Raw genomic sequence first — 144179 nt, forward strand, 5'->3', positions numbered from 1 at the left:
AGCAAATTTTGAGGTATTTACATCAATCTATTCACACTGTTTAGCTGGTTTCCGATCTAGTCAAATTGCTAGTGTCTACCGAGTGTGAAGAGTAAGTCACTTGTAAACCCTAAGGATAACCTATCAAATTTTACTCGAGATCTACCATGGCACCGAAGATCCAAGACCCTATAGTTGTCCAAAATGTGGAGAAGCCATCTCTGAAGTATTCCCTAACTCCTAAAGTCGGCTCAGAACCGGATGATAAAACTTCATTTTCACTCATCCCGGATCGAGTCTTATTGGTAGAAGATGTCAAATTATTTACCAAGTGTCATGTTGAGGAACTCGGTCATGTAGAGATTAGTGACACATATGATGAACTGTGCACTGACGGCAAACTGGATAGTAAATTTGAACATATCAGAATCAAGGGATTAACTGAAGCCCTAGTCTATCCTCGTGTGTTCAAACCCCAATGGGTTAAGTTTGTATTGAGCAGAGTACATGATGATTTCATGTGGCTACAAGAGCAACCGTTCAATATCATGAAGGAAGTCATTCACCTAATCACCAGATATCCCATCTACGATCATGCTCGTGCACAGAAAATGATATCACAAAAGGAGCTAATCAGTCTAACCAGAGTAGAATTCGATTATCGAGGACTAAAATTAAATAATGTGACTGATGCTGAATTAAAATTTGCAATCAAAGTTATGGTTACTGTTTCTTCCAATCTGCAAGAGAAAACAGCATACCATGTGCTGCAGTGGACCTGGCCTACAAAATAGTAAAGAAGGGAATGAAAGTAGACTTGTGTGAAGTGCTACTAAAGAACTTATTTGAGAACCTGAACACAATAAGGAAGCCGAAGAAGAAAAACTTGGCAAACATACTAAAGTTCAGTTCACTACTTGTATGTATGTTTTTCTATTTTGAGAAGTTCTTTCCCTCAGTTGGTAAAGTAGTATGGGAGCTACACTGACCTATCACCCATCAGATCAATGATTACATCAAGAAGTTAGGAGATAACTTTAATGATATCATGGATGATTATTTTAGCAAATTCCAAGAGAAAATGCACAACAGGTACAGGATCCCACCACAGCTATTCGAAAAATACAAGGACAATATATGTTTTGAAGTCAACACTGATTATTGCTATGTAAATGTTGTTGAACCGTGGATTCAATCGTTGCAATCAATGGGTTATGAAATTGATTATGATATCACACAACAACAAATTGATGCCTATCTATCATTGCCAAGGCATGCAACTAAACTAAGGTATGGAACCTATGAAGAGGTGAAGGAGAAAGTAAAAATGAGCATTGTAGCTCCTAAGGCTACAAGAAAAGCTACAAAGATGATAAAAGCTTTATCTGAGAAATTCAGAGAAGAATCCTCATCTACACCCATCAAAGGCAATCTTGCCATTACCGAGGAAGAATCAGAAGCACAGGAGGCTGCAATAACATTGAGCACAGAGTTGCCAAAGGGAAAAGTTCTAAAAAGAAAGAAACAAGACATCACAAAGGCCCTGCCGACTCCACCAACAAAGAGACCCAACACCAGAGCATCAGCTGCATCACCGAGCAAGAAGCAAAAGACTGTTGCCGCTCCTAAGGTAACTAAGACTTACAAGAAATCTACTTGGAGACTCATTTTGGCAAAAGAGTCGAGTGATACAGAGTCTAATGATGCAAACAAATTCCAAATTATGAAGAGCAAAAAGGTAAACATTCACAATGTTGAAAATTTTTGTGCCAATCTTAAAGAATACGGAGGATTTGCAGGATTTAATATGTTAAGTATGAGACTAGGAATAATGATGAGAAACGACAGATTGAAGAAGCTGTCATATGTACACTTCTAAAGTTTCGGTTAGCACCATTAGAACTAGTAAAGTCACTTCCGAGTGAACTCTACTCACATATTGATAACAAGTGGAAATATGCAATGGATTTGGAGAGACAAATAAGAGAAAGAAGTCTTGTCCATTTATTTCCTGACATGTCCATAGCTTAAATTAAGGAGCTTTTGATCACATACAATTCAAAATTTCTTGTGAAACAAAGAGCCTTAAAATTGATGAATGGGCTATATATTGATGTGGAGAATGAGACTAAGGACAAGTGGCAGGAGATCTTCAAACAAAAGGATGTCAGTGAACAATCTCAAATTGAAATTGTTGATGTCACCGAGCAAGATCTAGATGTCACCGAGCAAGGTCCAGACTCGATTGACACTATACAAATTGATGAAGATGTAATGGATGAAGCCGCACCGGAGCAGGAAATGATTGAAGGCACCACTTATGCAAAACTTGTGTCTAGTGAATCGGTCTTAGAACAAGTTCAGCCTTATCCGTCGGTGAAGCCACCAGTCCCAACCGAAGCTCCCAAGGACACCGAACAAGTTAATAAAGGTAACAAATCTGAAGCTGCAGAAGATACAAGTAACAAATCTGAAGCTGCAATAGACACAATCAAAGATCAAACGTCTCAAGCATAGACAAGCACAACAAATATTATAGCTGAGACCCCTAGCACCGAGCCATCCAAAGACACTACAACTGCTACAAGAATAGTCCAAAGTGTTGCATCTACCAAGCAACCTACCGAGGGACAGCAAGCCTCACAAGCACTTGTGTTAGTGCCACAGACCAAAGGAAAAGAGAAGAAGGTGAGAAAGCATGGTTTTAAATTTGACTTATCTAAACCGATCGTGTTGCCCAATGTTGACATTTCCAAATTAAAAGGGCTAGCACTCACTGAATTTGGTGAACTATGCAAAGCAAAGGCCAAACAGGAGAAGCAACTGGCCATACAGAAAAAGAACAAGGTACTTCAAAAGGTTAGGACACCACTCATAGAAATGCTACCATTAGCAACAGTGTCAACCGATGCAGCCATCCATATTCAGTTGGATGAACTCCTTAATCAGATTGAACATCTGGAGTTGATGCATCTGAGTACCTAAGCAAGATCAAGGCTAAAGAGCTCACAACAAAACTGATAGAGGAAGTCCAAAAATCATTTGCTGTTGGAAAGGTAAAACTTCTCAAATTCATTGCTGAGTTGTCCCCTCAACTCAAGCACATTTTTTATTTATTCCAGAAATTGTGTACATTTTCTTTATTTATTAAAGACATCAAAAATAAAACTGATGCAATTGAGAAAGAGATCACTGATCTCTCATCCAAGTTGACCACTAAGCCTAATTCAGTTTAGAATTTTTACAAAAAGCTACAACAACTCATGGCTCAACAGTTAGAATTGAGGAATGAAGAGCATAAAATTAGGATGGATATAATGACCCTTCAAACATTATTCCTTCCTCATCTCTCATCAGTCCAAGAGAAACTCAACTGAGCTACAATATTATCAACTACATAAGAGGGAAGCACTCTTGATGGCTTGATATCACTCTTATATGATATTCAAGCACATAACTCATTAATGGAAAGTCTCAAGGACTCACTCTCAGTCACCCTCACTGACGCCCAGACCAAGTATAAGACTATTTTTGATTAGTTACCACCTCCGGATGCAAATTAAGTTTTTAATGTTTGTCAAAAAGGGGCAGTAATATTATGTTACTACATAGAGGAAATCCCAGCAAAGGGGGAGTAATTCTACACTTGGAGAGTAGTATAGTTTTGATAACACAATTTTGAGTATTGTATACAAGGGGAGTATACCGAGCAGAATATATAGAGCATTCCGAGCACACAAGTATAGAATAGAACCGAACATGCAAAATTCAGAGTTATGTATAGGATAATGATAAGGGGAGTATATCTGCATATACTATTGACTATTGTACATATTGTCAAGTATAGTCATTTTGTCAAGTATATAGTTTTTTGAGTTATGACTTTGTAAGTAGTTTTTGTCAAACATCTCAACTAATGTCAAAAGGGGAGATTGTTACTACTTATCAAATTGCCATTAGTTTCATATCCAAAGTCATACTATATTCTAGTCAGTTAGTATTACCGAATAATGCAGTCGGTACACACAGAGAAGTTGGTATGAACAGTCACAGAACATAGTATTCACCGAGCTGTTTACCAAGTAAAATTTTATGGCTATCGAGTGGTAAAGTCAACTCACTGAGTTGATATTCACCAAGTGAAATGTTTTACCAGATACATTGAACCTAGACATGCACATGAAAATGTGTTACAAGATTGAGGCACATCTAACTATTTTTGCATTGGGAATTGCATTAGGAGATTTTGTATGATTACAAGGCCAATCTAACCTATGAGATATTTTGTTTAGTTATTCATTCAAAGAATCTTTTTGTAAGATTGAAGCAATGAATCAGATCATCGATGTAAGAGATCTATATATACAACATGATTCTAGGGTTAGACATGATATGATATGAGATGCAATGAGATAGCAGTGTGTATGCATGAAGGAAGACTGTTACAGAGACATAGAGAGGTCACCGAGAAGGTTATTAGTGAACAGTCAAAGAACAGAGTAAACAAAAGGGTTTACCGAGTTTCATTATGGGTTACCAAGGTATGCTACAAGCTAGGTAATCTTATTCAGAGTACATAGAATCTGCTTTAGCATTTCAGATGTAAAGTTGCAAATATTTGTAATGATTATATTGCAATATTTTGAAGTTGTAAGAGAAACCTTTAATAGGGTAAAAGACTCTAACCAAGTCTATAAATTGTAAATCCTTTAACCAGGTGTTACACTTATATAGTGTTGTAAAAATCCTTTAGTAAGGTAGATCTAACTGATCTTAATACTCCTAACAGGGTAAGCTATCAGAAATAGCTAAATGTAGCTCTAACCAAGAATTCTTTATTATTGCAGTAGTGAAGTTGTGGGTGCCATCCCCACTACAGTTTTTCTCTCTAACCAAGAGTTTTTGTGTGACCAAAATATGTGTTATGGAGTGAATCATGTATGATTGTTATCTATTGATTATAGTTTTATTTTATGTTACTGCACTATTCTGTTTATGCATAATAGTAAGGTTATTATCAGGGGAAAGTTTTGGAGTACTGATTCACCCCTCCCCTCTTAGTACATTAGCTTTCTATATTGGGCCTAAAACACTCGTCAGTAAGTGTTCTCTTTCATCCAACCTCTTCTAGAAGCCTCTTGACACTTGTCATCATAGAGATGACAAATGTTCCCTTTGATCCAAGCTCTTTGCCAACCTCCTCCAATTTCACCATTGATATCTTCAGACTTAATCTTGACCGTTGATTCCTGCCACCTCACCCCTAGCCTTAGAAATCCTATAAATAGACCCCATTTTGGAGCACAAAGGATCCTGATTCATCCCATCTCATTTGCATTTCAAGCATTGTTACTATAGTTATATGCAATCTTAGTTTATCATTTGAGCATTGTTATCATAGCTTAATTGCACCATTTTAGCATATTTTCTAGAATAATCATAGAATCGTGTAGCTTAATCATTATAATTGCTAGCTCAAATACATCATTTATCATTTAAATCCTCCATCTAGGTGTATTCAAGTCACTAGAATTTGCCTAACCAAATCTAAGAGCAAAATTCATACTCACATTTACTAGGAGGCGATAGATCGCTTAGCTATGGTTTTATCTTTCTTTGCTTTAAATTCATTAACCATGCTTGTAATGATCTATTGAGTGTTTTCTATTGCGGGTGCAGGTATAATAGGTACACACTTCACAGGCATGACATTTTGGCGCCCACCGTGGGGCCGAAATTATCATTTTTGGCCTCTCAAGCTTCATCAACATTCATCTCTGCCAGGTCTGAATCAGAATGTTGTACAAGTCCCTTTCTGGCCTAGTACAACATACTTTGTGAGTTGGAGCGACAAGCGATCCTAACTCGTACAAGCTTCTTTGTGATCCAGGATGACAATCCATCCTGACTCGTATGAGATTCTAAATTGTTGTATGAGCCTATTTCTTCTTTCACACGAGATCTAAAGTTCTATCGTAGGAGCTAGTAAAGTGTGTCGTACGACACTCTACCTCTGCATTTTTTTTAAATTGACTGCATTTTCAGGGTTTCAGATTTTAATCCGATAATTACTAATGCTAACCCTGGTTTGTTTGTGAGATTTTTGGTAGCCTAACTAGTATTTGCAAGACAATTTGTTGAAGATTACAGTTGTCAAAGAATCATTGCATAAAAAAACATCATGACTACTAATGGATCTATTTTGTAGGTTGCCTAAAAGAATTCGACTAAACTCTATGTCTTCTTTAATCTTTCTAGGCACACTTGATTTTGCTAAAGGAATGAACAATAATGTATTTTGTGTTTTTGATGATAGGCGAGTATGCTCTCACCTTTCTTAGGTGATCAGAAAGCTAGACTAGTCATTTGCTTTCATTAGTGCATATCTTTTGTAGGCCTACCCTCCTGAGGAACTAATAACTCTTAGCCATTAAGGTCGGTGAGAGGGGAATGACCTAAGTGGGAATGGCTAATGCCAAGTAATCCAACCCACTATAAAATAATTGTGATTTGATGAAAATCAAGTCAATGACAATGCTTGAGAATAGCTCTCCTCTGCCTTTGGGTATATCAAACCTTGGTTTTCAAGGCTGGGAGACCTCTTAATTGAGTATTATACCCTGACGCACCGAACGGATCCCTTACTAGTTCCGGTTAAATTAGAAGCTACCCGATTCACCTCTGAAAGGGTAATAATCTTTGTGCAAAAGAGATAGTAGCTCTCCCAAGACACTTGCCATATCGTGCCCCCATTAGCATTTGGAGTTGGATAATACGGCATTGAGAATCCATTCCGTGAGACTCAACAACCGTATTCTAATTAGCTATTGGGTGTGTACCTAAGTTTACAAGCAAAGGTTTTCTCTCCTCAGCCAATTTCCTTAGGCTTTAGCATTCTTGGAGTCACTTATCACATCATATGTTTACTCTGTATTCATCCCTAAATTGAAAAATCAGACATCTAAAACTGGAAAACATAAGTAAAACATCAAAATTTGGCAAAACAAACATTTTTTATCTCTATCCTATTTTCTAGTCATACGAGTCAAGTTCTCTGTCGCACCACCTAGTGATTTTTTGTACTGGTTAGTATTCTCTATCGTACAAGATATCTATTTTTGTCATATGGTTCATGAAGTCTTGTCGTACGAGTCTCTTCTTTTTCAAAGAAATTTTTTGATTTGTCATCTGGTCTTGTATCTTTTGTCGTTTGGGGTTGTGTATTCTATCGTACGAGTCTCTATTTTTATCAGTCTAGAGCTGCCACTTTGCATGACTTTTTCAGGTCTGCCGTTCTGCTTGATCAATTAGTAGTATTCATAAACATCTGTTATCTATCACTTTATGCTTGGATTGTCTCCTTGGTTTGCTTGGTCAAGTTATCATTTGTCAAAATTAGACTCTAGAAGATAAACACCTCAAGATTTCCAAGTGCTCACCCTCAACAAGTTCAAGATCTAATAATCTCAAAGTGCATCATCACCCTCTTTGATGAACTGATCACTCAAACATAGTTTCTCATCAGGATCTATCATCCTTTATCATGAAACTGAAATGTTTGGTCAAGATACTCTTGTCCCACATTGTAGGATATATCGTTCCTACTGGACTTGGTTTTTATCAAATCATCATCATTGCACTCATAAACAAAAGATAAAAAGACTTGCAAACTTTTAAACACTTGAATCCTCTTTTCAAGTCCTATCATTCTAGCATATTTACCTTGACAATTGATTACTTATCAAAACAACTTTTGGACAATCAAATTCTAGCACAGTATCTAACACACATGTATGCCTGCTCTAACTAGAGCTTAGAGATGAAAAATCACAAAGATTGAAATAAAAATAACAACTATAATAATGGAACATGAAGATGAAATACAAGTTGAAGGAGAAATAACAAAACAAAATATCAGAGACATCAAAAAAGATCCTCAATTCGATAAATTTATGCAGAAATTGTTGGAGGAAGAAAGAGAAAAATATTTCCTAATGTTAGCCAAATCTGGTGCTACACTCCCCCAAGATTTTGATGTAAACAAATTGACACAAAAGAAAATTGATCCTCCTCCTAATAACCAACAATATGAGGATATCTTTGGTCTTAAAATGAATGACACGTCAATTCCTAGTAACACCAGAACCAATGAAGAAACTTACGCGCCCAAAAGAGATGAAGTAGAAATTCTGAATAACATTCAATCTAATGAGGATACAAGAAGGGGTAGAGATGAAACAAGAAGAGATCCAGATCCTCCTAGAATACAAAATCAAGGTTATGCGAGAACAAATCATGTTGATAATCCTATCACAACTCTCACACAACAACTATAAACAATGCAAACACAAATTCAAGATATGAAAAGAGGAAATGTTAGACGATAGTCACTTCAAGAAATCTGTCCTTATCCATTCGACAAAAATTTAAACATGATACCATTTCCTATAGATTTTGAAACTCCTAGATATGAAAAATATGATGGAAGCACTGACCCTCAAGATCATATACGAGAATTTTGCACAATGAGTATGGAGTTTGCACATGAGGATACATACTTAATGAGACTATTTCTGAAAAGCTTAACTGGACTAGCTATCGAATGGTTCTCCAAACTTCCATTTGGAATTAGATCATTTTCAGAGTAGGTGATAAGTTTGTTTCACAATACTCTTACAACATACAACATGAAGTAACAATGCTAGACCTATGTAATGCCAAACAAAAGGGTGGAGAACCTTTCATGACATTTTTACAATGATGGAGACAGTTAACTTCGCGATATCCTCGTACAGTGCCAGAGTACGAAAAAATGGACATATTCATCGACAACTTAAATGATGAAATGAGTTATTACTTAAAAATGCAAGGAAATCAAAGTTTTGGAAAAATGATTGATAATGGAATCAGAATGTAGGAAGCCATGATAAAGAAAGGTGAGTTGAAAATATACAAAGAAGGAGTCCAGCCTCCTAACAACAACAATAACAACAATCACAATGATAAGCCAAAGTTTTGGAATAGAAATCGAAATGTAGTCAATGATGGAATAGTAGATAACAACAATGTGAAACCAAAGCAACCGGTTTTTAATTTATCTACTCACTCAGTAGTGGCTCAGCAAAACAACAATCACCAAAGAGCAACTATCAAAACTTTCTTTAGAAGACAATTTACAAACATTGGTGAACCCCTAGGGTCAGCATTAAAGACACTTCTCACAAACAAATTGATTTGTTTGCCAGAAGAAAGGAACTATGAATCTCAAATAAAACCACCTTGGTGGAATGATAATCAGTATTGCGATTTCCATCAAAACAAGGGACATCACACAAATAATTGTTGTCATACAAGATTTGATTGATAATGGAGTAATAATTGTGGATGGACATAGGACAAATGAATCTCATACAACTTTTAAGACTTCGCTTCCAAACTATGAGAAAGGTGAATAATCAACAATGAATAATGGTAAGGGTAAAGTGAAGGTAAACTACGCTCATACATATGACAATGTGGTAAATGTGATTGTAGTTAAAGAAAAAAAAAATCAAGAACATGCTCATGCTATTACAAGAAGCAAAGCCAAAGTTGTTTTTTTGGGTCCTACAACAAATGTATCATCCACTACAACAAAACAATACAGTCCAGTGGAGCAATTATAGAAAACACCCGCACAAATATCCATCTTACAACTTTTAAAGCTTTCACTTGCACACAAAGAAATTCTTGAACAAGCATTAGTAGATACAACAGTATCCAAAGATCTTGATATCGATCAATTCCAAACCATGGTGGGACACATCACTGTTAGAGTAATTGGGTCTTTACTTGATTAATTAAACAATATTTGTTTAATTCTTTAAGTTCCCAATTATATTTCTACACTTAAGCTACCATTAGGTGCATATTAATTAATTATTTTATTAATTATTATGTGAAAACCTAGGTTTTCCCTTTTAGGGTTTCTTGACCTATTAAAGGTTGAGTTCTTTCTTTTCTTTGTATAAAGAAGGATTATTATTGCATTACACATTTTGTGAATATTGAGCTCTCTCTTTTTGAGCATATTTTCTATGTATTGTTTCCTTCTGTGATTTACTTCATTGCTTCTCCTTGTAATAGGTTTTTCAGCTTGTAGAGATCATTTGGGCTCTTGTGGTGTTGTATTTTCTCAACTCCAATATGGTATTAGAGCTTCAAATCTGAAGCTACTTGTTCTTGTTTTGAGAATTTTTGTATTGAAAGCAGATCTGGGGTTTCAAAAAGTTTTTTTATGCATCTAGGGTTTGACCTTTTTTCCTGAGCACTTTGGGCCTAAATGGACCTCACCATCATGCTCAGAAGGCTTGAAAACCCCTATGGTCATATAAAATTTGACCTGTTTTGGTTCCTGAGCCTCTGGGAGTATTTTTTCTCCAGATCCAGGCCATAAGGCCCTAGCATGCAGTTTGAGAAAAAAAATTTCAAAAAAAAATTGCCTTTTTACGGCATGCAGGCCGAAATTTGATTTTTTGAAAAAAAAATTAAAAAAAAAATCAAAAAAGGCGATTGTGGTTTTTTTTTTAAAAAAAAAACCAAAATTTTTGGGGGTTTGTTTTTACGTAGGTACCGAGCTGACAGTCCGACCACCGTATGGCAACCGGACCTGTCACTTTAGCCCCCTGCCAACACGCAGGCCCTGTAGGTGGACCTCGGGCCCCGCGCCTTCCTTGGTTTCGGCCCCTGCCGGCCCCGACTTCCGTTCCCGCTAGTCTCCTCCTCTTCCTGGCCCCCAATGCCTATAGAACCCCTAGCACCACTGCTCTCTGCCCGCTGCTTCCTGGCAGCCCTGCCTCCCTGGCCGCCACTTCTCGACAGCCCCACCTCCCCAACCGCTGCTTCTCTCCAGCCTCACTTCCTGGCAGCCCCGCCTCCTCGGCTACCGCTGCTCCGCCACCCCAGCCACCATTTGGCCTCCTCCCTGGCCCCTGCCGCCAGCTCTACACCTGCCACCGGCCTCCACCCAACCCTACGCCCCCCAACCCAGCCTCGCTCTGCCGATGCTCTCCCTCATCGGTGGTTGCCCTGGCTCTGCCACTCAGTCACCATCGGAGCTCCTCTTGGCCACCGGACCATCACGAGGCTGCCACCGAAGCGCCACCCACTGGCCACCGGAGCACCACCCAGCCACTAGACTCTCTTTTTAACCTCTTTCAGGGGGGGTTTGGTTTTTTGGCCATATCGTGGGCATACGGAGTCATTTTTCAAAAATGAATAGGCATCAGAAAACTGGTTTCGAGCCAGACCTCATGGTGTTGGTAATTTTTTCCAATTTTGCTGTTTGATTATGTTTTTTTTCTAGTCAAAGTGAGGTCTTATTTTTGCACTCCAGGAGACGTAGAATGAGCATCCGACCTCCATTTTTTGAAAAGTTTATATATTTGGAAAGCATGTGTTGTGTACTTTCTAGCCATCTGAGTTTTATTTCAAAATTCTGCTCCATGCATATTTTATTCATTTTTTTGCTTTTCAGCACTCTGGTGGATATCTTGGTTGTTTCAGGTCCTGGGATCTCTTCTCTGGGTAGGATATCTCTATTTTGGTTCTCATTTCTATTTCCAGTCTTGTTATCATTGTAGCATTATATATGCAACTACACTAAGATAAAGTGCCATCATGCATTGTTTACTTGGGATCTCGCACATCGTGTGCCTTGTTGTACATGCACTCCTTTTAAAGTGCCATGAGGGGGTTGATGTTTGCCTTGTTTGCCATCTCCCATTGTCCAGTGAGTGTTCCTTCCATGACATTTGCCTCATGATGCGTGTCAAGTGAGTGTTCCTTCCATGACACCATGTACTTTTCTCTGCACCTTTGATGTTCCTGGTTCTTCGTCATGCAGTTCTTCTTGGTTGCTCTTTTCAGTGTTCATGTCCCTCTCCCTCTTCAACATTATGGGGAGGTTTATCCTGTTGGTTCTAATGCTTCCATGGTTCGATTGATCAGCTCTTTAGGCTTTGGTGTCTCATGCCATCTATATCTTTGAGATCAGTGTTTGCCTTGTTTTCCATATGATTCGAGTAGTATCATTTGAGGGCACTCATACAGATTATAGTCTTCTCTACCTGGTCATGTTCTATTTCAGTGGAGGTTCTTCAGATCAACAGTTTCTCTTTGACAGTGTTTGCATCTATTTCTTGCTTCAGTGGTGTTCTTTTCCATCTCTTTTTGGAGTAGAGTTTTGTTCCCACGTGGTTTTCTCTATTTCTCCAATTCATAGAGATTTCATTGTATTTGGGTACCTGATTAGGCCTTGTTGCTGAGACCCATCTTTCATGCTTTCAGTAGTTGTTCTAGGTTTTAGCTTCTCCCTAAGTCTAGCTTAAGGGGGGGTGTTAGAGTAATTGGGTCTTTACTCAATTAAATAAACAATTATTGTTTAATTCTTTAAGTTCTCAATTATCTTTTTACACTTAAGATAACATTAGGTGCATATCAATTAATTATTTTATTAATTAATATGTGCAAACCTAGGTTTTCCCTTTTAGGGTTTCTTGACCTATTAAAGGTTGAGTTCTTTCTTTTCTTTGTATAAAGAAGGATTATTATTACATTACACATTTTGTGAATATTGAGCTCTCTCTTTTTGAGCATATTTTCTGTATATTCTTTCCTTCTATGATTTGCTTCATTGCTTCTCCTTGTAACAAGTTTTTCAGCTTATAGAGATCATTTAGGCTCCTATGGTGTTGTATTTTCTCAACTCCAATGGTCAATTCCAAACCATGGTGGGACACCTCACAACCCCTTATTTCTTATCATTCACTGAAGAAGATGACATTTCCTTGCAACATCCCCACAACACTCCTTTGCATATTGAAATCCTCATTCACAAATCATGCGTTAAACATGTTCTAATAGATGGTGGAGCTAGCCTAAATATTTGTTCATTGAGTCTTGTTCGTGCCTTAGGATATTCAGAAGATGTAGTTGGTGTTCGGAAAAGGATCACCATAAAAACCTATGATGAAGAAGAACATTCCTCCAAGGGAATTGTGATACTACCCATCAAAAAGGGACCTTTGCAGAAAGACACAACATGCCAAGTTCTAGACTTGGACTTATCATATAATGTACTCCTGGGGAGACCATGGATACATGACTTGCAAGCTGTCCCATTCACATATCATCAGTGTGTCAAATTTCCCTACAATGGACAAGAAATCACAATCTCTGTAGATTCAAATCCATTTCAATATTGCAACAATCTAAAAATGGTTCAAGAAGTAATTGTTCCTCATAATAGGGAGGCAACATCTTCAAACACACAATCCAAGGAACAATCATTTGCCTCTATTTTATCAAGTGTGGAAAAACAAATGCAGCTAAGAGATCGAGGGAACGAAGAATATTCAATATCACAATTACCACTCTCTCCTAAATCCTTTGGAAAACCATCAAACTCTAAAGAACAACCAATTGTGAAACATCTTCCGATATTTGATGGAGCATTCATTAGTGCTAGAACCTTATCAGAGGAGACAGAAGACAAAGATGTTCTATAGTGGCTATACAAAGATGAAGAAGTTCAATAGAAGGTCAACAATGTCAGAATACCTATAGAAAAATATGGAAAAGGATTCAACATTCTTCAAAGGATGGGATACACCATAATAGGTCCTATAGAAAAAAGAAAAGAAGGTATCTTAGAACCTATTCAGCCTCATACTTAGCAAATTACTGACAAAACAAGCTTAGGGTAGGGACAAGTCACTCTACCAGAAGACACATCTTTTAGTCAACAACAAGAGGAATATGAAAATAGACAAGAACAACTAGCAATTGAAAGGGAAGAAAAATAAGCTAAGAAACAAGCACAAGAAAACACGAAATGGAAAAAGAAGCAATCCTAAAATCAACAAGAAAAACAAACTAAAAGTATCTCTCAAGCAGCATTAAATCTCAATCAAAACAAACATGAACCTAGTATTAATCAAGGAAAGCTCATAGAAAGATTGACAAAACTCAATCTCAGTCTGAAAGAAGTTGAATATGAAAGAAGGAAAAATATAGCCAGAAAAGCAAAAGAAATACTATATGACCGAATTTGTAGATTGCAGGCTGCAAGTGATACAGATTCTAATGAATGGGAATGGCATTCCTATCACTCTAAAGAATCAGCTGAAGAAAATTGCTTTGAAGAAGATGTAGGAGTCGATGTAGTTCACGAGTATGCAAGACAAACATCAAGAACTAGTTCACTTGAATTAGAATCACATTCGGCTAACTTGGACTTAACCAAGGATGATTAGGAGATTCTTATGTAAGGTCATTCTAATGAGAGTACCGTTGTAGACATTGACATACATATTGAAAACTTTAATACATCTATCATGACCCTTGATATCCTCGAAGCATCCCAACCTGAAGATCCCTTACCTCTACTCTACCCTGAGCTTATTGATTGGGAAAATGAAGGACATACTGCCATTGATACCTTTCCGAATGACCATGTCGTATCTATATATCTTAACGCAATCGAACCCGTAACAACTTTCACCAGGAATTTCAGCAATGCATCTTCTAGTCAAGTGGGTGCCAAATCTCCTAGTTGCAAAAGTGAAAATAAAGAAAACAATATCAGGTCTAATGTTGAAAACCATTTCTTGGCAACATTAGATCGAGAAAAAGTAAAAACAAAGGACGCATCGAATGGTGAAAACCTCCTTGAGCCGTTGAAAGATGGGAGATTTGACACTTTACCTGAGCACTATCAAGAAAGGTCATCTATTTTGATCAAACCAACAGAGGCAGTTAACATTGGCACAACAAAGCAACCAAAGATTCTTCATCCAACAACTTCTTTGTCTGAGTAAGAAATGCAACAATATGTGGAATTCTTCAAGTGACGGAAAATCAATTTTTCCTGGTCCTATGCAGACATGCCAGGGTTAGATCCAGAGCTTATTATGCATCACTTAAATGTTAATCAAGGAGCCAAACTAGTTAAATAGAAGTTACAGAAGATGCATCCTCATATTGCTCTTCTAGTCAAGGCAGAACTAAGGAAATTATTGGATGTCAGATTCATCAGACCGATAGCTTATCCTCAATGGGTATCCAACATCGTTCATGTTTCAAAACCAGATAAAAGCATCACAATATGCATAGAATTTAGAGATCTTAATAACGCATGTCTAAAGGATGACTTTCCTTTACCTAACATCGACATCATTGTAGATTTAACTGCTGGACACTCCATGTTTTCTCTAATGGATGGTTTCTCCAGATACAATCAGATCAAAATAACACTTGAAGATCAAGAAAAGAAAACTTTCACATGTCCATGGGGTACTTTCTACTGGAACCTCATGCCTTTTGGACTAAATAATGCCGGTGCTACATATCAAAGAGCTATGACAACTATATTTCATGACATGATGCATACATTCATGGAAGACTATGTGGATGACATCTTGGCTAAATCATACAATAGAGAAGAACATATAGAGATACTAGAAAGGATCTTTGACCGGTTAGAACAGTACAAGATACAACTAAACCCTAAGAAATGTATTTTTGGTATAACTTTAGGAAAGTTATTGGGATACATTGTTTTAGCTAGAGGTATCGAAGTAGATCTAGCTAAGGTTAAAGCAATCATGGAAATGGCATCTCCCAAGAATATCACTCAATTAAGAAAACTACAAGGAAGACTCTAGTCAATTAGAAGATTTGTGGCTCAACTAGTAGATAAATGTCAACCATTTACTCATCTATTGCACAAATAGGTTAATTTCAAATGGGACCATCAATGTGAAGACACATTCAACAAGATCAAGGCCTATCTCATGCAACCACCTATTCTAATGTCACCAATTCCAGGAAAACCATTATTACTCTATGTATCAACTACCAAAGCATCATTAGGAGTTTTGCTTGCACAACAAGACAATGAAGGAAAAGAGTGAGCCATCTACTACATCAACATAATACTAGAGGGATACAAGATCAACTATTCATCAACAGAAAAAGCATGCTTGGCAGTAGTTTTTTCTTCTAAAAAATTACGACACTATCTACTATCTCACTCCATCAAGTTAATAGCTAAAATTGATCCTCTAAAGTATTTGCTCAGCAAAGCCACATTGACAGGATGACTAGCGAAATGGATCATGATTCTAAGCGAGTTTGATATTGAGTATGTTGACATAAAAGCTATCAAAGGACAAGTCATTGCAGACCAACTAGCAGAGACACCACTTCAAGATGATCATCCTTTACAGATTGAGTTTCCCGATGCTAATATCCTAACAGTCACCACAAAAACATGGAAATTATACTTTGATGGTTCATATACATAGCACCGATCAGGAGCAGGTATTCTATTCATCACACCACAAGGTCATACAATCCCAAAAGCATATAAATTAAGCTTTCCATGCACCAACAATACAATAGAATATGAATCTTTGGTAACAGGTATCAAAATGGCTATAGAATAGAACATTACACAACTTCAAGTCTTTGGAGACTCTCAGCTCATCATCAATCAAATTAATGACGATTATCAAACAAAAGACAAAAAATTGATACCTTATAAAAAGATGGTTGATGATATCAAGAAATAATTTGTAGAAATAAATTTTCAGCAGATTCCAAGAAATGACAACAAAGTAGCAGATGCCATGGGTACACTTGCTTCTCTCCTTCAAACATAAGAAAATCAACAGTGTTATGAATTCCTAGTGGAAGAATTGTTTTACCTTGCTCATAATTGTCCGGATTCCCAAACTATTTGTCACCTTATTGGACATGATTCATCCCGCTATGGCCAAACTTACACATACCTGAAAGACAACACCCTACCTCCCGACTTATCGAAGAACCAAAAGAGAAACTTTATTCACCAATCCTCCCATTTTAATCTCGTCGCGGATACCCTATTTAAACGAGGTCTAGACGGTACTCTCTTAAGATGTCTCAAAGAAGAAGAATTTGAGAAGGCCTTACATGAAGTCCATAATGACATTTGTGGAACTCATTCAAGTGGTCTTATCCTTTCAAAAAAATTCATACGCTTGGGCTATTATTGGCCGACTATGGAACGAGATTCTTTTCAGATAGCTAGAACATGCAAACAATGTTAGATCCATGTGAATTTGATTCATGCACCAGCACAAGAACTTCATGGTTTAGCAACATCTTAGCGTCTTTGTCAATGGGGTCTTGATCTAGTAGGAAAGATAAATCCTTATTCATCTAATGGTCACAAATTCATCCTGGTAGCTACAGAATATTTTACAAAATGGATTGAGGCTGTACTTCTCACAAACATCATAGGAAAACAAATTGCTGCATTTATCTTGAATTACATCATCTGTCACTATGGAATACCAATGAGCATTATCACTAATAATGGGCAACCATTCAAGAAATAAGATGTACAAGAGCTATGTGAGAAATTTAATATCTAGCATAGATTCTCCACACCCTATTATCCATAGGGGAATGGGCAGGCAGAAGCATCTAACAAAACTATTCTGAAAATCCCCAAAAAGACAATGAACGATGCTGGAAGAGATTGGCATATTCAATTGAACCCTTCTCTATGGGCCTACCATACCAGTATCTGCACACCAATAGGTGGCACACCTTTCTCTCTTGTATATGAATCAGAAGCAATATTGCCAATTGAAGTAGAGATACCCTCTCTACGTGTATCACTAAAAGGTCTGATCCCAGATGAAGAACAACGAGTATCTAGACTGCAAGAGTTAGAATTAATCCATGAATGAAGACAAAATGCCTTTGATCATTTAAAGGTATATCAGCAAAGAATGTGCCAGAGTTATAATCATAAGGTTAAACCATGAGTCTTTCAAGTTGGAGAACTAGTGCTAAAGGAAAATCCACACAACCAGGCAGATCCAGAAAAGAAAGGAAAGCTTGAACCAAACTGGTTAGGTCCATTTGTGGTCAAAATAGTATTTGGATCATGAGCATATCCGCTATCAACATAGGATGAAGATCAACTCGAGGAACCTATCAATATCATGCATCTGAAAAAGTTTTATGTCTGAAAAAAGCAGAAAAATAAAAATAAAAAATAAAAAAAAAAGAAAAGAAAAAGAAAATCAAATATGAGCAAAAGTGCAATGAAAATAGACAGTGAAAACCTGGCAAACAAGTGCTATCTATCCGCTAGCTCTTCCATCTATTAGTTCATGCATCTTTCAGCTTGCATTCATTCATTTTCCATCAGCACTGATCATAATAAAGCCTTTGTACATACGCAGACATCCCAGGTGGCTTCTTGCCATGGTTTGGATCATTGGATATATCATAATTGTTAGGTCCAACTAGGAAAGCTAATGCACTGAGAGGGGAGGGGTGAATCAATACTTCAAAACTTTTCTTTAACAATAATTTTACTGATAAGCATAAACTAAATACTGTAGATCTCATAATATATAATGCTGAAGCATAATAACATTCATACACATTTCACTCCATAACACAAATATTTTGGTTACGCAGAAACTCTTTGTTAGAGAGAAAAACTGTGGTGGGGATGGCACCCACAACTTCACTACTGCAATAATAAAGGTTGCTCGGTTAGAGCTACATGTTTAGCTATTTCTGATAGCTTACCCTATTAAAAGTATCAAGATCTTTAGATCTACCTTGCTAAAGGATTTTACAAACACTTTTACAAAATGTTGTACTCGGTTAAAGGCTTTACAATTTATAGACTTTATTAGATTCTTTTACCTTGTTAAAGGTTTCTATTACAACTCAAATAATACAATCAAAATCTTTACAAATATTTGCAACTTTACATCTGAAATGTTATAGTAGACTCTATGTGCTCAATATGAAATTACCTTGCTCATAGCATACCTCGGTAATTGATAAATCAACTCGATAAAACCTTCTGTTTACTCTATCCCATAAACTATTCTCTGAAGACTTTCTCGGTGACCTCTGAATATCTCTGTCATTCTTAGCAGTCACAACACATTGTGTTCTCTCATGATTTTCCTTTTCAACTTATCTATCACACACACATGTCTTACACATTTTAGATACTCAAATCATTATGTATGAATAGATCTTTGGGAGGGTGATCTGTTCATGCTTCGATCTTACAAACAAGATTCATCGAATGAATAAACATAGAAAATATTTGATTGGATAAACTTCCTCAAAATCATACAAAATCTTGAAGTGCAATTTCCTATGTGATAACGGTTAGATCTTCTTGATTTTTGTAACACGTTTCACATATGTGTCCAGGTTCATTGAATTTGGTAACACATTTCTACTCGGTTCAAATTACTCGGTATACCTTCTTTGCTGCTTGGTAGACATAGATCATTACTCGGTAGACAACTCGGTGTATACTTAACTTTGTGACTCCTTTCTTCTGTAACCGACTGCATTAGTGCTTACCGACTGAATATTTTGGTAGTAGTAACCGACTAGAGTATATAGGATGACTTTGGACATAAAACTAATGACAACTTATTAAATAATAACAATCTCCCCTTTCGACATTAGTTTGGTATGTTTAACAAAAATCCTTTCAAAGTCATAACTCAAAATCTATATACTTACAAAATTGACTAAAATGATAGTATATACAATTGTCAATAAATAGTAACATACTCAAATTTATACTCCCCTTATCAATATACTGTACATAACTTAATTTGCATGCTCCTGTGATCAATGCTCGGTGTTCACTGCTCTGTGTTCTATGCTCCCCTTGTCAATTTCAACTATACATTCAGATACTCTGTTCTGCACTCTGTTCTGCTCGGTACACTCCCTCTTATACTCGATATACTCCCCCTTTTTGACAAACATCAAAACTAGTTACCATTTGGTGGGGGCAACTAATCAAAAATAGATTTGTACTTAGTGTGAGCATCGGTGAGAGGATTGGTAAGTGCACCCTTGACACTTTCCATTAAAGAATTCTGAGCTGTAATATCAGCTAATAGTGAAATCAAACCATCTAAAGTGCTTCCCTCTTGTTGAGTGGATAAGTGGGTAGCTCGGTTGATTTGCTCTTGGACTGATGACAGATGGGGAATAAATAATGTCTAAAGAGTCATGATATCCATCCTGATTTTGTGCTCTTCATTTCGAAGTTCCAACTATTCAGCCATAAGAGTTTGTAGCTTGGTATAGAAATTCTGAACAAAATTTTGCTCGGTAGTCAATTTATTGGAGAGATCGGTAATCTCTTTTTCAATGACTTCGGTCTTATACTTGATATCCTTAATAAATAATGAAAATGTACATAATTTCTGGAATAAATAAAGAATATGCTTGAGTTGAGGGGACAACTCAGCAATGAATCCAATAAGCTTGACTTTACCTATAGCAATGGCTTTCTGCACTTCTTCAATCATTTTGGCAGTAAGCTCTTTGTCCTTTAACTTGATAAGGTATTCTAATGCGTCTACTCCTGATGCTTCTAATTTAGTGAGGAGTTCATCCAGTTGTATATGGATGGCAGCATTTTTATTCACGGTAGCTTCAGGTAGCATATCTGTCAATAATGCTTTAACCTTCTGAAGTACTCGGTTCTTCTTCTGAATAGCCATTTGTCTTTCTTGTTCTGCTTTGGCTTTGCATAGTTCTCTGAATTCAATAAGTGCTTTCCCTTTCAGTTTGGAAATGTCAACATTGGCCAACATAATAGGTTTAGATAGATCTACCTTGAAACTATGCTTCTTCACTTTCTTTTCTTTAGATGATGAGGCTTTCACCAGTTGAACGAGGACAATGGCTTTGGAGGCTTGTTCATCCTCAGTAGTTTGCTTGGTAGAGGCAACACTTTTGTCGGTTCCCTTAGCCTTTGATGTGTCCTTCAGTGTTTCCTTGCTTGGGGTCTCAGTGGCAATAGTTTCAGTGCTTGCAGGTGCTTGAGAAATTTGTTCCCCAATGGCCTGAGATGTAGATTCTCCTTTTGTAGACTGTTGACCCTCTTTGCCTTGATCAGTGTCCTAAGGTTGCTCGGTGAGCACTTGCTGAGTTACTGGAGCATAGGACTTGACTTGTTCCAAAACTAATTCACTTAATACCAGTTTGGCATATGCATTTCCTTCTATCATCTCTTGTTCCTGTGCCTCGGTGTCCATGACATCCTCATCTTGTTGAATAGTTAAAGCAGGATCTTGCTTAGTGATGTCAACAATTCCCACTTCACCTTGAGGCTCTTTAGTCTTAATTCAGAAAATCTCTTGCCATTTTTCTTTTGTCTCCTTTTCTACTTCAAGATAGAGTCCATTCATCATTTTCAGGGCTCTTTGCTTCACCGGAAAGTTTGTCTAGTAGTTTTTCAAATGTTTTCTTATATCTTCTACCGACATGTCTAGAAAGAGATGTACCAAGACTCTTTCTCTTATTTGCTTCTTCGAGTCCATAGCATATTTCCATCTGTTGTCAATGTTAGTTACTTCCAATGGAACTACTCAAAATTTAAGAAGTGTACATACAACTGACTCTTCTATTTGCCTCTTTTCTTCTTCTATCGGGAGTCATATTTAACATACCTGAATGACCCAAATCCTCCATATTGTTTCAGATTTGCACAAAAATTGTCAACACTATGTACATCTTTCTTTGTGCTTCTAACAATCTGAAATTTATTTTTGTCTTTAGATTTTGTGTCACTTGATTCCTTGTTCAAAATGAATCTCTTGGTTGACTTTCTATAAGTCTTTGTAACTTTAGGCAATTCAACAGTTTTCTGCCTCTTACTGGGTGACACTGTAGATGATCTAGTGTTAGGTCTTTTGACTAGAGGAGTCGGTGATACCTTAGTTGTATCCTGTTTCTTCCTTTTCAAGATTTTTCCCTTTGGCAACTCAGTGCTCAGAGTAATTGCTGCTTCTTGAGCTTTAGATTCTTCCTCAATTGAAAGTAGCTCATCTGTTGACTTAGTAGGTGTGGAGGTAGAACCTTCTCCAAAATTTTTAGTTAAGTCTTTTATCATTTTAGTGGATTTTCTTGTAGCCTTTGGTACTACTATGCTCATTTTTACCTTCTGTTTTACCTCTTCATAGGTACCATATCTAAGCTCAGTAGAGTGCCTTGGAAGTGCCAGAAAGGCATCTATCTATTGTTGAGAGATATCAAAATCAATATCATAACCCATAGGTGGTAAGGATTGAGTTCTGGGTTCTACTACATTGACATAGCAGTAGCCGGTGTTTACTTCAAAACATATATCATCCTTATATTTCTCCACTAACTGAGGTGGGATTATGTACCTGTTATGCATCTTTTCTTGAGATTTGCTGAAGTAGTCATCCATTATATCATTGAAATTATCACCGAGCTATTTGATAAAATCATTTATCTGATGAGTGATTGGTTAGTGTAACTCCTAGACAACATTACCGACTGATGGGAAGAATTTCTAAAAATAAAAAAACATGCACACTAAGAGTGACCCAAACTTTAGTGTGTTAGCCGAGTTATTCTTCTTAGGTTTTCTTATAGTGTTGAGATTTTCAAATAGGTTTTTCAACAACACTTCACATAGATCAATCTTCATGCCTTTCTTCACAATCTTGTAGGCCAAATCTATAGTTGCACATGGTACACTATTTTCCCTTGACGATTGAAAGAAACAATAACCAATGACTCTAATTGCAAATTTTAGCTCTGCATCTGTAACATTATTCAACTTAAGACCTTTGCAATCAGACTCAACTTTGGTTAAAGTTATCAATTCCTTTTGCGAAATCATCTTTTGTGCTCGGGCATGATTGAATATAAGATATTTGGTTATTAAGTGAATAATCTCCTTGGTGATTTTGAATGGTTGCTCCTCTAACCACATAAAGTCATCATGAACTCTGCTCAAAACAAATTTAACCCACTGGGGTTTGAAAACTCGAGGGTAGGTTAGGGCTATGGTCAATCCCTTTACTTTGATATGCTCATACTTACTATCCATGTTTCCATTGGTGCATAGCTCATCATACATGACCTTGATTTTGGTATGACCTAGCTCTTCAACATGACACTTAGTGTATAATCTGACATCCTCAACCAATAGAACCCTATCTGGAATAAGAGAAAATGTAGTTTTATCGTCGGGTTCAGATGCTACCTTAGGAGGTAAGGAATACTTTACTGATGGCTTCTCAATGGTCTTAACTACAACAAGATTCTACAACTTAGGAGCCATTTCAAACTTGGATTTCTACTAATGAAAGAGCTTAGGGTTTTAACTAACCAGAAGATGCTTTCGACTTAGTAAATATAATGCAGATGTTTGCAATTGATAGAAACCGGTTAACTGACTTAAAAATGCATTTGAGATTACTGAATAAATAACTTGAAATTCACTTGGGAGATGTTTGATCGCCTTTGAGTCGCTTAGCTTTGCTCTTTGATAACTTGTAAGTGTAAAATGACCACGCAAAGGACTTTAAGTACACATTTTACCTTATCGGCCTTCATGCAATTAGGTAAGAAAGCATTAAATGCACTCGGTTCCACTAAAACCGATTACCTTCCTTTTCTGCTTTTACTGACTAAACAGATTTCCTACATTTACCGACTTCTCTGGTGTTCCAAAAGACTAGATATAATTTCAAACTTGCTATTGCATCTTAGCTATGCAGATCTTGAAATTAAGTACATGATTAAATAGGAACTTGTTAAGATATAATCCTTGAATGAATGCAGTCCCTTTATATGTTTACTGATTAATTTGTGGTAGATGCACCTAACTCGGTAGGTAAGGTTCTTTCTTCATTAGTTGACACATTTTCTTTCTTTTTCCAAAATTTCTAAAATGTGCTTCTTATCTCCTTAGTATCTCCTCTGGGTTGATCTCTGTAATCTTTAGCCAAGTGTCCAACTTTGTGACAATGAAAGCATGCCATTCCATGATTTTTCCATGATCTCCAGTTGTTCATTCCAAACCTTATCATGCAGTTGGCACTTATATGTCCATATCTTCCACAACATTCACACCATATCCTTGTATTGTAATCCCATGGCACTGTAGTATACTGTCGGTTAAGATCTGTGTGAGTTCGGTAGCTTGTAGCATTTGCTCAGTGTGGAGACCACATATAGTTATTCTTCTTAAACCAACACTTCTCGGTACTGTGACCATATCTATTGCAGTTTTTGCAAAACCCCTTGAATTTTTCCTTCTAAAAATTGTTAACCAACTTAGTCCTACATTCCTTAGATGTGTGACCATACTTATTGCAATTGTAACAATAACTATTAGACCTAGTGATATTTAGCTGCTTACCTTTTCTGATCCAGCAAATGTTGGTAGTATGACCTTGTTTTCCACAGTAGTTGCAAATAGGCTTCTTGTCCTTCATCTTATCTTTGTTTTCAGCTTGCTTTGATGATTCTCCTCTCTTGGTGGTGTTGATCCCTTTCTCGGTGGAGTTATTTCCTTTGTAACCGAGTCCTGCATCTTTGTTGGGTCTTCTAGTATTTAGTTGCTCATCCAACATCCTTGATGCTTCATAACTTTTCTTCAGTGTTTCTTTTGACTTCTTTTCTGCTTCAAGTTCATTGGTCAATCTTGATAATTCAAGTTTCAATGTTTGGTTCTCATTTTCTTTTAGAGTCGCTTCATGATGTGCATAACCCAATTGATCAGACAGATTACTTTGAATTCTAGTCATCCTTATGATTTCATCATTCTTTTTAGACACCAATGCTTCTAGTTGTTGTTTTTCTCTTTCTACATCTCTTATGTTATCCTCAACTGTTCTCAATGCATCAAGATTTTCAGTCATTTGTGTGCTGAAGTACTCATGTTCTCTTTTCATTTCTTTTAGCTGTTCATTCAGTGCTTTGTTCTTTTCTTTCAGTTCTCCAATCATTTCTTTAGTATCTTCTGATATACTGTTCTCAGATGACGTCTCAATTTGTTCCACCAACTCTTGTGAGTCCTGTAAATCATCAGACAACCTTCTTCTAACTTTCAGTGATCTTTACATTTGTCTCTGCATGTCTACAATCACTTGATTAGCATGATCCAATTCTTCTTGAAGATTCACAATTCTTTGAGATTTTTTGTAGCCTTCCATTGATAAGATCTTTCTCTTTAGGCTGTTAAACCCTTTTCCAAGAGTAGAGCTTTGATACCAATTGTTAGGTCCAACTAGGAAAGCTAATGTACTGAGAGGGGAGGGGTGAATTAGTACTTCAAAACTTTTCTTCAACAATAATTTTACTGATAAGCATACACTGAATACTGTAGATCTCATAATATATAATGCTGAATCATAATAACATTCATACACATTTCACTCCATAACACAAATATTTTGGTTACGCAAAAACTCTTTGTTAGAGAGAAAAAATGCGGTGGGGATGCCACCCACAACTTCACTACTACAATAATAAAGGTTGCTCCATTAGAGCTACATTTTTAGCTATTTCTGATAGCTTACCCTATTTCTGTTAGGAGTATGAAGATCTTCAGATCTACCTTGCTAGAGGATTTTATAAAAACTTTTACAAAATGTTGTACCTGGTTAAAGGCTTTACAATTTATAGACTTTGTTAGAGTCTTTTACCCTGTTAAAGGTTTCTATTACAACTCAAATAATACAATCAAAATCTTTACAAATATCTACAACTTTACATCTGAAATGTTATAGCAGACTCTATGTGCTCAATATAAAATTACCTTGCTCATGGCATACCTCGGTAATTGATAAATCAACTCGGTAAACCCTTCTATTTACTCTGTTGCATAAACTGTTCTCTGAAGACTTTCTCGGTGACCTCTAAATATCTCTGTCATTCTTAGTAGTCACAACACATTGTGTTCTCTCATGATTTTCCTTTTCAACTTATCTATCACACACACATGTCTTACACATTTTAGATACTCAAATCATTTTGTATAAATAGATCTCTGGGATGGTGATTTGTTCATGCTTCGATCTTACAAACAAGATTCATCCAATGAATAAACATAGAAAATATTTCATTGGATAAACTTCCTCAAAATCATACAAAATCTTGAAGTGCAATTTTCTATGTGATAACGGTTAGATCTTCTCGAGTTTTGTAACACATTTCACATATGTGTCCAAGTTCATTGAATCTGGTAACATGTTTCTACTCAGTTCAGATTACTCGGTATACCTTCTTTGCTACTCAGTAGACATAGATCATTACTCGGTAGAAAACTCGATGTATACTTAACTCTGTGACTCCTTTCTTTTGTAACAGACTGCATTAGTGCTTACCGACTGAATATTTCGGTAGTATTAACCGACTAGAGTATATAGGATGACTTTGGACATAAAACTAATGACAACTTAGTAAATAATAACAATAACAACTTTGTTTCTAGGCTTGGGGAAAAATCCTACACCTCGTTGGGGGCAAAGTCTTGATCATTCTGAGCTTAATCAAATAGGTAGAACAACAGTTAGACATATCCAACATTGAACACGAGATCAAACTATCAATCATCAAGCTATCACGAAGTCAATCTAAGCACACAACACACTTTTTAGTTGATAATATCTTTTGGATAATGATTTTAACATGATTGTTTAACTTTTCTATATTGATTTTCACTATCATGATTTCTGAGTGACTCCAGGATGTCTTTGACTAGAGGAACAAGAAAGGAACATGATATTTTTCTTGTCTGCTGTTTGTAAATTAATCATTAATATGTGCAAATTTGTCTCAGGACATGATCATCGGAATATCATTGAAGACATTCCCGATTTCCGTATTAAAATGATTAATACTGCCTATTTTACGCAAGCAACACTCAAGTCATCTTGGTTCAATTATAGCTCGATCCTTGTGCTAACTTTCTATATCAAAATCAAGGAAAGAAGTGCTCAGGTCATCATGGTTTAATTATACCATCGATGTTTGCAATCACTTCCCACATTTCAAAAGCTCAATGATGACAAAACGTAATAATCTAGTGACTGGTCATAGCTTTGCATTTTAGCTTGCATTTCATTATTGCATGGGATCCCGCATGCTCCTTTCATCCAAGGTTAAATCTATCATAGGAATTATTAAAGTATCATCACAAGTGTATACACAATTAGATGAATGACTCATATCTCTTTAGATATTATCGACCCAGCGAAAATCTTATGCCATCTCTCTCAATAGAATCAACATCGACATATCTAGATATTTCTACAACTTGATATCAACAAACTGTCAGTTCTTTATCTAATCAACCTTATCAATTCTATTAATCAATCAAACCTAATCAATTCTATCATATCTCATATAGGATGTATCCTTCCTAAAACCAGACATTTTGATCATGTCTTATATAGGATGTATCCTTCCTGAAACCAGACACTTTGATCATCTTTGTCTTATACAGGAGGTGTCATTCCTGAAACCAGACTAAATCTCAATCTTATCAATTTAATCAATCAAGCTAATCAAAGAACTCGTATTTTCATCAAACACAGTTGCAAAAATCAAATCAAATCTATCAGGATATCAATTTTGCAAAAATTCGCAAAACTCCAAAGATCAATTATCTCAATTGATCTCCCGAGGGGGCATCATCGTATTGCAATTTAGCAATCAAGAGCTGGGGCATCCTATCAAACCAATATCATCATCAAAATGAGATTATTCTTTGAATCAACGTGTCATCACACCTTGCTTCAAAGAGGGGCAAAATGTATACACCTAAAAATGGTCTGAAGATAATTAATTGAATAAGCAATTACTTAATTAATCTCCCTCCCCAATTTAATTGAATTCATCAACAATTTGATTAAATCCTCCATTTTCATCTACTTATTAATAAATCTAAGGATTTTTTTAATAGGTTCATTTCAATAATTCCCTTTGATTAATTAATTCAAATTAATTAATTCTCCCCATCAAAATCATTTCTTCTAATCCTCTAATTAATTAAAACAAATCAATTATGAGTTGTTGAAATTAATTAGCCTTTTCTTATTATTTGAATTTCTACATTCAAATTACCCACAAATTCTCCTAACTTTTAACCACCTAACCTAACCATTCCTAAACCTAACCCATTCCATCTACCCACATGTCCCCTTTCCTTGAACACTTTACCCTCTCATGAGCAAAGCTTTGTGACACTTGTCACTAAGTATTCTCTTTCATCCAACCTCTTCTAGAAGCCTCTTGACACTTGTCACCATAGAGATGACAAATGTTCCCTTTAATCCAACCTCTTTGCCAACCTCCTCCAATTTCACCATTGATATCTTCAGACTTAATCTTGACCGTTGATTCCTGCCACCTCACCCCTAGCCTTGGAAATTCTATAAATAGACCCCATTTTGGAGCACAAAGGATCCTGATTCATCCCATCTCATTTGCATTTCAGGTATTGTTACTATGGGCATATGCAATCTTAGTTTATCATTTGAGCATTGTTATCACAGCTTAATTGCATCATTTTAGCATATTTTCTAGCATAATCATAGAATCATGTAACTTAATCATTATCATTGCTAGATCAAATGCATCATTTATCATTTAAATCCTCCATCTAGGTGTAGTCAAGTCACTGTAATTTGCCTAACTAGATTTGAGAGCAAAATTCATACTCGCATTTACTAGGAAGCGATAGATCGCTTAGCTATGGTTTTATCTTTCTTTTCTTTAAATTCATTAACCATGCTTGTAATGATCTATTGAGTGTTTTGTGTTGTAGCTGCAGGTATAACAGGTACACACTTCACAGGCAGGATAGATACTATTGCATTCATTCAATTCAATTCTTTAATTAATTTAGTCAATCGTAACAAAGAATTAAAATTTTGAAAGAGAAAAATCTATAGTATAATCAAAGCTATAAGATTTCCACAATCCATTCAAATATTCTTAGTAGTTTCTGGGTTAGATTGTGTAAGATTGGGTTAGTAGTTTCTAGGTTAGATGATAAAAAATCTTACACAATCTAACCCAGAAACTACTAACAATATTTATAGTATAAGTTTAATTTTTATTTTAAATAGTTTACTTCAATCTTTTTTTTCTTTTCTATTAGTTATAGTAGGAAAAAAATTCAATTTAAAAAAAAACATATTTTAATTCATTCAATGTATGTCTATGATATTAAATATATGTCAAAAACAAATAATATAAAAATTTCAGAGAAGTACATTGCTTTGTATTTCAAGCATATAATGCTTTTACCGCACATACACTAGTGATTTAATAATCAAATTTACCCTTGTTTTTTTTATATTGAATGAATGCAAGAAAAATTATAATAAGATGACCATCAAAAGACTGCCATGGAAAGAGCTAAATGTGACAACAATATAAATAGAGAGAAAACTGCCCAAAAGAGGGAAAAACAACCATATAAATAGCAATGTCCATGATAATGAAGCAGGCCATAAACACATACAACAAAACTAGCCCAACTGGCAGACAAATAGAGTTGATGTTTGCTAGATAATGAATTCTAGAAGCCGCCACAAAAGACCATAGCATTCTTGAAAGTAGTTCTTAAGCCCTGTGCAATGACCACCTTCCTTTTGTTGAGAAATAAATTAACTTGAAACTTAATTTTCTGAATATGGAAATCAACTTGAAGGTTCTTCTCTGCCTCAGCCTATAATTGGTAAAAAAGAGAGGTTAGACAATAAAAGATGTCTGAGAAAAGCCCAAGAAAAGCAGCTTCCAGGTGAACACTGAAGTTATTAAAAATAATTTTTCATCTGTATTTCCAAATGTGAAACAAAATGACATGTCTGACCCCATCAACAATAATATTACCATGTAACCCCACACCAAGAAGATCCTCCTTCCTCCTATATTGGTGCCCGGTCGCTAGTAGCTGTTGGGAGTGGTTGCTAGAGATGTTGCAATGCTACATTGCTAGAAAAAAAACTTTTAAAGAGTTTCTCTTGTCATGGCCGATTCAAGGCAGATTTTTGAAATGGGGCCCCATTTGGATCGTTGGCCCCTCTTTAGTAGCTTGGCATGTGTGGAAGGAGCGGAATAGGCGAGTGTTCCAAGGGAAATATTTGGATGTTCAAAATCTTATTTTTATGATTAATCTTTCCATTGAAGAGGTGATCAATGATAAAATTCAGGGAGTTAATTATAAATATATCTCAAAATGGGACCTGGATATGGAAAAGTTTTGGTCCTTCAAATAGACCAGTGAACATAGATTAAAAGATGAGAGATTGAAGCACAGGGATGTGGTATGGCAAGCCCCACCTCCAAGGTGGGTGAAATTAAACTTCGATGGGGCAAGCAAAGGCAACCCGGGTTGGAGCGGATTGGGTGCTATTGTCAGGGATGAATTTGGATTTACTTTGAAAGCTTTCTCAAGTCCTATTGGTATTGCTACAAACAATGTGGTAGAAATCTCTGTGTTGGAGGTTGGTTTAAAATGGTGTGCGTCCAAGAGGAATGATAAACTTGTTATCGAGGGTGACTCCCAAATCATACTCAATGGGATAAGCTCTTCTAAGTTTCAGAATTGGCATTTGGAAAATTGGATCTTGAGGATCAAGATGTTTTTGGATTTGCTTGGAGACTTTCACATTCAACATATGTTTTGGGAAGGAAATAAAGCTACGGATTTGTTGGCTAATCTAGGGATTGAGGAGTCCCATGTCAGAGAATATGACAATGTTAATGTGGATCATCATTTCCCAGGATAGAGATTTGATCCCTAGACAAGGAATTGGATGAGATTACACTATCGGTGGCATTGTTAGTTGAGTATGGTTTCGGTGATCTTGGACAATGCTGTTATTTTTCAGCTAGGTACATGGTCTGCATATACGGTTTCTGAGGTGGTAAGTTTTAATATTATTTATTTGCTTCTCGTGACCTAGTGGATTCTAGGAAGGGCGGTGGATAGTACAGTGATTTGACTAAACACACATAGGAAAAGGTGATGAATAGTCATTCGCAGGATTGCTTCCTGTTCCAAGTTGATTTGGATCGGTTTCGATTTGGGCTCCTGATGGCTTAGGATTGTGGAGATTCTATATTAACCAGATCATTCTTAGCTATTTTGAGGGATTTTTGCAAAATTGTCTGCTTTATTACTTTTAGCATTTTGCCTCCATGGTGCACCGTTTTGGGCTGAGTTGTTTATGTCGGGAGGAATCCCTAGAAGAGTAGTGTGATCGGCTCTTCGACATGGATGTTGAGGGTCAAGCAACGATCATGCCAGTAGTTCAAGATGCCCTTAGTGAAGAAAGGCACTGGTGCGATGACCACATTTATGATAGTGTGCTTTGCCTATTAGTGGATGTGATACCATCCAAGGAAGTAGTGGTGGAGAAAATTGCACAGTTTGTCTGGGAATGTGACGTGGAGGTAGTTGGGAGTATGGTTATGGAAGTAGAGGAAGAGTGGGCGAGCATCCTGGGCCCCTTCTTCAACCTAGAGTGTCTGTTGTTAGAGGTAGAGGTCTCGGACTCAGAAGACAAAGAGCATGTGGTAGCCATAGAGTTGTGGAAAAAGAAGGAGAATTTTATGGTCGAGGCTTGGGAGGTATTTTGTGTTGGAGTCATTAACGGGATATTCACACCATTTTGTAGGATAATGGAGGACGATCTGGGATGGCTCTTTGGCAATAGTATTGGTGGTGGACATTGGGGAGAGGGTCTCTACAATTGTTATGCTGATATAGTTTGGGGGGCTTCTATATTTTGGTTGTTTTTGAAGATGACTTGGTTGTTTGGTCAGGTTAGGTGTGTGTAAGAGTTATTATCCCTTTTTGTATAGTTGGGATGCCTTCTTGTGAGAGGGTTTGGATTGTCAGGTTATGTATTGAGATAGTATCTAATATTTTCTGAAATTAATATAGGGTGCTATCCCCACTAATAGATAGCACTTGCCTAAAAAAAACTAAAAAATGAAGAGCCTCCTTCCAATTTAAATTGTGACAAAAAATAGATGGCAAATAAGAAAAACCTGAATTCCACTGATATTTAACAAACTGACATCCCCAAAAGATATGCCTGATATTTTCTTGCCTATGACATAATGGGAAATTAGCTAGTTGGACCATTATACATTTCAGTCTATCCCCAATGGGAAGCTTGCAATGTAGAATCCTCCAAGCAATTAATTGTGCATCTATGTGGGCTTTAGATTTCCAAATTTGGGTTGATAAATTTGACCAAATTTTTTCATTAAATTTACAATTCCATTTAGAATTCAAATGACAACTTAATGACATTCTTGGTAGCAGTTGCAAATAAACCTTTTTTAGAGGAAAAAATAAGAAAGGGTGTGAAGACAACCACAACCAATCTTTATAAAAGTTGCAATGTGCAGGAGTACATAGCCTCTTCCTTTGATGATGCTACTAAGAAATGCCTCATTCCTACCAAAGAAATAACCCCACGCATATATGGGGTTCCTAAAATTCATAAAGCGAGCATTCCTCTTAGACCCATTATTGACACCATAGGCTCCCCTACCTACAACCTTGCCTCTTTCTTGGAAAACATCCTCAAGCCTTTGGTAGGGAATTCTGAATCTACATTCAAGACTTGTCCCATTTTGTCCAATTCATTGATGACCAACAACTAGAGAGTAGTGACATTTTAGTCAGCTTTGATGTAGTCTCGCTCTTTACCAGGGTCCCCATACCTGACTCGATCAATATCATCAAACACAAGACCAATGATGAGATCTCTGGCTTGGTCGAGTTATGTCTTACATCCACCTTCTTCTCTTTTCAAGATATTATTTATGAGCAGGTGGATGGCATTGCTATGGGTTCCCCTCTTTCTCTCATCATCACTAACCTCTACATGGAGCAATTTGAGGACATTTCCCTCCACTCTTTCCCTCTCAAACTAAAGTGGTGGAAGAGGTATGTGGATGACACAAATGTCTGTTGGCCTCATGGCTTAGAGAAGTTGGATGAATTTCATGGTCATCTCAACAACATTGCCCATAGCATCTCATTTACCAAGGAGCTCAAATCCAATTGCCAGATTTCATTTTTGGACATCCTTCTCATTATGAAACCAGATGGTTCCTTGGGTCGTTGTGTGTATCGTAAAGCTACCCACACTGATCACTACCTCCATTCCGCTTCCCACCACCACCCCAACCAAAATATGGGGATCCTTAAGTCATTGGCTATTAGAGCTCATCGTATTTGTGACAAAGAATACTTGTAGCCAAAGTTGAACCATCTTCGGATGATTTTCTTATTTAATGGGTATTCTTTTAAACAATATCTAGAGCTTTCAACCATGTTAGATCTTGGCTCATTTTGGATCCCAAGTTATCTCAACCCTCCCTCTCACTTAACAGATCCATTCCTATATTGAGGGCTTATCCCATAAAATCAGCAAGATCCTTCTTAGGAAAGGCATCCGTTGTACTTTCAAGCCTTTTGCCATTGTTAAAAATCTCCTTCCTCCCCTCAAGGACTCCAGAGACATCCTCCTATCCTTTGGTGTTTATAAGGTGGTCTGCTCTTGTGGTACCCCTTATATAGGTGAGATGGGTCGTTCTTTCTCGACCCGTATCAAAGAGCATGGTGTGGATATTAGACATGACCGTACCCACCAATCTGCTCTTTTTGACCACTCATCATCCACCAAAAACCATATTTGCTTGGAAGACACGCAAATCCTTTTCAAGGAAGACAATTTCTTCAAAAGGAAACATTTGGAGGCAATTGAGATCCATAATCATCCAAATAACTTGAATAGAGATGATGGTTGGAGTTTGAGTCTAGCATGGCACCCCTTGTTGTCTAGCATTAGCAATTGTCAACCCCAGCATACACAATCCCTTCCGTGTTCCCGCCTCCCCCCCTCTTGCACCTTTCCTATTGTTCTCCTCCTCATTCGGTGTCATTTATTGTGGCTAGTTGGTGTGTTTGGTTTATTGCTTATTTTTGTTCCCTGGTTTGTTTCGAGGTTGTGGTGAGGTTCTTCTTTTTTGTTCTTTTATTTGTAGGTTTGTATTTTCTTTATATTCTTTGTTTTTTCTTCTCTTTTTAATTTTTAGGTTCATTGTTACTCCCCTCCTTGTTTATATATATATATATATATATATATTTCCGTTGATCATTATGGTTATTAATTTTATTTGGTTTTTTGTCTCTCCTTGTTTATATATATATATTATACATGCAATAAAAATATATATATTATTATTATATATAATAATAATATATAATATTATTATTATATATAATAATAATATATAATATTATTGTGTTGCTTTTTATTATACATTATTATTATATAAACATAAAGATGTAGTAATCAGATGCATTGCAAAGTATGCAACCAAAGCTGAGAAAACTTCAAAAACATATCAACAAATGTTGATGCATCTCTCAAACATGGAAAATCCTGATGACTTGGTTGCACGAGCATATAAAAGGCTTTTGACAGAAACAATTATAGAAAGAGATATTGGAGCTCAAGAAACCTATCACATGTTGTTAGAACTTTCGTTGATGGAGAGTAGTAGAAGATTTGTTAATCTAAATATGTCATGTGAAGTGTTCAAACCTGTATCAGTAAATAATGAGGAGAATGATGGTGAACAAACAAAATCTTTCATTGACAGATATAAAACAAGGCCTCTTTCTATGGAAGGTGTCACGGTGATTAATGCAGCTAGATCATGGATATACAATCCTAAAAGAAGAGGAGAAAAGAAATGGAGGCCAAGACAAAGAGCATATATTGTTAGAAATTTTCCTAGGTTTTTAAACATTCCTTCACGTTATTTAGATAAATGGTTTGACTTTTATTTGTCGGAGTTATTATTGTACAAACCATTCTATGACATTGAAAGAGATATCGGTCATGATAATGACTCCATAAAGAAATGTGGGAGTCATTTAATTATAATCCTTGGCATGTACAAAGAATTGCAACTACAAAAAATATTGAAGCTACCAGTGATTCTGAAAATGAAGAAAATAGACCTATTCTGGAAAATACAATAGAGCATGAATGTGAGATTATATCTAGATTGCATCATGGTCAACATATGCAACTTTCTGAAATAGATATGTTGGGGAGAAGATATTGATAGAAACACAAATTGGTCAAATGAACATCAAGGTGAAGAGTACACAGTTGGAGCAATCAATTTCATAAGAAAAATGAAGGAGCACAAATGGATCTCATATTTAATGATATGCCACAATGCATCAACTACACAACCCTAAATGACAAACAACAAAAGGCCATCAACATAATTATGACACATTAGCATAGCAATCAAGTAGGAATGCTTTTGTTGATGATAATTCAAGGAACATCGGGCACATGAAAGTCATATTTAATTGGTTCTATTAGTCAATCTCTTCAAAATGCAACAATGCCATGCAATTCTACCCTTCTACTACTTGCACCAACAAGAGTTGTATCCTTCAATATAGGAGCCTCTATTGTTCATTAAAAAATGAGAATCCTAATAAGAGATTTTGCCCAACTAGAAGGAACAAGGCTTACAAGTTTTCAAGAAGAAATGACACATATCAAGAATATTTTGATTATGAAATGAGCTTCATTGGTCAAAACATATTGGAAAATATAGATTCTCGACTCAGACGAGCATTTCCACAAAGTACAGACTTAAGCTTTGTAGGTATACCTTCAATAATTACTAAGGAAACCAACTATTTTATACAATATTCAGTGTAACTCATATGAATTACATTGATATAATATCAGTATATAGTTTGAAATAATTTTTATTGATTATCTTTTAGGTATATCTATGATATTGGTAGGAGATTTGGGCTAGTTGCCTCCACTCAATGATAGACCACCATATGATAGCAATAGAAGGCCAAAGGTATTGTAGGAAGAATTAAAAACTGTGATTACTTTAGACAAAGTATTCAGACAGGACGGAGAAAACATTTAGCAGCAAAGATTTTGTCAACTTTTGACAAATCTAAGAGATGCAAACCCAAAAATTGATCATTGGAAATTACTTATGATGAGGACCCCTATTATCTTAGATGTTGCAAGCAATAAAGAGTTTGATAATGTTGTCCATTTATTCTCTACACATGACAATGTCCATAATCATAACAAGTGAATGTTATATTCTTTGAAGCGCCTTGTTGCACGTAGTGTTCCAACAAAAGGAGAAAATATTAATGCAATATAAGATTGTTTAAATGATGAACTTAATCTACAGTTATTGTTTAGTAATAATTCAAGGGTGATGTTGACTTCAAATCTTTGGGTAGAGGTAGGTCTTGTAAATGGAGTTTTGGGGTATATTCGAAAGATTGTCTACAAACCAGGAAGTTCTCCATCTAAACCACCTACATATGTGATGCTTCAATTTGATAATTATTCTAGAATACCCTTTCAAGATTATCATCCAAATATAATTCCAATAACACCAATACAGAGGACCAGAACACTTCAATTACCATTAAGATTGGCATGGGCATTAACAATACGTAAATCTCAAGGCTTAACTCTTTCAAAAGACACAATTGATATAGGACCAAGAGAAAGAAATTTTTTGACATTTGTGGTACTATCATGCGTAAAGTCTCTAAAAGGTCTGAGAATAATTCTACCATTCACATATGACTGTTATGAAAAGATGAAAAATGGCAAACAAATTTTCAAGTGGAAGGCTGAAGAAAATAGACTAAAATTTCTAGAAGATAATTGATGTAATCTATTTTTCTTCAAATTTGACAATTAAATAACATATTATATGTTGATGTAATACATTATCTTCGATTTTTTTTGAATGTCTATTAAATGTTTTAGTAAATTGTTGTACTTTCTTGATTGTTATTTATTTTACCTGAAAATGAATGTTAGTTACAAATTATTTTCTTAAAGATATATAAGTTGTTGTTTTATTTTTGCTAAGTTTTTTGGAATGTTACATACGATATCAAAGCTACCAAGCTTGATAGTGAGCCTTTGACTTACCACCAAAAACTTTAAATACAAAAATGAACCTAGGTCATCATGCTTCATAGGATGCAGATATTAGCCCTAACCCTAACCCTAATCTTCAACTAAAACCCCTCATAATTGTTATTTATCATAATCATAATCCTAAGTGTAATCATAGCCCTAGGCCTAACAATAATCTAGTATACTATATACTTAAAAATAATATATATTAAAAAATTTGTTCAACGTTTTATATATTATACATTTAAAAGTAATTATTGTACATCTTATTATATATTTAAATATAAAATGTAATGTATATTATACACATTAATAACTATGAAACAATATAACACTTTCAAAATAAGAATATAATAATATCATAATTTTTAATAACCACGAGCTATTAATATAATATTATAACTAAAATTTTTTTAATGTCTTCTCGGTTGCGCCCTGAGTGTTACTAGCTTATATATATTTGATTATTATCACATATATATAATACACCGAGAGATATCCTTGTCGAAGCTCCTATTTTTAATCAAATTTTGCGCCAAAAGAACAAATAAGCACCTTTAGAAGGATATCTCTCAGCCTATTATATATATATGTGATAAAAATCAAATATATATAAACTAGTTTAATTAGCTTGGATTATTCAATTTAAGTAATTATATTTTTTTACATAAATTGATGAACCTAATATGTCATATGTCACTATATAGGCGTTGGCCCTAAGGTTTATTTATTCTAAATTAAGGTTTTATATTTATTTATTTCTTCTTTAAATTCTCTCCAAAAGATTTGGTTATGGTTTTATTTCCTCTCTCTAGGGTTTTTTAAATTAAATTTCAAATATCTTAAATAAAAAAATTGTAAATCAGATATTTTTACAATAAAATAAATATAAATATTATATTTAAAAAAGCATGTTTTTATCTTAGTGCTTTAAAAGCGTTTGCCTCAAATGAACAATGAATTTTTATTTTTTAATTCCAATAATTGATGCATTGTTTTCTCTACATGTGTAATGAACATTCATTCACAAATAGTTGGTGCATTTAGAGATAAATATCCCTTTTAAACTTTCTCATTTATATTTTTAATATTTATTACAATTATCAACTCAACTAATAAATCTAGATTTATTGTGATTATAGATTGCATTTATTTAATTAGTTTAGATTATTCAATGTATAGAATTCTATTTTCTTACATGAAGAGGTGAACCTAATATGTCATATGTCACCACATAGGTTGTGGCGCAAAGGTTTATTTATTATACATTAGGATTTTATTTCCTCTTTCATTTCATATATTTATCCGTTTCTAGGGTTTGTAGTTCAGAGAGTGACCTTACTTTCACCCATCCTACGAACTAGTGATTTGACCCTTGATTTATGTCAATGCCTACCTCACTCTTATATAAGTTCTTCATCTTTAGTAGGGTTTAGGCTTTCAATTCTTTAACATTCATCAAACCCATGCCTACCCATCCATAATTTGTGGTTACTACTTGTCTTTGTCACCTTCTTCCTCTCTCACTTTTCCCCCTCTCTAAACTAACCAAATATTTTTGTATTTTCAACTCTCAACTAATATTTTAGATATTAGTTTTTTTTTATACCCAAAACTTGGAGCGAAGTTGTGGAAGCCGCATACAACATACATAGGCATGGAGAAAGTGGCGCCGTTAATGTTTAGCTCAATTTGGGAAGGGAATAAAAGCCAAAGTGTTCAATATGTGAGTGGTGTGACCAAATGCATCTTGACTAGATATTTAATTACCGATTCCTATTAGATCCATCATTTGAATCTAAATTTATTCAAAGCTTGGGTTTGATTGTTAATTTTAAACATTCAAAGTTTGAGTGTTCAAGGACCTACTCTATTCTTTGCATAACCCTTTTTGTTTGGACCTAAGTCATTACTTATGGTTGTATGATTTCCAAAATTGTTTTAAAATAAAATGCCATAATTATACCCTTAATGATGTTAGAATATAGTACAATAATATGTGTTGAATTTTACAAATAATCAATAGAAGTAAATGCAAGTTAGTACCCAAAAAATATATAGAAAACCATATGTACTAGTTGACTATATCAAGACTTTGTACTACCAACTATAATGATAACTTTTCATATATATGTAAATATATGCCCTTATAATGAATTGTTAGAAGCTTGCCAAAAATTTAAGTATGTATTATATCTAGAGCAATGTAAGTTGAGTAGTATAGTGGTTGATTCAAACTCTTTTGATGATATGTGTATAAAGATAGACATCTAATATAGTATTTCTTCATTTATAGTAAAAATTTTTTTTATCATATGTATCACATGGTTAAATATATTTAAAACTCCATTATCTAAATATAAGATTACATTTGTAAGGAAGCTAAGGTACGGGAAATGCTTTAGGTAATCTAATCTAGTGGGAGAGATAACACAATTTTTTTTAACAAATTTTAAACTATTATGGACTATGAAATACATATAGAATTAGATATATAGCCTTCAAATATATTAACAATAAACACAAGATTTATCATTGGGAAGCTCTTTTGGTAAAAAAAACTCTACACTGCAAAAGCCGCCCAATATATTATTCAAAAATTAGCAACAAAATACAATATTATTACTTCTTCTCAGTCTACCATGAAATTCTTACACTTCGATTAATTGTTACTTCTTTTATATTGCATCAATTATTTTATTGTTATTGCTATTGCACAACTCTAAAAAATCTAGTTCAGATTGTTTCTCAGTGGCATCCTATTTGTTTGTTTGTTCTTGGCCATCTTAAAGTTTATTCATGTAAACATTCTTATAAAATCTAGCTATGCCCTTTTAACAGTACTCAAAACACTGGTAGAATCAGTAACAATCAATAGTTATTGAGCTCGGCCATGTATCCAAGATTATTAGACTTTTACCTTTAATAAAGATGGTGATGTCCCCTGTATAATAGATATACATTTATCCAAGTTGTATTGTGTCTTAAATTCCATGGCATAGCAAATTGGTGGACCTATCCATTTGAAGTAGCTTTTATACATTGTTTGTAAATCTCTTGTCCCATTGGAATTCTTTTTCCCGTTGATTGCAATAGGAAGCAAACAAAAAGTATTAACAATTGCAATGTCACCTTTGCAAATGTTTTGATAAAAATGCAGCATCTCACAAAAAATACATGATTAAGTGGAGATTCCTAGGTCTTGTCTAGAAAATAGAAAATGCCTATGTAGCATAGACTCAATAAAAAATGGGCAACTTCTTTTCAGTTTCGTTTCAACATATCTAATGTTGATGTTTCTTCTAGGTTGATTTTCTATAATAATTCTGTCAAAAGTTCATTTTCTTTTTCTATTGTAGTTGTTTCCCACATGGCAATGCCTTGCTAAGCTTAATGGTTGCTCAAAGATTGTGCACTTGCAAAAATCATTCTTAGATGAGTTTAAAGGATAATTTGGTACTTGTGTCATTTTTTAGGGAAAGTTATCATTGATTTGTTCATTAGGTAACTTGTAGATAATTATGCAAGAAAATTTTAGAGAAATAGAAAATAGTACCAATGAATAAAAGTGGCCTAGTGTTAGAAGTTTTCCTCAAGTGGTGAGCACAAATAATCAAACCTAATAGTTGGGACTGACGATTTTTGAACCACCTCTCATTAAACATGATTTCTATGTCTTGAGATTTTAGTTGGTTATGTAGGATGAAATCAAAGGAGTTATGCTGGTTAGCACAAATGCAATTTATATTTCAACTAAAATCAGATCAAGTCATCGCATTTATAATAGTATAATGCTACAATATTTACTTCCTTCAAGATAGCTTGAAGCCATGTCAAATGTCAAGAAAACTCTATAAAGTATGAAAAAACTTAATCAATGTCAACCTTAGCAATCAGTATGAATATGACATGACACTATTCTCCATCTTGCAAAAGTAATTTCACAATGTCTAATTATGGATATCCACCCAAGAAGAGTTTTCAATAGCACAACTAACTACATTGATACCTTCTATCACTAAATTTGATATTAAATCATGCAAAACAAGTTCAGATGTAGACAATAAATGTAGGTGTTATTCTTTTTCTTTAATCTTGTGCCATTTATTCAAAATTGCATAACATAAGTGCAAGTGTCATTTTTAATAGACATGAAAAACTCTGCATTTTGTATTTAGCTTCTTAGGTTAGAGCTCTAGCAGTAGAAAACCTAATATCAAAATGTGTTAGTATTATGAGAATTATGACAAGCAAGAGACAAAAGAAATTTTACTCCCTCAGGTTTATACACTTCATGACCTAAGCAACTTTGGTAAGGTGAAAGGATGGTGCCCTTGTTTTTCGGCACAACATATGATCCATTTTGCAATCATTTTTGTTTATAATGATCATTGTTTGCTTGATCCCAAGGTATTTGGGATTATATCAAGGGAAATGCAGAAAGAGTGTATTGTGGTGTTTGATGAGGCACACAATATTGATAATGTTTGTATTGAGGCACTCAATGTGAATATCAGGGAGAAAACTCTCATTGGAGCTACAAGGAATGTTAATAATATGGTCAAGATTGTTGATAGGTATATTGTTTCTCTATAGGTTTACCAAGAACTAGCAGATCTTATGCCCAAGTTCATAATTCTTTGAGACTAATGACCTAGGTTCACATTTATCCTTTCAAAGAAATGTCTAGCTTCATGAAAAATAAATCAAATAATATTAACTCTAGGGACTATAGTCATTACTAAAATCCATTAAATGCCAAGCAATATCAATAGTCCAAATTGATATCCTTCATAATGACATTGGCATATCAATGAATGACCTAAATTGTAGGGAGCATAGTCAAAAGAAATTTAATACCATGATGCTCATCAACAAGATTATATTTGTAATTTTATGTCTATTTGTATTTTCTCTAGTATGCAAGGAGGTATTAGCACCAAAATATCCTTCATAATATAGTACTCTGAAATTCAGTGAGAGGACAAATCTCAGGCAACTTTGTTGAATCAACTCACAGCTAATGGTTTAGTCTTTCTTTCATTGTCATCACTACATGGGGACCTTAAAGGTACATTTCATTTTTAGCTAAGGCTTATATGTTTTCTAAAGATCTATTCCAACAAAATGAATTGCTTCTTCTTCTGATTGTCAAATATTATTAACATTGTTATGGCCCAAAAAATGTTCACCATTTGGATTGAGTCATATTGGATGCAATCCTTTCACCTTCAGTGCCAAAGGGTGGATGCAATATGAATAAAATCAATTGAAGCAACATCCATTGGTGAGAAATATCACATCTAAGTTTGAATGTGTTTGTGACCCAAATTTTAACTAGTTTCTAGTTACTTCTTTAGCATGAGAGCTCACAATATTTTTGCACCTTGTGTTTGTGACATTATGATTAAATCAACAAAGACTTTCTAGATACTTCTCCACCCCAATCTGGATACACATATCCACATATTTGATATTCAATATGGATAAAATGCAACTATGAATTAGCATTTAAACATGATGTAGCTTTTATATTCTAGAAATAGATGCCCCACTGTGAACAAATATTTGGCACAACCACCAAAGGAGCTTTGTTGATCTTTGGGCCATGATACTAAGGCTAAACTACCAATTCATTTCACATATATGTCTACTAGCATTCAAAACACTATGGTCAACACTGAGTTTTATTTTGCAACTTTTCTTACTGAGATGATGCATGAGAAGTTAACCACATACAAGGCTCATCTTGAAATGTTTAAATTCAAATGGTATTCATTACTCTATAATTTATTTTTATATAGAGTAAAAAGGGTTATGGAATGATGAGATGCAACTTAGAATGAGGGATAGGAATGGTGATATGCTCTATGTCTAGTGTGGGACATATATACAGGATAAAAACTTGTAGAATGTAAATTTTGTGACTTTTGAATAGAACTTTATTTAGAAGATTCTAAGTTATATTTGGGTGACCTTGAAGTAAGGATCCCCAAGGAGGTATTAGACTTTTCTAGACCTGCTAATATAAATTATGATCTTAGGATTTCACGTAATTGGGGAGATTGGTATCTATATACTAATATCACTACAATCAAAGTGTATGAGCATCATGTAAAGCCTCATTCCTTGTGTAAAGATCTCTTTGTAAAGCGGAAAAATCGAACCCTAGTCGTTCTCCCCTCCCCAACTCCGAGGAGGGAGAAGGGAGAGTCACTAGGGTTGATGGTTTTCACTTAGGAGGGACTTTACATTCAAAAGAGGGGTTGAAACCCACAAGATCCAATCCCATGCAATGCAAGATTGGATTCTATATGAGTTTCAAGGGTTGTGATAGCAAGGATACCCTCTTTTGTAAAGAATGTAGATGGAAAGATTGAACTAGGAATGCATAGAAAGTGATAAAGATTCACTTACAAACTGAGATAGGGATATGATATGAAGCTGTGGACCTGGAATTAGCAGTAAAATGTCAAGACAACGCTGTCCTGCAAATTTGAACAAAAGTTGACGGGACGATGGCGCCCGGCGTGCACACGGTCCTCCAAAAAATCCGCGAAACGAAGGGGGATCTATTCGTCTCTGCACAAGGATTCCAGATCTTCAATTTCAGCCACGTACCTGTAACCTACACACAGAAAAGCGAAGACGATTGGGGGGTTAGGGATTAGGGGTTTGCCCTTAGGTCAAACCCCGGTTTTGGAATTAACCAAGAAATGAGAAATGCTATAAATGTAAATGTCTGTAATGTAAAACAAGTACTAATACCTTGTTGTAAGGATGTTTGTATCCTTATGTGCGAAGGTATAGATGTTGTTGTTTGTTGTATGTTGTATGTTGTAGCATGTGATCTCCTCTTCAATGGTTGAATCCTTGTTTTGAATGCAACACTTAGCCTTGAATGGAGACTTAGAATGATTAATTGTTTGAAGGAATGTTTGAATGCTTGAATGCTTGAATGCTTGAATGTAGTTTCCACGCTTTTTCCATCATGTCGAATGAAAGAGGAAAATGTAGTTTATATACTTGTCAATTAGGGCTGATAGACTGATTTTCCCGACCTTAGGCCGACCAAGAAATGTTCATTTTCCAATTTGCAAACAAAAAGGCCCGAAGTCCCATAGGAGACCGGGCCCAAAATAGGGCCAGGGACCAGGGCACTAGGCGCCATGGTCCTGGGGGACCAGGGCGCTAGGTGCCCTGGTCTTGAAGGACTAGGGCGTTGGGCGCTCTGGTCCCACCTCCCGGGATAGCACGGTGCAAAGGAGGTTCAGGCCAGGGTGCAAGAAAATGCCGTTTTTGGTGTCATGAGCAAGTTTCAGGGTCTCCATTCAGGTTTAGTGTTGTGTCGCCATCGTGAAGACCCAAATGCGGTCGAAATTGCAAGTGTCGCAATTTTAGGATGCTACATTTAGCCCCCACTTTAGCGGGAGTATAAGCGTAGGCTCATACTTCTGGTAAAGTACAAGGAAACAACATTGAAAAACTTTCACCACATCAAGGAGGCAAGATACACCAAGCCCCCAGTGGACTAAGGATCTTACGACTTCGATTTACAAGGTAAAAGGGAAGATCACGAGGGAGAACCATGACTGTCAGTAGCAAGGTTCCCTCACTATGAGTCATGCAAGAAAGATATCAAAAATTTTCAAGGCAAAGCTAAATTTGTCAAGAAATTTTCAAGTATCTTGAAAAGATATGAACGGGATGTATGCCCCCCTACGTTAAAGCGATCGCACACGCCTCACCGGGAGTGATTTCTTTAAGGTAGTGATACATATAAGAAAATGAAAAGGGGAAAGGAGCACGTTATCACAAGGATTTAGCCCCCAAGTGTGAGATAAGCCCAAGGATAATAGACACAAAACACAAAGCACAAGGTGACTTCGCTTTCCTCGGGGTCAGTATGTTGTATGATAATTCATGTATATCATATGTATGTATGCATAATTGTTCTTCATTCCCCAATCAAGGAAGGTCACCTAGAAGAAGGGAACACATGTGTCTTTTGAGTCAACATGAGAGAGATCGAGAGATCTCAATGTTTTGCATCGTCCTCAAGTAGACAACACTAAGGACAACAAATAGAAGAATGAGAGTAACACATAGAAGAAGTAACAAAAGAGAGGAGGAGAGAATCTGCTATGCTAATGAAACTAGTCTAGCACGTCATCTACCCCCCGATCTTGCTGATCAATGTTTCGGGAAGGCAGGGAACATGCTAGAGGAGGAACATCCAACACAGCAGATGGAGCTATCACAAGATCCAAACAAGGGCTATCTCCATATCCCAAGCCGCGGTGTTCTTGTCTAGGAGCTAGGATAAGTGCTTTAGAAAATTTGTTAGATAAATGGTTATCAATATCAACAAGTTCATATTCACTATCATAATGAACAGGAGAAGTAGCATTTTCATCATGAATAATATTTTCATCTATATCATCATCAAGATTTATAAAAATAGGGTCTTTAACTCGCACAGGATCAAGACCATCATGCATCTTATGTTTAGGAGATTTTGGCTCAATTTCTGGCTGAGGAGAAAATGGAATAATGCTTGTTGAAGGTGTTTTTGGGGATTACAAAGTTTGAGCTCTAAGACGACGCTTTCGCCGGCGTTCACGTGCAAAACGATTTCGTCTAGTCTTAGTAGGAAGTTGAGAAGATTGAGGAGGAGGAATGTTCTCATCCTTATCACTTGGGTGTTTAGGTTGTGGTCTCTTAGGCTGAACAATAGGAGAAGAGGAAGGTCTCTTCTCTCCATAAGAGGAAGGAGGAGGAACTGCTCCATATAAGGGAGGAATATTTGGTTTTGGAAGGAGACCAAGTCCATCATGACGAGGAGGGATAGGTCTACTTTTGGGAAGTTTATTAGATATAGGCATAGTCACATCCATAGGAATGGGTGAGGAATCTTCTTGAGGAAAGACATTAGTTTTATCTTTCAAAGGAAGAACTTTCTTCTCAAGAATGATAGGAATGTCAAGTTTGGGTGTTCTAGGTTCACTTAGAGATAGGATCATATCTGTTTTCCACTTTTGATAAGATTTGAAAAGATGATCACTTCGCGGAGGAAGAGATTGGAATTGTTTAGGCCAAAAGTAATCAAGAGGAACGCTAGAAGTTCTTTCAGCTGGTTTAAAGAGACTATGATTGATAGTAACAACTTCACCATTATGGGGAAATTTCAAACACTTGTGAATAGGAGAAGCAATAGCTTTCATGGAAGATAGCCAAGGATAGCCAAGCTTCACACGAAATTGTTCGGAAGATGGAATAATAACAAAGTTCACATCAAGGGATTTGTTACGAACCTCAATAGGTAATGTAATAGAACCAATTGCAGGAGAAGAAAATGCATCAAATAGTTTCACAACCACATCTGTTTTGTCATAGATAACTTGATTCAATTGCAAAGTAAAAAGGAATTCTTCAGTAATGACATTAACCATGCAAGAAGGATCAATAAGCACTCCACAGCAAGGTGTATTTTTGACTTTTACAACTATATATAAAGGACCATCAGGTGCCCTGATAGTTTCACTAGAATCAAAGGTGATGGAATTCTTTAGGGATTTTCTGCTGCTCCACAAAGTTAATCACATTCGGAGTCATAGACACAAGATCATCAGGTGAGACAGAGGAATCAGTAGTATCAATCGCATTAGAGGTATGAGAAGGTAATGGATCAGTGAAAATCTGAAGATTTTGGTTAGGAGGAGCTACAGATGTATTGCCTTTATCATTCACTCCAGAAACAAAGATAGTATTATTATCAATCAAATCTTGAATTTTCCCCTTTAAAGCAAAACATTTTTCAGTATCATGCCCAGGTTGACGATGAAATTGACAAAAAGATTTGTTATCAAAATAAGGTGAAGTAATCTTTGCAGGATCAATTTGCCTTATAGGAGGAAGAGTAAGCACATTTTGTTCCAATAACTTATTCATAATACTATGCAATGATTCATTCAAAGGAGTAAACTTTCTTTCTTTCTTGAAAAACTTAGAAATAGGAGACACACCTGATGCTGCATTCACATTGTTGTTGATGATGTTTTCATTGAATTTAATGGACTCTCTATTCGGTTTAAACTTCCCAAATGGTTGTTGACTACTATCACCCTTATCACTCGGAGTCATAGGATGTGATTGTTCCATTTGACTCACAGTCAGTTGATAATTGTGAAGAGTTGCGCACAACTGTTGGAAAGAAGTAAACTCAGAAAACAGGAGTTTGTCTCGAATATCTTTTTGTAAATTAGAAATAAAGATTCTTTGAATATCATTGTCAGGCACTGGAAAGGAAATTTGAGCATACAAATGCTTATATCTACCAATGAAATCAGTCACTTTTTCTTTAACACCTTGTTTACAATGCATTAAATCAATCAAAGTAACTTTAGGACTTATATTGTTTTGAAATTGTTGAATGAAAGCATTTGCAATTTGTTCGAAAGAAGTAATAGAATAGGAAGGCAACGAGCAATACCATTGTAGGGCTTTGTCTCTTAATGTTCTAGTAAACAATTTTGCAAGCAACCTTTGGTCATAAGCAAAATCAGTACATATTGTTTGAAAGGTCTTAACATGTGTTAGAGGATCACCCTTACCATTATAAAGCTCCAAATGCGGAATTTCAACATGTTTAGGGGGGATAGCTCGAACAATGTCAAGAGAAAGTGGACTTGCAACATCAAATGTGGGCACACTAAACTTAGATTGATTCATAGAGGCAATTTGTTGCTATAAAGAAGAGACAGTTTGTGCAAGATTGTTAATGGTCGCTTCAGTCGAAGAGTTCATATTAGACGTGTTAGATTGTGATGGAGGTGTTACGTTATTGAAAGAAGGTAGAGAGTAAGGTGGTGGGACACTATGATAGTTAGTCATAGGAGATGATTGGACAGGAGGAACACTACAAGGAGGAATGGAAAACGAATTGCCCCCTTGTGTCATGTTCATTTGTGGTGATATAATAGGAACACTCATTGAAGGAATGAATGAAGAAGTTGGATTGAATGAAGGAAGAGGGTTAATTGAAGAAGAGGGATTGCCCCCATGACTGGTGATCATAGGAGGAATGTCTTGTTTTGAAGTAGTCATTATGTTTGATGTAAAAGTAGGTATACTAGCAATAGAAGTCGTCAAAGGAATAGAATGATTGTCTTGAGTAGGAGGTTGTGTATAACCTAAGGTTTCGGCACAACTTTTCATAGGCATCACATTTGAATCCACAATGTGTGCAATACCACGCAAAATATCAATTCCATTCTTATCACTTTGAAGCATACGTTTTAGACCCTCAATTAAAGGAAGAGCTTGACTATCAGGGTATTCTTGAGACATCCATTGTCGAAAATCATCAAATTGGTTATCCAATTTTGAAAGTTGTTCTACAGAAACCTCATGGAGAGCTTCTTCATCATTAAGAGGATTAGAGGAATTACCCATGTCCTCATTAAAAAGACCATTCAAATTAGGTTCCATCTCCTCAGTAATTAAACCTTGGAAGGACTTAATTCTAAGGCTTCATCTAACGGGAATAGTGTAAGTAGGACTTATTGTTGTAAAACTCATGCACTAAAGAGAGAGAAGATTTTGAATTTTAGAGGTAGCAAATTTCAGTAAAACCAGCCAATCTTCTAGATTTAACCTATTAAATACAATCAGGACAATCTCCCGAAATTTCGAAAAAAATGTCTGGGACCGTGGCGCTCGGGGTGCACACGGTCCTCGCAACTTTTTTCGAAATTTGCAGGGATGAAAGTTATGATGATTTTATAGCTAACCTGAAAAAATTGAGTGATTTTACGATCTGTAGATAGGCCAAATTAAAGTTGCAATCTCAAAATTGAACCCTACCAAGATTGTCGAAAAATGCAAAATTTGAATTTTGAAAAAGAGAGGGAAACTGAAATTTTGAATTTTATGATTTTAGAGGGAATACCAAAAGCAATGCAAGTTTTGAAATTTGAAAGTTGACTTAATTTCACGCAAAATTCAATTTTGAAAGCGGAAATCAAAGTTGTTGTAATTAAGCACTTAATTTCAAAAGTCACAAATTTGAATAAATCACTGAAATTTCGAATGAATGCTAACACACTTTTCAGATTTAGGACTGTAAGAAACACAATTTTGACACAAATTTCAATTTCAACAATTTTTGAATGATTAGAAGCCTCAATCCAAGCAATCACTAGACCAACTTTGACTGTAATTTTGAAGGTGTTAAAATTGATAAAATCAGCCAAAATTCTGGATTTTAGCAGGAAAATACAGTAAGATCTCGCTCCCGAAATTTCGGAAAAAATGTCGGGGACGATGGCGCTCGGAGTGCACACGGTCCTCGCAACTTTTTTCCAAATTTTCAGGGATGAAAGATATTGTGATTTTATTGCGGAATCCAAAGTTACAGCTAATTTGGAGATGTTTTGATCAGTGAAATTATCAGTCAAAGGTTGAATCAAGAGGGTTTCAAAAATTAGGGTTTTGACACTTAGCCACTTAATTTTCAAAATCAAAGCACAAATATGAATTGATAATTTGTAATAGAAGGGAAGATCTAAAACAAGCATTAACAATTAAATATTTCACAAGTTTAATTACTTAAAAAGAAAATTTAGGGTTTTTATGCAATTAACCTCTAAAATTTTGCCAAAGATCAAACATGGAAATGTAATCAAGGAATCCAATTTTCAGATCTAACCATGAATAATCAGAAGGATGTTCACGTCGGTTTCACCAAAATGTAAAGCGGAAAAATCGAACCCTAGTCGTTCTCCCCTCCCCAACTCCGAGGAGGGAGAAGGGAGAGTCACTAGGGTTGATGGTTTTCACTTAGGAGGGACTTTACATTCAAAAGAGGGGTTGAAACCCACAAGATCCAATCCCACGCAATGCAAGATTGGATTCTATATGAGTTTCAAGGGTTGTGATAGCAAGGATACCCTCTTTTGTAAAGAATTTAGATGGAAAGATTGAACTAGGAATGCATAGAAAGTGATAAAGATTCGCTTATAAACTGAGATAGGGATATGATAGGAAGCTGCGGACCTGGAATTAGTAGTAAAATGTCGAGACAGCGCTGTCCTGCAAATTTGAGCAAAAGTTGACAGGACGATGGCGCCCGGCGTGCACACGGTCCTCCGAAGAATCCGCAAAACGAAGGGGGATCTGTTCATCTCTGCACAAGGACTCCAGATCTTCAATTTCAGCCACGTACCTGCAACCTACACACAGAAAAGTGAAGACGATTGGGGGGTTAGGGATTAGGGGTTTGCCCTTAGGTCAAACCCCGGTTTTGGAATTAACCAAGAAATGAGAAATGCTGTAAATGTAAATGTCTGTAATGTAAAACAAGTACTAATACCTTGTTGTAAGGATGTTTGTATCCTTATGTGCGAAGGTATAGATGTTGTTGTTTGTTGTATGTTGTATGTTGTAGCATGTGATCTCCTCTTCAATGGTTGAATCCTTGTCTTGAATGCAACACTTAGCCTTGAATGGAGACTTAGAATGATTAATTGTTTGAAGGAATGTTTGAATGCTTGAATGCTTGAATGCTTGAATGTAGTTTCCACGCTTTTTCCATCATGTCGAATGAAAGAGGAAAATGTAGTTTATATACTTGTCAATTAGGGCTGATAGACTGATTTTCCCGACCTTAGGCCGACCAGGAAATGTTAATTTTCCAATTTGCAAACAAAAAGGCCCGAAGTCCCATAGGAGACCGGGCCCAAAATAGGGCCAGGGACCAGGGCGCTGGGCGCTCTGGTCCCACCTCCCGGGACAGCAGGGTGCAAAGGAGGTTCAGGCCAGGGTGCAAGAAAATGCAGTTTTTGGTGTCATGAGCAAGTTTCGGGGTCTCCATTCAGGTTTAGTGTTGCGTCGCCATCGTGAAGACCCAAATGCAGTCGAAATTGCAAGTGTCGCAATTTTAGGACGCTACACTCTTCTAAAAAGAATCACCTTTCTACAAGTATTTTGCCGACTAAATGAGATAGGAAAGATACACTTCAGAGGAAAGAAGAAGAGTTTATTGCTCCCTACCTCAATTAAGTTTGTAGATTTCACTACTATAAATAAGGATGGGATTGACATGATACATTCAATCTTGCAGTCACATAATATTAGGTATGAATGTCCTAGGTATTTGGGTATAGTGTTCATATCCCACATTATGCTTTTGAATGACAGACCTTCAATGGTCCATTTTATAATGTTTGAAGAATATGTAATCAAAATCTGTGCCACTATGGAGGAAGTATATGACAACTAAGAAGATGGACTATTTGGTTGTGAGGGTTGAGAAGATGAGAAGAGCTAATAATCCAAACTCTCATAGATTGTTTGCTGAAGAATGAAAACCATTCACTAGGATTGCAAGATTTCTTGAGAATGCTAATACCTTGATTCCAAAGAATGTGATAAAAAAAAGATAAGCAACCCATTGTTGCTAAGGTAAAAGAAGAGAAAGTTGAAGACCAACCTACCAAGAAATAAAAGGTAATTGTTGTAGAGTAGGATAAAGGGAAATAAATTGAAATTATTGATATTGAGGAAGATGTTCAAATTATAGTTGAGCTTGAGATTCAAGAAGATTTATTATCCCCTATCATTTCTCACCTACCTTGTCCTCTATCTTCATCACCTTCCATATCAATAATGATTTTAAACCTTGCTATGCCTCAAACAAAACCATAACAAAATTTGAAGATAACATAGGACCACACCAAGGACATTAGATCATTGGCCTACAATCAGTTCCTTGATGATGATATTTTCATTGAAACACATGAATTTAGGAATTTTGTCATTTCTTCTAACAAGGATGTGTATCAAAGATTGGTTGCAACAAAAATAAATAAAGCACCACCTTCAAAGTGGGACAAAATTTCAAGAAAAAATCCGGGGTAATATCAACATCAAGATTGACAATATAATACCAAAAGAGGGTAGGAAATTGGTAAAGGGGAGTAAAGTTATTTTGCTCTCACATTGGAATCTTTCTACTCCTTTGGAAATTGAAAACAAGAGAAACAATTATATTCATTAGAGGAGAAAGTAAAGAAAGAATCTACTGAAGAGCCACATGGAATCTTAATTACTTCAACATAAGAACCACATAGAACTCCTCAAATATGTAGAAATTGATATGTAAAATCCTTTTTTAACTCATTTTTTTATATGGTTGTAAAACTAACCATAGATGCTAAGACACAATAAAAGGGAAGAGGTATATGTTACACAACAAAGAGTACCATTTAAAGGATGTCATCACTCTATTTATTTATATTAGCTAGAACCTTTCCTAAAATAATTTCCAATTAACCATCATAATCAAATAGTGTGTTTTGATACACACCTTTTATGTGAGTAGAAAATACCTATGCGCCTTTGGGTATGATAGGGATATCTCTAAGGTGAACCAACTTACTTCCTATAATACATTCGTCGATCTTTTATATTGTGGTAATAATCTATCCATTGAGTATATAGTTTTTCATTTCATTGTAGATTCCTTGTTTGGTTGCAAATTCTTCTACTTGCATCACTATGGCTTCATGTTCCTTGGAAGACCCTAATGATGTAGATTTATCTATTGACTTTTTACATCCATTCTAGTCCATATTAATATCTAATACTTATGAGTTTGGTGTAATAATATATTTAACACTGAGTTGGTAGTGATAGTTGTTTTTATTATCATTTTAAATCTAATAAACTCTAGTTCTTAAAAAAAAAATTATAATGTACTTTCCTTTTATATTGTTATGGCTATGTTTAGTATTCTTTACTGACAATTATGATGGAGTTTAACTTGAACATAAACTATGAGGATTTTGAGGGGGTGGAAACAAGCTTTGCATGGATGAGGTAAGTACTCTTCTTATTTTATTGTTTTTTATTATTGCGATAGTGTTTATGCTTTCGTATGAAATGAATGTAGATGCCTTTATTTAACATCTTATCATCTAACTAACTTCAAGGATAAGTTAAATTTCATTTATAGGCCCATGCATTTATAATTATGTATTTTTTTATATTTATTGTAACCTTAGGACACATATTATCATGTGCCTATAGTGATCTTGAGACCATGGAGGAATTGTAAAATTAATTTGTTTTCCTTATATAGTGAATCCATGTGTTTCTATTAGATTTTAGCTTTTTCCTTGATTACATTTAAGTAACATAGTTAGATCCATATTGTGAAAGAATCGTGTCCAAAGTCAAGTGATTACAATTTGGTTCACCATCAGTGTCGAGTCCAACAAATTTGACTCCATAGGTCTTTTAATTTAGAAGAGTCGGTATCACAAGATTGTAGCAATTATCAAGATAGGAACACGTGATAGCTATATGATTATCTTCCTTGACCATTTTCAAGTTCATATATTTCAAAATATGGACTCAAGCATCTTGTTGATTGGATGGTACCCTTGAAAAATATGCTAGAATAGACCATGGTCATTGGCAGTATGCTCAAAGACATTGGTATGGTAATGAATGAGATGGATGAGTTGATGGAACTAGGGTAAGTATTTATGCAAAGGATTGGATATGAGGGAAAGAAAGATGGACAATATACATTGGATAATAGATGGGATGTTGGAAGACTTGTGCATGATTAAATGGAAATGTTGGAAAGATCAATATTGGCACACACCTTGAAAGGTGGTGGAATGATGGAGGAAAAATAGATTTTGGAGTTTGTGATTTTGATGAGTAAAAGGATGTGGAGTTTGAGATACAAATAGATGAAGGAGGTGATGAGGTGTTTAAGATGGTGGATTTGAGGGAATCCCTTGGAATAGAATGCCAATCTTGTCTTTTCTTTAGTGTACAAGTCTTGTAGTAGCAACTTGGGAATCCAAATGATTCTTGATTTTTCTGAATATGAAGAATTTAATGGAGGTAAGCTATATTTGGGTGATAATTCACATTTAGAGATTGTTGGTCGAGGCAAAGTTAGAATCAGGTTTACTGATGGTATAATATAGAGGATTAATGGTGTGTTGCATATCCCCGGTTTAAAACAAAATCTGTTATTTGCGAGAAAATTGATAGATGTAGGTGTGAAGGTGGTCTTTTCTGAAGCAGGATGTAAGATGATTAAGGGTGCTATGGTAATTGTTAGAGGTGTCAGGTTAGGCACTTTGTATAAGCCAGACACATGCTTTGTTGAGTGTAATAGCACTTCTGCAAAAAGTAAATCCTTGAAAGATTTGAGGGTTTCACCTTTAGCAGATGGAAATGGTTTTTGGGTACCTGAGGGTACTCTTTCTTCTGAAACAAAGTTGCCTGCAGAGACAACTATGTTATGTCACTAGAGGCTTGGCCACATTGGATAAAAGGGTCTAAGGACCTTGAAAAATAATAACCTTGTTGAAGGTTTGAATGATTGTAATCTTGAATTTGAATTCTGTGAGCACTGCATTTATGGAAAACAAAACCACGTTCAATTTTACTCGAGTTCTCATAAAACTTATGGAGTTTTGGATCTTACTCATTCTGATGTGTTTGGTCCTGTAGATGTTCCTTTGATTGGAAAACCACATATTATGTTTCTTTTATTGATGATTTTAATAGGACATGGGTATATTTTCTAAAGAGTAAATCTGAAGTTTTCAGTCGATTTAAAAATTTAAAGCAATGGTTGAGTTATAGATTGGAAAGAAAATTAAAAGTTTGAGGACTGATAATGGTGGTTAATTTTTCTCTAATGATTTTGATAGATTATGTAAAGATTGTGGCATTAATAGAAATAAGACAACTCTGTATTTGATGAATACTAAGAGGGGGGGGGGAGTGAATTAGTATACCGAAAAACACTGCACTTAAATACTTTGCAAGACTGACAGTAAACCAGTAAACCAGTTTAATAGACAAACTAGTTAATACACATGCAAATCAAAATGCAAATAGAGAATTCACCCACAAGAGCAATACAACCATAGCACAAGATATTTGATGTGGAAACCAAAATGGGAAAAACCACGGTGAGATGAAACTCACAAGTCACTATCTGCAGAATAGAACCCAGACCAGTTAAGGTCTTACAATGTTCTTTACTAGAACATATCCTATTAGGAATCTCAATCTCTATTAGGAGATAAGTCTGGTTAAAGACTACCTTGCTAGAGAATTTTAGATTCCCATAGGTGAACCACCTTGTTAGAGGATTTTACAAAGGCTTTTAGGCCTACCCGGTTAAGGGCTAAGAACTTGTCAAAGAGGTGAGTAATCAACAAATATATGATGTATCAAATAGCACAGATTGCTTGGTTAGATCCAGTATAGCTCACTGCTAATGCATTCCAGCATTACTTCAGTCTTCCATAGTTCTCACTCTATTACAACTCACAGACTTGATCTTCTCAGATAAGATCGCTCTCACAATAACTCATCAACCACCTTAAACCCTAGCAATAACAAAATGCTCCAAAAAAAAATATAAAACCCTAGACATAATGTCCTTATATAGGAATCCGATTTCATGTCGGTCCAATAGGATTTCAATACAATTCCCTAGGTTCAATGAACCTGAGCATACTTGGTAACACAACACAAAAAGCATCATTTAAGTGTCAGCACCGTCAAACAATCAGTGTTTGGTAACTCATCACAAAATGCCAGTTGATAACTGAACACAGAATGCTGGTTGGTAACTCATCATAGAGTATTACCGGTTCATAAAAAAAACCGGTTCCCGGTTAGACAAAAATGAAGACTGGTGAAAATGTGTTATGCTTCTTTATTCCTTCATACCGCTTGGGATCCACGAACCGCTTGGGGTCGACATGCCGCTTCAGACTCATAAACACATTCTGCAAAATACCAATAGTCTAAAGACTATAATGCAACATACCAGTTGGAACAAATACCGGTTGAGCTCTAACTCATACATATAAAGGGGGTCTCAATGCAAGTGTGTGTCCATCAATGACAATCACAACATAAACATCAAAAATGCCAACAATCTCCCCCTTTGGCATTGATGGCAACACTTAGGAAAATAAAATTTTGACATCTAAGTACTTTACAACAAAAACATGCCATTAACAAAATTTCTCCCCCTAAGCATATACACTATCCCTTAATCAATTCAATGTATAGCAATTTTGCATACAAAGCATAAACATTAAGATATCATAGCATATAGCATATATCAAAATATATATCAAGAAGTTAACGCCAGATACTTCTCCCTATTCTTCTCCAAAATTTTAAAACACTAGATACTTCTCCCCCTTTGCCAACAATGACAAAGTACCGCTGAATAACCCTGTTTCCATTAAATAATAAAAGTTTATGACAACAATGAATAATACTTGTCAAAAACTGATTTACAGTCCTGCAAAAATTGTTTCATGGATAGAGACCAGGATTCAAGTAGGGAGGTTGCCACTTCCTTCTCTGTTTGCATCTAGGATACCTTTTCCTCCATGGCATCAATTGTGCTCATTTCCTGCGTAACTATCAAGGCATCTAGGTTAAGATAACTCTTCTGAAGAATTTGCAGACGTGGAAGTAAAACTAGTTGTAGCTCCTGCAAATCTTTAGATTGTGTACTAATCTCTTGCTCCATCTTGGCTGACTAGATCTGAAACCGGTGAACGGTTTGCCCATAAGTTGCAAAGGAATCATAAGGGGGCTTAAATGTGCTCAAGTAGGACTGTAAGTCCATTTTAAGCTTTTGCTTCTGAGCTAACACATCATCACAGAATAGATGGGGTTGACAGATTTTTCTTAACAAGTTTCCCTCATCCAAAGCATTCCTTATATCCTTTTAGTCTTTCAAAAGTTCAGACCAGAGCTCCTTCAACTTCTTTACCTGAGCGATGTTAAGAGCCTTTTGATGCTCTTTCCTGACACTTGCCTCAGCTACCTATTCCAGGCTCTGCACCTGATCATCCACTATAGTACATAGTAGTTTAAGCTGTGCTAGTGATGATTCAGTGGTAGGAAGATTGATACCGGGGATCAAACCGGTAAGGGTGTCTACAACTGCTTGAATTATATCTTCCTCCTTTTTCCTCCTAATGATTTCAAGGCACTCTTGACCAACCTTGATTCTTTGCATAAGCTCTGACTCACTTGCAGATTGGAGATCGATAGGACTAGAGATATCAGTCGGTTTGGCTTGACTCCCGGTTGCCTTCGGAGTATCAATCTGTGTGCTCTTCATTGTTTCCGCTGCCTTGTCTGCTTCTTCCTTCTTCTTTTTCTCTGCCTCCTTTCTCTTCTCTTCTTCTTTCTCTTCCTCTTTCTTCTTCTTCTTTTCTTTCTTGTCCTCTTCCTTCTTCTTCTTTTCTTTCTCCTCCTCTTCCTTCTTCTTCTTTTCTTTCTCTTCATCTTCTTTCTTCTTTTCTTTCTCTTCCTCTTCTTCTTTCTTTTTCTTCTCATCTTCTTTCTTCTTTTTCTCTTCCTCTTTTCGTTTCTCCTCTTCCTATTTTCTCTTCTCTTCCTCTTTTCTCTTTCTCTCATCTTCATCCCTCTTCTTTTTCTCTTCCTGTTCCTTAGTCGTTGTCTGTGTGTCCTTGGCTTGCTCACTACCCTATTCAGCTTGTTGCCCCTATTCAGTTTGCTGCCCCTGTTCTGTTCCTTCTGAAGGTATGTCCTGAGTGACATCTTCTATATCCAAGGCATCAACATTGATAGTGTCGACTGGTTCAGCAACCAGATTTCCTTCTTCATCAAAAACTTCATCTGCTTTGGATATGATTGGTTCTGTTTTAGCTTGCTGATTAGCTAGGTGCGCTTTATGCATCTGAACCGCTGTAGTCATATATAGATGAGTGTTTTTTTCCACATCATCTACTTTTCCCTCTAGCAACCAAAGTCTTCTTTTTTTGGTAAAGAAGAATCCTTTATTTTCATTGATGACATTAAATAATTCTGAATTGGATAGGTCAGGAAAGTATTGGGCAAAAACTTTCTCGCTGATTTCCTGTTCCTTTTCTATGGCAATGCGCCATTTATTATCTAAGGACTTATACAAAGAATCTGGTGTCTTAGATCTAATTTCTGAGGGTGACCAATCATTAGCACATAAATATTTAATGACTTCATTTTCAACAGCTTCTCGTTCATCATCATTGAAATCATCAAAACAATCAATCAAATCATTTAGCAATTTTCTCCTAATATTTTTTATAGTTCTTTGACAATGTGTCAAAGGCTTATAAGAGGATATATCTATATTTACCAGTGCAGACGTTGCCGGTTCATTTTTCTTCATCTTCTTTGTCTGTCTGACCTTCTTTGGCTTTTCATCAGACTTAGTCTCTTCAGAGTCTTGTTCATTTGACTTAGTCTTTCTTTTTCTTTCAAAGACTTTTGCCGGTGCCACTTCTGGTTTCTTCTTTGCAGGTTACCGCTTGGTCACTCTTGGAGTTGCAGTAGTAGCCGATGCCGATGTAGCAGGCACTGCCTTTGTTTTCTTTGCTGCCGATTCTTTTCCTTTCTTGGCAGATGGTTCCTCGACCGATGCAATCCTCTCCAAATAGGTTCCGGTCCTCTTGGCCTTAGGATCAAGAGGCGAGGCAATAAGGGTTGAGGCATATACTTCCAGTATATCATTCATTACCTCATAGCCCATTGGCTCCACTTCTTCCATTCTAGGCTCAACAGCCTCCATTAAGCATTTGTCCACCTGGATGGTGAAACAGATGTCATCTTCATATTTCTTAACAATATCACCTGAAATCCTCACCCTTTGACTCATCTTCCTTCTGAACTCATCAAAATGCTTGTTTAGTACATCAGGGTAACCAATTCCGATAGTTTCAATGCTTTCCTTGATCTGTTTGGTTACCAGTTGATCAGGTGACCACTGGACATCTCCTACTCTTGGAAAGTAACCTTGGAAGTAGAAGTACAACCCAACTAGTAGTTGTCCAAACTTGAATTTCAGTGCATTGTCCTGTTTAATTGACTGTAGATTAGACAGGAGTTGCCTCTGCATACTGGTGCATAGGTCAAATGATGCATCCTCTTTGATCATCTGGTAGGCGGCATTTACCGCTGCAGCAGATACAGAATTAATCCTGCTAGCTAAGAATGTTCTGTAGCCTATCACCATGCAGGCGTACTTCACCAGATCATCCTTGATAGGATTAACTATCATACCTCGTGAGTCGCTTGTTGAACCGGTGAGCTTTGCCATTTCCATTTTGCTTATCGTTCTTAGGGCTGGCACTTCCCCTGTGTTGTAGAAACCAGTGACTGCATGAATTGCCTACGGCGTAATATCATGCGTCCTCTCCAGGTACATCTTGTCACCATGGACTCTGCTCAAAATAATTCTGATATGGTCCTCTGTGAAGTCTTCCAGAAAATATATTGCATTATGGAGTTTCTTCTTCTCTAAGATACTAAACTCCAGTTTGATTTTCTTGTCCTTACTGCAAAATAAACCTAACTGGGTGTGAATAGCTAAAGACCCTAGGTCTTCTATTTTGCAGTCAATATAGTTAGAAATTCTTTCTTCCACTATTACTCCAGCCAAAACTTGAGATAAAGCATTATATTTATACTTCCTTAGAATGAAACTTTCTGACTCAATGGATGTGCTAGAACTAGTATGAGATGTGGAAGCCATTGTAGAGTATTTCAAGAACACGAAAAATACCTTTGAAATGCAAATTTAGGGCTTCCTGATTCTGCTTCACACCACACTCCGTCTGTTCCCAAATCACTGCTTTGGGTTCTCCACTTGACCGCTTGCAAACTGAATTTGAATCTCCTACAAGACTTGACACTTCTTGAAATCTTAGCTCAAATCGCCTTTTCTTCGCTCTTCTCTTCGAAAAAATTTTCTTCGCTCAAAAACAGATAGTGAGAAATGATTTGAAATATGCTTTTATACATATCTCTCACCTACCGTCATTAATGCTCCTCTATTAGGGTTAAAACCCTAATTTGGCTTTTTACCATTTTTGGTCTTCTGCCAAGCGACAGGAAACACACACCGGTTAAGGTCTTTTACTGGTGTAACTGGGGGTTCAAAAACATTTCACAGTTTGCTCCCCCTAAGCCTTTTGAGGCTTAGTTTGCCGGTTTCGATGTTTCCACACTAGGTGCAGAAACTGGTTCCTCTTCCAACATTGTTGGTTTCTTCCTTCAGATTTTGTTCATGTCTGCTTGAACTATTTCAATTCCTTCCTAAGTGATCGATATATCATCAGATATACTCTTTCTGCTTCTGCAGAATCTTGCAATGTGACCCAGTTTGTTGCAATGATAACAGACCAATCCAAGTGCTCTCCAGGGTCCATTGTTCATGTTTCCATTCTTCCTTCTGCATGTAGCAACAGTGTGATCATGACCATGACAAATCCAACAGTTTGCTCTCCATCTAGTTGTCGCTTGATGGCCACCACTTCTTGGCTGATGATTGAAGACATTAAACCGGTTGTGGTTCTGGTTCACAAAAGGTTCTGGACCAACTCCTTGGGTCCTTTGAGGCTATCTTCTAGTGTTATTCATCACAGACTTGCATTCAAATGCTCTATGCCCAAACTTGTTGCATGCATAACAATGACCATTGAACTTATTGGATATAGGTACATTGTTAATAAAGTAAGGAAAATTATTGCAGGCTTTTCTCCTACATACATTGGCAGTGTGTCCTTCTTTAAGACAGTTAAAGCAAATAGGTTTGAATTTTTGCTTACCTTTTCCTTTGAGAGCCGGTTGTTTCTTTGATTCTTCAACATTTGTTCTTGAGGATTCTCCTTCCTCATGTCCAGAGAAACCAAGTCCATTGGTATTCTTTACTGGTCTAGCCGATTCAAGCTTTTTCTCTAGCTTGACAGTACTTTTGCTGAACTTAGCAAGTATTTCCTTTGACTCAGAGAGTTCTTTGGAAATAGCAGTATTTGTCTCCATTAGGCTTGCATTTTCAGAGATGGCTATGTTCAATTCATCTTGTACTCCTTCTTTTTCTAGTCTATTCTCATGAAGTTGAGTGGTTAGGGCACTGATTTCTTGTTTCAATTTGAAGTTCTCATTATCCCTATCTCTTATCAGATCCTCACTTTTTCTCATATTCTCGAGCTCTTGACACATTCTGATGGTTAGTCCTTCCAACTCTTTTCTTAGATTGCTATTGGACTCATTTAGCTTTTCCACTTCTTGGATTAGGGCTTCTATATCCACTTCATCAGAAGAACTATTTTCAGATAGCTACATCAATTTCTCAGCATGTTCTCTCCTTTTTGCCCGAGAGACCTTATATTTTGCCATAAGCTCATCATAGGCTTGCTCAGACTGAGTGAGCCGATGATTAAGTTCCCTCAACGAGTATTCCCCCATATCTCTTTCCAAGTGGTTAAACTTATAGAAAGATAGGCTTTGATACCAATTGATGAATACTAAGAGGGGGGGTGAATTAGTATACCGAAAAACACTGCACTTAAATACTTTGTAAGACTGATAGTAAACCGGTAAAATAGTTTAATAGACAACCTGGTTAATACACATGCAAACCAAAATGCAAATAGAGAATTCACCCACAAGAGCAATACAACCATAACACAAGATATTTGATGTGGAAACCCAAATGGGAAAAACCATGGTGAGATGAAACTCACAAGTCACTATCTGCAGAATAGAACCCAGACCGGTTAAGGTCTTACAATGTTCTTTACTAGAATAGATCCTATTAGGAATCTCAATCTTTGTTAGGAGATAAGTTTGGTTAAAGACTACCTTGCTAGAGGATTTTAGATTCACAGAGTTGAACCACCTTGTTAGAGGATTTTACAAAGGCTTTTAGGCCTACCTGGTTAAGGGCTAAGAACTTGTCAAAGAGGTGAGTAATCAACAAGTATATGATCTATCAGATAGCACATATTGCTTGGTTAGATCCAGTATAGCTCACTGCTAGTGCATTCTAGCATTACTTCAGTCTTCCATAGTTCTCACTCTATTACAACTCACAAAATTGATCTTCTCAGATAAGATCACTCTCACAATAACTCATCAACTACCTTAAATCTAGCAATAACAAAATGCTCCAAAAAAATTATAAAACCCTAGACATGATGTCCTTATATAAGAATCTGATTTCATGTCGGTCCAATAGGATTTCAATACAATTCCCTAGGTTCAATGAACCTGAGCATACTTGGTAACACAACACAAAAATCACCGTTTAAGTGTCGACACCGTCAAACAATCAGTGGATGGTAACTCATCACAAAATGTCGGTTGATAACTCAACACAGAATGTCGGTTGGTAACTCATCATAGAGTATTACCGGTTCATACAAAATACCAGTTGCCGGTTAGACAAAAATGAAGATTGGTGAAAATGTGTTATGCTACTTTATTCCTTCGTACCGCTTGGGATCCATGAACCGCTTGGGGTCGACATGCCTCTTCAGACTTGTAAACACATTCGGCAAAATACCAATAGTCTAAAGACTATAATGCAACATACCGATTGGAACAAATACCGGTTGAGCTCTAACTCATACATATAAAGGGGGTCTCAATGCAAGTGTGTGTCCATCAATGACAATCAAAACATAAACATAAAAAATGCCAACAATATTCTCCACAGCAAAATAGAGTTATAGAAAGGATGAACAGGAAACTGATGGAGAAGGTTAGGAGTATGCTGAGTGGTGCTGGTCTAGAACAAAAGTTCTAGGCTAAAGCTATTGCCATGGCTTGCTACTTGATTAATAGGTCTCCTACATCAGCTCTTGTTGATAAAATGCCTATGCAAGCATCGTCGGGTCAAAAGCCTTCCATGAGATATCTAAGATTTTTTGGTTGCGAGGCATATGCACATGTGCCAAAGGAGAAGCAAAAAAAGTTGGAGAACAAGGCTGTGAAATGTATCTTCATCGGTTACAGTTATGGTCGAAAGCTTTGGGACCCTATTGCACAAAAGGTAATCCATAGTAGAAGTGTTATTTTTAGAGAAATTAAGTCTCCTTCTGTTACATTGTATCCAAAATAGACTAAAAAGGAAGATGTGATTCAATTCCGTTCTACATGTGAAGAGTTGAATCTAGAGCCCTAGATAGGCAAGAAGTTGAGAAGAGCTCGTGTAGCTTTGAATCGTCAGAAGAGGAGGAAGAACCTCCAACTCAACTTGTTCGAAGGTCTACAAGACATAGACAACCACCTGAAAGGTATTCACCTGATGATTGGAAATGTATTTTTTCTTTGAATACTAATGTGGATGAACTGAAATTTTTAGAAGAGGCATTAGGTATGAATGATGCAGAATCCTGGAAGATTTCTATGGAAGAAGAAATAACATCTTTGAAATAGAATGATACATGGGATCTTGTACCATTGCTTGAAGGATGAAATCAACTTGGTTGCAAATGGGTGTTCAAGAAAAAGATTGGTTCAGATGGAAGCATTGAGAAGTATAAAGCAAGGTTGGTTGCAAAAGGCTACTCTCAGGTTGAGGGTGTTGATTATAGTGAGATTTTTTCCCCTATTGCCCAAATGACATCCATTAGATTTTTGCTTTCTATTGTTGTTTCTTATGATTTAGAGGTTGAGAAAATGAATGTGAAGACTACTTTCCTTCATGGTGATTTGGAGGAGGATATTTATATGACATAGCCGGAGCACTATGTGGTGAAAGGTCAAACTATTTTGGTCTGTAAATTAAAGAAATCATTGTATGGCCTCAAACAGAGTCCTAGGATGTGGTACCAAAAATTTGATACATATGTGTTGATTTTGGGATTTGAGCATTCTAAATCAGATCACTATGTTTATTATAAATCTGATGGTGATCATTTCCTTTATATTGCATTGTATGTTGATGATATGTTATTCATTGGTAAAGGGAAAGGTATGATTTTGGAACTAAAGTCTTAGCTCATTGATAAATTTGAAATGAAAGATCTTGGTGCAGTAAAAAATATTCTTGGGATGGATATTAGTAAACTTATGTGAATTCAATGTTATAGAGGTTCAACATGCAAGATTTAGAAGATTGTGTGTTCCTTTTACAGTTAGAATGAAATTATCTATTGCAGATTGTCTTGCATCCCCATCAGAGATGAAAGACATGAGCAAAGTGCCTTATCAAACTGTAGTTGGAAGTTTGATGTATGATCTGACATTGCCCAAGTAGTAGGAGTTCTATCCAGATATATGTCTAATCCTGGTAGAGTTCATTGGGATGCAGTCAAAAGAGTCTTTAGATATTTGAAAAGTACCTCAGAGTATTCTTTGTGTTATCATGGTAATTCAGTTGGAGACGCGATTTCCCTTGATATTCATGGTTATGTGGATTCAGACTGGGCAGGTGATATTGATAGCAAAAGATCCACCAATGCTTGGTGGTGCAATTAGCTGGATGAGTAAGCAACAAGTTGTGGTTGCTTTGTCCACTACTAAAAGGGAGTATATGGTAGCTACTCATGCTTGTAAAGAATTCATTTAGCTTAAGAGACTATGTTAAGACATTAGAATAAAACAAGGAGTTGTGACAGTTTATTGTGACATTCTGAGTGCAATCTGCCTAGCTAAGAACTCGATATTTCATACCCAGACCAAGCACATTAATGTTCAGTATCATTTTGTTAGAGATATGGTAAAAGATGGCAGGGTGAAGCTGGTTAAGGTAGAAACTTTGATGAATGTTGCAGATTCTTTAACTAAGGATGTGAGCACATACAAGTTTAGATGGTGTCTCAACCTTGCATTTACATAAGGTTACTATTTATAGTAATTTTTTATTTGAACATAAAATGGTGTGAAATTCTCCCCAAAGCTTCTAGTTGGCTAGATGGGTATTCCGGTAAAGTTACATCGCGAGATCACAACTAGTTTTGAAGATATTAAATTTTTCATTTTGGAGGGGTCCAATGAAAGGTTTAAATTTGATTTTGAGGAATTTAGAGGCCCCAAAAAGCCCTAAAAAGTGGGCATAAATGGCGTAGAGATTAATGAGGTAATAGGCACTTCATGAGTTTTCCAACGCTTCAAACGGTTTGTCAATCAGACGCATGGTTCTCAAGTTATGGCCTCTGGAAGTTTGTACTCCTAAAATAGGAAATTTAAAATACATCGAACACATAAATGAGCTTGTAAAAAGGGAGTGACATGTCATAGGGAATCTAGAGGGGAGATATGTTCGGCTACACCTTTATTGGGTGGTTTTAGCCCATGGTTTTGTAATACCGTTTGATGGTTTCTTGTATTGTATCTCCTATATATGAGGTGCGTGAGATAGAGGTTGTGTGTAAGAGTCTTATGGCTATCGAGTTACCTTTGAATCTCTGATTAGTGGTACTCCTGTGAAGAGCTTGCCCTGCAAGTATATTGTAATCTAGTTTGATTGCTGAATAATATATTGGGTGGCTTTTGGAGTGTGGGGTTTTTCTCCTGAAAGGGTTTTCCCCACGTAAGTCACTGTGTTATGGTTTGAATGTTATTATATCTATTTTTATTTTCTGTAACTGTTCTAAAGACCTGTAAAAGTTTTTGCATTACCCTCCTCTCAAGGTTAGTGTAGGAAGTTGTTCCGCTACTTAACTTCCTTACAGATATTACACCTTCTACAATTTGTCTTTAACCTAACTATGCATAAGCATTCACAATTTGGTGTTATGTTCATCTATAAAAACCAAAAATTTGGATTCATGTCTATGAAGGTCAAATAGACAATCACTTGAATAAGTATCTATTATTGTACAATAAAATAAGTATTGTTGCCTTATTTTGAAATCAACCAAATAATATACCATTTGATCAAATAGTTAGTCTAGTGCATGTGAAACACCTACCAAACATTGTAGCATACATTTGCATGTTTGAAGCATGCTTCTTGTCAAGGTATTTATGATCAGTACTAACTTGATGGTCTAAAGTGCTATGTAGTAGAGTGTGCGAAAGGATATATACAGTCCAATCATTAAGGTTTCAAAAACTATTCAGAATAGGAATTAAACATTTGTAGAGGTCAAGTCTATTGAGATAGTGTGAGCTTTCCATTGCAAATAGAATCCAAAGTGACAAAATATCTTTGATATAAGGTAATAAAGAATATCTTGATCATTATCCTTTCACAAAATCATCTAGAGCATTTCTAAATAGTAAGATGCACAAATTTTATTATCTTTTTGAATTAACATGCATTCTCTTAAGCAAATCAATCTCTCTTCATCTATAACTACTCATATTGCCATCATATTTATTTAATTTGATCCATTCTAGTCTAACAACTCTTTTAATTACATTGAAAAGTGGTCTATAATGACATCAATCGATTTTGTGACTATGTTAAAATATTATTTAATTTTAATTAATCTAAAATAAGTCTAAAGCACAATAAATAATTGTAAAATAGATAAAATCAAAATAGTTGTTAAATAATTATAAAATAAAATAAAATAACTTTTTAGTAAATAAAAACAATTAAATTCATAAAGTAAACAATCTAAATAAAATAAAATAATTTTTAACAAATTTAAAATGAATAAAATAATTTTCAAGTGAATAAAATTTCACGACATTCACAATTTAAAAAAAAATTAAAATCATAAAATATCTATTAAATAAATAGAATTAACTTTTCAAATAAAAATAAACTAAAATAGAACATGTTTAAAATAATTCTTAAATAAGTAGAATAAAACAATTATTATATAAATAAAATAGACTAATTTTTTAAATAATTTTAAAATAAAATGAAATCTTTTGAATAAATAAAATAATTTCAAATTTGATATTTGCTTAAAAAAAGTTAAACAATTTATTTATTTATATTTATGTAATTAATTTTAAAAATTATTTTTTCTTCCCAAAATATAATTATGTTTGATATATTTAATATTTTTTATTAAAAATAATAAAAATAAAATCTCTCGAAAACATACAATGGAATAACATTTCTCAAAGCAAATGTTAAAACTAATAATGCTTATAAAAATGTCAAAAAATTATATACCCACAATAGTTATATGAGGATTGATGGCTTTGATTCTTTTCCAATATATCCCGCCTTCCTTCAATGTCTCCCTTAATTCATCTATCCCACTTCTCCTTAAATTGATCTCCTTGAGTCTTTTTAACCGCTCCAATCCATCTCCCACTTTGTTCAACTTCTTACAATCATATATCCCCAACTTCTCAAGCCATGCCATCCCTCCATCCTCCATTTCTGGAAACTCCTCTAATTCATCGAAATAATATATTCCAAGGAAGCGGAGGTGTGGAAACCCTCCCGACTTTCCAAACGCCTTTGGCAATTCTCTGCACCTCTTGTTCACCCACAACGTCAAACTCACTAGATTGGGCAATGCTTGTAATTCCGGGTAATTACTGCAATCACAATAAAATAAATAGAGATATGTGAGATTTGCCAAACAGCATATCCAACTCGGCACTGCAAAACTATATAGTGAGAGATGTTCCAGATCTCTCATTGCACTCATTCTCTCCGGAAATTGCGGAAGATCCGATTCTGATTCACCTTGCATTCCATCGATTGCATTCTTGACTTTCAGCCGACGCAGCTTCTCCAAGGGTGCAAGCATCCCTTCTTCCATCCTCTTCAACTGCGCTTCATCAGAAACTAAAAATTCTATTTCCTCAATCTCACTCATCTTCCCAGCATCCTCTATCCTTAACATACCCTCTTCTTCTTCCACGGACAGGGACAACCAATAACCCCCAGATATTCGCAGTGTTCGCAAAGACTCCAGCTTTGATATTTCCTTTGGCATTCGCTCAAACCGCCCTTCCAAATGCTGAAGACACCTAAGTTCACTTATCCATTTCGGTATCTGAATAGGCGCTCCGGTAGAGACATTAAGATAAGAAAGACTCTTGAGATGTCTCACACACTCTGGCAACATCTCAATCTTTGTCCGACTCAAATTCAACACTCTAAGAAGTTTCATCTTTCCAACGCAAGCAGGCAATGCGGAGATGTTTGTGTTGCTCAAATCGAGAACGCGCAGAACTCTCATACCGCTGAAAAACATTGCCGGAATGTTTCCTCCAATTTTGGTATTGCGGGAGAGCGACAGTGTGCGGACAAGTGTGGGAGAAACAAGACACCTCTCTGAAATGGCACGCTCATCAATATCTTTCTTCGCCAAAAATAAGCGACACCAGCGACCACCACCTGTATTATTCACAGAGCGCAATTCGGAGAAGGCATCCTCAACACCGAATGCACATTTATTTTCTCTGGATATGAATATGGCCAAATCGAGCAATAAATCATGAATTTTACAATATTTTGTTAACCATTCATCTTCCCATACTTCAACCAGACAGAGATTAGCAAGCTGATCTAAACAATCCCACGGATTCTCTCCTGCTAGAATTAACCCTTCTCCCATCCACAGATAAATGAGATACTCGCACTCTATTTGCTCATCCTCAGGAAAGAAAGCAAGATAAGCAAAACAAGCCTTGAGATGCGCAGGCAGGGAGTCGTAACTCAACCTGAGAATACCCATGACAGGGTCGTTAGGATTGCTTACCTTTTTCAGCTTATCAAACTTGGACTGCCATTCCCTTGGCCGTGTAGTGTTTGCCAGAGATGCTGCTGTGGTCTTGATGGCAAGTGGCAAATTCCCACATTCCTTCACGATGTTCACAGCTACCTCCTTCAGGTACTCTGGAGCTATATTTCCCTCAGACCCAGGAAATACATAGAGCTATATTTCCCTCAGACCCAGGAAATGCATAAGCACAAAACAGCTTCCAGCTCTCTTCATCTGTCAAGCTTTCCATCTCATTAATCTTAGCATTAAGATTTACGCAGACCTCTCTGCTTCTTGTGCTAACCAAAATCTTGCATTGACTGTTGGCTCCAGTTGGGATACCAAGTCTAGTTAGAAAATCTCCTTCTCTACTAGCTCTCCACACATCATCTAAAACAATAAGACAACTTTTGCCTAGGATAAAGCCATATATCGACTCTGCTGCTACCACTTCACTTATTCCACTCATATTAATGCTCTTGCATAAGTCCTCATCTAATTGAAAAGCTATATCACGCTGCAACTTGGAGAGAGAATAAAACTGAGAAACTGAAAGCCATACAGATTTCTCATACCTTCCCTTTTGGGCATCGTAGACATGCTGAAGAAGATAGGTCTTGCCCATCCCCCCCATTCAACCACTGCAATGATTTGAAATTGGGGGTTTTCTATCAAATTCACCATGCTATCAATCTTGTACTGAATCCCCACTGGTTTGGAATCGCTGGGCAGGAGACTTAGTCTCTTAAGCTGTCGTCGCTGGGATGATTCTGCTTCTTCTCTGTGAGAGACCGCAGTATGAGGTGCAGTAATCAATTGGATATCTGCAGTAACGGAGCTGAACCGGGCTTTGACCTTTCGAATTCTTCTGCCCATTTGATAGCGAGTAATCAATTGATTACAGCTCAAACTACAAAACTGAGGAATAGTAGCATACATAGAATCTACAGCACATATTTTAAGTATGTCCTCTGCCTCCCAGGCAATGTCTCGGACACTCTGAAGCCATTCTTTCACAGAGTCCTTTTGTGTACTGCTCATTTCACCAGCTTCATTTAGAAAATAATTTATTTGCCTTATTTTGCTCATCAACCACTCAAAGTCTTGAGTGAAGTTCCAGACTATGCTTACCTCATTAGCCACTTGTTGAACGGCCATCTCACAAACTTTTTTAACAAGAGCCTCTGCAAGTATGGACTCCATCTTCAAGGTTTTTTTTATTTTTTATTTTTTATTTTGAGATTAAGGAAACAGATTAGCAGAATGCAGATAAGACAGAGAGGAAACAGAATAGGTGGAATGCAAAATCAAACTTGAAAAGATTGGCTGCAGAGTGTGAGGAATAATGGTTACAAGAATATGATATATATAACATCAATTTCATAGCCTAGAAGGCATCTTCCTCTTCTCTACTTGCAAATCCAGAAAACTTTGGATTCCTTTTCCATGTTCGGATCCTATAGATAAATAATATCACAATTTTTTAATTTACGGAAGGTGTTGAAAATAAATTTTAGATTATTTCTTTGACGAGCTCAAACAAGAGAAGAGCTGTAATGAAAATCCATTTACTCAATTAATAAGTTTAGATAGGGAAGTCGGCAGGTAGCTTGAGAATATGTGTAATGATATTTCATTTAATAAGCTTAGATGAAGAAGTGGGCAGGTAATGTGCGATAATTTGATTTGATTTAATTTAATTGTTAGACAATTGGGAATCAGCATCTAGGGAAGAAGACACAAAGGCATTTTATTATTTTATTTATATTTTATTTGTAAGAAAGAAAATCTATTGTTGTCTCTTTTTCATAAAAGATATTTAAAATAAAAATATATATTATAATTTGTCACTACAATAAAAATTAATAAGTTAAAGCACTCAAAAACAAATATTATAATTTGTCACTACAATAAAAATTAATAAGTTAAAGCACTCAAAAACAAATCATATAATAAATATGCTATTTAAGTCACATTTATTTATTTTATTTAAAACCATTTCACCTAATTTGATTATTTTATTTGTAATAATATATGTTTAAGAATTAATTTTTTACTGTATAATTTTAAATTATTTAAAATAGTTTAATTTGACAAAAAAATAAAGGTTTTATATCTTGTAACTTACTATTTAGTGTCGAGTTATTATGCAAGGAGAAAAGACTTGAATATAAACTTGATTTAATGTATGGTGTCACTTCATTATGTTCATTGGTCAATTGAATTGGTGGTGGTCTTAAATTAGAATATTTTAGAAAAATATATCTTCTTCAAATTAGAGAGTTAGTTCGCATACATGTAATGAAACAAAGCTATGTAGTTAATGAAATACATGCATATAAAAAGATGTCTAATAAATATATATTATAATAGTACATATATACAATTTTGGAACAAAAACTAGAATAATGAAAAATAGAGACAAAATTAAGTATTTTCACCTAAGAAAACTCCTTAAAATAAAAAAATCCAACACAACAAAATCATTCATTATTGCAAAACTCAATTGATTTGCAATACAATAATGAAAATCTTTTACTTCTCCCTTAAGAATTTTAAAATCTAAATAGAAACATTTAAATCAATTTTACCCAAAATATCAAATCATGTAGAAATATAAATTTAAATATTTTAAAACAAAACAAAGAAAAGTTCTATTCAAGTACCTTGTGATGTTCTAATTATTTTTACTATTAAAAATTATTATTTAATATTTTAATTTCCTTGATAATAATCCTTATATGCTTTCCATGTTTTTAAGTTCCACTAAAATGTAACAAAATTATATATTAATTCTCTAATTTAGAGGAAGAATCATTTTCATAATCAATTATATTTTGTTGTTGTTTTTTAATTCCTTTTTTTCCGACTATAACTTGAAAAAGAAAGATATTGTGAGATGTTGTGGCATTTGTAAGGGGTGGATACCCATAAAAGTTTTTATACTAGCGCTTGCACCTAAATGAGGTGTAATGGATAAGTCCGATAGTAATTTATATAATTATAAATCTAAAAGATATCTAACAATTATTTATTTGTAATTAGCACACACAATGAAATTGACATTTTACATATTTTGTCACTCATTTGTACTAATTTTAGAACACTAATATTTGTAGTTGACATTAGTAGTGGTTACAACCCTAGAGTTTTGGCCCATGGTACGACCCTGTACAGATTGGGATCCATTCCCAATGATGTGAATTGATTTGAAAGGAGAGTTGAATCTATTTTGGTTTTTATTTGGAGACTTGATTGTGTGTGTTGCTCCTGATATTCAAGTTTTGTTGTAGGTACCCAGAAAACCAGGGTTTACCTTGGGTTTTATCTCATTCATGGCCATATCTTGCACTTTACCAATCCAAGGCTCATGGGATTTGGTGAAAGGAAAGTATGGTCAATTTATTTTAAAGTTCCAAGAGTGTTTTTTAGGAGAGAAGTGTTTGAAGAAACCCTAGGTAGACATCTCTATGTGGCTACCTAGACCTTGAACAAACAAAATCACCTTGTGTGCAAATGGCAATGCTTCCAGGCGTGTAACCCTGGAATCCCTGTTGATTTATGGTTCCCAACATGCCCATGGTATTTTAACCCACCGGTTCACTCATCTGAGTATAGTTGCTTCACAAAAGTGACCTAATTAGCCCTTCTAGGACAGTCAAATTCCTACCGGCAAAGACCTTTATTTTCTAGACCTTGACCCTTCCTTTTGGGGACTTGTATAACTTCCAAAAGGGTATTTGAATCCATAATGTTTTTACAAAGGTGTTTGGGAAAATCTGAGCTTAAGGTCCCTTTACCCACTAAATAGGGCTACAAGCAACTAGGCCTAATTGAGTGAGTTTATTAAGGAATGAGTATGTACTCTTGCCACCAGTGCTTTGTTTGAACTTGGGGAGTTTTTTATGACCCAAAAATAGTGTAGAAATGATTTGTAACCCTTCGGGGTACCATGGAGTGTGTTGCAGCAAGATACCCCTGATTGAGTCAGTAAGGGTCTTGGAGATGGTGAGAAGATTTTATTAAAGTTGTAGAGCCTTGCCTTGGTAGGATCCCATCCATGTGCTAGGGGGTCAGTGTCATACATTTGGAGGTGTTTGACAAGTAACAAGGAGGGCTCTACATCACAACAACATGATAAATAATAACAAAATCCATCACAAAAATATAGTTGAAGGAAAATTGCTATAGCTTGATGCTCCTTGTACTCAAATCTGCTATTAATAGAAGAATATTTGCTCTTGATAGAATAATATTTTCTCTTGGATTTAAATGATCTTATGCAAAGATGATCAAATGAATTAGAGATGATGCCTTGTATAAAGTTATCAAGGCATATTTGCATTTTAGTTGATTTCCAATGGTCATATCTAAATTTTGAAACTAGATTCGGCAATGCTAAGGTCAACATGTCACTCTCCCAAAATTTTGACCAAAAAAGTCATTCACTAGAGCTAGTTGATAGTGACCCAACAAAACAAGTCCCTAATTTTTTAAGAAGCAAAATAATAGGGCCCTAATATTGGATTTGGAATGTAAATATGGATTGGTGAAATTTAAGTGTGGAATAAGGTTCCTTGAACTTTCAAATAGGATAGAACCCAAATAAGCTTGGAATGACATAGTAGAGGATGTTAATGCATAGATAGCTTCGGTAAGATAAATGATTGAATGAGAGATAAATGAAGTCTCTCATTCAATCATTTATCCTATCGATTATTCAAATGATTATCATCATGCCCTCAATTGATAAGAATTCTTTATTTATACATAATTGTTTGTTATCATAGAATTCCAATGTGATAATCTATTATATTAGTTGCATTCACCGATTAGCAAATTAGGATAACCATCGTAAAACCGATTTGATGATTATCGGTAAAATGAACAACTGATTATTATCGGGGAGATGTAATAAGCTCACACCGATTGATATCGAGTGTTAAGGAAAATATTCAAAGCATTAATATAACCATATACCAATTAGTATAACTTCGAATATAATATGCACCGATCAATAATCAATTAATATAACTATTAGTTAAGTGATTGGTGCCCGTTAACATAGACACCAATTTAGTTCAGTTACCTTGCAATACCAAATGCCATAATTAATACCGATTGGCATATCAGTTAAACATGTTACGTACGTCTTGATTAGTATCGGGTTGGCAAATATGTCACATGTTATGTGATCACCAATTAATATCGAGTTGGCAAATATGTCATATGTTATGTGATCACCGATTAATATCGAGCTGACAAATATGTTTAACACTGGTTGATATTATTTACCAAAGGGTGCGATCATGTAGTGTCTTGATCGGTCATTTCCATAAGACATGACCAGTCAAGGCACTGCTTGATCCTCCCCTCTCATATATATATATATCATATGGAATTTAAGAAAAAGGACATAGAAATTATAAAATGTTCCTCTCACCTGCCATACAAAAGTAGACAATCAGATTTATCATATAAGTAGACAATACATAGATCAATAAAATATAACTAGAATATATCTTGCATATTGAATTTGAGAATTGAACATCATTTACATGGTATCAGAGCCAAGTTAAATCAAACCTAAGGCTGTTCAATTTTGTGGAAAATTCAAACAAGCATATATTCAACATCAAATTCTTCTAATGGGTGGCACCATCAGATTTGAAGATCCTATCAGATTTGTTGAAGCAATCACACAACTCCTCGTCTAGGTTGAAACTTCTTTGAGCATGGTGATTTGGATATCCTGATTGCCTATTCTAATGCAATCTGGATATTAAAGAAGATCGACTCTACTCTCAGGGAATCAACTGCAGTTTGCACATTAAGAGCCAAGTTCTTTGTGGAATCACCAGGGAGCGATTCTTTGTAAATCGAACAAAGCAATAAGGAAGTTTGCAAGTCAAAGTTTGATGATAGATATGTGTCTCTAACTATCCATAAAATCATAGGAGTAACCAGTGCACTCTGGATGAGCACTTGTTCGCAGTGCCTTATTATCATCAAACAACAACGATTGTATGAGCAATTGTTGGGCATTCGTACCATGAGACAATATTATCTTGTTAAGTGCCTTTCTGTACGAGGATGCGTTCGAACATGCTGCATGAAGAGGTCTATCACATTCATAGAGTAATGATACATAAGTTGATGGATATTATCGCACGCTGTTTTTGTAGAGGTGATGACATAGTACACACACCCCATGAACACAGTTACAGATACAGTTGCGCTACAAAGATGATAGAGTATGTAGCATCAAAATGTGGGAGAGATGATCTTCCATGTTCCAAGAAGACACTGCAAAGCAATGCAATGTGGAGAGACTTCTCTTCATCTTGTTTTCTCGACAACGTCATGTAAATACGTTTCATTTTCTTTTGAGAAAGGAGCTAAAGTAGATGTTCAAGATGACTGGAAACAGACACCACTAGACAATGCAATTACATGTAGACAAGATGCAGTCACAAATGTCTTTATGAAACTAGAACAAATTGTTGTAGTAATAAAAAAAAAAATTGATCAACAATGAAAGTTCAAGGGAGGTGGCAAGATTTCGATCTGACATAGATCTGATGGATTGTTTGTGTATCGAATCACTTAGCAAGTTTTTGTGATTAATAGTTCCAACTGTTGAATTGGGCATTGAGGTTTATCTTTAATGTTGTTTGGCGCTAGCGCCACAACATTGGAAACAATACTCATATATTTGCTAGTCAGAGAGTGACATGAGAAGGGACGGTCTTACTATAGACAAAACCAATTCAATACTCTCTTTCCATAGCATATACAAATTTGCAGACAAGGGTCTTCATTTGAATGCATGGTTGGGAAGATTATTGAGGAAGATCGATGCCACCTTGATACTGCTGAGTGTCCTATACATGGAATATGGGCTCAACATCTCATAGATCTTGGTTATGTCAGATGAACACAACAACTAAAAGTATGTGTATCAAAGAGCAACCATAAAATGAGATCTAAATCTTCAAGTGCAAAGAATAAAGAATGAACAATTGTTGGATTGCGAGGAAGACTAATAAACAAAGAGATAAGTAATCCAAGTTTGATTAAGGGTCATGAATTTCCTATCTTGTTATTAATTCATGCAATTACATTATGCATGTTATTTGTGAATCAAACATTGTCAATAGGTGTCCACACACGACAAGATGCATTTGAATATCTTGTTTCAATTTCTTCAATGTACTATGAGAAACTTGCCCCTTACATGTAGGACTTCTTTGGAATCACAACAAAAGAAGTTAAAAGTGATGAAGAGCTTGTTGCTCTTTAGGCTATAGAGATTTGATGTACTATTTGTGATGAAGAATTTAGGAAGAATATGGAGGGGACTTTAGTGGAGATTCTGAGATTTCACATTTCCATCTATAGTCAAGTATTTGCCTGTAGAAGTACAACAGTCCATGAGGAAGCAATGTTGACCATAGGGGCTCTTGTTTATGCTACTAGTGGTGGATTTGCTAAGTACATACCAGAGTTCTATAAGTCATGTTTTGCAGGTGATCTTTCAAGATAAAGAAAGGACAGACCAAGAAGCATAAGAGATTTCATTCAAGGGAGAAAGAAATCGATGCTTGCACTCATAGGACTGAGTTCATAGCGGTAAGTATTTATCGAAGAAGAAGAACCCATAAGGTTTGTCCTTGCGATGTGGTTCTTCGAAGAGGAGGTCAAATGGTTGATATTAGATTTAGAGGGAGTCTAACATTTCATCAGAAGCAACCTTAGACAAGGAGTTCAGAAGGTTGATATCAGGCTCAGAGGAAGCCACACCATCATGAAGATATTCTTAATGCATTCTTCTCTGTGAGAGAGAAGTTTGAGAAGCAAGCCCTTATTAATACACTCTTCTCTGTGAGGGAGAAGTTTGAGGAGAAGGTCCATGTTCCACCCTTTGGGAATAGCCATGATGAATGTCATCATGTTGGGTACCGTGATGAATCATGTTCCACCCTCTAGGAGTAGCCATGGTGGATGTCATTTCATAACTATATTATTAACAAGGATTCCTCCCTAGCTAAGAGGGAGTGTTGATGTTGTAGTGGCCACCCTTGTGAAGAGATAGATGGTGTCATTGAGGAACGACCCCTTGTGAAAGGGTGCCTCCCTCATATATATAGAAGATGCAAACTCATTCTCTGATCCATTCAATTTATGTGAAGAGCAGTTTATATATTATTTAGAGCAGATCGATCCTGTGAAGAAGGCCAACCAGATTTGTTTTTGTGAAATTTGCTTCAAGGAGTGAAGCAACATATATTGGACCCATATCCTGCATTATTTCTAGACCTATTTGATATATAAAGAAGACATTTTTTATGCTGGGTGTTTCTCCCTCGAGTAGGAGAGTTTTCCCTTGGAGATCAAACTGCAGATATTCTGACCAAACCTCTTTCAGAGTGAAGGTTGATCACTTCAGAAAGGTAATTTGCTTTGTAATCTGTATTTGCATGTTTAATGTGTAAACTTCTTTGTCATGACAGGACATTTTTGGATTTTATCCCTTGGTTTCATATCTAAGAGGTGACGATCTCTCAAGATAATGAACACTTGTATGGAGACATTATAAGGTGACTATCTTATAATGTCCAAACCAGTTATCATGGTGGATCTCTGGTGGATCATGGATGAAGCCATGATTGTGTTGTGGTAAAACGTTCATATGAAGTGTTAGTGCACATACCATAACTTGGATAAGATGAGAATTTAACTCTTTCTCATATGATTATCCTTAAGTATTGCATGTTTAGGCAATACTGATATCATGTGCTTAGGTGATATCCTGTCATCACAAGATTGACATGATGGACATTTGTATCATGTGTCTAGATGATACTTCATATCATGTGATTAGGTGATATGACATTTGTATAAGGTGTTTTTTTTCACATACCACAACTTGGATAAGATGAGAAATTATGATTATCCTTAAGGATTGTGTGTTTAGACAATACTGATATCACATGTTTAGGTGATATCCTGTCATCACAAGATTTACGTGATGGACATTTGTATCATGTGTTTAGGTTATATCATGTGATTAGGTGATATAATCTTCTAGAGTGTTAGATTGAGTGGAGAATGCTAACTATGATTTGAATTGTGATGCTTGAATATATTGTTTGCTTTTATCTTACCTAGCTAAGAGGGAGTGTTAATGCATAGAAAGCTTCGGTAAGATAAATGATTGAATGAGAGATAAATGAAGTCTCTCATTCAATCATTTATCCTATTGATTATTCAAATGAATATCATCATGCCCTCAATTGATAAGCATTCTTTATTTATACATAATTGTTTATTACCATAGAATTCCAATGTGATAATCTATTATATTAGTTGCATTCACCGATTAGCAAATCAGGATAACCATCACAAAACCAATTTGATGATTATCGGTAAACTGAACATCAATTAGTATTTAATGATTATGCTTGAACTGATTATTATCGGGGAGATATAATAAACACACTGATTGATATCGGGTGTTAAGGAAAACATTCAAAGCATTAATATAACCATATACCGACCAATATAACTTCGAATATAATATGGACCGATCAATGATTAATGAATATAACCATTAGTTAAGTGATCGGTGTCTGTTAACATAGACACTGATTCACTTTGGTTACCTTGCAATACCAAACGCCATAATTAATACTGATTGGCATATCGGTTAAACATGTTACATAAGTCTCGGTTAGTATCGGGTTGGCAAATATGTCACATGTTATGTGATCACTGATTAATATCGGGTTGGCAAATATGTCATATGTTATGTGATCATCGATTAATATCGGGCTGACAAATATGTTTAACACTGTTTGATATTATATACCAAAGGGTGCGATCAAGTAGTGTCTTGATCGGTCATGTCCATAAGACATGACCAGTCAAGGCACTGCTTGATCCTCCCCTCTCATATATATATATATATATATATATATATATATATATATATATATATATATATATATATATATATATATATATATATATATATATATCATATGGCATTTAAGAAAAAGGACATAGAAATTATAAAATATTCCTCTCACCTGCCATACAAAAGTAAACAATCAGATTTATCATATAAGTAGACAATACATAGATCAATAAAATATAACTAGAATATATCTTGCATATTGAATTGAGAATTGAACATCATTTATAGAGGACACACTAAAGGAAGGGCCCAAAAGGAGTGTCAAATTGTAAGGGGTTACAATCTACGATACTATAGGAACAAACCAATACACCCCTCAATAGAATGAAATTATTGAAAGAATCAATGGGACATTGATGAAGAGAGGCAAGAGTATGCTTAGTGTGCTGGATTGGAATAAAAGTTTAGGGAAAAGGTAGTTTCTATGGATTGTTCATTGGTAAAAAAGTGTCCTATATTAGCTCTTATTGATAAGACACCTATCTAAATTAGCACTTTTTGCTAAGGAACTTATGGAGGTGTGTTTGGGAAAAAAGCCTTCATTAAGACATCTTAGAGTTTTTGGTTAGGAGGCATATGCTCATGTGAAATAAAGAAGAGGTCAAAGTTGGAGAACAAGGCTATTAATTGTATCTTGATAATTTATGGTATTGATGTTAAATGGTATAAGCTTTGGGATCCTACAAACAATAGAGTTGTATATAAAAAAGATATATTTTTAGAGATGTTAAGACTTCTTCCATTGTATTGTAAGTTAGAAAATGATGAAAAGAACAAAGTGATTTAAGATAACTTCTCATCAGCATTGATAAACTTCTATTGTTCTATTCAAACTTATATTTATTTTCTTAGAAAGATGAAGTAAGATGAGACAACTCTAGTATCAATGAATGAAATATTAACACGCAGATTACACCATCAACAATACATCACTCAAACTCTAGTGCAACATGGCTACAATAATTATTTTAACTAACTGTAACTTCTCTCCATAGCCCCAACAATGCTTGATCAATAATTATATCTTCTTTTATGGGTAGAAATAAGAAGCTAAAATAAAAATATATATACTTAATACGTGCTTCTTCTTCTTCTTTTCATTCAAATACAATACATATTTATAAGATTTATCAAATCCTACTTTTTAGGAAACAATATTCCTAAATAGACTGAGTTGTTTTAACAACTCAATATAAACACATTTGTACACTATTATAATAAGATATTTAAGAGACTCAACAAACCTATGTGAACACTAATAATAATATTAAGTAATTTCTCAACAACTTATTATTATGACACTTATTCATAATACTAATTTTGGTACTCACATAAACTCTAATTTATTACACCTATGTGAACACTAATTCCCAACATGAAAGGAGGGAGTACAATTTAATAGTGAAAAATGCATTCCAAATCATTTTCATATGTAGGCTTTTTCTTGTGTCTCTTTTTGGGTGTACATTTGTTACATTTGTATAGCTACAAATGACACCTAGTCCCATGCTAATCACTAATCCGTATGCTTATGTGCACACAAAGCTAGCCCAATTCACATATTTGTTTGATTTTGATAACTAATCCAATTCTACACAATCTAATCATGTTTAAAACTAACCCAACCTTGCTATCTATTTCAGGACATGTTTATAATGATGAGAGCATCCTGATAGCCTCAATATTGATTTTCCTAAATATAAAATAAAAACTATTTTTTTAGTTGACTTGCCCCTTCTACAATTTGGCCTTAACTTAACTATGCATAAGCATTCACAATTTGGTGTTATGTTCATCTATAAAAAACAATATAATAAGACTCGTTGCCTTATTTTAAAATCAACCAAATAATATACCATTTGATCAAATAGTTAGTCTAGTGCATGTGAAAAACAGAGAGGAAAGAGGATAGCTGAAAAGCAAATCAAACTTCATAAGATTGGTTGCAGAGTGCGAGGAATAATGGTTACAAGAATATGATATATATAACATCAACTTCATAGCCTAGAAGGCATCTTCCTCTTCTCTACTTGCAAATCCAGAAAACTTTGGATTCCATTTCCTTGTTCGGATTGTATAGATAAATAAATAATATCACATTTTTTCAATTTAGGGAAGGCATTGAAAAGTAATTTTAGGAAAAAAAATTACGAGTACAGACAAGAGAACAGCTGGAATGAAAATTAATTTACTCATTTAATAAGTTTAGATACATAAGTCGGCAGGTAGCTTCTGAATTTGAGTGTGACATAATTTGATTTTAATATTTAATTTTACTTACTAGACAGCTGGGGAATCGGCATCTACCAGGGAAGAAGACAGACATGTATCTTTCCATTTTATTTAATATTTAATATTTTATTTATAAGAGAGAAATTATTGCTACAATTTTTTATACAAAATATTTAATATAGTATTATAAATAAAAATTATATTATAATTCATCATTAATCAAGAGGGAATCAATTTAAAAAAAAATGTTTTTAAATCACATTCAATTTTTTAGTTTAAATAATTTCACCTAATTTGTTTATTTTATTTTTAATAAACAAAAGAACAGGTGTAATGATAATTCATTTACTCGTTTAATAAGCTTAGATGGAGAAGTGGGAAGGTAGCTTCTGAAATAGAGTGTGATATAGTTTGGATTTAATTTAATTTTACTTGTTAAACAGTTGGGTAATCGACATAGAAAAGAATACATATAGGCATCCTTTTATTTTATGTTTTATAATTTAGTTGTAAGAAGAAAATCTATTGCCTTTTCTTATAAAAAGATGTTCAAAATAATATTAAAAAAAAAATTATATCATAATTTGTCATGGCATCTAGAAGGAATTAAAAACTAGTAAGTTAAGCACTCCCAAACAAATCAAATAATAAAAGATGATTTTGAAGTCACATTCAATTTTTTATTTAAAACTATTTCACCTAATTTGATTATTTTAATTGTAATAATATATATTAAAAATTAAATTGTTAATGTATAATTTTAAATTATCTAAAATAGTTTAATTTAACAAAATTGAATGTTTTATATGTTGTGATTTATTATTTAGTGTGGAGTTATCATGCAAGGAGAAAAGACTTCAATAGAATAAACTTGATTTTAATGCATGGTATCACTTCATTATGTTCATACATGGTCAATTGAGTTGGTGATGATTCTAATTAGAATATTTAAAAAAAAAGTTTTATTCAAATTAGAGTTGGTTTACGTACATGTTATGAAACAAAACAATCTCAAGCTAAACATGGTACCAAAAATAAGGACACTTAAATATGTGGATAACCTCATTTTATAGAATCTCAACCTAAACAAACAAAAAAAATGTTTTATACAAGTATGTTGTGACATTCTAATTATTTTTATTGTTAAAAATTATTATTTAATATTAAATTTTCCTTGATAATAATCCTTACTTTAGTAAATAGGGATAGGAAAATATGCATATACTTTTCATGTTTTTAAGTTCCATTAAAATGTAACACAATTATAGATTATTTCTCTAATTTAGAGGAAGAATTGTTTTCATAATCAAATTCTATTTTGCCATTTTTAATTTAACTCATTTATTTTTTTACTAAAGCTTGAAGAAAGAAAGATATTGTGACATGTGGCATTTGTAAGGGGTGAATAACCATAAAAAAATATATGATTTTACCACGTACTTCTCATTATGGAATGAAATATTCATTCATTCATAATGTTAGTCTCTCATGCATATTTTTGTCGATGTAAAATCAACACTCAACACTCAACACATGATCCCTTGTACAAGTCTTCTCTTACTTTTGGTATCTCGTATTTTTATTTTAATATATTTTACAGAAAATGAAGATTGAATACAATAAATGAATGGTGACTAAGACAAGAAACCTATAACCCCTAAAATAGGAAATCTATCCTAATCAAAAGAACATGGCCCTAGAATCTAAAATATGAAGGAATTCACACCCTTTGCAAGGATAGGATGTAACCATATAGACATGGAGAGGTGTGACATTCTTTGAAACCAAGAATTTAAACATATTTGAAGCATAAGGACCTATATGGAACACACATAATAAGATAATTTTTAAACGAATATGTAACCTATATAGATAAAGGTTAGAAGGCCTCAAAATGAAGAAGGGAAAACCATCACTCATCAAACATTGAAGGAAGGAGAAATAAAATAGATTTAAGAAACAATCATAAAACAAAGTCCATACTTGTATATTATACAATATAGATTGAATATATTGTTGGAATCAAGGAACACTTAGAGGGTAGGTAAATTAGTGTTCTACCAGTAAATACATCTACAATCTTATTCTTAGACCACCAGAAGTGAATGCAGGAAAGTAAAATGCAGAAATACAAGATAATCAACAACAAAATCATAACACCAAGATTTTTACGTGGAAACTCGGAAAGGGAAAAACCACAGTGGGATTGGAACCCACAATATTCATATACTATGATCAGGAGTACATAAATATTACAAAGGGGGAATGCACATACATTTAGGCTCACTTCCTAGAGATCACTGCTCAAATTACAAATGGACGTCTCACTGACTTACATATAATTTACATTGAGAACTACAATGATTGAACTCCACAATAGCATCAAACAATGCATGGGTGAGTTTCAGTTAAGTGCAAAAGTCTGACTATAACACCTCTACAACTTTGCTCTATTCTACTTCTTAGTCAGCTATCAGATCAAGAATGCACATGTGAAACTACACCAAATAAGTTTCTTGATCACTACTCACTCATACCATACATCAAAATGATCTTCTACATTGTTCATATATATTTGTAATCACAAAATAAAACATTCATCGAGTCGGCCGACCATAATATGTAATGTAAGGTGTAGTCGGGTGTCAGCTTAGACTGTATCTCCAAAACATATGTGAACCGACCAAATAAAGTCTAAATGATTTATACATGTCAGCCCTATCATCCCATGCATGAATCTCACCACCGCAATCATCGCAAAGATTCTAAACCAAAAGTGCTCTGCTTATACTAAAATATTGGTGACAGATTACTAGACCACTTCCTCTACCGGTTACCAAAAACCATAACTATCAAAGAGAATTTCAGAGGAGAGTTACAATCAATGACAACCCTAATCCATTATACATGCACTAGAATCCACTGGACGATTGTCAATTGCAAACATATATCAAGTCACCAAGATGATGGACCCTCACAATACAAAGGTCAAATCGTTATACAAATAATCAACTGACTTGCTAGAATCTAATCAAGACTTGAAATTTGAAATTTATGCAAATGAGATCAGAGGAAGATAAAAAAAATGAACCAAAAATTAAAAGAGAAAAAATATGGTCTATATTTTCTTAAAGAAAATTGGGTACAATTTGTGATGCACAAAAAATGGTAAATCTATCAGAAAGTGCTTCTAACAATTACCATACAAAAGAGATGATAAATGAACCCAAAATATCTTTTTAACACAACCATAGAAATAAATGAATGCAAGAATCACAATAGAAATAACCATCCCTATGCATGATAAAGTTATTTCAAATGCCAAATGTGTGAATGTGAATTCATTACTTTCTTGAAGTTTTCTAGGACATATCACCACAAAAAAATGTAAAGATTGTTCCAATCAACTAACCTTTGAATGATTGTCCTAGGTATATTATAATTCTCATGTACTAAAGTAGAAACAATAATTAATTACAAGTTATTACTCCATCAATAGATAGGTTTTCATAGCCTTAATTGTTATATATGTAATCCAACTCAAGGTAGGTCTCTACTAGTAATTCAAGATTTGTAGCCTAGGTAGAGGTTATTTAAATCACCTTGGTAATTGAGTTATTTGTATCTTTTAATTTTTATTTTTCTTAACATTTTCTTTTATTATTTTTATTTCATTTTCAAATATTTTTATTAAGCTATCTCAACATACAAGAGATGCAAATTGTTCCTAGGTTGGAGATTATTGTTGTGATCAAGAAGGTAAAATGTTATGGTTTTTCACTTAATATTTAGTTGCAATGTACAACCAATCTCAAAACTCTAGTATTCATTAGTATGTAAGGTCAATATAAGAACATTCTCAAAATATTTAAAAAAATATATAATTATGATTATAATAACATGCATAAAGTCTAGTTTAATTGATGTAAACTAAAATAAAAGAGCTATTGACTAATTTTTTATCATAAAAATCTTAGGAAAGATATAAACATCAAAATATCTACCATTAGCAATCCTGAATAGCCCTCTTTTTATCATTAATATAAGTAAAAGGTCTTTGATAATGTTTATCATGTAATAATTTTCACATTCAATTTTTAATAAACAATCATAAAACAAAGTCCATACCTTGTATATTATACAATATAGATCGAATATATTATTGGAATCAGGGAACACTTAGAGGGGAGGTAAATTAGTGTTCTACTAGTAAATAAATATTCAATCTTATTCATAGACCACCAGAAGCGAATTCAGGAAACTAAAATGCAAAAATACAAGATAATCAACCACAAAATCTTAACACCAAGATTTTTACGTGGAAACTCGTAAAGGGAAAAACCACGATGGGATTGGAACCCACACTATTCATATACTGTTATTAGGAGTACATAAATATTACAAAGGGGGAATGCACATACATTCAGGCTCACTTCCTAGAGCTCACTACTCAGATTACAAATGGAAGTCTCACTAACTTATAGATAATTTACAATGAGAACTATAATGATTGAACTCCACAATAGCATCAAAAAATGCATGGGTGAATTTTGGTTAAGTGCAAAAGTCTGACTGTAACACCTCTACAACTCTTCTCTATTCTACTTCTTAGTCAGCTATCAGATCAAGAATGCATAAGTGAAACTACACCAGATAGGTTTCTTGATCACTACTCACTCATACCATACATCAAAATGATCTTCTACATCGGTCATATATATTCGTAATCAAAAAATAAAACATTCATCAAGTCAGCCAACCATAATATGCAATGTAACATGTAACCGGGTGTCAGCTTAGACTGAATCTCCAAAACATATGTGGACCAACTAAATAAAGTCTAAATGATTTCTACATGTCAGCACTATTGTCCCATGCACGAATCTCACCACCGCAATCATCGCAAAGATTTTGAACCAAAAGTGCTTTTCTTATCCTGAAATACCGGTGACAGATTACTGGACCACTTCCTCTACTGGTTACCAAAAACCATAACTACCAAATAGAATTTCAGAGGAGACTTACAATCAATGACAACCCTAATCCATTATACATGCACTAGAATCCACTGGATGATTGTCAATTGCCAACATATGTCAAGTCACCAAGATGATGGACCCTCACAATACAAAGGTCAAATCGTTATACAAATAGTCAACCAACTTACTAGAATCTAATCAAGACTTTAAATTTGAAATTTATGCAAATGAGATTAGAGGAAGATAAAATAAAAATGAACCAAAAATTAAAAGAGAAAAAATGTGGTCTATATTTTCTTAGAGAAAATTGGGTACAATTTGTGACGCACAAAAAATGGTAAATCTATTAGAAAATGCTTCTAACAATTTCCATACAAAAGAGCCAATAAATGAACCCAAAATATCTTTTTAACACAACCATAAAAATAAATGAATGCAAGAATCACAATAGAAATAACCATCCCTATGCATGATAAAGTGTTTTTAAATGCCAAATGGCTGAATGTGAATTCATTAATTTCTTGAAGTTTTCTAGGACATATCATCACCAAAAAAATGTAAAGATTGTCCCAATCAACTAACCTTTGAATGATTGTCCTAGGTATATTATAATTCTCATGTACTAAAGTAGAAACAATAATTAATTACGAGTTATTACTCCATCAATAGATATGTTTTCATAGCCTTAATTATTATATATGTAATCCAACTCAAGGTAGGTCTCGACTAGTAATTCAAGATTTCTAGCCTAGGTAGAGGTTATTTAAATCACCTTGGTAATTGAGTTCTTTGTATCTTTTAATTTTTATTTTTCTTGACATTTTCTTTTATTATTTTTATTTCATTTTCAAATATTTTTATGAAGCTATCTCAACATACAAGAGATACAAATTGTTCCTAGGTTGGAGATTATTGCTGTGATCAAGAAGGTAAAATGTTATGGTTTTTCACTTAATATTTAGTTGCAATGTACAACCAATCTCAAAACTCTAGTATTCGTTAGTATGTAAGGTCGATATAAGAAAATTCTCAAAAGATTTAAAAATAATATATAATTATGATTATAATAGCATGCATAAAGTCTAGTTTAATTGATGTAAACTAAAATAATAGAGCTATTGACTAATTTTTCATTATAAAAATCTTAGGAAAGATATAAACATCAAAATATCTACCATTAGCAATCCTGAGTGGCCCTCTTTTTATCATTAATATAAGTAAAAGAGCTTTGATAATGTAAATTGGGTACAATTTGTGACGCACAAAAAATGGTAAATCTATCAGAAAGTGCTTCTAACAATTTCCATACAAAAGAGATGATAAATGAACCCAAAATATCTTTTTAACACAACCATAAAAATAAATGAATGCAAGAATCACAATAGAAATAACCATCCTTGTGCATGATAAAGTTATTTCAAATGCCAAATGTGTGAATGTGAATTCATTACTTTCTTGAAGTTTTCTAGGACATATCACCACAAAAAAATGTAAAGATTGTTCCAATCAACTAACCTTTGAATGATTGTCCTAGGTATATTATAATTCTCATGTACTAAAGTAGAAAAAATAATTAATTACAAGTTATTACTCCATCAATAGATAGGGTTTCATAGCCTTAATTATTATATATGTAATCCAACTCAAGGTAGGTCTCTACTAGTAATTCAAGATTTCTAGCCTAGGTAGAGGTTATTTAAATCACCTTGGTAATTGAGTTCTTTGTATCTTTTAATTTTTATTTTTCTTAACATTTTCTTTTATTAGTTTTATTTCATTTTCAAATATTTTTATTAAGCTATCTCAACATACAAGAGATGCAAATTGTTCCTAGGTTGGAGATTATTGTTGTGATCAAGAAGGTAAAATGTTATGGTTTTTCACTTAATATTTAGTTGCAATGTACAACCAATCTCAAAACTCTAGTATTCGTTAGTATGTAAGGTCAATATAAGAACATTCTCAAAAGATTTAAAAATAATATATAATTATGATTATAATAACATGCATAAAGTCTAGTTTAATTGATGTAAACTAAAATAAAAGAGCTATTGACCAATTTTTTATCATAAAAATCTTAGGAAAGATATAAACATCAAAATATCTACCATTAGCAATCCTGAATAGCCCTCTTTTTATCATTAATATAAGTAAAAGGTCTTTGATAATGTTTATCATGTAATAATTTTCACATTCAATTTTTAATAAACAATCATAAAACAAAGTCCATACCTTGTATATTATACAATATAGATCGAATATATTATTGGAATCAGGGAACACTTAGAGGGGAGGTAAATTAGTGTTCTACCAGTAAATAAATATTCAATCTTATTCTTAGACCACCAGAAGCAAATTCAGGAAAGTAAAATGCAGAAATACAAGATAATCAACCACAAAATCTTAACACCAAGATATTTACGTGTAAACTCGTAAAGGGAAAAACCACAATGGGATTGGAACCCACACTATTCATATACTGTTATCAGGAGTACATAAATATTACAAAGGGGGAATGCACATACATTCAGGCTCACTTCCTAGAGCTCACTGCTCAGATTACAAATGGAAGTCTCACTGACTTACAAATAATTTACAATGAGAACTATAATGATTTAACTCCACAATAGCATCAAAAAATGAATGGGTGAATTTTGGTTAAGTGCAAAAGTTTGACTGTAACACCTCTGCAACTCTTCTCTATTCTGCTTCTTAGTCAGCTATCGGATCAAGAATGCACAAGTGAAACTACAGCAGATAGGTTTCTTGATCACTACTCACTCATACCATACATCAAAATGATCTTCTAAATTGGTCATATATATTCGTAATCAAAAAATAAAACATTCATCAAGTCAGCCAACCATAATATGCAATGTAACATGTAATCGGGTGTCATCTTAGACTGAATCTCCAAAACATATGCGGACCAACTAAATAAAGTCTAAATGATTTCTACATGTTAGCCCTATTGTCCCATGCACGAATCTCACCACCGCAATCATCGCAAAGATTTTGAACCAAAAGTGCTCTGCTTATCCTGAAATACCGGTGACAGATTACTGGACCACTTCCTCTATTGGTTACCAAAAACCATAACTACCAAATAGAATTTCAGAGGAGACTTACAATCAATGACAACCCTAATCCATTATACATGCACTAGAATCCACTGGATGATTGTCAATTGCCAACATATGTCAAGTCACCAAGATGATGGACCCTCACAATACAAAGGTCAAATTGTTATACAAATAGTCAACCGACTTACTAGAATCTAATCAAGACTTTAAATTTGAAATTTATGCAAATGAGATTAGAGGAAGATAAAATAAAAATGAACCAAAAATTAAAAGAGAAAAAATGTGGTCTATATTTTCTTAGAGAAAATTGGGTACAATTTGTGATGCACAAAAAATGGTAAATCTATTAGAAAATGCTTCTAACAATTTCCATACAAAAGAGCCAATAAATGAACCCAAAATATCTTTTTAACACAACCATAAAAATAAATGAATGCAAGAATCACAATAGAAATAACCATCCCTATGCATGATAAAGTGTTTTTAAATGCCAAATGTGTGAATGTGAATTCATTAATTTCTTGTAGTTTTCTAGGACATATCATCACCAAAAAAATGTAAAGATTGTCCCAATCAACTAACCTTTGAATGATTGTCCTAGGTATATTATAATTCTCATGTACTAAAGTAGAAACAATAATTAATTACGAGTTATTACTCCATCAATAGATAGGTTTTCATAGCCTTAATTATTATATATGTAATCCAACTCAAGGTAGGTCTCTACTAGTAATTCAAGATTTCTAGCCTAGGTAGAGGTTATTTAAATCACCTTGGTAATTGAGTTCTTTGTATCTTTTAATTTTTATTTTTCTTGACATTTTCTTTTATTATTTTTATTTCATTTTCAAATATTTTTATGAAGCTATCTCAACATACAAGAGATACAAATTGTTCCTAGGTTGGAGATTATTGTTGTGATCAAGAAGGTAAAATGTTATGGTTTTTCACTTAATATTTAGTTGCAATGTACAACCAATCTCAAAACTCTAGTATTCGTTAGTATGTAAGGTTGATATAAGAAAATTCTCAAAAGATTTAAAAATAATATATAATTATGATTATAATAGCATGCATAAAGTCTAGTTTAATTGATGTAAACTAAAATAACAGAGCTATTGACTAATTTTTCATTATAAAAAATCTTAGGAAAGATATAAACATCAAAATATCTACCATTAGCAATCCTGAATAGCCCTCTTTTTATCATTAATATAAGTAAAAGAGCTTTGATAATGTTTATCATGTAATAATTTTCACGTGAAGATCAAATTAATCATGTTAAGGCCAGGAAACTTTGAAAAGTTCCTTAAATTAGGTAGATGAGAGGATGATGCAATATTGATATCCATTAGTATCATGGACCTATCTTGAGTGAAGATTAAAACCTCCTTAAAGAGTGTATATGGGATAGATTTCATCATTTAAACCCAAATTCATTGTATGATAATTTTGCACCTAGTATTCTTGTCTATGATGAAAATATTTGTAGGAATGGTTTAGGATTGGAAATGACATGAATTTCCACCTTGCTAATGGTAGTAGGTTTTTAGTTTCCATAGCTTATAAGAGTTTTTTCAAAGTGATTAATATGTGATTTATCCTATCGCATCTTATAAAGAAGGAGAAGAGGACCTAGTTTTTATTGGTGATAGGAATATTGGATTTAAAGAGGGGTTCATTAGGTAAACTTATATGGCAATAGCATAGTGTATGAATAACTAGAGCTATGCATAGAGACTTATGTAAAATGAGATCTAAAATTATAATTACGGGAATTCCTTATTTATGGAATTAATATTATTCTTCATTTATGTTTAAACTATAAATCTATTAGAGAGAAAAATGCTAAACTAATGACAAAATAAGAAGAGTTTAGGGAAATCATGAATGGATAAGAGAAATATTGAACATTTTGACCTTATAATTCTTGAGAATGAAGTAACAAAAGATGTATATGAGGCACTACTTCTAACATATATAACACACTTTCATTGAGAAATGAAGTGTTTTACACAAAAATTATGCTCATATCTAATGTGGAGGAAATTTCCAATTCAATTTTGAGAAGTTTTTTAATGAGAAAGGTTTTCAAATATTCCATCCACTAGTTGTTAAATTGTGTTAATAGACCACTTAGGTAACTTATTATACTATTACAATTTAATTCTTTCTAGCATCTTAGGAAATATCTTTAGTGGAACATTCTAAGGGATGAGTTAATTAGAATATATTTTATAGTAATTGATGTAGAAATTTGTATCTCCTTCCTTATACTTTGTATTTTAATCAATGATATAAAAAAGATTGCATTCCTTACTATATGATCAAGAGGTTCCTTAGGATACTTTAAATAAGTTCAGGTATACCTAGATCATGATAAGGAAAAAAATCAAGTTGAAGGATTCATAAAATATACTCATAATGAAAACTGATAATATAATATAATTTTATGACATAATTAATAAGAAAAAGTTTCCTTATGTATAGAATAGAAATTTAAATAAGGTGAAAATAGGTTTATATGTTGAATTTTACCATCTCTAGATATTTAGTTATGATGTTTAGATGACTCATTTTCTTTGTATGGATGATTTTTTTCAAATGTGCAGGGGAAGGGTAATCTAGTTAATAAGGGTAATCTAGTTAATAAGGATATTATAGAGTTATGAGTAGCAAACCTCTAAAGTAGAATGTTTCTCATGCTTATGTTATCAATAATTTAGTTGTATACCAAAGCTCAATAGATAGGTACTTAAACTACTAACACTAAATCCAAACCCAACTTCTCACTTAAAGCAATCTAAGTATTGTATCATATTTCTAACTATAAAATATGTTCTATATATAGAAACATGATAAGATCGTATAAAAAATATTTAATATAATATTGTAAATAAAAATTTTATTATAATTTTGACTTCGAACTTTTACCGATCAAAAAAAAAAATTCTATTATAATTCTTCATTAATCTAGAGGGAATCAAGCACTCCAAAACAAACTTTGAAAAAATATTTTTGAAATCACATTCAAACTTTTTAGTTTAAATAGTTTCACCTTATTTGTTTATTTGATTTTTAAAAGACAAGAGAACAACTGTAATGATAATTCATTTACTCATTTAATAAGCTTAGATGGAGAAGTGGGTAGGTAGCTTCTGAATTAGAGTGTAACATAATTTGATTTTAATTTAATTTTACTTGTTAGACACTTCATAATTGACATCTAGAGAAGAATATAGATAGGCATCTTTTTATTTTATTTTATTTATCTGTAAGGAAGAAAATCTATTGTCACCTTTTCTCATAAAAGATGTTCAAAATACCATAAAAAATAAAAAATTATATCATAATTTGTCATTGCATATAGAAGGAATAATAAACTAATAAGTTAAGCACTCCAAAACAAATCAAGTAATAAAGATTCTTTTGAAGTCGCATACAATTTTTTTATTTAAAACCATTTCACCTAATTTGATTATTTTATTTGTAATAATATGTTTAAAAAATTAAAATTTTATTGTATAATTTTAAATTATTTAAAATAGTTTAATTTGACAAAAAATAAATGTTTTATATGTTGTAATTTAATAAGAGTGGAGTTATTATGCAGGGAGAAAAGACTTGAATATACTAAACTTGATTTTAATGTATGGTGTCACTTCATTATGTTCATACATGGTCAATTGAGTTGGTGATAGTGGTAATTAGAATATTTAAAAAAAAATTGTCTTCTTCAAATTAGAGATTTGATTTACGTACATATTATGAATCAAAACAATCTCAACCTAACCATGGTGCCAAAAATAAGGACACTTATATATGTGGGTAACCTCATTTTTGTAGAAGAGGTTTAAATTTGGTAGTTTCTAATAAATACACTATATTTCTAATCATTTTTTAATAATTGTCTACTTAATATATATATATATATACACACACACATACATAAAATAGACAATTATTAAAAGATGTCTACTAAATATATAATGAAACTACATATCAACAAATTTGAAACAAAAATTAGAATAATGAAAAACAAAGACCACACTAAATATTTTCAAGTAAGAAAATTCTTTCCAATAAAAAATCCAACACAACAAAATCATTCATTATTGCAAAACTCAGTTATTTTGTAATACAACAATGAAACTCTTTTACTTCTCTCTTAATAATTTAAAAATCTGAATAGAAATATTAGAAACAACTTTAACCAAAATATCAAATTATGTAGAAAGATAAACTTAAATATTTTAAATCAAAACCAAAAAGTATGTTTTATACAAGTATGTTGCGATGTTCTAATTATTTTTATTATTTAAAATTAAAGTTTCTTTGATAATAATGGACTTACTTTAGTAAATTAGAGAGAGAAAAATGTGCATATAGTTTTTTATCTTTTTAAGTTTCATTAAAATGTAATACAATTATATTATTTCTCTAATTTAGAGGAAGAATCGTTTTCATAATCAATTATATTTTTCCGTTTTTCAATTAACTCTTTTTTAACTAAATCTTGAAGAAAGATATGTGACATGTTGTGGCATTCGTAAGGGGTGAATAACATAAGAGTTTTCAGATGATTTTATTACTTCTCATTATGGAATGGAATCATATTTTTGTCAATGTAAATATTAACTTTCAACACATGATCCTCTGTACAAGTTTTCTCTTACTTTTTTGAATTAGAGAATCTTACAAATGAAGTGGAAACCCACATGAAGGATTTGCTTAGGCTGTTTAAAGGATTGAAAGGTAAGGCTGATAAGGAATCTTATGATGATATTAGGGAGGTTCATTTTACAATTCCTTTTTTTTTGGTTAGATATGTTGTTTCATAATTGAGCTTTCATTATTGGAAGTTGACGGTAGAGGAGATGAAGGAACCTGCATCATCTCAAGTTAGCTTTTTTTTATTGAGATGGTGTTTTGCATGAGAAGTGTTTTTTTCTTATTGACTAAAGCAAAGCTAAATTTTTTATATTAATAAGGATATTTTATCTATACAAAAAAATGACTGAAAGAGATTTTTATTGACTAAAGCAAAGCCAAATTTTTTATATTAATAAGGATATTTTATCTATACAAAAAAATGACTGAAAGAGAGTTTGCAGAGTATTGCAGTGTATGAACTAAAAAAAAGAAAAAAAATAGTTTTAAGCCTAGGCTACTGAAAATAAACTACAATCCATCTCCTCTAACTGACTAGATAGATTATACATGTCTATAATATTTAAAACAAAATAAAACATTGTAACATATCTCTCTGGAATGGAGGGAACCAGCTAGAATTAGTTTCTAGGAGCACCGCCTCGACCACGTCCCACGCCTCAGCTACCATCACCATCGCTAGCAGGAGATGTGGCATTTTGAGAATCCCCACTTGGGAAGGAAGGAGTGAATTATTTTTCCTCCGGGAGGAAGCCATTGAGAGTGGCGTATTCATTGAAGTCCCTCTCCTTATTTTTACCTCTAGAATACTCTGGGAGAACTCTCCATTTCAGGAATTCCACTGCTGCCAAAACATTTTTTCTGTGTGTTTTCCTAGCAGGCCCGTTGAGTTCCAGAAGTAGAGGATAAAACATGACATTTGCTCCATCTTCATGGGTGGCTTCAATATTTGCTAGCCGCAAGACACTAGAGCCAAACAAAGCATATGAAAGAACCTTATCAAGCCCACCAAGTAACTCAGGCTCAAATAATTCATAAGTGAGGGAGGAAGTGAGGGCTTTTGAGAATCTTGCATCCAAAATAGAGGCGACAAACCGTGAAGAGATTTGTGTATTATCCCTGTAGAATTCTTTCCTATCAAGGTGGCTCTGACCCAAGATGATCTTTGTTGCCAAAATTACTAGAGGGTTAACCGTGCGAAGGAGCCTCTTAATTCTTAGGTCTATGATTTCCTTGAAACAACATTGGCAGACATTGCTGGATAAGGAAATCGGGGTGTCCACCACTAGGCTAAGTATGAGATATGTGGCTAACTTACGAAAATTCTGAAATGTTCTGCCATTGAGAGGTCTGGAATGAAACCCTGCAAGCAATGCAAGAAAATGAAACAGCTAAATGAAAAAAAGTTTTGATAGGAAGAGAGAGGATTGTGGAAAATAAGATGAAATATCTTTGTTAGAGTTATCATGTATTAGCTAATAATTATTTATTTTATTAATAGTCTATTATACTCTACACTTTAGCTAAACTTAGGCATTTAATAATATGGTAGGTATTTAATAATTATTCTAATTATTAAATACACATTATCCCTTTAGGGTTTCTTTAAGGTTGCATATTCTCATTTTATAAGGATTGTATTGTACTTTTTCATGGATTCCCTCTCTGAATGATAATCTTTTTCTTCATAGCCATTATTACTTTTTGCCTCCATTCTTCTCTTGTGACAGGTAATTTGCTTGTAGGTGTTCTTGGGATCTCTGAAATTGTATTTCTCAACTTCTTCAGTCTTCATTTAAGAAAACAATCATCCTGATAAAACGAGTCTGCAACCTCTAGAAGGAAGTACTTGAAAAGACATTCCCAACGCATAAGAAGGTGAGAATTAAATCTCTGAACCTTTGGAAGTACCACATTGAACCCAGTTTGAGGTGGCCAACTTGCCTTGGAGATGACATGGATGGCAATTCAGACTTCCATGGAGAGAAATTAATGCGTCCCTCCCATAAAACAACTATATTGGTGTCCTACTTTATGAATAATTTTTTTGGGTTGTATATTGGTTCTAATCTAAAACTTGAGAAAGTCATCACTTCTTCTTAAAGGGAAAGACAAGCTTTAAAGTTGATTTTTCAAAAATATTAGTTAAGGACATTTGTCTTCTTAGATGCATTTGTTATTAATCTGTCAAGGTTATTTAATATATAAGAATATTAATAATATCTTTAACACAGTGGCAACTACTATTTCATAAAAGTATAGGTCCACAATTTAATAATATATTTTTACCATCAAGGTCAAGGAGTGTCATTCATAAGGATAAAACAAGAGTTCATCAATCAATCTTAGTGTTTTTAGAGCTAATTAATGAGAGTGGATAATCTCTCCTACACTTTATACTTAGCTATGTTTAGGAGGGTGTTCCTAGAGGTATCCTATGTAAGATTGAAATGCTTAAAATATATTGCAAGTTGTGAATTTTGTAGCTATATCCAAAGTAAGTTTAATCCTAAAATTTGTCACTACGCTAAAAGGAAACCAAATGCAAAAAAGACATTTTATATAGTCAATTTAGTCATCAATGCAAGAAATGTAAGATATGCGTGCAATGATATGATTCACAAAGGATTTGTATGGTAAAGATCACAATGATGTTTTCCTATTAAAATAATTAAATCATACAAAAATTCTAAATCTAATTCCTACTCTATTGGTGAATGATTTTTTTTTATTTTAATAAGAGTAGTTGAGATTGAGGGTATTGTAGTCTACAGAATACATGTTGCTTGTAAAAACTGAGATTAGCCCTTCAAAATATTGATGGTGGGTTGTGTAGGAAGGTTTTCTGGCAAACTATTTGGATGTTGTGGAGTTTCAAATTCTAATTTTTTGGCTTTTTGTACATCATAGTGCATTGGTATGTTTTGTAGTAGAGAGTTAGAGTGATGGGTGGTTAAGGAGTGGTTTACCTATATCTAATCTTTAGAGTTTATATAGGTCACTTTGATCTAGTCTATAGAGATACATTGGCTCACCTAAAGTCAACCTATAGATGTACTTTGGATCACCTATAGTTGACTTGTAATGGTACTTCAAGTAACCTTTAATATACCTATTATAGTACTTCGATAGCATGTTGCTATTGACTATACTATCACAAGAGGTTTCAAATCATGGTTTAGTAGGAAACTTGTGAATGAACATAATTAGCTGTGGCAAATTGTTTGTCAATTGAACTAGTGACCATGGTGACATGGATGATCTTGCATGCATTTTAAGTTTTCACATGATATTCTTGAGCCCATGAATCTATCAGAGATTGTAATCATAATGCCATGGGTGACTTTAGATCACTTTTACTAGGATCTTTGGTAATAATATGATATTATACCTTAAAGGATCCTTTGTAGATCATAATTCGTAGTTTTTGCAAGATGTGAATTCTATTGGGATTAGATCTATTAGTTGAACATAGATGTTTTATTAATAAGATATATAAATGTGATGCTATTATGAATTCATTAGTTCTATACTAATTACAAATGGAGCGTTAGTAGTGATTTAAGGTAATCTACCCATTAATTTTAACAATGATTTTTCATTAATAATATTGGATCTTGCAATTCTATAGTCAAAATTTAGCATGGACATGAGATGATTAGTTTTCTAAATATTACTAATAATCAAATTTAAGTTTGACTGTACTTCCCAAGAGACCTAGATCTCCCACGGGATTTGGATCTACCTCTTTCATCTTTTTTGTCCTTCTTCTTGCCTTTGTCTTTTGATCGATAATGAACAACAAGAGCCTCCTTAGTTGACTCAAAAGGCTTCCTCCGCATCTCTTCAGAAAGTAGTGATACTACCATCTCATCCATATTGAACTTGGTGGTTGTACTCCTAATAGCCATAACAAGGTGGTTGCATGAGTCAGGAAAACAACACAATAGAAGCAATCAATGATAGTCCTCCTCAATCTTGTCACCAAAAAAACCAAACTAAGAAACAATCATATTGAATGCACTGAGATGATCAACAAAAAATCCTCTATTTTCCATATTCAGAGAATACATTGATTAAAACTTAAAGTACAAAATTAAGGATTAGTAGCATACATAGAGTCCACAACACACTTTGTGATCAAATCTTAACTTATTAAGTTGAATGTGAAGGCATAGAAATGATTCAAATCAACTATGATTTATGTTTTTGACTCTCAACTTCAAGTTTAAACTTCTCTCTAGGCCTCTTATGTGTCAACAATTATACTTAAACACTCAAATTTTATGCATATGTCATACAGAAGTGGACATCACACCTTAGTCATTGTGGATAGTCTACACTTATTGAATTTATCCATTCTTCAAATCACTCATTATCTTAGAATGACTCCTACACATCTTACAATGTCACGCATTATCATATTCTTACATGGTGTTGTCTCTTTGTCTATTAGATCCAAACCCAAGGTTCATACTAAACTTCATTAGACTTTTGTTCAAGTTCCAAGTTACCCCCATATTTACAATATTATTTGCATATATTATTTGTTGTCTTTCTACTTTTATCTAAAATCTCAATAATTGAAACAACATATCATTTAAAATATTTTCCTAGAATATATTTTTTCTTTTTACATTTTGGCCTTTTCTAGTCTACTATCCCATGTAATTATTGGACAATAATTTGATGGAGAAATTCTAACTTAAAACTCCATCTTTTTTTTTTTTTTTTTGACATTTTGGCCTATTATGGACTAATATTCCATTCAATTATTTGACATTAATGAAGAAAATATAACATACTATTCCATTTTATTTTATTTACATTTTAGCCTTTTCTAGACTACTATTCCATGGACTTGTATTTGACAACAAATTGATGGACAAAGTGTAACCTACCATTCCACTTCTTTTTACATTTTGGCTTTTTTTGAGCTACTATTCCATGCAGTTATTTGACAATAATTTGATGCAGAAAGTCTAACCTACTATTCTATTTTTCTTTTTATATACCTTTTAGCCTTTTTTGGGCTACTATTCTAGGCAATTATTTCACTATATAATGTTGGATAAAGTCTAATTAATAAGATGCAATATGAAAATGAAAAATTACAAGCAATGCAAGCATTAAATTTGAGATATATTTCATTTTTTATTGAAGAGACGAGATTTCAATGGTCACTTTAATTCATTTTAAATGAAAAGGTTTTATATTTTTTAAGGAGAAAAGATTCTTCTAGTTAGCTAAATTTGCTTAAATAAGTGATTTCTTATGAACTGACTTCTCTCTCCTCTTGCTCTCATGACCAAATGATGGATAATGAATTTGATTTAAAATGTTGGTAATAAAAAATATACATAGTCAAATATAGAAAAAACTACAAGCTAATTTTAATATTTTTCTTTTTATTAATAATTTTATTTAATATTAGAAAATAAAAAAGAGTATGGGGTCCCAAGGATGATTGTGATCCACTGTCGCCTCCTACCGCCATTGCTTTAGCCACTTAGTGGTTTGTCTTTACTTGTTTCTGTTTCTGGGTGTTGCCCATGTTTTTTTTTTAATCTATTTAGTGTTATTTTTGGGTGCTTCCCATATGACTCCCAAGGTGTAAAATTGCATCTCCCTACCTTTTTTTTATGGACAACGTACTTTTAGTTAAATTTTAATGGAAATGCCTATTCATAAAAAATGAGTAAATTTTGATAGTAAGAGTTTTATTGTATAATTTTTAGTTTTTTGAGTTTATCTAAATTATTTCAAAGGATGGAGTTTGTAGAGATAAATTTTATCTAGGGTTTGTTGTTGCACCAAAAGGTCCACCTGTTAATGCCTAATACAAACACTAGAGATAAATAAACCATGAGAAGCAGTTAAGCAATGTCGTAAATCCCCGATGGCGATGCTAAACAACCAAGGGAATGAAGGAAAAACACCTTCAATCCCCCTAGTGTGACTAAGCGATTTGAACTTGTGACTTGAAACTTGATACCATTTGTTAGCCAAGGTTTGTCATTGCAGCAAAGGATTAACCTGTTAACACCCGATACAAAACCAGACATAAACAAACTAAGAGAGGTGGTTAAGCAATGTCGGAAATCCCCTAGGGTGACATTGAACAACCAAGGAGATAAAGTGTGCACATTTTCCAACACTAAAAAGTGAATATCTTCCAACACCTTCCAACAATCCCCCTAGTGTGGCTAAGTGATTTGAACCTGTGACTTGACTTTGATACCATTTGTTAGCCAAGGTTTGTCATTGTACCAAAATTTAACTTGTTAACACCCAATACAAACATTAGACATAAAAACACTATGAGAGGTGGTTAAGCCATGTCGCAAATCTCCAAGGGTGATGTTGAACAACCAAGGGGATAAAGGGTGCACATTTTCCAACACTAAGTATTGGTATTTAATCCTACTTTCTTGCTATTAGTATTGGTATTTAATTGATTTGTCTTACCTATTAATCCTACTTTCTTGCTAACCATAAAAAAAATGAACTTACCCACGCATAGACATTTAATAGGTCCAAAATTATCAATTCTTAAATACTTAGGTTGAATGTGAAGGTATAGAAATGACTCAAATCAACTACACTCTATGGATTTGACACTCATCTTCCAACTCAAACTTCTCTCTAGGCGCCCATATATGTCAATTCTTATACCAAATAATTTAAACTATGTGGATAGGTCATTCATTAAAGGACATCATACCTTGGTCATTCTAGGTTATCTAGCAATTATCTTTTAACCTCTCTTAAAATTACTCATCACTCAAAATCACTCACTAATGGGACTATATCTCTTAGAATCTCTCTCAACCCTATCACAATGCCACACTAATATTTTCATATTCTTATGGTGTTGTCTCTTAGTCAATAATATCCAAACCTAAGGTTCATACTAAGTCAAATTATATTTTTATTCAAGGACCAAATTCTAAGTTACCTACATATTTAAAACATTATTTGTGTCTATAATGAGTTGTGTTTCTATTTTTTATCTAGACTATTAAACCATTACTTTTTTTTTTCTTCAAGGAATTCAATATTAAAAACCATATTATTTTACATTTGACCTTTTTTGGGCTACTATTCCATGCAAATATTTGACAATAATTTGATCAAGAATGTCTAACCTACCATTCCACTTCTTATATATATATATATATATATATGCCTTTTCTTTCCTACTAGTCCATGCAATTACTTTCTAATAATTTGGTGGTTTATAGCTTAAAGGATCCTTTAGATCATAATTTGTAGTTTTTGCAAGATGTAAATTCTATTGGGAGTAGATCCATCAATTGAACATGTTAGATGTTTTACTAATAAGATACAAACCATGTGATACCATTATGAATTCATTGGTTCTATACTAATTGCAAATGGAGCATTAGTAGTGATTTAAGGTAATCTACCAATTAATTTTAATAATTATTTTTCATGGATATTAAGTTGGATCTTGCAATTCTATAGTTGAAATTTGGCATGGGCATGAGATAATTAATTTTCCAAATATTATTAATAATCAAATTTAAGTTTGATTGGACTTCCCAGGAGACTTAGATTTTCCATGGGATTTTGATCTACCTCTTTCATCTTTCTTGTCCTTCTTCTTGCCTTTCCCTTTTGATCTATAATGAAAAACAAGAGCCTCTTTAGGTGACTCATAAGTCTTCCTCTAGATCTCTTTAGAAAGAAATGATACTACCATTTCATCCATCTTGAATTTGGTGGTTGTACTCCTAATAGCCATAACAAGGTTGTACTCCTAATAGCCATAACGAGATTTCACTTTTTGTACATTTTGGCCTTTTTTTGGCCTGTCGTTCCATGCAAATTCTGTGTTGTAGCGCTACTTGGAGAAAGGACAATAATTTGATGAGACAAAGTCTAAGGAGAGTAGACCGTAATGTGAATAAGGGAATTGCTTTTAATTCTTGGGACCACTTTGTGTCTTATCATTTGAATGACTGCCATGTGATTAACATTTAAGAGTTTGAATTTTCCCAATTTCTAAATTAGGTAATGGATTTCACTTTTATGACTTGCCATTCCACGCGAATCCTATGGTGGAAGCATGTGTAGTTGTTCTTAAGAATTCTCATACTAATTCTAAACCTTCATTTATTGATCATCAAATTTGGTAGTTATTCCTTAAATCAGGAGAACATAGATGGCCTACATGGAGGGTGTTCCTAGAGGTATCCTATGTAAGATTGAAATGCTTAAAATATAGTGCAAGGTGTGATTTTTGTACCTATATCCAAGGTAAGTTTAATTCTAAAATTTGTTACTAGGCTAAAAGGAATCCATACGCGCACAAAAGACCTTTTATATAGTAGATTTAGCTATCAATGCAAGAAATGTAAGATGTAGGTGCAAGATAGATTTAGTCATAAATATAATGTTCCCTAGTTAGCTATACCTTTAAAGTTAACCCCAACTTACCCAAGTCTAAAATAAATAAATTAAGTTTATGTGAGTACCTCTGTTTACTGTTTTCTTGTATATAAAAACCAGAGAACATATATGTAATGATGCTTATAAAACTAAAACACACACTAAAAATTATTTTGAATGACATATGTCTTAACGCATTAATTACCATTAGTATGGTATTTATTAAATAAATTCAGATTGTTATATCTGTTAGATACAGTCAAATTTGTTAGATAAAATCATATTATAGGATAGTTACTTTTCTTAGCTATCCAATTCCTCATTACACTAGGGTAGGCTAGTTGGATAGGGTGTTCAAGAAACCATCCCTCCTAAGCCCAAAGGAAGAATACCATATCCCCCTTGGCTTTATATGGCAGGTGTTAGGCATCCATTATGGAGTGGCGTACCCAGCGAGGTGTTCTATCTTCATTCCCTCTCATCACAACCACCTTCTCTCTTAAGCCCAAGAGCAGATGCTTCACCCCTCCTGGCTCCATGTGGCAGGTGTTAGGCATCCACTATGGAGTGGCGTACTTAAGAGAGAGTCCCTCATATAATGAGCCATTTGTGATGTTTCTATACAGTTATATTTATTCAATTCAACTTATTATGACAATAAGTTATATCATATTACATTAAATAACATAGTGCCTTGAGTAGAATTATCATTGCATTTCCTGTTAGTGATTACTTTAGATCAGTGTAAATCAGTTTTTGTAAATTTTCCATTATCATCAGTTTGTTATTCCTTATATTATTAATATTATATAAACTTACAACATTAACATAATTTGTGAAAACTGAGTTGTACTATTATTTTTTTAAACTCCCGTGTGTGTGTGTGATTATTATGAATGAAAGTATTAGATTGTTAATGTTGTTAATTAATTAATTTCATATTGATATCTTTCGTTTGATTCAGATTACACACGATATAAATAGAATATAACATATTTATAAATTGTTGATGGTTACATTTTAATATTACGTCATAAATCAGTCTGTTCATACCTGTCACTGTTGCTTCCTTTTTTCTCTGCTGGCAGCCTTAAGAATTTCTTGATGTATCGATGAATATCTCTTTAACCTTCTATCCCGTTTCTACTTTCTTATGTCCCGTGTGTTCTTTTTTCATTTCCCGTGTTTCTTTTCTTCTTTTCCCCTTCAATTTGCATAGGGAGGGGGGTATTTAACCTCCCCAACAATCATGGTGGAAAGTCACGATACTTATGTTGGTAGCCAGTATGAAGGGACATGACCTTTACCTAGCGAGGCCCTCCACAATCTGACGTGGGTAACACTCAGTCATCCCACCGATTCACCAAAGGTTATCGGGCCTTAGGAAATAAAATTAGTGAGTTTATTTCTATTGCTTAATATATATATATATATATAAATGTATTTTTGAACATTGCTAATTAAAATAATCTTTAATCAATATAAAGTATAAATTAATAATATGATATCAATAATGCAATATAATAATTTCATTATGATTTTACATATGTTATGGTAAAAATATATCAATTATGTTTTCTACAAATGTGGGGACATGACAATCCTCCCTTCCTGAGATTGCTTGTCCTCAAGCAATTTCAAATTTGGATGGTCAAATATCTCAGGTCCTTCCCAAGTCGTATCCTCCATCGGTAGACCCTTCCATTTGACTAAGTATTCTTCAATAATTTTATTTCTTAATGTCTTTTCTCGCACATTGAGAATAGTTTCTGGTTTCAAGATCAACTTCCCTTCATCATCCAAGGGTGGCAATTTAGAGCATGGGATGGTGTGCTACCCCAACACCTTTTTGAGGCAGGATACATGAAATATATTGTGAATTCTGCTATTGGGAGGGAGTTCCAATTCATAAGCTACTTCTCCTATCTTCCTCAATACCTTGTATAGTCCAGAAAACTGGGGTTTAAGTTTTTTAGCCCCACTAACCTTGATGGATGATTGCTTCTATGGCTGTAATCTCAAAAAGACCATATCCCCAATCTCAAATGTATGCTCAGTCCTTTTCCTATCAGCGTATACCTTCTGCTGATTTTGGGCATGATGAAGGTTGTCCTTGAGTGAGTTCATGATGTCTAAATTCTGTTGTATGAAGTCCTTGGCTCTCGAGGCACGACTCTCTATCCAAACCAAATATCCAAAGGATGTGGCCTCATATCCATATAATTCTCAGAAGGGGCTCATCCCTATAGACATGTGGTGGGTAGTATTATAGAAATAATCTTCCAAGTGCAACCATTTAAGCCAACCATTCTGCTACCTTGTGACATAATTCCTCAATACCCCTCCAACCATTTGTTCACAATCTCAGTCTGCCCATCTATTTGGGGATGATAACTGGTACTTGGGGTTAATTCTGCCCTTGGTAATTTGAACAATTCTTTCCCAAAATTGCTAAGGAAGCGACTGTCCTAATCACTTACAATATTTCAAGGTAGACCATGTAGACTGAACACCTCCTTGAAGAATATCTCTGCCTCTCGAGGAGCTCTAAAATCTGTTGATATGGCCATAAAGTGTGCATACTTAGTGAGATAGTCTACCACTACATAAATTCAATCCTTACCCTACACCTTGGGAAATCCAGTGATAAAATCCATAGAGATGCTCTCCAATTTTTGATCTGCTATGGGAAAAGGTTGGAGTAGACCTGTTGGGAAAGTGTGCTCTTCTTTGTTCTTCTAACACACAAGAAACTCATTAGTGTGCTTTAGCACATCTCCCTTAAGTCCTTTCCATGTGAATCTTTTCCTGATCTGCTTGTAAGTTTTAAAGTACCCTTGATTCCTAGATAATGGATTGTCATGGTAGGTTTTCAAAATTTCCTCTTGAATCGAGACACGGGGGTGATGTAAATTCTTCCCTTGTAGAGGATGAGGCCTTCAATAATTTGGTATTTATTATCCTCAATTTTCCCTTCTATCAAATCATTTAAGAACTGATCCTTGGCATATTCAGTGATCAAAGGTGTTTTCCATTCTATGGAGATTGCTGACATGGAACCAAGATGTGGTCTTCATGATAATGCATTAGCTACTACATTGTTCTTACCCTTCATGTATTCAATGTCAAAATCATACACCTACAACTCGCTCGCTCACTTTTGTTGTCTGTCATTCAAATCCTTTTGACTTAAGAAAAATCTAAGGCTGTTGTGATCTATCTTTACAATGAACCTCCCATAGATTAGATATTGCCTAAATTTTTCCAAAGCATGCATTATAGCTAACATTTCCTTGTCATCGACTGAATATGTCCTTTCTACATCCTTTAGTTTCCTTCTTTCGAAGGCTATGGGATGTCTATTTTCCATCAATACTACTTCGATACCTTCTCCCGAGGCATCACAATATAGTTCAAAGGGTGAGTTAAAATTAGGGATTGCTAATACAGGGCACGAGCTCATCACTTCCTTCAACCTTTTAAAGGTTGCTTGTGCCTTTTCATTCCAAGAGAAAGCTCCTTGTTTGGTTAGATCAGTGAGTGGTGAGGTCAATTTTGAGAATCCCTTCACAAACCTCCTATAATAGCTGCATAGTCCCAAGAATCCTCTGAGTTGTGTGAGGGTTTTGGGTTTTGTCTAGCTTTGGATAGCCTCAATCTTCTCCTCATCAACTTTTACCCCTTGAGCACTAATTTTATGGCCTAAGTACAAAATTTCTTCCATGCCAAATTCACACTTAGATTGCTTAGCAAATAAGGAATGCTGCTCTAGTATGTTTAGTACCTCATCTATACACTTCAAGTGTTCTTCCCATGTTCTATTGTAGATCAGTATATCATCAAAAAATACCAACAATAATTTTCTCAGTTGCCCTCTAAAAATGTGATTCATAAATGATTGGAAAGTAGCTAGGGCATTAGTTAGCCCGAAAGGTAAGACAAGGAACTCAAAATGTCCATAGTGGCACCAAAAAGATATTTTTGGTATGTCCTCTTCTCTTAGCTTGATCTGATGCTAACTTGATCTTAGATCAATTTTGGAGAAGTAGATTTCCCCATGGAGTTCATCAATAAGTTCATCAACTCGAGGAATGGGACATCTATTCTTAATTTTTTTTATTTAATGCCCTGTAATCAATATACATCCTCATAGTGCCATCCTTCTTTTTTGAGAGTACAACTGATGATGCAAAGGGGCTAAAACTGGGTTGAATGTTCCCCATTCTCAACAACTCTTTTATGGTTTTCTCAATTTCTTCCTTATATCCATGGGGATGATGATAAGGAGTGGTAACAACTGGCTTTGTTCCTTCTTCTAGTTCAATGGAATGCTCAAAGCCCCTTTTTGGAGGGAGTTCAGGTGGGATATCACTGAAGACCTTTTTGTGTTTTCTTAATATTGGTTGTATGTCAATGTGAGATACTTTCCCCTTGGGAGTTGTTCTATCTAAAATCAGAGACTGAGCTACCCATTCAACTTGATCATGTCTAAGAGCTTTCTCCATTTTTTTTGATGAAATTACTCTAGATGATCCGTCAGATATTCCATGTAAAATAACCCTCTTTCCTTTATCTACAAAGCATATTTCTAATTTTGAGTGATAAAAAATAAAACGCCCCAAGGAATGTATCCATGGAGTTCCTAGTATTACATATGTGTCACCCATATCTACAATGTAAAATTTGTCTTCAACTGGGTGCCTTCCTAGAGTAATATTAAGTTGGGGAATATTCTTCTTGCTAGAAATGGTGGATCCAATAGCCAATGTCACATTAAATCCCTTGAAAACTTTAGTTCCAAGACCAAATTTTGCAACTTAGTTTTGATCAATAAAATTATGAGTTGCCCCACTGTCAAGTAAGGCCATTACCTTTTGTCCTTTGATCGTTCCTCGGATTCGAAAAGGATAATGTTTGGATTCTTTTGAAATGAAAGTGTCCTTTTCATCATCATCATCATCATCATCATCATCATCATCATCATCATCATCATCATCATCATCATCATCATCATCATCATCATCATCATCATCATCAGCATCATCATTATCATCATCATCATCATCATCATCCCCCCTTGTCCTTTTGCATGGATTCACTCCTCCCATTTCTTGGAGCATTGCCTCAATATTGTAAACTTGACTTATTTTCCCACACGTGTGTCTTGGTTCCCATTTTTCCTAGCATCTGAAGCATGGGTTTTTTTTCGTAAAATCCTTTTGGTTGCAGACATGTATTGGGCCCCATGGTTCTTTACATTTGAAACATTTCTCCCTTTCCCATCCTTCCTTCTTCTTACACAAATGACTTGGTTCCCACTTTTCTTTGCAGTCAAAACATAGTCCTTTCCTTCATATTTCCTCTCAATCTTTTATGGGAAGGTACTTCTTTTTGTGTTTGTCCTTCTCATGGAAGTGTTTGTTTTTTGTTGATGTTTTACTTGAGTAAGATTTTCCCTTTGCTTGGGCAACATCTAGGTGAGTGGCTTTTTGGATTTCCTCTTGTAGGGTAGAATGATTAAAGGCACTAACTAAGCCATGAATGCTATCGGACAACCCTTCTATGAAAAGGTAGGTAAGCCTCTCTTCAGATATTCCTGAAACCATGACTGCTAGTTTTTAAAATTCAAAGATATATTCTTCAAGGGACCCTCATTGCCTTATTTTGGCTAACTCCCTAAAGTAGTTTTAGGGGTACATTTGATCAAACCTCTTAATAAGTCTTTTTTTGAAGGACTCATAGGTTTTTATGTTCTTATGATCTTGTGTGACCAACCCATGATGCCACCAATCATGGGCAATCTTGTCTAAGTGCAATATGGCAAATGTTATGGCATCGTTTTCTATCATGGGACTAAGGGTTAAATAGGTTTCCAATTTTTTGGGTCCATGCATATGCTATAGTTTTTCCCATCCCATCAAAATTTGGAATGCTTAATTTCCCTATCTTGTTTTGGATACTGCAGTTTGAGCGGTGGTCCCTATCCCTTTGGGATGTCTTCATTTTTGCCTCACAATAGGCTGGGAAGGGGATGCTCCTTTTGATTCCTGGTTCAAGCCTAACATATTCCATGGCAAGTGCTTCTACATTTGGGTTATTAATCTCTTCATATCCTCCTGAGGATCTTTCCCTAGGTATGAAGGGTGGCAGTGTGGTTGCGGGAGTAGTCCCACTGTCACTTACTGATTGGCTGAAATTTTCATCCCTATTGTTTCCCTGGTTTGGTCTTAAGTCACGCATGGTATTATTTATGTTTTGCAAGGCTAGGAGCATGGCTTGATTTGTTTGTTCATTTTTATCCATGAATATTCTTAATTCCTACTCCATAATCCTCTTTCTTTCTCTTTCAAGGGCCCTTAAGGTTCTTTGACTTGGTTGCATCAACTATTGATCCCTAGGCTGGCAGGATGTTGGCTCTGATACCACTGTAATGTCCCCTAGTTAACTATACCCTTTAAAATTAACCCCAATTTATCCAAGTCGAAAATAAATAAATAAAGTTTATGGGAGTACCTCTGTTTACTATTTTCTTGCATATAAAAAATAGAGAACACATATGTAATGATGCTTATAAAACTAAAACACACACTAAAAAGTATATTGAATGACGTATGTCTCAACCCATTAATTACCATTAGTACGAGATTTATTAAATAAATTCAAATTGTTTTATCGGTCAAATATAGTCAGATTTGTTAGATAAAATCAGATTATAGGCTAGTTACTTTTCTTAGCTATTTGATTCCTCATTACATTAGGGTAGGCTAGTTGGATAGGGTGTCCAAGAAATCATCCCTCCTAGGCCCAAGGGAAGAATACCATATCCCCCTTGGCTCCATATAGTAGGTGTTAGGCATCCATTATGGAGTGGCATACCTAGCGAGGTGGTCTATCGTCGTTCCCCCTCATCACAACCAACTTTTCTCTTAAGCGCAAGAGCAGATGCTTCACCCCTCCTGGTTCAATGTGGCAGGTGTTAGGAATCCACTATGGAGTGACATACTTAAGAGAGATTCCCTTATATAATGATCCATTTGTGATATTTCCATGAAGTTATATTTATTCAATTCATCTTATTATGAAAGTCAGTTATATCATATTACATTAAATAACATAGTGCCTTGAGTGGAATTATCATTGCATTTTCTGTTAGTGATTACTTTAGATCAGTGTAAATTAGTTGTTGTAAATTTTCCATTATCATCAATTTGTTATTCCTTATATTATTAATATTATATAAACTTACAACATTAAAATAATTTGTGAAAATGACGTTGTACTCTTATTTTTTTAAACTCCTGTGCAGATATATGTGTGTGTGTGTGTGTATTATGACTGAAAGTATTAGATTGTTAATGATGTTAATTAATTAATTTCATATTGATGTCTTTCGTTTGATTCAGATTACACACAATATAAATAGATTCTAACATATTTATAAATTGTTGATGGTTACATTTTAATATTACATCTGAAATCAATCTATGCATACCTGTCACTACTACCCCTTTTGTCCATGTGTAGGGGAAAAAAGCGAGACTAGGTCAATCATGCCCTAATCCTACCTTTTGACACACATTACGGAATATGAAAGAGCCTAGAGATATCACACAATTGGCTACTTCTTTTGGTGAAAGAGAGAGCCACGGGATATCTATTAGGATTTCTATTCCCTTGTTGAAATTGTAAGATCAAGTAATGCAAGTTCAAACCCTAATCCCAAAATGCAAGTATGAACCAATAACAAGATTGCAGAATTGAGATTAAACAATGAACAGCTGTAAATACAAGGATGAAATAAGAATGCAGATGTGTACCCGGAGTCAAAATCGGACTGAAAATGTTCGGGATGGGAGCGCAGGCGCCACTGTCCTGAAAACTGCACCGGAAACCACTGTTCTACACTCTGAAACACTATTTAGAAACTGTCTGCAAACTGTCTGTCTGGAGGACCAGGGCGCCCAGCACCTCTGTCCCAGGGACCAGGGCGCCCAGCGCCCCTGTCCCAGTCTCCTGCTCTGCAATTTCACACAGAGTGCTGTTCCAACCTTCTCTCTCCGGATCTGTATCCCGCGGCGTCGTCCGAATCTTGAAACCTGCAATAATATCTGAAAAGGGGGAGGGGTGGCTATATAGGGTTTTGCCTTAGTCAAACCCCCACTTCGGTGATTTCCACCTCCACGAATAGCCAAGTTGTTTTGTAAAATGTATTGTGTATGCAGACCTAGTGTGTGTGCAAGGTCCAAAATGCAAGAAAGCAAACTAGAGCAACCTAGAAAGTAAACCCTAATTGCTTGCAAATGATAATGTAAATGCTCTAAATCAAGATGCAATGTGATCTAAAGCATGAATAAATGATGTATCAAAGCTTATGCAAAGACATGAAAACAATACGAAATCATACCCAACCCTCAAGGGAGGAGTACAAGCCAATCTTCAGTCGGTAATCTCCTATTGTTCTTCAATGTCTTCCAAGCCCTAAGTGGATGAATGAATTTGATAGATGCTTGATAGAATGATGTTGAATGTTGTTGAAGTCCTCAAAGATCTTCTCTTTCGCTGCATATGAAGTTCCTGGAAAACAAAAATCCCATCCCTTCAAATGAGGAAAGAGAGCTTTTATGTATGAAACCCTAGGTCGTAAATTCGTATTTTGGCCGACCTAGAGATTGAATATCCCGCCAATTTCTTGGGGTTAAGCTTTATTTTATGATTGGATCGTGCTCCAAAAATTTGGGGAAAAATGTCCGGGACCATGTGCACCGGGTGCCACGGTCCCGGCAACTTTTCACCAAATTTTCAGGGTCGTCAGATATGATGATTTTAGAGAGAATCCCGAAGTTACAGGTGATTTCGAGATGTTTTGACCCCGAAACCAAGCCCCCAAGTTTGAAATAGGACTTAATTAGGGTTTTTGATTAAGTGGTGCATTGGAGGAATAAAATGCGAAGGGCGCGCTTTAGTGAAAAGGGCCCAATTTTATGATGATGAAATAGGACCTTAGACCTAATTAATTTGATTAATTAAGTGCTTAAGGAGAAATGCAATGCAGAATGTAAAATGCACTAAGGCGGGTGCTAAACTAGGTGTGAAATTGTACCACCCTAGCAAGTGCATACAATTTACGATGCTACATTTAGCCCCCACTTTAGCGGTCATATGAGTACTACGTGCATATGCAAGCTAAAGTACAGAAAAGTAAACATTATTTGAAAAAGGATATATCCATAAGTTGTCGGACAAAGCCCCCAGCGGTATCTGCAGTACACAGTTAGGAACCACACCCTACAAAACACACGTTAGATCACAAAATCACCTAATGCTTACTAGGGAAAGTGATGAAATCTGTGAGTAGCTATATGCCCCCCCTTGTTTCGACTTGCTTATTAGGGAGGTGAAACAGGGTAGCATGTTTACTTGCAACAAATTGTGTAATAGAGTATTGATGAGGGGTGTTCGCTAAATAGGCTTCATCAGAGCACTTTTTGGAACATCCCGAGAGTAGGGGAAGGAAAATACGATTCCAACACAACAAACAGCTCGAAAATCGCATCTCCCAAACCCAAGTTATGATAAATTGAATGGTAGAGGAAAATTAGGGTTTCAAAAAGTAAGAATAAACAAACGAGAGTATATACTTCGAAAGTGACACTTGTATTCGTCACTTTGTTGATTTCAGAATACTATTCAGTGCAGTGGAGCCCACATAGCCATCATCATGCCTTCACGATGACCGGAGCGTCCCACGAGGATTGAGAGCCTGCGCCAGGCCGTGATCGACGACGAGCCACTGGACAAGGTGAGTTGACTGAATGTTTGACTTTTGATTTTTCGCATGTTTGACTTTTTCGTGATCGTATGCGGGCCTCGAAGGCTGACCGGGGCCCACCCAGGGTGCCATGGTCCCTGAGGGGCGCCCTGGTCCCCCTAGGGTGCCATGGTCCCTGACAGGGGCGCCATGGTCCCTGACAGGCGCCATGGTCCCCAATTAGGGCCTGGCGAGAGGTTCTGGGGCTAGCATACGATGTGTGACGGTATGCATTTGCGATTTTGATGATCGAGTACTGATTACGGTCATGTTTTCGTGTTGCAGGGTCTCCCGTACATGAGAGAGCACACAGCGGGATATATTCTTCACACTTTGCGAGATCAGATTCCACGGCTGACTTAGTCAGAGAGAGACACACTATCGATTGTAGGATTGTGGTACGTGATTCTCATGCCGGCCATTTGATTTCATCCTGTGATGCTGATGGCCTTGATGGAGCGATGGGATCCTGACACATGCACCTTTCACCTTCCAGTAGGAGAGCTGACGGTCACACTCGAGGATGTGTACCGTATACTTTGTCTTCCTATCAGAGGAGCGACAGTTACATACGCGACCGATCGGTCAGCGGAGGATCATCAGAGAGAGCAGGTGTATTGCATAGGGAGAGTCATGCCGAGCGAGATGAGAGGTCGCATCATGGTCAGCTGGCTCTTACATCCTACAGGGGAGGTACCCCTTCTGAGATGCCTTATGATAGCCATCATAGCACTAGCCGTCTGCCCTAATGGGTGAGGGACACACATGCATGGGGGCCTCACATGGGGTATCAGAGCGATGGAGAGACACATTAGAGTGTATGCGTGGGGTCGGAGTATGCTAGCACATCTCTATCACGACCTTGAGGAGTATGTATTCAGACAGGGTTGTAGTTTGATGACATGCACACTTCTACAGGTGTGGATTTTAGAGCATTTCACATGCACCAGGCCCGTCGGCTTTCCACTGAGTACAGCGAGTGAGTGACCTAGGGTGTTCGCTTATCCACTTACCAGCGAGTGGAGATTTGGAGATTTATTATATTGGAGAGTGATTATTGACAGACTGACAGCCGAGGTGATAGTGTGGAGACCTTACCTACTGATGCACAGATGGGATGGTATGGAGAGATAGTTAGCATGTCTATAGAGGAACCACCTACTGCGAGGACGATATGCACACATCATAGTCCCTTTCTACTTTGACCGAGTACGGAGGCAGTTCGGACTAGAGCAGTGTGTTCCAGCCGATGTACCCATCTATACTCGACACTCACGGGTCCTTCCCAGACCTGGAGCAGTAGCGAGACCGACGGTAGATGATATTGAGACGATAGACTTAGAGGGATCTGATCAGGATGTAGTCACTGACTATTCTACAGAGCCTGGAGCACAGCGTAGATATGTTTCATGGTTCATGAGATCATATCTGGGTCCTATCTTTCCACCAGATCATCCGACAGGCTATCCAGGCCCATGGAGACATGGAGACCGAGATGAGGATGAGGGATCCAGGTCAGAGGACCTAGAGGAGGGAGAGGGTCATGAGGAGGCAGGAGATCCTGATCCACCTACAGGCGATCAGCCCAGTGATGAGGAGGAGGAGGATGAGGATGCAGATAGAGAGGAGGATGAGGAGGATGCAGGTGATGATGCGGATGAGGACAAGGAGGAGGATAGAGATGATGAGGAGGAGTCGGATGCAGCTCCCCACCATTCAGGAGACGATACCATAGCTCTGGATCCACCTCCTATTCTCCAACAGGGGGAACAGGAGGCAATACGGAGACCTGTCACCAGTACCGTCCAGCCTACACCCATCGTGGATAGAGTATACGAGTGAGGGGAGCCTAGCGGTTCTCAGTCATAGATACTACCATATCATGATCCCTACTGGCGCGAGGGAGATCCAGGTATAGTAGGTTTATATTGATTGATTAATGTTTTGATGATATAGAATGGTACTAACAAAAATCTGTTCTACTGCCACAGCTAATGTGCAGGAATGGCGTTCCTTGATTCAGCAGGCAATGATAGACATTTCCATGATAGCACAGATCCCCAGTTCCTCACAGATTGCCTATAGGCCTCAGGGGAACGCGGGTCGGCATGAGGATTTGTTTTTCCCATTCCGAGTACAGGTAGATATATGGAGGGAGAGAGAGAGAGTCCTATCAGAGGACCTCCAGTAGGCGCGGCAGAGAGAGAGAGTCCTATCAGAGGACCTCCAGCAGGTGCGGCGAGATCTAGCAGCAACTCAGACCGAGGCTACCACCTATCGTGCGATCCTTATGGATAGGGATCGTAGGAGTTCCTCTCGGAGTCACTCACGATCTGTATCGTGCTACACACCCATGGGTCCACCTTCACAGCCAGACCAGGAGGGAGCATCCAGTCGACACTCTCCAGCCACTAGCCCTAGGGATAGGAGATGATTTTATGATGTACAGTGACCTAGATTTGTATACGATCCACACATATATATGTATATATACATGCTTATCTTTTGTCTCAAATGTGTTATCTTTAATGCTTAAAACAATGTATGTTTTGTTTTGATTAAATCTAATACATTTGGTAAATGTACATGTATGTTCAGAATTTAATTGCCATGTGATTGATTTCTCAATGCTCCATGATTAAATTGATACATGTGTGACTTAATTAAAATATTTAATCAAGTGCTACATTGATGATAAGGAAGAAATATGCATTAAGTCTAAGAATCATATAACTAATGTGATTTAATTTTGAACTTAAACACAACATGATACAATTCTACTTAATACATAAAGACTTTGTATAATATGCTAGCATAATGAGAAATGTAAACCTTTTACAATTTACATTAATGAATTCAAGACAAACTATAAAGTAAGAAGACATGCTTGTCAGGAACGAAACAATATATATTAAACGACATAACATTTAATTCTATTTTGCTTTAATTAAGAAATACTAAAATATTATCCAATGTTGAAGAATTTGAAAAGAAGATAGATAAGAAATGAAGAATTAAGCATAATATCTACGCAAGTGCATAGCATTGATAGGTTCTTTAAGAGGCGTACCGTCTACATCCGCTATTTTGTAAGCACCTGATCCATAATCCTCAATAACGATATATGGTCCAAGCCAATTAGGACTAAATTTTCCCTTTTCTGCAGGTAAGGCATTCACATTGCGTTGATTCTCATAAAGGACTAAGTCACCTACTGAGAAGGAACGTTGAATAACCTTATCATTATAGCTTCGTTGTAGAGTTTTGTGATACGCTTGAATATGCTCAAGAGCGTTTATGCGCTGTTCATCAAGCATCTCAAGCTGTTGAAGTCATTGTTCCCTATAAGAGTCATCATCTACTATACCTTTGAGAGAAACCCTAAGTGATGGAATTTCTAACTCTAAGGGCATAATAGCATTAGCACCATAAACAAGATTATAAGGAGTAGTTCCCGTAGCAATTCGTACACTCGTTCGGTAAGCCCAAAGAGCATAGATTAGCTGGTTACTCCAATCCTTACCATGCTTATTTACGGTTTTACGAAGAATTTGTTCAATTATCTTATTAGATGATTCGCCTTGACCATTTGAATGAGGATAATATGGTGTAGAAAATCGATGTCTGATATGATACTTCTCGAGGAATTTCTTCACATCCTTGTTTTTAAACGATGTCCCATTATCTGAGATAATAGTGGAAGGTATCCCAAATCGAGAAATGATGTTTTCTAAGAGAAATTGACAAATCACTTCAGCAGTAGTAGAGCGAAGAGGAATAGCTTCTACCCACTTTGTAAAGTAATCTGTTGCAGTTATAATGAAGGTGTGTCCTTGAGATGAAGGAGGAGAGATTTTACCAATAAGATCCAAACCCCATGCGGAAAAAGGCCAAGAAGCTACTTGAGAACGGAGTTCTTGGGCAGGAGCATGAATCAGATTATTGTGTTGTTGACACTGATGACATTTCTTAACAAATGAAAAGGAATCCTTCTGCATAGTTTGCCAATAGTATCCCATACGAAGCAACCTATGAACCAGGGATTTGCCCCCAAAATGCCCCCCACAGGCACTTGAATGTGCCTCTTCAAGAGCAACGGGGATTTCCGACTTGTTAAGACAATGAAGGAGAAGACCATCATAACCCCTTCGATAAAGGACATTAGAAAGGATGATATATCTAGCAGACAGCTTGCGGATTCTAGCCCTAGTGTTCCTATTAGCGGAATCAGGAAAGGTACCATCGGTCAAATATCTTACGATATGCGAGAACCATTCATCTGAGTCTACAAAGTCACAACATGTTATCAAGCTAGAATCATCTTCAATAGCCGGAGAAATAAGATTGTGAATAACGAAATTAAGATCAACCACAGGGTCCTCTAAAGATACTAGAGAAGCCACACATGCCATTGCATCCGCATGTCGATTATCTTTTCAAGGAACGGGTTCCATGGTATAAGAATCGAAATTTTGTAATAAAGAGATAGCAAGATCTTTATATTGTGATAATTTGTCTTGTTTTGCTTGATATATTCCTGTTACTTGTCTTATAATCAATTGCGAATCTCCATAGATATGTATGTGTTTTATATTCAGGGCCAAGGCTGCTTTTATTCCCGCTATAAGAGCCTCATACTCAGCAACGTTATTGGTACACAGGAAATTTAGACGATATGATAAGGGAATAGGTTTCTTTGTAGGAGAAATTAGAACAACACCTGCCCCCGATCCCGTACGACACTTAGAGCCATCAAAGTATAACTCCCAAGTTTCATCTTTCTCTATAGAAAGAATGAAGTCATCGGGAAAGGACTCAGGGTTAGGGAAGGAGAAAGGCGAAGGGGCCTCAACTAAGTGATCAGTCAACGCTTGTCCTTTAATTGCTCTTTGGGAAACAAATTTAAGGTCAAGTTCAATTAACATCATAACCCACTTAGCTAGACGTCCTGATAAATCAGTTTTAGAGAAAAGATGCTTCAAAGGATCAAACTTAACCATGACATGGACTTCTGAATTTAAAAGATAATGTCTCAATTTCTGAGTCGCAAACACCACGGCCAAGCATTGTCTCTCTATCGCAGAATATCGGGTCTCATAATCGAGTAAGGTACGACTTATGTAATAAACTGGACATTCCTTACCATCTTTATCATGTTGTGCCAACAATGCTGCGAGAGCATGAGAAGAAGCAGCTGTATACAGAAGGAAGGGTTTAGAAGGTTCGGCAGGTTGAAGAATAGGAGGACTAGCCAAATACACTTTTAAATCTTCAAATGCTTGCTGACAGTCTTCATTCCATTGAAAAGTGATATCCTTTTTAAGAAGTTGAGTAAAAGGAAAGGTACGATCCGCAAGTTGAGACACGAACCTACGAATAGCTTGAATCTTTCCTTGTAAGCTTTTAAGTTGAGACACATTTCGAGGAGGTGGCATGTTAACAATAGCATCTATTTTCTTAGTGTCCACCTCAATCCCACGATGCGAAACTATGAATCCTAATAGTTTTCCACTATCCACACCAAAAACACATTTTCAGGGATTCAAGCACATGTGATATTTATGAATTCTTTCAAAAATTTGGCAGAGGATTTTAACATGATCCATGCGAAGAAAGGATTTAGCTAAAATATCATCAACATAATCCTCTAAAATCTTATGCATATAATCATGAAAGATAAGGGTCATCGCTCGTTGATAAGTTGCACCGGCATTTTTAAGTCCAAAAGGCATCATTATCCAACAAAACGTACCCCAGGGAGTGGTGAAAGCGGTTTTGAATTGATCTTGAGGGTTTATGAAAATTTGATTATAGCCTGAAAAACCATCCATGAAGGATAACAAGACATGTCTGCCGTAGAATCAACTATCATGTCAATGTTTGGAAGAGGGAAATCATCTTTTAAAGAAGCCTTATTTAGATCCCAAAAGTCGGTACACATCCTTATTTTGTTATCTGGTTTAGCCACAGTGACAATATTTGAAACCCATGGGGAATAGTCAATAGGGCGGATAAATCCAGCGTCCAATAATTTTTCAATCTCAGCTTTAACAAGCAGAGCCACCTTGGGATTCATTTTTCGAATCTTTTGTTTCACGGGCTTAGCATCAGGAACTAAGACAATATTATGAGTAACGATCTTAGGATCTATACCAGGCATGTCAGAATATGCCCAAGCAAAGATCTCAGGGAATTCATGCAACAGTTCTTCATATTGTTTCTGTTCCTCTTCATCCAAACATTTCCCAATTTTAATGACTTTCTCTTTATTGCAAGGATCCATCTTAACATCAGTGGTGTCACTTATGAGAAGATTACTTTGTTGAGGAGTATCCTTTAACTGAGGGAATTCTTTCACAATCTTATCGTTATCAATCTCTTTTCCAAAATAGGCTTCAGTGTTCAAACAATAAGGGAGTCCCCTATTGTGATGATAACGAGGAAGAGTGTCATAGGCTCCCAAGAACTCAGCTAAAGCATCATCGGTAGGGAAGATATCCAAAGCACAATCACCCGAAGGATCCCCATCAATATACTCAGGATGTTGTATTGATAAAGATGTAGATATAGCATTAACACTAATGCATGGTCTTTTAGAAGCTTTAGTATGTCTGCAGGGATTATAGCCAATTCCAAAGGCATAATGTTGAAAATTAGTCTCTAGAGGAACTCTTATCCCTTGTTCATTAGCACCACAACCTTTTCCATGATACCCATGCTTAGCAAAAATGCGAAAACCATGACCATAACGATCAGCCATTTCAGGAAGAGAAGGTGGTTTTTCATAAGACAAAGAATCAAACTCTTCATAATTATAGATGTGAGGAGAAGAAGTTTGAGAAGCGGCCACAAAATTATTACTCATAGATTCAGGTAAGGTTGATTGATTTTTAGTTTCTTCTTTCTTTTCAACTTTGTGATTTTCAGCTTCTTCCTTCTTTTCAACTTTAATTTCTCTAGAAGGAACCTTATATTCACCTACAAAGGTAGGGTTAAAATCAAGAGATCCCCAATCATCCTCTGCGAGAACCTTCTCAGGATCAAAATCCTTTTTATGTGTAGTTTCAAGTCGAGAAGGATCTTCTTCAGGAGTTCCAGACTCATCCGAAGGATTTTGATCATCGGAGAGCGAAGACTCATCGATAGGTTTCTTGTTTAAAGAGTCATCACTAGACGAGGATGGCTTAGAAGAATCTCCTTTGGAATTAGATGTTTGTAGACAAGCTTGAAAATTAGTATCACCCATCAAGGTGTATGTCTTATTGTTATAAACAAATTTAACTTGTCTATGCAATGTAGAGGGGACAGCTTGCATGCTGTGAATCCAAGGCCTCCCTAATAACAAGTTGTATGTTAAATTTCTTGGCATAACATGGATAGGAGTAGGCAAAGTAACAGGTCCCATTGTGAGAGGTAAGGTGATGATACCTAATGAAGTCTTAGCCACATTGTCAAAGCCACGAATGGGACGAGAATCAGGCTCAATAAGAGATGTATCCACATTCATCTTATGCAATAAATTAATGCTACACACATTAAGGCCAGAGCCATTATCTACTAGTGTTCGTCTTATAGCAGTGTCTTTCATGACAACCACAATCATCAAGGGATCATATTGTTGTTGAATTTCACTAGTAGGAAACTCATCTTGGGTAAACACAATTTGAGCTTTAGGATTCATCACAAAGTTAACAAAAGATGCTATATTACTAGACGTATTCGGTGGAGGAACATTCAAATCTTTCAAGGCATCTTGTAACATTCCATGATGAGCGGAAGAAGTTTGAATCAAATCCCAAAGGGATATCTTAGCAGGGGTAGCTTTAAGTTGTTCTATGAGATCATATTCCTTACCCATAACTTGCGAAATACGGGGAGCTTGAGGAAGAATTGGTTGAGGATTAGGAAGAGAGACTGGAATAACAGGAGGAGGATTAGGTTGCCTATTATTTCTGGTATGATAGGTATGGGCAACCACATGATAACTCTCTCTAGTTATTTGTTTAGCATAACTGTAAGGACTTACAGGTTTTCTTCCTTGCATGGTGATGATTGGTTTATTCGGGGTATGAAAGGAATCATGATCATACCTTCCTTGGACAGTAAGGAGAGGTGACTTAAGAACTTGAAAGGTGGGAGAAGGATAAGCACCTTGGACTTCAAAGAGAGGCTTATTATGTTCATTCAAGTTTATCATGTTAACCAATTTAGAGGCCTTGTTCTTGTTTAAAGATTTCGATAAAGCCACAAAGTCATCAAGAGCATCATCCAACAAAGCATGATCATATCGGTTAAAAGGTTTGTCTTTTGATTCAAAAGGAGACATCTCCTCATAGAGGGGATTATTGAAAACAACCATGTTACTAGATTCAGGGGAAGAGTTGATAGGAATGTATCCTTGAGAGGAATCATTCGACTTATCTTTCTCATCACACCTAAATGGCATAGTAACAAGGTTTATGAGTTTTTGGTAAAATGAAGGTTTAGCATCCTTAGGGTTTAAAAACACATCTAAAGCTTCATCTAATTCATCTTGGCTATACTCATAATAATCATCAAAAGCATGAACATTTTGAAAGGATTACATAAAATTTAAACACACAATGCAAAGAAACACACTCTTTTTTTTTTTTCTTTTTAATGAAAATGAAATGAAAACACACTAAATCTAGATCTAGATCTAATAAATGCAATGCAAGAGGAAGCAATGATAGATTCACGTCGGGTTCACCAAAATGTGTAGGGGAAAAAAGCGAGACTAGGTCAATCATGCCCTAATCCTACCTTTTGACACACATTACGGAATACGAAAGAGCCTAGAGATATCGCACAATTGGCTACTTCTTTTGGTGAAAGAGAGAGCCACGGGATATCTATTAGGATTTCTATTCCCTTGTTGAAATTGTAAGATCAAGTAATGCAAGTTCAAACCCTAATCCCAAAATGCAAGTATGAACCAATAACAAGATTGCAGAATTGAGATTAAACAATGAACAGCTGTAAATACAAGGATGAAATAAGAATGCAGATGTGTACCCGGAGTCAAAATCGGACTGAAAATGTTCGGGACGGGAGCGCGGGCACCACTGTCCTGAAAACTGCACCGGAAACCACTATTCTGCACTCTGAAACATTGTCTAGAAACTGTCTGCAAACTGTCTGTCTGGAGGACCAGGGCGCCTAGCGCCTCTATCCCAGGGACCAGGGCGCCCAGCGCCCCTGTCCCTGACCAGGGCGCCCAGTGCCTCTATCCCAGGGACCAGGGCGCCCAGCGCCCCTGTCCCAGTCTCCTGCTCTGCAATTTCACACAGAGTGTTGTTCCAACCTTCTCTCTCCGAATCTGTATCCCGCGGCGTCGTCCGAATCTCAAAACCTGCAATAATATCTGAAAAGGGGGAGGGGCGGCTATATAGGGTTTTGCCTTAGTCAAACCCCCGCTTCGGTGATTTCCACCTCCACGAATAGCCAAGTTGTTTTGTAAAATGTATTGTGTATGCAGACCTAGTGTGTGTGCAAGGTCCAAAATGCAAGAAAGCAAACTAGAGCAACCTAGAAAGTAAACCCTAATTGCTTGCAAATGATAATGTAAATGCTCTAAATCAAGATGCAATGTGATCTAAAGCATGAATAAATGATGTATCAAAGCTTATGAAAAGACATGAAAACAATATGAAATCATACCCAACCCTCAAGGGAGGAGTACAAGCCAATCTTCAGTCGGTAATCTCCTATTGTTCTTCAATGTCTTCCAAGCCCTAAGTGGATGAATGAATTTGATAGATGCTTGATAGAATGATGTTGAATGTTGTTGAAGTCCTCAAAGATCTGCTCTTTCGCTGCATATGAAGTTCCTGGAAAACAAAAATCCCATCCCTTCAAATGAGGAAAGAGAGCTTTTATGTATGAAACCCTAGGTCGTAAATTTGTATTTTGGCTGACCTAGAGATTGAATATCCCGCCAATTTCTTGGGGTTAAGCTTTATTTTATGATTGGATCGTGCTCCAAAAATTTGGGGAAAAATGTCCGGGACCATGTGCACCGGGCGCCACGGTCCCGACAACTTTTCACCAAATTTTCAGGGCCGTCGGATATGATCATTTTAGAGAGAATCCTGAAGTTACAGGTGATTTCGAGATGTTTTGACCCCGAAACCAAGCCCCCAAGTTCGAAATAGGACTTAATTAGGGTTTTTGATTAAGTGGTGCATTGGAGGAATAAAATGCGAAGGGCGCGCTTTAGTGAAAAGGGCCCAATTTTATGATGATGAAATAGGACCTTAGACCTAATTAATTTGATTAATTAAGTGCTTAAGGAGAAATGCAATGCAGAATGTAAAATGCACTAAGGCGGGTGCTAAACTAGGTGTGAAATTGTACCACCCTAGCAAGTGCGTACAATTTACGACGCTACAGTCCCTGCTGGCAGCCTTAAGAATTTCTTGATGTATTGCTGAATATCTCTTTAACCTTCCTGTCTGTTTCTACTTTCTTATGTCCCGCATGTTCTTTTTTGTTTTCGCATGTTTCTTTTCTTCTTTTCCCCTTCGATTTGCATAGGGAGGGGGGTATTTAACCTCCCCAACAATCGTGGTGAAAAGTCACGATACTTATCTTGGTAACCAGTATGAAGGGACACCACCTTTACCTAGCGGGGCCCTCCACAATCTGATGTGGGTAACACTCAGTCATCCCACCGATTCACCAACAGTAATCAAGCCTTAGGAAATAAAATTAGTGAGTTGATTTCTATTTATATATATATATATATATAATGAACATTGCTAATTAAAATAATCATTAATCTATATAAAGTGTAAATTAATAATATGATATCAGTAATGCAATATAATAATTTCATTATGATTTTACATATGTTATGGTAAAAATATATCAATTATATTTTCTACAAATGTGGGGACATGACAATAAATTCTAAAGCTAATTCCTACTCTATTGATGATTGATTTGTTTGATTTTAAATGTGTGTAGCTGAATTTGTGGGTATTATGTGTACCTACACGTTGCTTGTAAAACATGAGATTAGATATTCAAAGTGTTGATGGTAGGTTATTTGTAGGAAGGTTATTTGGATGCTATGAAGTTGCGAATTCTATTGTTTTGGTTTTTTGTACATCATAGTGCATTGGTATGTTTTGTAGGAGAGTTAGAATGATGGGTTGTTGAGTGGTTTACCTATATATAATTTATAGACGTGAACTACAAGTCACTTTTGTTTGGCCTATAGAGATACATTGGGTCACCTAGAGTTAACCTACAGAGGCACTCTCAATCACCTATAGTTGACTTGTAATGGTGATAGGGAGCTTGGTAGGTAAGCACTCAAAAGGCTAGTTACTCAAAATGAAAAATTTATTAGCTAAGGACTTATAGAGTCTGTTGTGTTTGAATATCCAATCTGTCCTATTGTTGTCATGTCAAATTTGCAATGGTTGGCTTGCCCAACAAACTCTCTTCTAGGTGATGTCTCTTGCCCATGCACAAAACTACTCAAAATACTTAACCCTTCCAACTATACTTACTCAACCCCTGCTCTTGGCATCCAACTTGTTGTTTCCAAATGCATATTAGAAAATCCAACATGAACATGTGGGGGCAGCAAAGTTTTGTTCAAGGTTTGTTAGTCAAACTTGGTTTTATACTCATAGTCATTTGCTTGTTCAAATACACCACCAAAGGATCAAACCACCAATTTAGGCTATGCACTGTCCAGGGATCCATTTGCCACTTATCACATTGTTTAGGATTGTTCTCCTAAGGTTTCACAAGCCCCCAACCCCTCCTTACAATTGGGTTTGAGCATTCTTTCAAAAACTGCCATTTGTGTGTTATGCAACATTGTCTAGTTTGATTCTTCAAGTTACTCAAATCCACTATTCTAAGTCCAAACCCCCAAATGTCTAAACTGGTGTTCTGAGGGCTTAACAAGGTTTCCAAGGTTGATTTGGACTGATTTAAAAATGTTTTACAAGGTCACCAAACCTTACTCCAATCGGATTCTTAGTTTTTCTCAAACCAAGGCTACAAGGAAAGAGCCCTTTTTAGCACTCCTGAAACACTATTTTGCTCATTACTCACTCCCAACTTGGAATCTTTGAAAAAGGTGAATATTTTTGAGTACCCTTTTGGCCAAAATCATGAATTAGTGCCAAGAGAGGTCTTGTGAAGGTCAATTTATGACTGTCCTATTTTGTAGCCTCAAAACAAGGGTTTTCAAGAGGGTTTGGGTGCTTCCACCATGGATTCACTCCATCAAACTTGTTTCATCCTCCCATACTGATTGGAGACCTCTACCATAGAAATTTAGAGCTTCCCCTACCCTTTCCATACAAGCATTTTAGCAAACACTTGGCAAGCAACTGAAGATGGAGAGAAATGTCATTAGGACTGTCAATTTGCTGCCCTTTACCAGTCAAACTGCTACTGCACTCTTTGGACCTATTACATAAGAAATATTAACTTGTACAGAGCCTCAATGAGGTCTTTAAATATTTAGAAAACCTCCTATTACAATTCCTTCATGATTCAAGGCTTGGATTATGCTCTTAAGGCATTCCATGAGCATTTAGTCAAATACAACTCATAAAAATAGTGAACTCACTGTTTGCTTACAAAATGATAAAGTTTGATTGGATAAAGCTCAACCAATAAGGAAAATTGATCTTACACACCATTGGCCATATGTCCATACCTCTGCCCCATGTATTTGCACACCCCAAATTAGACTTTGGGTGCAAATCTTGAGTTTTAAACACACTACTAGCCAAGTAATCAATACTTGCCTAGTATTCACTCAAATCCTTCTTCCAACCACCATTTCGGCTTAAAAAAAAGCATATGTACAGTATATACATGAGTTCCAACTTTACTGAATCCATATTGTGGGATCCCAAGCATGGATTAGTCATGTGGAGTCATTTTGGAGCTTCAAACCCTTGACAGGGCAGCAAGCACCCAGTTTTAGAAATAATTTTGTAAAATCAAACTTTTTGAAGAAACCAATGCCACAATCAACTACAAAGAATTAAAAAAGTACCATGAACACTTTCCCAAAGGTATAGTATGGATTAAGAAGGTACAGTAGGGACCATTTCTCTAAAAGATACAAAAACTAGTCATAAAGCCATTATTTTCTGATTTTATTGAAGAACCTTTTGTTTTAACAATCACCAACCTTTTCCAAGACAAAATGGAGGCCTTATATAGTTTCTCCAATTGGTTTTCATTCCCTATTATGGACATAAGGCTTCCTTAACCTCATTTTTCAAGAAAATGACAATTTTGACAACTTTTTAAGCCAAATGACAACTTTTCTTGCTCAAGGAGGCATTTTTCACAATCTAACCTTATCAACTTGTCTAAAAAAATTAGACATGCCTAAAAAAACATAACAAACATGTTTCAATGCTTTAGAAAGCATTAGACGACCTTTTTGGCAATTTTTCACTATTTAGCAAAAAATTGTCAACTCACAGCCTAAAAGGCACAATTTGATCTCTTGAGCCCAAAATGAGATCAAAACCACTAAACCTGACCCAAAACAACATAAAACAACATAATTAAGCTTACACAAGACTTTACAAACATTAAAGCATTAAATACTAAAAAATGGGAGTTTTGTTCAACTAGGTGCTCCTGCACCAAATGGTACTTCAAGTAATCCATACCATACCTATAGTGGTGCTTTGATAGAATGTTTCTATTGACTATAATATCACAAGAGGTTTCAAAACATGGTTTAGTAGGAGACCTAGGAAGGAACATAATTGGTGGTGGAAAAATGTCTTGTAGTTGAATTAGTGACTATGATGCCATGGAATATCTTGCATGTATTTCGAGTTTTCACATAACATTATTGAGCACATGAATATATCATAGATATTATAATTATATTTCCATGGTAACTTCAGATCACTTTTAGTAGGAGCTTTGGTAGTACTATGATATTATACCTTAAAGGGTCCTTTTGATCATAATTTGTAGTTTTTGCAAGATATGAATTTTGTTGGGAGTAGATTTATTGATTGGACATAGATGTTTTGTTGAAAGATGTAAACCATGTGACATCATTATCAATTCATTGGAACTCTATACTAATTTCAAATGGGCATTATTAGTGATTTATGATAATCTATCTATTAATTTTAACACTGATTTTTCATGGATACCATTGGATCTTGTAGTTCTATAGTTGAAATTTGACATAAGCATGAAATGATTAGTTTTCTAATTATTACTAATAGTCAAATTTGGGTGAGATTGAATATCTCTTGCACATTAAATATTGAGTGTCGGATGATGATCCCCTTGACGAGCTTTCAACAACAAGATCGAGGAGCCTTCACTTGGAAGTTGAAGGTGATTTTAGCATGGACCTATTGAAGATATTGCTGACAGAGTTGGTGTGACTTGAAACATCTCATTATGAATAACCTTATTTCCCCTTCAATTAAGCCATTTGACAGATAATGATTTAATTCATATTGTTGATCTATAATTTTAGATGCACTTTCTTTAGCAATTTATTGTTCAAACGAAAATGAGACTTGAGATATAGATCTCGGTTTTGAGGCCTTGTTAAAGATTTACATGGTATGATTTTATTTTATTTTTCTCCTTAGGTGTATATGTTAGTTATGATAACATATTTGAGGACAATAGGGGATGGTTGATCGCTTTGGACATATTCCCTAGTTTGGGAATAGTTGTTAGTTTAACCTTTCTTTATTTTGGGAAGCTTTCATCTTTCAAGCTTCTTTAATTGGTTATTGCATTTGATCTTGGGGTTGATGGTTAAATGTTGTGACGATTTTTCTATATGGGGATTTGGAAGGATGCCTACTTGTCATAACTAAATTTCATATGAGCATGTTGCTAAATGATAAGGTATGATGTACAAGATTTATTTTTTTATTAAAAAGGTAGCGTTAACTAGGGCACTGGCCCTTTGCATAGCCAAAGACTATCAATTTTAAATAGACCAAGCAAGGGTACAAACCCCAAAAGAACAAAGTCGGATACGCCAAACAAACCTCTCAAACCAACAACAACCCAACTCAACTCAAGAGTGGGGAGAAATACCCAAAAATTGACAATGGGGGGGTTGGGAAAGGGGGGTAGATTTTCCCTTTCACCTACGACAAACAACCATCTAGGAAACACTATCATTAGGAACTTTCAAAGAAAAATCAGGTGGAGAAGCCTCCTCAGAGTCACTACCAGATTGTTGCAGCAGAACAAGAGTAGGTTGTTGTTGTAGAACAACGACAAGAGCATAATTGCCAGGAGAAGAGAGAAGGTGTAGAGTAGGAGCAACAAAAGTAGGAGCCAAGGGGGCGGAAGAGTCCACAACAACAGTATCATCAACAAAAGCTTCATCAGCAGTAAGGAGCACCTCACCTTGAGAGGATTCAATTGAAACAGAGTCTAAAGCATTAATTGTCAAGTGATCTTCCGTAGCATCCTTCCACCAAGTAGAAACACCTCTACGATGAGAGAGAGAACATTCTGAAGCAAGGTGACCTGTTGAGAAGCACCTTCGACAGCGAAAGGGGAGGCCCTCTCTCTATGATTTGTTATATATCCTTAAGGTTTGGTTTATTTCATATTGGAGTTGGGATTTCTATAGAGTTAATTTGGTCACTTTGTTTTATTTCCAAATATGTTGGTGATTACTTATCAGTATTTTAGTTCATTATTTTTAACTAACAATTTCAATTATTGGAGATCTTTAACCTTTATTTTCTATGTGATTTGAAAAACATGGGAGAGATGATTTTTTTCTTGGTATGGAAATAAAAAGAAAGAAAGAGAGTAGAAAATTTTGGGTCAGATACAAGAAGTATCCTAGCTCAGTTCTTTAATAATTTAATGTATAGTATTTTAGATTGTTTACATAAATGTGATAGAAGATATGAACTGATATCCTACATTTTATATATTTAAAAGTAAATTTAAAGAATTCCTAATCCTATACTCTTCATCCCAAACAATTAATGATATGTGCAATCTACATAACCATTTCTCACTCTTCTCTTTTATGTATGCCCATACATTTCTTAACATCTTTCAAGCTTTCTATTTTCTCAACATAATGAAGAACAAATCAGGAGTCGTGAAATTGTTTTATTTTATTTCACTAAAATGATGGAATGAGGGATTGGAAAAAAGACATTAAAGTCCAGCCTAGTGGAAAGTAGTTAGATTCTCATAAAGGTGCTATGTTGAAGGAAACTGCAAGTAGTGTTCTCTGCACAAAAAGTATACATCAACTTCGAGTGAAAACTCAATTTGTTCAAAAATTGTTTTAGAGGACGTTATTTTTTTTTTAGATGGGCTAACGCTCCTTTGGTCACTGCACAAAAGCTCTTAAAAGGAAGATAAATTTGAGGATGTTGTTTTACTATCTTGGTTAGGTCATCAAAAAGTATATGTTAGCATAGTTTCAATGGTCTTATCATTAGGTGAAGTATCACTTGGAGAGTTTTACAAATTACTTTGTAATTTTTTAGTGATTCTTGCAAATTGATCACATCGAGAAGATATTCAAAGATGTTTAGACGTGGTATTAAACCATCAAGGTCCTAGAAATGACAACCTTTAAAACTATTCTGCAGTAAAAAGGTGAAGGAGAATGTAGAAAAAATGGTGATTTCTGGAGCAGTGCATGGAAGAGCCAGAATAGAAGGTGTCTGTAAATCAACATGAATTTTTGTCACCAATTCAGTTATGTATGTTGTTTCCCATGTGAATTGCAGATCTTCAAAAGGCAACACAGGATGTTCATTCTTAAATTGTTCAATTAATGCAGCAAGAGGTAACTTTTAAACAAACAAAAGCTGAGTTACTTTTGTTGTATAGATTTGGTGTAGTTGCTGGAACGAGTGTGGGCTTCATACACATTATTTTGGTTTGCTTGGAGAGCTTTGTTTTTAAATTAGATGCAAACAAAGTGCATTGACATATTAGTGAATATATGTAAGAGGGATTGTGTTCAGGAGGATTTTGTCTGGAGTTTCTTAGCATTTCTTAAGGGTAATTTGCAAGTTATTTTTCAGAATGTGATACTTTTTCTGTTTGTGAACACTTATTATAAGCATCTCTAGAAAGGATATGGTTGTCTTTAGAAAAAGCTTATGCACCTTTACAATCCAATGGAATAGTTGGCATTCCTTTGTTCCCTCTCTTATTTGTTCTTATCCTCAATACAAATGTGTCTTTATAGATATAGGAGTATAGGTACATAACGTTGATACACACCCTCCTGCAAAGGGACCCTAGGTTAGAGGTAATCTACATAGATAACATCATAATTAAGAATGAGAAGTTTTTAAATAGCTAGTTCCACTTGATATGCAAAGGGCAAGATAGGTTCAAAGTGATTAGATATGTGAGATGTTGGGACTTCCCAAATTTACAAAATTTTGAGGGCTAATGTTGAGAAAATTTGCTTGAGACACTCAAAAGCACCCCTACAAAATCTTTTCAAGTACCCACTTTGAGGGCCAATATTTGACACCCCTTGACTTTCATGAGAAACCATTTGGGGATACTGTTGAACTTTTCTCAAAGATGGCATATGTCTATTTGTTTCTTTCCAGGATCAGATTTGATTAGTTTTTGAAGTCCTTGATTTGAGGTCTTAAGGTGGGTTTGTTGTTTCCATACCGTCAATCTTTTCTGAGTAACCATCTTTGGAGAGCTATATTTTGTTATCAGCTAAGTGTCATGTTAGACCAATTTTTTTGGGTAATTTTCTACATCTCAATGAACTCCCATGTCAATTCTCAGAGCCCCATGAGTCAATTTGGCATATTTTCCATGTCAAATTTATTTGCAATTTATTCAAATTTGCATGCTGAACTATGTAAAATCTGCTAAAGTAATCCTACATTTGAATTTTTATTTCATGACCTATTAAACTGCATGCTAGGGTGAATGTTCTCATGATTATCTATATGTTTATCTACCACGTTTCCAGTTTGTAGCACCCCAATTCTTCATTTGATATATTTTCAAAGCCAATTCCAAATGGACTTTGTTAGGGTTAAAAATCAGCATTCTCAGAAAATTCAGAAGAGGAATCTTTGGCTATGAATATTTCACACATTTGATGAAATTAGGACAAACCCCTTTACACACATGCTCATCGTATCCAGATGAAGTGATTCCTCTAGTGGTGGCCTCTGAAACCAAGATTTGATATTTTTTCAAAGTAGTGATTGGACAACACTCAGATATGTTCAGCATGTGCACTGTCAAATTTTGAGCCCGTTTGATGTACTATTTTAAAGTTTGCATTTTGACATTAAAAACTATGACAGTTAATTTACAAAGGAAGTACCCCAATTTTGTGAGCTACTTGAAATCCAGAGACAAACCCATGTTTTAAATAATTGATTATGATCGTTTACAAGTTTTCTCCACTCTTGATTGACCCATAATGAAATTACCCCAAAATAATCACCGAAGAAATTAAATTTTGTACAATTCCCTATGGTTGGTTGCAAATATTAAAAGTATTTTTAAATACTTTTAAATTATCATTTTAAATCAATTATATGAAAGTGCAATATAATGTAATTTTATAAGGTTTCACTTTATAAAATTCTTTCAAAACCTTTCACACATTCCCGCAGATGGAATTGAGAAAATGAAAAACTGGCTGCGGAAGTGGGGTTATTTGTGGTCTCTGTTGGCCACACTTAATAAGATAGATTTTCAAAGTCATGTAATAAAAGGAAAATTATTTTATTTGTGCGCAATCATAAAAATACTTCACTGGTAGGTGAAATGTTTTTTACATTCAACAGAGCCAAATGCAGTTACTTGGTGAACTTGTTTTTACAAAGGGACATGTTAAAAGTTGAGTGCTAGGGTGAAATAGTATTTTATTATAACATGGGAAAAGTGTTTCTGCTGCATATGTTTCATGTATAAAGAAAAGTCATACAATAAATGAGAAATTATGTTTATCTATCACATGGAAAAGAATATTTCCACCAGAAACATTAATTGAAGGAGACCAATGCAAAGGGAGAAATAAGACAAAATTATTTGTTCAAGGCCACGCAAGTGTGCAGATAAAAAAAAGGTGGGGAATTATTATGTGCAAACACAAATAAAGTCTACTGAGAAAAGAAATGATATGTAGCTAAAGAGAGAGAGAAAAATATAAAAACAAAGAGTCCAAAATTGGACAGAGAAGATGTTGCCATGTGTCAACAACAGATTTATCTTTAGAGCTTCTCTTCTTACTTTTACTCTTTTCTCTTGTTCATTTTAAGGGTTCCAGTTTGCTGGGTGCAGGTTGTTCTAGGCAAAGGGATGACTTAGATTTAGAAATTCTTTGCAATTGTGATCTATAATGTTGTATCTTCTCATAGAATAGCATATGATTTAATTTGAGCTTTATTGGGTAAATGATCCATTGTAAATGTCTCCTTAATGTTGCAAATTATCATTTAAGTTAGAATAATAAAGGATTAAGAAGATTTACAGTGTTTCCTACAGCTTGCTGCATTATTGTAAAGCAATAGTGTCTTAGTGAAAATTAAACTTGCGTTCAAATTGTTATATATGCATTTGCCTCATTTTTTTATTCCCCAATGAATAAGGTACTAGTCTGATATGTTCTTCTTGTCAAACCCTAGTTGGAAAAATCTTTAAATTTGATGAATCTTTTCTTTGCTTTCTGTTTTGTTTTTCTTTGTAAATTATTGCAATCATTATGTTCTCCATTCAAATTAATAAAGTTCGCCCAAGATCTAAGATAGTTTTGAGTAGTATTTCACATTTTTTGTCATAATTTGGTGAGAACATCATTTGTTAAACAATACCATGTCAAGTATGTGTGAGTATATCATCAAGTATTGCTAAAAGGGTTATCCACCAGGTCCTACAGGGGAAATGTTTATTTCCTATTAGTTGGCCAAGTCCAATGTTAGGATTGAATATAAAGTTTGGCTAGCTTTTAGATCTTAATATTTTGTCCATTTGGGAACCAACAAGAGTACTGAGCTTTATCTAGTGACAAGTTCAATGGTTAGAAGATAAACTAGGTCTAATAGATAGGAGGATTTATAGAAGCTTGCAAATGAAGTGGAAAACCACATGAAGGGGTTAGAAGATAAACTAGGTCTAACAGATAGGAGGATTTATAGAAGCTTGCAAATGAAGTGGAAAACCACATGAAGGATGTGCTTAGGCAATATGGAAGATTGGCTAGTAAGGCTGATAAGGAATCTTATGATGATATTAGGAAGTATTTATTTCCAACTCCTTTTTTGTTATATGTTTTTTCATGATTGAACCTTCACTATTGGACATTGGTGGCATCAGAGGATAGAGGAATTTTCATCATCTCAAGCTAGTTTCTTACTTTCAGATAATGTTTTACATGAGAAGCATTTTCAGTTGTTCACTTTCCATTTGTAATGCTAACAGATTTGAAGAATGCATATATTGCGAAGTTTGATTTTTGAAGATAGGTAAATGGGTTTGGTGTTGAGCTCAATATGGATTGTTTCCCAATAATTTTATGATACTTACAATGGTTAATAGAAAAATTGATGGAGCCCTATGTGTACATAGATCTTAGTGTGCATTGTTGTTAAATAATTTGATGTCTATTATTTGAGAGTTTGGGACTAAGAATTTGAGAATTCAGCTCGAGGCTACACTCTTCCAAGTGTCATGAGACAACTTGATAGATCTCTTTTCAATTAAATATTTGTTTATTCAATGAAATATTTCTCAAGAATGTGTACTTATTTTATGTAACCAACAAGTTTTGTGATGTAATCCTTAAGGGGGGGTCCCTTGACTAGGTAAAACTCGGTCATTGCTTATTTCATTGATAGTATTTTTGGTCTATTATGTTAATTGTCAACCACCACATTTTACCATATATATTTGTTCACCTACAATCAATAAGATTATCAAATTATTTCCTCCCTTCAATGACCATTGAGAGTATTAAGAATCATCTATTGGTTATAATGTACAAGATTCCTCAACTATTTTATCTTTCCTTTTTTTCTTTGATAGTTCTTATATCCAATCCTTGAAGAATGGCCTTTGACTAACCTAATTGAGGAGCTAAAGTTGATTCAAAATAGGCATGGGATTGAATTATTAAATTTCATAAAAAAATAAATCTGATTCTTAAGTAAGGTAGCCATTTTATGAAGAGGGCCTTTGATTTCTAGGAGAAATCCCTTAACACCTCAAGGATTACTATTTATATGTTTACTCTTGACAAGATTGATTCTAAACCATCTAGCCTCTCTCTCTCTCTCTCTCTCTCTCTCTCTCTCTCTCTCTCTCTCACACACACACACACACACACACACACACACATCTATATCCTAATAGATTTTGATGAGGTCTTCCAACTCATCAAATTGATGTTCAAAACTAACAACACCCACTTGTCTTATCTTATTGATAAATTCCTTTAGATTATGTACCTGAACTTTGAGTGGTGAATTCTAAGCCCACTTGACTAATAATTTCCACTAATCTCTCATGGAAGTTTGTACCTAGATTTATGGACTACCTAATCTTGGCACGAGGTTAAAGGATATTATTAATTTTGTGCAACTTGAAATTTGGATAGTTTGTAGCACTAATCTGCCACATGGCATCTAGATAAGAACTTTTAGTTGGTACTTTGAAAGGTGATTTGTATGGCATGTTTGGGTATCCAAATACATGGAATATTGTACATCCATCATTAAAAAACTATTAATGTCCCTAATTTTGTGACCCCTCAACAAAGGATTGGTTATCCATAGGCATAAATAATTTCCAAAAATTAGTAGGTAGTGTAGATATTTTGAATCCTAGTTGATTCAACACAAGAGACACAAAGAACCCTGAAATATGTAGAAAGTAAAATGTAAAATCCTTTTTTGTTCATTTCTTCATATGGTTGTAGAACTAACAATAGAATCTAAGACTCACTAAGAAGGAAGAGGTCTCTGTGAGTCAACAAAGAGTACCATTTAAATGATGACATCACTTTGATTATTAATATTATCTAGAACTCTTTCCTAAATTAATGAGCATAATGTAATAGTGTGTTTCAGTACACACCATTTAAATATCAGTAGAAAATGCCTATGCACCTTTGAGTATGTTAGGGCTAGTCGTAAGGTGAACCAACTCACTTCCTATAAAATATCCAGGGATCATTTATATTGTGCTAATAATGTACCAGGTGAGTATAAAGTTAATCATTTCATTGTAGGTTCCTTGTTTATTTACAAATTGTTCTACTTGTAACACTATGACTTCATGTTCCCCAAAAGACTGTAATGATGTAGATTTATGTATTCACTTTTGAATAGATTCTAGTCCATATTAATATTTTAATCTTGTGAGTTTTCATGTATTAATATTGATGGTGTAAATCATGTCTCATAATTACACTTTACTTAACTTGAATTAGGATTATGCATCTCATAGTAGTTTGCATATCAAACACTTAGGGAAGTGTGCATCTAGGGAATATGGTTGTAGGAGAACTTCCACCTTTAGTAGGTGATCCACCTCTTGTGGAATATTTTATTGTTTCTCCTACCTAACCTCACCTACTATTGTATCACATTGAGCCACATGTCATGATTGTGTTCTCTCATTTCCATATGGCCTTTCCGTTATAAGAAAGCTCATCTTCATTGTGTGGTTTATCCTATTGATTGTTTTTACATATTGATGAGAATATAGGTTGTTCTTGTCACATATTATTTCTATCTTATTGTTTTGTTTTTCATTGGTCTCTAGATCTTGGGTTGCTATAGGAAAAATCTTACATGGTATACAACCATTGGAGCTCCATTGGGTAGTCGTTTTGGAGAGATCTTGGAACATTTAAGATTTAGATTTGAGGAGTATCATCAATGGGGAGCGTCCTACACCAAATCCGATATCACCATTGAGTTTTTCAGGCCATTTCCATAAATTTTGACTATAAATTTGCCTATATTGATCAAAAATCAATTTCGAGGCATTAGGAAAAAAATTCTACGTCCTAGGCAGTACGATATAGATTTCTCAAAAACATAAAAAATCCATTTTTCTTCCAAGTTTTTTAATTTATTCATATTTGTAAATCACTTTTATATTGTTTGGTTTGAAAAATTTTATTATTAATAAAAATAAAAATAAAAAATATTATTTTTTGGGGGTCCGCAGAGCCCCCTCTCCATCCATAGTTGGTATTTAATTCTTGTAGGTTTCTATAATAAAATTTTTGGCCACCTACTTCTCCTATCCTGCTTGTCCTTCGGCCAAGCCCTATTTTTTGCCTCCTATCTAGAGTCATTGTTACTTCTGGCTCCCCAAGCCACCATTGCCTCTGCACTGTCATTGTGTTGCACTCTACCTGAGAGCTTCCTATCTCCATCGCTCAAGCTGCTTACTATCACCATGTTGCCCCATTCCTATTTTCTGACATTTGTTGGTTCACAAGCTGCCATTTCCCCTACTGCTCTTCTCAGCAGCCACCTGGTAGCCCCTAGGCCACCGCCGACATCCTCCATCCTTAACTGCATCTGCAAGTTCTCGGTCGCTGGCATCCTAGAGCCTCCACTCTATAGAGAAACATGTCACCACTTTATTTGGCTAGTGTCAACACCACCTATCTCATTGTACACACATGGCATCGAATGGTTTGACTACACCTTGAATAGTTATCACCACATGATGTTCAATGATTGTGGCACATCACACATATGCATCTACGTGGCACCACTTACTGATCCATACCATGCATAGCTAGTGCCACTTAGGCATTAGTCATCAAGCGTAGCCAAGAGATTATACAATATAGTTAGCGTACGAATTGTGACTCGGCTTGCTATGCCATCTAACACGTCACTGTATGGGCAATATAGCCAACAGGGTATAGTAAGATGCCATGTCACCATTTATACATTATGTACAATGCCATGCAGTCTACCACGTCATTGTTTGTATAATCCATACTGTAGTCACATAAATCTGTCTATTTTAATTAAATGAATATTTGTTATTTATTTGATTAAAAACCCACTAGCCAACAGTTAATTAAATTAACATTTAATTAATTAATCTTCAAATCATTCTCCTATTAATTAAATAAATTATTCAATTTATTTTAATTTATTCATTAAACCAAAATTCACAATCAATTAAATGAATAAATCCTATTTATTTAATTTAATCCCCTTTCTTCTTTTAAATAAATAATTAAAAACATTTATTTAAATCATTTAATCCCCCCCACTTGCATTCTCCTAAAAATGCAACTTGCACCTATTTGTTGAAATAAATGAATTTTATTTTAATAAAAATCCTATTTTCCCTCACCCACCAAATCCACTTGCACTCGTAAATCCCCTTCTAGATTCTTCTTAGCCCTTCCTAATTATCCTAATCCATCCCCTAATTATTGTCACATTCCTAAGCAACTTGAAGTCACTTCTCAAAGACTCCAAAGTCTTTGAAAAGCAATAAATGCTTTATGTGCTCAACAAGCTAACCTCTAAAGTCTTCCAAACCACTAATGGCTCTTACAAAACCATTTATGGTTAACTCAACTCACCCACATGGTTAAAGACTTTAACCCCTAACTCAACCCTCATGTGACCCATGTGTCTTGTCAAGCATTTATTGCTTTGACCATGGTTATCCCTTTAACCTTTGCACAAGAGTTTTCCATTGGATAAAAGCATTATTCTTTGGATAATGAATTTATCCACTCAACCAAACCTTAACCTTAACTCCCAAGTTAACTCTCAGGTCATGTCAAGCATTTAATGCTTATTCCCTCTCCTCTCAACTCATCTCATGTTGACACTTGTCATCATGGGATTGGGTTGAAAGCCTTCACATGGATCGAATATCATTCAATATTGACCCTTATTATGATTACTCAATCTCAACCATCCATTGCTCCATTTTTCCTATAAATAGAGCTCATTTCTTCATAATCCAGATCCTAAAAACTTGTATGCATTTACACTATAGTGAATTTTAGAGAAAGAGCATTTAGCATAAATAACATATATTGTCATTTTGGACTAAAATAAATCTTAGTTCATTTCATAGCATGTCTAATTAGTTTATTTTACATTTGCATATCATAGCTAAACATTTCAATCTTGAATCTCCATAAGGCATCCATAGTGCAAAAAGTTGCCGAGAGCTACACTAATTTGGAACTTCGAGAGGAGAGGAACAAGGGAGAAGGAGCTAAGAGCATGGTAGAAGGCATTTGGAGATGCCTTGTTGTATTTGCTTTCATAGTTAAATATTTCATCATGTTTTTAGTGTCTCTTTTGGTATGCCTGCTTAGACTAGTTTTTGGTTGATTAACACTAATTCTTCTTGGTTTCTTGTGTTTTCTTGTGTTATACGAACATAGGTTTTACTCTAAGCATAACCCCTTTTTGCAGAGCATCATTTGGTGAACCCGACGTGAATCCAACACCAAAGTTTTAAAAACTACTAACAGTTTTCTTGATTTTAATTGCCACATAGGTTGCACTTTTGTGCTTTTGAACACGCTTTAGCGCTTACGAAAGTTTGTGCTTTAGTGCTTTTGTTCACCAAAATAGCGCTATTGTTCAGAAAATAGTGCTATTGTCCATATTTTAGTGCTTTTGTACTTAGATTAGCGCTTTTGTCCTTAGTTTAGTGCTCTTGTCCTTGTTTAGTGCGTTTGACCTCCCTGTTTGACAGAATTTATTTCCATCTGACATTATCTTTTAGGGCATTTGTAATAAGTTTTAGCACGTCTCTAATTAGTTTAGCGCGTGTGTCAGTTATTTAGCGCTTTCGTGTTAAATAGTTCTTATGTGTTTACACAGAGTGGTGCTATTGTAATAGAGAGTTGAAAAATTCATACTTTGTAACTGAAAATAAAAAGTTAGGCTTATGGAGGCCCACCTAGACTGCATTTCATTTTTTTAACTTGTTTGATTGTTTGTGCAGGGTGAAGGAGTTTAGAGTAGAAAGTAGTTGTGTTTATTTCTTTAACTTTGCTTTTCAAAGTTGGATAAAATGAATTCATCTTCTATTTTGGTTTAAATATTAAACTCGCACTTCATTTTGGGTTATTAAAAAGAAATACACCTTTTATTTTGGGCTTAAAATGAACTTTATTTCTCCAAGTTAAAAAGAACAACAAACTCAAAATCCCACAAATTTGCTTTCATTGCAAGTTAGGATACACTTTATTTTGGTGCTTAAAACAAGACAAAAAAATCTCATTTCTTGCATCAAACTTAAGGAAACTCACAATCAACACTTCAATTTTTGTGCAAGTAAAAAGAACAATCAACTTGTCAAGGTTTTCATATTTCAAAGCATACATGTTTCAAATTCAGTTGACCAGGGTTTCAATTTCCTAGTTTACTTAACATTTTGCCTTTGAAGTTAAAAAGAACACCATGCTTGTTGGAGCAACATCTCCAAATAGTTAGATCACCATTGCAATGATCAATTAAAAAGAACAAGTGTATTTTGTGTTTGGCACACTTGTGCAAATTTAATCTGTAAGAGTCTTATGGCTATTGAGTTACCTCTGATTCTTTGATTAGTGGTACTCTTGCGAAGAGCTTTCTCTGCAAGTATATTGTAATCTGGTTTGATTGCTGAATAATATATTGGGCGGCTTTTGGAGTGTGGGGTTTTTCTCTCGAAAGGGTTTTCCCCATGTAAATCACTGTGTTATGGTTTGAATGTTATTATATCTATTTATGTTTTTTATAACTGTCATAAAGATCTATAAAAAAATTTGTATTACCCTGGTCTCAAGGTTAGTGTAGGAAGTTATTTCACTACTTAACTTCCTTACAAGTGGTATCAGAGCTTGATCACCTTTGGTTTTAGTTATGGGTTGTTGGGTTTTTTAAACTAATCCATATTTGAGTGGGAGCTTGTGCAAAAGACACTTTTTGATCATGTTGGAGGAATTTTTTAGATGGCAAGTTCGTCAGGGAAAGTAGAGATAGAGAAATTTAATGGAACAAATTTTGAGATGTGGAAGTTGAAGATGGAAGATCTTCTAATAGATCGAGATCTATGGGATGTTGTTGATGCAAATGTCCAGAGGTCTAATCAAACTGTGCCTAGCAGAATCTATTCTGATCAGTATGATGTTATGGACTGAAAAGCCAAGGGTCTAATCAAACTGTGCCTGGTAGAATTTATTCTGATCAATGTCCACGAAGAAAACACTGCAAAGAAACTATGGACTAAGCTTGGTGAAATGTATCAAGGAAAATATTTATTAAATCATATTTTCTTGAGGAAGAAATTGTAATCCTTAAAGATGAAAGAGGGTGGATGACTTGCAAACCACCTAGAAGAATTCAATATTCTTGTGGCTCAATTAGTATCTATTGGTGTTAAGATGAATGAAGAGGAGAAATGCCAGATCTTTCTTTGTTCTTTGCATGATTCATGGGATTCTCTTGTTATGGCTATCGGTAGTACTTCTATTGTTTTGAAGTCTGAAGATGTGGTGGGTGCCCTACTTGGTGAAGAGATGTGAAGGAAGGTATCGCATAGTTTGAAGGAAGCCCTAACTGTTCATGGAAGGCCTAAGGAGAAAGGAAAGAAGAATGAGAAGCGTGATAAGTCCAAATAGAGAGGGAGATCGAAATCCCCTGGAAAGTCCAAAGTCATTTGCTAGAATTGGGGTAAACTAGGTCACATCTATAATGACTACAAAGAAGAACAGAAGAAGAAAAAGAAAAAGGTGGATTCTGATTTTGAGTCCGGGAAGGAAGATGGTGATGCATTCATTACGGATTTGACAACTCATGCAGGTAATGATGCCTGGTTAATTGACTCAGGTGTGCATCTTCTCATATGACTGCCAATAGAGATTGGTTTTTCAAATATGAAGAATTGAATGTAGGTAAGGTGTATTTGGGTGATGATTCACATTTGGAAATTTTTGGTCAAGGTAAAGTTAGAATCAGGTTCTCTGATGGTAGAATAAAAATGATTAATGGTGTGCTGCATATCCCTGGTTTAAAACAAAATCTATTATCTTTGAGAAAACTGATAGATGCGGGTGTGAAGGTAGTATTTTTTGAAGCAGGATGTAAGATGATTAAGGGTGCTATGATAATTTCTAGAGGTGTCAGGTTAGGCACTTTGTATAAGCTAGATGCATACATTGTTGAGTGTAATAGCACTTCTGTAAAAAGTAAATCCTTGGAAGATTTGAGGATTTCACCTTCAGCAGATGGAAATGGTTTTTGGGTACCTAAGGGTGCTCTTTCTTTCTTCTGAAACAAAGTTACTTGCAGAGAAGACTATGTTATGGTACCAGAGGCTTGGCCACATTGGAGAAAAGGCTCTAAGGACCTTGAAAAATAATAACCTTGTTGAAAGTTTGAATGATTGTAATCTTGAATTTTATTTTTGTGAGCATTGCATTTATGGAAAACAAAACCACGTTCAGTTTTACTTGAGTTCACATAAAACTTGTGGTGTTTTGGATCTTAATCATTATGATGTTTTTGGTCTTGTAGATGTTCCTTCGATTGGAAAATCCACATATTATGTTTCTTTTATTGATGATTTTAACAGGACATGGGTATATTTTCTAGAGAGTAAATCTAAAGTTTTCAGTCCATTTAAATAATTTAAAGCAACGGTTGAGTTGCAGATTGGAAAGAAAATTAAAATTTTGAGGACTGATAATGGTGGTGAATTTTTTTCTAATGATTTTAATAGATTCTGTAAAGACTATGGCATTAACAGATAGAAGACAACTCCATATTCTCCATGGAAGAATGGAGTTGCATAAAGGATGAACATGACATTGATGGAGAAGGTTAGGAGTATGCTAAGTGGTGTTGGTCTAGAACAAAATTTTTGGGCTAAAGCTATTTCCATTGCTTGCTACTTGATTAATAGGTCTCCTACATCAGCTCTTGTTTATAAAATGCCTATGCAAGCATGGTCGGGTCACAAGCCTTCATTGAGACATCTTAGAGTTTTTGGTTGCAAGGAATATGCACATGTGCCAAAGGAGAAGCGAACAAAGTTGGAGAAAAAGGTTGTGAAATGTATCTCCATCGGTTACAGTTATGGTGTGAAAGGATACAAGCTTTGGGACCTTGTTGCACAAAAGGTGATTCATAGTAGAAGTTTTATTTTTAGAGAAATTAAGTAGATCCTTCTATTACATTGTAGCCAAAACAGACTAAAAAGGAAGATGTGATTCAATTCCCTTCTCCACATGAAAGAGTTGAATCTAGAACCCTAGATAGGCAAGAAGTTGAGGAGAGCTCATGTAGCTTCAAATCTTTAGAAAAGGAGGAAGAACCTCCAACTCAACTTGTTTGAAGGTCTATGAGACATAGAAAACCACCTGAAAGGTATTCACCTGATGATTGGAGATGTATTTTTTCTTTGAATACTAATGTGAATGAACCAAAATTTGTAGAAGAGGCATTAGGTATGAATGATGCAGAATCTTGGAAGATTGCTAAGGAAGAAGAAATTACAGCTTTAAAAAATAATGATACATGGGATCTTGTACCATTGCCCGAAGGACAAAATCCTGTTGATTGCAAATGGGTGTTCAAGAAAAAGAATTGTTTAGATGGAAGCATTGAGAATTAAAGCAAGGTTGGTTGCAAAAGGACACTCTCAGGTTGAGGGTGTTGATTATAGTAATATTTTTTCTCCTGTTGCCAAAATGACATCCATTAGATTTTTTCTTTCTATTGTTGTTGCTTATGATTTAGAGGTTGAGCAAATGGATGTGAAAACTGCTTTCCTTCATGGTGATTTGGAGGAGGATATTTATATGACACAGCTGGAGCACTATATGGTGAAAGGTAAAAATAATTTGGTCTGTAAATTAAAGAAATCATTGTACGACCTCAAACAGAGTCCTAGGATGTGATACTAGAAATTTGATACATATGTGTTGAGTTTGGGATTTGACCGTTCTAACTCAGATCACTATGTTTATTATAAATCTGGTGGTGATCATTTCCTTTACATTGCACTGTATGTTGATGATATGTTATTCATTGGTAAAGGGAAAGGTATGATTTCAAAACTAAAGTCTCAGCTCGCTGATAAATTTGAAATGAAAGATCTTGGTGCAGCAAAACACATTCTTGGGATAGATATTAGAAGAGATAGAGTGAACAGAAAGCTATGGCTAGGCCAAAGTAAATATGTGAATTCAGTGTTACAAAGGTTCAACATGCAGGATTGTAGACCATTGTGTGTTCCTTTTATAGTTGGAACGAAATAATCTATTGCATATTGCCTTACATCCCCATCGAAGATGGAAGACATGAGAAGAGTGTATTACCAAAGTGTAGTTGGAAGTTTGATGTATGACTAGACATTGCCCAAGTAGTGGGAGTTTTGTCCATCTATATATGTCTAATCCTAGTAGAGTTCATTGCGATGCAGTCAAAAGAGTCTTCAGATATTTGAAAAGTACCTTAGAGTATTCTTTGTGTTATCATGGTAATTCAGTTGGAGATGTGATTTCCCTTGATATTCATGGCTATGTGGATTCAGACTGGGTAGGTGATATTGATAGTAGAAGATCCACCAGTGCTTGGTGGTGCAATTAGTTGGATGAGTAAGAGACAAGTTGTGGTTGATTTGTCCACTACTAAAGCAGAGTATATGGCAGCTACTCATGCTTGTAAAGAAGCCATTTGGCTTAAGAGACTATGTTCAGACATTAGAATAAAACAAAGAGTTGTGAAAGTTTATTGTGACAGTCAGAGTGTGATCTACCTAGCTAAGAACCTGACATTTCATGCCCAGACCAAGCACATCGATGTTCAATATCATTTTGTTATAGATATGGTCAAATATGGCAGGGTGAAGCTGGTTAAGGTATAAACTTTGATGAATGTTGTAGATTCTTTAACTAAGGATGTAAGCATAGACAATTTTGGATGGTGTTCAGAGTCTATGGGCCTTATGGCCCCTAGCAATTGATTTATTATGTTGATACTCCCTTTTCTCTTGCAAGGTGTTTGACAAGTGGGACATTTGTTGGCAAAATGGTGTCTCAACCTTGCATTTACATGAGGTTACTATTTATAGTAAGTTTTTATTTGAGCACAAAATGGTGTGAAATTCTCCCCTAAGCTTTCGATTGGCTATATGAGCATTCTGGTAAAGTTATGTCGCGAGAGCACAACTAGTTTTGAAGATATTAAATTTTCCATTTTGGAGGGGTCCAATGAAAGGTTTAAATTTGATTTTGAGGACTTGAGAGGCTCCTAAACTCCCTGAAAAGTGGGCATAAACAACGTATCTATTTACGAGGCAATAGAGCACTTCGCGATCTTTCTGATGCTTCAAATGGTTCGTCAATCAGACACAGGCTTGTCAAGTTATGGCCTCTGGAAGTTTGTACTCATGAAATAGGAAATATAAAATACATCAGACACATAAATGAGCTGTAAAAAGGGAGCGACACGTCATAGGGAATCTAGAGGGGAGATAAGGTTGGCTACACTTTATTGGGTGGTTTTAGCCCATGGTTTTGTAATATCGTTTGACGATTTCTTGTATTGTATCTCCTATATATGAGGTGTGTGAGATAGAGGTTGTGTGTAAGAGTCTTATGGCTATTGAGTTACCTTTAAATCTCTGATTAGTGGTACTCCTATGAAGAGCTTTCTCTGCAAGTATATTGTAATTTGGTTTGATTGTTGAATAATATATTGGATGACTTTTGGAGTGTGGGGTTTTTCTCCGGAAAGGGTTTTCCCCATGTAAATCATTGTGTTATAGTTTGAATGTTATTATATCTATTTCTATTTTTTGTAACTGTCATAAAGATCTATAAATTTTTTTGCATTACCCTCCTCTCAAGGTTAGTGTAGGAAGTTGTTCGGCTACATAACTTCCTTACATATATTACACCTTCTACAATTTGGCTTTAACCTAACTATGCATAAGCATTCACAATTTGGTGTTATGTTCATCTTTAAAAACCAAAAAATTGGATTCATGTTGATGAAGGTCAAATAGACAAACACTTGAATAAGTATCTATACATGTACAATAAAATAAGAATCATTGCCTTATTTTGAAATCAACCAAATAATATACCATTTGATCAAATAGTTAGTCTAGTGCATGTGAAACACCTACTAATCATTGTAGAATACGTTTGCATGTTTGAAGCATGCTTCTTGTCAAGGTATTTATGATCAGTAGTAAGTTGATGGTCAAAAGTGCTATGTAGTAGAGTGTGTGAAAGGATATATATAGTCCAATCTTTAAGATTTCAAAAACTATTCAAAATAGGAATTAAACATTTGTAGAGGTCAAGTCTATTGAGATAGCATGAGCTTTCCATTGCAAATAGAATCCAAAGTGACAAAATATCTTTGATATAAGGTAATAAAGATGTTGGTAAACGGATTTGTTGCTTTAAGAAACTTTCTTGAAAAACTCTGTTTTGCCCTATAATTAGCAACAAAGCGTTCACAACAGTTGAAGAATCACAAAGAAATGGTAATTCTTCTCTGCATTTGAGAGGGGCAACTCCCTCGTATAATGGGGGTATTTGGATTTTTCAAAAATTTAAAGAACAAACAATAAAGAAAGATTG

General features: G+C 35.0%; 1 protein-coding gene across 1 annotated transcript; it reads right to left on the bottom strand.

The window, feature by feature from the left end:
* Nucleotides 1–10760: 10760 nt before the first annotated feature.
* On the bottom strand, nucleotides 10761–69580 carry LOC131859831 (putative disease resistance protein At1g59780). Its single transcript, XM_059213988.1, has 4 exons — nucleotides 69059–69580; nucleotides 68661–68894; nucleotides 66833–68551; nucleotides 10761–10949 (listed from the first exon to the last, which is right to left on the bottom strand). Exons 1-4 carry the CDS (start codon nucleotides 69578–69580, stop codon nucleotides 10761–10763), a joined length of 2664 nt encoding a protein of 887 aa, XP_059069971.1.
* Nucleotides 69581–144179: the final 74599 nt, after the last annotated feature.

The sequence above is a fragment of the Cryptomeria japonica genome, chromosome 11 (assembly GCF_030272615.1).
Source record: "Cryptomeria japonica chromosome 11, Sugi_1.0, whole genome shotgun sequence".
In the NCBI taxonomy this organism is placed as follows: domain Eukaryota; kingdom Viridiplantae; phylum Streptophyta; class Pinopsida; order Cupressales; family Cupressaceae; genus Cryptomeria; species Cryptomeria japonica.

What these genes read in the sequence shown, in the direction of transcription:
- LOC131859831 (XM_059213988.1), bottom strand. Translation starts at nt 69,580, where the DNA reads ATGGAGTCCATACTTGCAGAGGCTCTTGTTAAAAAAGTTTGTGAGATG. An exon ending in AGTACAAGATTGATAGCATG is followed by an intron (nt 68,895 to 69,058) that starts GTGAATTTGATA and finishes TCCAAGTTGCAG; the next exon opens with CGTGATATAGCTTTTCAATT. An exon ending in TTAGCACAAGAAGCAGAGAG is followed by an intron (nt 68,552 to 68,660) that starts GTCTGCGTAAAT and finishes AGGGAAATATAG; the next exon opens with CTCTATGTATTTCCTGGGTC.